This window comes from Thrips palmi, unplaced genomic scaffold (assembly GCF_012932325.1).
Source record: "Thrips palmi isolate BJ-2018 unplaced genomic scaffold, TpBJ-2018v1 HiC_scaffold_8, whole genome shotgun sequence".
NCBI lineage: Eukaryota > Metazoa > Arthropoda > Insecta > Thysanoptera > Thripidae > Thrips > Thrips palmi.
This window is the reverse complement of record NW_023144635.1, coordinates 5148323-5277029: the sequence shown is the minus strand read 5'-3', so window position 1 is coordinate 5277029 and position 128707 is coordinate 5148323. Positions and strand designations below refer to the sequence as shown.

Below are 128707 nucleotides of genomic sequence, written 5' to 3'. Positions count from 1 at the left end.
CGCCAAGAGTCCGGCGGCCGGATTGACATCCAGGTCAGCCAGACGGTGGCGGACCAGGCCCCAGCCCGGTCCAAGCCGTGCCCCAGCCTTGCCCCGGCCAGGGGACCTGGTGGCGCACCGTTAGGGCTGTCTCATCGGCCAGGTCTGCATATCGAATGGCGTTCTCACCTGCTGTCCAGCATCCGTGAAAAAAATGCAGCAGCAGCTGGGAGGAGGTCGAGAAGGGGGTAGCGGGACGGGGCCTGCGCCTGAACAACGCCCTGATTTCCTCAATACACTCCAGCAGAGAGGAATTTTCGAAGCAATGCCGCCGCTCCTACTGTACAGCGAGGAAGCCCGGGGTCCAGCGAGCGCACTTTGGAAGTGAGGACCGTCCTGCAGACAAGCTGCCGGGGCAACACGCTCGCCCGCGAGATGAAGCGATTAAACTTCCTGGAACGGCAAAATACGACGCCGTGACGCAGAAAGGAAAAACAACCAACATCCTCCACTCCCCCCTGACATTCCGGACCCCCTCATCATTACCCACCTTACTTTCGTCTTTCGTCCGATCAGAACGAGAGGCGCCTCGCCCTTCCTCGCCTTTCCTCGTCTCGATGCATCCCAGGCCGCTTGCTGCAGAGCGACGGCGGCATCCCCTACAGTGCCGGCGGCAGCGCGCGGCTTGTGAGGCATCGCTCGGCGAAGAGCGATAATTCACGGCTTGCCGTAATGACCTGACATAGCCAGGGCACGCCAGGGCCGCGGGGGCGTAATTGGCGAAGCGTGTCAGTGTGTCTGGCGGTAAAAATTCATTTTCAGCCCCCCGTGCCGCCGGTGGCGTGCTGGGCGTGCTCCCGCGCATGCACCGCTTACTTTAATGGGCCAAGTTGGCGGTCGCGGGGAAGTCCCCGCCGGCCCTGTGCTGCCCTGGACTGGCCCGCCCGCCGATAGGAGGTGAACGTCGTCTCTGTGCAGCACGGCCAATTCAACTTTACGGCCCGGAGTGGCGGGGCGGGGCGGGGCGGGGCGGGGCGGGGCGGGGCGGGGCGGGGCGGGGCGGGGCGGCGTGCAGCGTCCGGCCGGCCAGAGTGCCTCTACACGCGGACCACGGCCCGCGGCTCGGCGTGCAAAAAGCGTGCAGAAAGCCGCTTACTGCTAACCTTGAACCTCGGCCGTATAGGTTTCTCATTTCACTACTTTTTCAATTAGGGCAGTGCCCCGCCCCGCCTTGGCTTGGCCGAGACGGCCGGGCGGCGGGGCAGGCTGCGTCCAACTTTGACTTATTTCGCGCCCCGGACGCCGAACTCGGACCAAAACCCGGGACAGGGAGAAGCGCGATTTCCGTGAACTCCTCCAGGCTTCTGGTTCCAGCGCTTCCTCCAGCCGCCTCGAAGGCTTCAGGGTCACGGCCATGGCACTCACCTTGAGGCACTAAAACAGGTGACGATCCCTGACGCAACGGCCGGGGCCGCGGTCGATGAGGGCTTATCCAGTAGCACCCACACACACAAACACACGCACTCACTCACTCACTCACTCGCATTGACGGCACTGTCACTCCCACACTCGCGCGCGCGCGCGTACACAAGCAATCGGGGAAGGTACCGCACTGCGCCGCACTGCGCTACCGGAGCACGCTGACTTGAGTTGAGTCGGTCGACTGGAGTGGAACGCGGCGCGCCGGCCACGCCGCGGCCGCGGCAAGGCGAGGGCGGGCGGGCGGGGCGGGGCGGGGCGGGGCGGGGCGGGGCGGGGGGGCGGGGCGGGCGGGGCGGGGCGGCCGGCGGGCCGGGCCGTAGAAAGTTGCCGAGAGGAGAGGGAAGCCTTCGGCTGCCTTAGGCCCTGCATGGCGGCCGGGCCGCGCCGCCCCGCCAGGCCAGCCAGCCCAGTGCGAGCGCCGCCAAGTCGGACTGGTTGCCTTCCGCGTCTCCTTCCTGCAGGCCGGCGGCTTGGCGCTTCGGGCAGGGTGTTAGCGGTTCCTTCGCGTCATCCGCCTCCCCCATTGTCGCCCGCACGTGACGGGGGCGGCCGGACGGGCCTCTCTCTCGCACTCACGGGGCGGCCCTGAGCGCAGAATGAGCTGGCTGGGCCGATGGCCGATATCCCTGGCCCGGCTCTGGCCCTGCCGGAGGGACGCTGACGCTGCGACGCGATGCCGCCACCCACAGCATCCCGACACCTTTCCCGTCGCTTTTCCCTGGGCGTCTCTGTCGGGCACCCTCTTCCGCCCGACACCTTTCTCTCTCCGACACCTGCCCGCCGGGCCGCCCCACCCCGCCCCGCTTGACGTCTCACTCCGGATCGCACACGACCTGCCTCCGCCTGCAGCGCGCCCTGCACGGCGTGCTCCACGTGCTGGGCGCCCGCTGCACTGTGGGGCCTCCGGGCCGCCACCCTTTACCCCGCTTTCCGCGAAAAGGTCTCTGATGAATACATCGCGAGCATGAAAAATGCATGCACTGCGTTGAGGCCACCTCGACGTCGCCCCAGAAAGCAGTCGACAACGCACGCGTCTCGAACGGGCGCCACATTTTTTTGCCGCCATCCGTTTTCCTTTATTATTCATCGCGAAATATTCCGGGGGCCGTTCTGGCAGCGAACCGCCTTATGTGCGGATTCATCACGGCCAGGCCGATGGGGCGGCGGGGCGGCCGCCACCTGTCTCTCTCGCTCCCCCGCGAGAGCGAGGGAGACAGCGCGGACGGTTCGGAATCAGCCCGCCGTCGCCGCCCCGGTAAAGTACGGCGGGAAGAACTCCCGCCGCGGACAGAGACTTATGGAGGAGGCAACCTCTGAACCAGACCACTTTGCGAGGATTGCCGGCTGAGACCACCGCCTCGCCGCCGCCGCGTCGCCCGCTCGTCTGCGCTGCATTTTGGTCCGGAATGCCGCGAAACTAAAAGAACCCCAACCCCCTTTCCCCTCAGCTGTTGTTGCTGCTGATCGTTGTTGTTAATGGCAGTTCCGTGGTAATTTCATCACTGGACCGCTCCGCGCCGCTCCGCGCCCCGATCGGACCGCCGGTCCCGCCGGTCCCGCCGCCTCGCATTCCGAGGAGGCCCGGGCCATGACGCGGCCCGGGGTTGGGCCTGGGCCGCCTCGAATTCGAGGGAAAAGCAGCCTCAAATACAGCAATAAGAACTACGCCGGGAAAAATAAACAAAAACGAATCCAGGTAATCGGATTCAGTCCCGCGGCATTTGGCCGAGCCAATCGTAGGGCCGCCTTTTTACCGCCGACCTTATGACATCTGGCGGCTCGCGGCTCGCGGTCGGCCGGCGAGGCGCGGAGCCCTCGCGTCGAAGGGCGCGCAATGGAGGACTCTTTACGGCGAGCGGAGACGAGCCTCGCGGTTCGCGGAGGGCGGAGGGCGGCGAAGCTCTATTTTGGACCTTATTTCTTCTCCCCGGCCGCGCCATCACGCCATGGCGCCCCATCCCTCCAGCACACTGGTCTATCAGTCACGCACGCCTCCGGAATCCGAGTGGAGGCGCCGCGGCGCCGCGATGCCCCCGGTAATGGGCTTACCCGTGAGGACCACGACGTGGAGCCGGTGTGACAGAGTTCGCCCGTGCCTCGGCAGGCGCGGCAAAGTCAGTGTTGCCGCGCGACGCAACTTTCTTGACGCTGCTTTAAACGGGGGAAGAGGGCGTTTTTGAAAAGTCGTCCCCTTTCCGAACCCCGTTTCATTTGCACGACGAACTTAGCCTGTTCCTGCGGGCTCCAGGGGCGTCCTTCCCCAGCCTTGTCCCCTGCTCCCCCGTCTTACAAGGGTCCGCGACAAACCACCGCGAACTATGCAGCCGCGAGCGCCGGATTTCCGACCCCCCCCCCCCTTCCCTCTCCGTGCCATAAATCCTTCAGCCCTCAACCAGGATGGATCCCCGAGCCACCCCGAGGTGCGGGGTGCGACAGTCCTTCCTTCCGGGGAGTCCTCAAAGCCCACCGTCCCACCGCAGAGGCCCAGGACGCCGTGCCGGGGACTGCGGACTGCGTGCAGACACTGCAGGCTGAAGGAGGAGTTTCGTCACTGTCCCTGTCGCACTCGTGGGGCGTCCCGAAGAGTGCTAGAGACAGAACGACAACCTACTCTAGCCGGGGTGTGAGTCCTGAGAACGCAGCTCGATGATCAATCACCGCGTCTTGATTGCGCGTGTAAAAGTATAAAATGGCTTCCCGCCGAACTCTGACCCGAACCTGTCCGCCCTGGCCGCCCTGGCCCGGGTCAGAGTTCGGCGGGGAAGCGTTTTACTTTTACACGCGCAATCGAGCGGCGGCCCTTGTTTGTGTCCTCGCCGTTTGAGCGCTTCCTGCCGCCGGCCGGGCCAGGCCGTCCGTCGTCCACGTGGTGAAAGTATGAGCACCTGTAGGAGGGGGCCAGGCAAGCCTGCCGGGCCAGCCTGCTGGGCCGGGCCTGCTCCACATTGCCTGCTGTCCCGGCCGTGGCCATGGCCTGGCCCCTCTCCAGGCGTCCCCCCTCCCCCTCCCCGCGGGCCCGGCTGGATGAAGTTCCAGGGGCCTGTGTGAGGCTGCCTGGACCTTGGCCTTCGTCGCCGTGCCCCGCCGTGCCCCGCCTCGTCACGGCCACCGCGGCCTCGGCCTCCACGGCCTCCACGGCCGGCCCAGCCCGAGGCCCCGCCTCGTTCGCTTTCATGCCGACGCTGACCTCATCCTCCACCTGCCGGTTAGCCGTGCCATGCACACCGATCCCTTTCGCCTGTTTAGTGGGCGCGCGGTAATTCCATCGGGGCAGCGCGAGCAGCCCGTCGACGGGGCGAGGCGCGAAGGCGCGAGGCTGCTTCTCGACGCACTGCCGGGCCTCGCGGGGCGGGGCGGGGCGCGGACGACGGCTCTCGCGTCCGCGTTGGCGTTGGCGTCGGTGGCTCCGAGGACGAAAACAAGGGGAGAAAGACCCTCTCTACTTGCAGATTCAGTCAAACAACGCGCGGAGGGCATCATCTGCCTCATGCGTATTTCATGCCCCAAACAGGAAAAGCAATGTTTTCTGTTGATTTTAAGGCGAAATCACGACGTGGCCGCCGTCCTATATTCCCACCTTTTCGGGAGGCGTTCTTTTTCATTTGCGGTGATAAATGACCGGCGAGGGAAAGGCGATTTTGTGACTGTCCGGCGTGGCGCTTGACGGCGGCCGGGCCTGGCCAGACACATCAGAGTGCGAAGGACTGCCCGGCGCAGACACTCCCCAGCCTCTTCGCCCGAATTCAGCCCCCAGCATTTCGGGAGGGGGCGACGCTGCGAAAATGTACAGTCACGTATTTGTACCACGCGAGGGATTCTACTTTTCCCTTATTATTTCTGTGAAAGGGATTCCATGAGGGCCTTTAGGGGCGTCCATGACCCCGGCCACGCCTCTCGACAGAGAGGAGGCTACAGACTAATTTTCCTGCGGCGCTTCGTCGCTCTGTCCCTCTCGCACTCGCACGGGGCGCCCCGCGAGTGCGAGAGGGACAGAGTGTCTGGTGCGGGCCCTGTCGGGGCCCTGCGCCCTGCGGGCAGCGCGGCAGGACCGGACGGCATTAGGGAAACGCCCGCAGCGCGCAGCACAGCGCAACACAGCGCACGAGAAGAACACCGTGTGCACCTGTGCCGATGCCTGATGCCCCGATATTCGTGCGGCACGCCTAACGAGTGCCGTGGCGTGCCGAGCGGCCACACCCTCCGCCTCCTCCCACGCCAGTGCTCTCTCTCTCTCTCTCTCTCTCTCTCTCTCTCTCTCTCTCTCTCTCTCTCGCTCCCACCAACGTTTTCGGCAGTTTCCCTCGATTTTCGTTCGCGCTCTACATTGCGATGGACGGCGTGAGTGCACCAGCATCTCTCACACTGATGTGGTTCTCGTTCACATCGGTGTGCTGTGAATGGGAGAGTCTCTCACTCCCATCCTGCTGCTGATCTAGTGCTATGCTGGCCCGACCTTAAAAAGACCAGTGGCCGGACAGTGTTTTCGACGCTCTGTCTCTCTCGCACTCGTGGCGCGTCCGTCAGTGCGATAGGGACAGAGCGACGACCCACTGCCAACTCTGTTTACATTGCGGCCACGGCGACACGGCGGGCACGTGTCCGCCTCGAGACAACAGCCCCTCGTCTTTCCCTCCCAGTGGAGTGGCGGCGCGCTTTTTTTGTTTTTGTTTTTGCAATTGGATTACCGACCTTTGACCTCGCGCCCCGCCGCCCTCTGAAGCAGCCAGGCTGTCTCTCTCGCGCTCGCGCGGAAGTCCGTAGGGGTGCGAGAGAGACGGAATGACGCCCAAGGGGCGGCTGCTAGCTGCGGCGAAGAGGGCTTCTTTTTCTTCTTCTTATTCATCCCCGCGGTGGGGAAGGGGGCGGCCGCGACGCATCATGTCTCACCTGGCCGCCCCTCGCCCGCCTCACCCGCCTCGCTCGATATAGTATTGCCGTTACGTTACGCGGCCTCCCTCTCAGGGAGCAGCGGCCGCCCCGCCCCGCCCCGCCCCGCCTCGCCCCGCCCCGCCCCGCCCCGCCCCGCCCCGCCCGCCCCGCCCCGCCCCCCCCGCCCCGCCCCGCCCGCCCCGCCCGCCGCAGCGGCGCGAAGCTGTGCGTCACACAATCCCGATACGAATCTGAATGCAAGGCGGCGGCGTGTCGTAAAGCGTATTGGATCCGGGTCGCGTCGGGGCGGACCTGTCCGTGTGTGTGTGTGTGTGTGTATGTGTGTGTCCGTGTGTGCGTGGGTGTGTGTCTGTCTCGTTATTCGGTTTCGCCCCGAAGTGCGGTCGTCGTCCGGAGACGAGGCGGTGGCGGCGAGGCTGGCGAGGCTGGCGGCGATAGACTGCAGCGCTCGCTGTGCGTTCGTTCCCCAGAGTCGCACTTCCCGCGGAACCACTTCAACGCGGCTTTCATCACACGTCCGCAAAAAAAGAAGAAAAACCAACATGTTTGAAAAAAAAAGTTTGAAGGGTACCTACACGTCGACGGGTCACCAAGGTGACGGCGTCCAAGGGCACGGCGGTGAGGGGCGGCCGCCGCGCTGATTGCGCCAGGCCTGCACCTCGCCTAGGTCAGTACTGCCACCACCCAGCCACAGTGTAGGGGTCAACGCGCCGCCGGCAGGCAGGCGGGGCGCCTAGTTAGGCACGCCTTCAAAGGACCCCGCCCCGCCCCGCCCCGCCGTCTCGATATGACAAACTTCGTTATCGCCGGAAGGGCCTGCATGGCGAAGGCCGGGGTCGACGACGGTGAACGAGGGTGAACCCTGCGAGGCGTGGGGCCCCCTGCACCACCCACCCGCCATTTCTGTCGTCAACAGGCTGTCCAAAACAGAATCGCAAAAAGATGACGCCTTTTTTGGTGATTCTTTTTCCCCGGCGCGCGCACTTTGGCTCGCGATCGAGTGAGTGGCAGCCCGGCCCCGTGCGGCCCCTGCGCCGCGGTGAATGCGATTTTATGACGGCCACAAGGAGTGATGGTTTCATTCGGCCTGCCTGGGGGATCATGGACCCTTCCCGCCCCCCCCGCCCGCCCCGCCTGACGCAGCGCAAAAGTTGGCACTACGTGTCACGAGGAGCCCCAGCACGGCCCAGCGAGACGCTCTTGTTATCCTTCTCCGTCACGTCAAGTCGCCTCGCTTTGGATCCTTCGGCCCAGAGTCGTGTTCGTCGCTCCGTCCCTCTCGCACTCATGGTGCGCCCTTATGGGTGCGACAGAGACAGAGCGACGAAAACGACTCCCAGTGTGCTGGCTGCGACTGATGAATGGAGGTGAAGCGATCCGCAGCAGGGCGCCGTACACGCCGAACACGCCGTGCACGCCGTGCACGCGACCCCGCCTGGGGGTAATTACTGTTCGCCCGGCAAAGCGCCAAGGCGGAAAAGCGGCGAAATGAACAAAGTTAGCCGCGGATGAGACGCGGAAAGAAGCAGTGTGCCTAGCCAAGCAGACGTGTTTTACATGAAAAACTACTGTTGAGGTATCCGCGTCGTCTGAAAGACATGGTCATGCAGGAACTTAGGCGATTTGACTGGGCTGACCGATACGTAACGACTTTTAATCGTTTTCGTCGGACTTCGGCGCTTGCACCGAGTAGTCCGGCCGTGCAGACGGTGCACTGCTGCGAGTGGAGGTTTCACAGCGCGTGGGCTGGCACACTGGCACGACCGCTTCGCCCGCTGCAGCGGCGCAGAGGGATGTGCGACTGACGTGAGGGGCGCCCGCCGGGCACCCGTCACGTCCCGCGGTGGAAAACTAGTTTCATTCCGACCGGAAGACAGTAATTCGCGCAACAACGACCGTCATTCGTGAAAATGGCGTTTCGTGTCGTTTTATTTATGTGGTCGCTTTTGTGTAAAACTGGGTCAGATTTACGATTATCCGGTCGCGTTTTGAGCTCTGGAGTCACTAAATGGGACTCGAACCGAACGTGTGACCCCACCAATGGATTGCTCTCCGAACGAGGAATCCGTTGGTGGGGTCACACGTTTCCTTAAAATCCTATTGAGCGACTCTGGAGCTCTAGAATTTTGCCCGCCTCCACCTGTCTTCTGGCCCACTGTGCGTCGTTGCCGGGCAAATCAGTGCATGGCGACAGCGTGCGTGCGACGGTCGGTCGGACGGACGGACGGGCAGACGGACGGACGCAGCGCGTGCCTTTCCGGCCCATTTCCCGGCCTGATGAATGCCTTGCAGTGGGGTGGCCGCCGATCGGCTCCTGATGCTCGCTCATGGCGGACACTTTTGTTTTTTTTTTCGCGGAGGTGGGGGTAATCGGAGCAGCCTCAGGTTTGCCATTTTTGAATGCGTCGCGGTCGGGTAAAAACGGTGCTTCGAGGGAAGCGCGCTATTTGGCCTCGGCGGGCCGCGGGCTTCACGCTGCGCCGGGGACGTTAAATTTCATGGGAACGCCTCGCTCATTGGCCACGCTCGGCCTCTGTCGATGATCGTCGTTTGTGACGTCAGAAAGAGCATTCGACCGGATTAATGCAAGACCCCCAGAGAGACAGCAATTTCCATTTGTCTTGTCCTGCTTTGCTTTGCTTATGGTTGCCTCAAAAAAGCAGTTTGTAGGTTCCAGTACAAGTTTTAGTTTGTTGGCCCAAATGAGACGCGACTCGATCAACAAATTCCGCTTTTTTTGCGTGACTGTACCAAAGTAGCGATCTCCTCTCCCCTTTCCGTCGCCTTCTCGATGCGGTCCTGACGGCGCACATCACGCTGGCTGATTGCAGCGCTAAGTCAGTGACGATGGCGAGCCTGCTCGCTCTGAGGGAGGAAACGGAACGAGGAAATTGATGAAGACAGATGGAAGCCCCCCCCCCCCCCCCCGCATCGCGCAATATGTCGGGGACTTCGGCCGAGCGACCTTTATTATTTGGAGAGCCAATACGCCAGTTAGCAAAGGGACGACGCACGGGAAAACCATGACGGGGCGTGCACCTCTCGGCTTCTACTACTTTCCATCGGTTTAAAAATAAATAAATAAATGATTGAAAAATTGTAGGTCGCACGGGGAACCTTTTTCGGGTGGACTCATATCAGTCGTATTCGAGCGCCGGCCGAGGCGGGCTGACCTACATTGTGTGAGTGTGAATGTGTGTGTATGTGTGTGTGTGTGTGTGTGTGAGTGAGCCGGTCGAGCAGGAATCAAGACAGCTGCGTGGAATGACGAAAATCAGGATCGGAAGAGGTGGAAAGTGTTCATCACATTTTCTTGTTGTTGCTGGTTACTCTCTAATGTGGATCCCGGACAAGGGGATAGTAAATTGTTGTAGGCTGCGGGGAGAGAGTCGGGGAAGGAACAGATGAAATCACGGCAATTATTAATTAATTAATGTATTTTTTATAAAACCGCATATGGCAACAGAGTAAAGCATATTGTCAAAAAGATAAACGAAAACCACGACACGACAGTGTGTCCGATTTCATGCAGTCTGACTAGTTTTCTATTGTGCACAATTGATTGGAAAATGACACAACCCCAACTACAGCTTACAAGATAACAGAAGACACTTAAAAAAGCATGCCGTAAAGAGGAAACGCTCAAACACTCCACTAAACGAGTGTTACCCTGTCTATCAGTCCAACATTTTTGGTTATGAAAATAACTCTGCTCGCATGCAAAATCTTGACAGCTCTCACATAAAACTAAATGCTCTATGAAAAATAGAGCTGCTAACATTGTAGCACACATTGTTGTATATTAAAAATTTAACATTTCAAAACCAGTGCAAACAACCTGCAAACCCATCGTCGTTTACATGTTTACATGACCAGAATACACCGTACCAAGCTCTTAAGAAGAAAATAAGTGTATTTTCTAAGTACAAAACGTTGTTCTAGTCTGGGGAATTGCACAAATTCGTACCAATTTGTACTCACAATGTAGGCCTACGGGAAATCCACTTGGCGGCTGCAGCGGAACTCCGAAACTGATCACGTGTCACAGCCAAGCCAAAATAACGTATTTACAATAACGAAGGTGATCAAAACGAAAAGAAGGGAATCGATGAAAACAAAATGATAGCTTCAGAATTTTGACTACTAGGAAGCGGCAGCACAAAAATAATTTTCCGTTAATAGTCCATCCATTCGGCACACCCAGCGCACCTCTTCAACGAGTAACTATGACTTACTGGGCTCAGGAGTAAATGAAGTTACTCGTTGAACTTCGGCGACGTCAACCACTTTGTTGTTTCGTTCGAACGCTAATGCACCCGACAAGGAGGTCGTTCCCTCGGCACCGACTCGCAAGGCGGCCGGGGCGGGCATGCAGAGTGCTGCAGCACTCAGAGGCCCAACGCAAGCAAGTCTGTCCCAAAGGAGATGCCCGCCGGCGGCACGCACTACGCCGTCTTGCAGCTCGGAGGGGCTCGGCTATCTTGTCTGAGAGAGGGGATGCCTTCCGCAGCTCGCGTGGCCCTACACTGCCTCTTCATCCGTCCGCGTGATCACGATTCACACCCAAACCTCCCGTCCTAAGCCCCCTTTTTCCCGGCCTTTTTCGTTCCGCCGGGACCGGTCGGGCTGGAGAGCGTCGCAAAGGCCCTCGCCGTGTCCGGCCTGCGGTCCGGCGGGCCGTGGCGGCGGAGCGGTACCTGCAGCGCGCCGCGCCGCACCGCGCCGCGCGGGAGAGGGGCCGAGCAGGCCAAGCAAGCCGAGTGAGCGGCGGGACACCTCCTGGGAGCGCTGCGCCCCTGGCCGCGCCGAGGCACCAATCCTTTCCCTCGCGCGGGCCCGGGGCACCGAGTCGGACGTGGGGGCACCCGGAGTCTCCGGCCCTGCCGCTCCGGCCGCCCCGGCCCTCCCGCCCTGCCGCTCCCATTAGCTCCATGCCCCGGCAGCGGAACCCAGAGGGCGGCGCACGCACACACATACAACTACAGCACACACACACACGCACACACACATACAACTACAGCACACACACACACGCACGCTGTCCCTCCCTCTGCGGCCTTGCTGTCTAATGGACGCGGGGTCACTCATGACTGTTTCCGCCAAGGGCGCGTCGGCAGAGGACCAAAGGACGTTTTATACGGCCAGTGCGGGTGGCGGGGCAGGCAGGGCAGGCAGGCAGGCTGTTGGCGGGCACCGTACGTTGTCAGGGTGCCAGGAGAGGGCCGTGGAGTACCACGCAGTAACGGGAGCCGAGGGCCTCAGCCGTAAATCAAATTCACAATTAAATTTATTACTCAACGCGTGATGATGCAAGGTCGGAGGAAACCTTATTTTGCAAGAAAACGCCTTTGTGTTTTTGTTTTCCTTTTTCGCTCCCGTTGTTCAAGTTTCCCCTGCGTATGTGTTTACTTATTGGGAACGCGCTCACCAGCTGCTTCGGGCGAAATCACAGCTCGTGGGCCCAGCCGCGTTCACCTCGCTGAATCAAACTTTGATCGGGGATCAGACTTACAATGATTTGCCTCCTTCCCTTCGCCTCAGCCCCGCCCCTGCGTCTACCTTGGCGTTTCCGTTCCTCTCCTTTTTTCCTCACGCACACAAAGGCACGCACACAGACACACACACACAGACATATCACAGTCGAGCTGCGGGGCGTATAAGGTATTACTCCCGACACAATCACGGTAAGAGAGCGAGGGTGCTTACGAACCACCGGGCCCTTCCACTTTCCGGCCTTCCGCCGAGAGACTCGGCCGCGACGCCGCGACGTGGGGAGCGGGGCTCGAAGCACAGAACGAAACGCGAGCCAGAAAGTTTTGGCCCGCGGAAAAAAAAATATAACGGATGGAGATAAGAGGGGCGCACACTCGTTGGAAGAGGCGCCCCGCGCGTAAATTTCACGGTTCGGGTCTCGCCGCGCGCGAAGGGCCCTCCTCCGGGACGCGGGTCCGGGACTCGGAGACCTCGCCGAGACCGCCGCGTCATGTGATTACGGTGGTGGAAATGTCTGAACGTATCATCCGTGCCTTCCTGGACCAGGTAAGGCGTGCGTCGCGGTGCGACGTCGCTTTGTCGCCGCGGTGCTTCCATTAAGGCAATGAAGGCCTAGCCGCGCCCCACCGGCCATCGCTTTTAGGGCGTCGTCACGGGGGAACGAAAAAGTGCTCCTTAAAACCAATCCCCTGATGTGCGCCACGCCGCGCCGCGCGGCCGGCCATCGTCGTTACAGCATCCGCGGCCAGGACGGCGAGGATTGAACGAGCACGGCGTCGTCGTCCGCCTCCGCCGGCGCCACCCTCCCGGGCGCCCGCGCCACCCACCGCCACCCACCGCCACCCAGCGCCACCCAGCGCCACGCGCCGGCGAGGAGGTGGCCGAGGCCCTGCGGCGCGCTGCCCTGCGCTGCCCTTCGCCTGGCGGCGCGCCCCCCTCCCTCTCTCTCCCCCGTCGCTGCGCGGGCCGCGCGGGCCGCGCTAGGCCCGGCCGAGCACGGAGCGGCGCGGCGGCGGCGCGGCCACCTCCTGCCGGCACTGCACGCCTGCCAGCGGACATGTCCCGCGCCCGTCGAAGCCCATCATTCTTGTCGGCAGCCGCTTGATTGATAGGTGTCCACGGTGGGTGGGCGTGGCAAGGCGGCATGGCAGGGCGAAGGCGCAGCCTGGGCGCAGCCACCACGCCCCCTGCCCGCTCGGCCGGCCCGGCCCGGCCGCCCCGTCCCTCGCCCCGCGTCCCCGCCCTGCGGCCCTGCGGCGCGTCTTTGGGCGGCCCGGCAGGCCCTGTTGGGCCCTGGCGCCCGGCCCTGGGGAGTCTTAAACTTCAATTCTCGTTATTGGCTCGTTGCAGGGCAAGGTGCTTGGCACCGGCCAGAGGCACTGGCAGGCCCGGCCGGATGATTCGACAAGACGGCAGTGTGGCGGCGTGGATCCATCCCGTCGAGGTGCACGCTTCAACAACGAACGCCGGAATAGCTGGTATTTCTTACAATAATAGTGGTTTTCCATACAAAAATACACAGTGCAGTAAAGGGTCTGGCAAGCCCTCAAAGTTCGTAAAATATAAGGGTCGCTTTCACCTACCGGAGGTGGAAGGCTCGCTTTGACTAGAATACTGTTGGACTTACCGTCTAGGAACCACCGTCACGCTATGTACAAAATTATGAAAGAATTACAGACAATCAGTACCGTTAGTCACTGGGACAGTTATTGTACACATCTAGGAATTATACATAACCTTAACCTAAAGTATGTTAAAATTATGGACTATTTACCTTTACACTTAATTCATTCACAAATTCTCGAACCCAAACCTTATGAACGACACGATTACGCTGCCACAACACAGCTGCTACTTTGGAAGAGTTCCAAGTTCCAAACTACCCGAAATCGAGAGTTTTGGTCCCGACGATGAAGTCTCCAGCAAATTGTCCACTACTGGGGACACCATTTGCCATGTCACGCATTTATAATTTCAGGAATTCATGTTATGAATAATCAGCTGTAATGCAGATACAGACCACACGATTCACTTGAAAAGTATTCCAATCTTTCTAAATCAACATCTATTACAAAAAGTTGATCGAAAAAAAAACCGCAACAAACAGACAAGGAAAATTCGGAATACTCTAGTCTTTTCGGCGAGCTCCATTGGGCCGAGCGTCCAAACTGTCCGTACTCACACTGTACACTAGGGTCCTACACTAAGGTCAGCGTCACCAAGGTACCGAGGCACGGCGACTCGAATCACTTTACGGCTTCCCGCGCGGCCAGCGCACAGATCATTACGTCAGGAACAAAATTCTTAGCAAGTCCCGAGGAATTTAAAGCAGCCCTTGAAGACGGTCCGCATTCCGGAAATGATACCCCCCGTCCCCTCCCCCTCTCCTCGTCTCTTTACTTGGCTGGGGGCGCAAGCAAGCAGGCGGCCCAACTTTCCCGGGGGAAACCACCACTGTAGTGGTTGGGAGGGGAGGGGGCAGGCTGGAGTCTGGGGATTGAAATTCGGCGTTCCGGAATGCGGCTTCCAGGCCTCCAGACTCCGGGCTCCAGGTCGTGGGGCGCGACGCGTGCGCCGTGCTCGGCAGGCAACCCAACGCGCACGGCGGCAACCGAGGCGGCGCGCCTCCCGGGCGGCGGCGCCCGCGAAGGAGCCGGGTGGCTCCGAGGCGTCGCTCTGCCTCTCTCGCGTCCCTTCGGTACGGGCCGCCAGTGGGACGGAGACAGAGTGACGCCTCTGCTGGCGGGCACTCACGTGACTGGCTCATCGGTTGGAGCGCGTGACGGAATTAGCGCGCTGGCCGTGCGTGGCCGTGCGCGTGGCGGAGGCCTAACCAGCTCCAGGGCCTCCAGGAAGTGATTCGAGTCGCGCGGAGATGGCGGGTGCCGCGGGTCACACCTGGCTGTCCGGCACACCGGCCGTCGGCTCCAGCACCAGCAGCTCGAGCTGCTGCTGCCCGCCGGGGCCCTGGCGGCGGCGACGCTGACGACGCATTCGCTACAAGACGTTGGTGAAGCTGGTCGTCTCGTCGGCGTGCACCAGGCTGGTGGTCATGTCCTGCCCGTTGGTCATCTCGCGGCACGCGGACGGCTGCAGGCGGTTCGAGTCTTTGAGCAGCTTGCCGCCCAGGCCGTGGCCGCCGCGGAGCCGCCCCGACGCCCCGGTCAACGCCAGGCCGCCGCCGCCCGCGCCGCCAGCCCCGGCGCCACCCGCACCGCCCGCGCCCACCGACCGGAAGAAGCACAGCACGCGGCACGCCACGTCCAGGATCTCCTTGAACTCCTTGCGGAAGTTCTCGTTGAGCCAGCCGTACAGCATGGGGTTGGTGCAGGCCGACGACATGCCCATCATGTGGCAGGCCGCGTACGTGATGAGCATGGCCTGGCGGTTGTGGCCGAACAGGTCGCCCGAGTACGTGTCCATGACCAGGTTGAACACGTTGAGCGGCAGCCAGCTGATGCCGAAGATGAGGGCGATGGAGATGAACAGGGCGTTGGTGCGCTTGATGCGCCGGTCGTCCTTGGCCTTCGGCCGCACCACCACGGGCACGGCGGCCGGCTGCGTGTCCTTGACGGCGTCCTTGACGGTGTCCTTGACGGCCGGCGCCGCGAACGGGCACCGCGGCGCGGGGGGCGCGCTGGAGGTGGTGTTGGAGGGCACGGGCAGGCCCGCGTTGCGCTTGGACGCCGACGAGTTGACGTAGCGGTAGCGCAGCTTCTTGCAGATGCGCGAGTAGGCCAGCGTCACGATCACGATGGGGAACATGTACTGGAAGATGAGGGAGAAGATGGAGTAGTAGGCGCGCCCGTCCGCCACGGGCCAGTTCTCGATGCAGTACGCCAGCGTGCCGATGTCCACCACGTGGTGCACCTCCAGGGTGCGGAAGATGAAGAGGGGACTCGCCAGCAGCAGGGACACCACCCAGATCATGACGGAGATGACGATGGCGCCGACCTTCTGGATGTTGTTGCCCGTCGGGTACACGATCACCTGGGGGCAGACCGAAGTTATCGTTTAGTGGCATTCTGCATGTCGGTGCGAGGATGCACTCTTTGTGGACCCATCCCAGATTCGCACTCTCGGCTCGTCACTGACTTGTTTTGACCGACTTTGCAGCAAGACTGCTCGCGAACCAAAAAAACGCACTACGTGACAAGGACGAGCGAAAAATGGAAAGTAAAACGTGATCTGCACACTGTGTGTCTGTGGGGTTGGTCAGACGATTTCCGCCGAGGCGCTCAACCGGAACACCCGACCCTCAGCGCCACTCGTACTGCCCTGCACTCAGTGGGACGAGACGAGGGTTCGCGCTTCGCCCCCGACACTCTGCCCATCCCTACCCTGCACACTGATTCCGAGAGTCGTTCTCTCTCGCACTCGTGGGGTGTGCCGTATAGGTGCGAGAGAGACAGAGCGACGGCCCCGGCCAGCACCGGAACGGGAGCTGTGATTGCATCTTTGTCGATATCGGCAACGGGCATCCCGTCTCTCGCTTGCCCCCACGCCGGAGAGGCGGTGCGACAGAGACGCGGCATGGCGCAGTGCTGTGCATCCCCGTGCCAGTGTGCTGGGTGTGCTCTAGGCCGGACCGGCCGTGGCAATGCTGCCGCTGCCGCCGCGGGGATCACAAAACTCCTCCGGACGAAAACCGGCAAGTTTGTTGAGCCCCTGGGCGGCTCAAGGCGAAGTCGCCCCCCCCCCCCCGTCAGCCCGTCCCGGGGCTTTACCCATGCATCGCCTCGAGCGGCCTCGAACCCTCTCGGCAAATTCAGCGCACGGTGGCCGCGAACGGAACGCAACAGAACGGAACGATGTGCCAAGGCAAACAATGAGACAGTGTGCCCGGCCCCACCGGGCCGGTCCCCCGGATCTCTTCGGCCGGAATGATCAAGAACGCAGCGCGGTGGCGGCCGTGGCCGAAGGTTTGCCTACGCGGTACGGCGCGCCTGGCCCGGCGGCCCTAGCCTGGCCCTTCGCAGCGGCGGCCCGGCACTTCGAGGGCTTCTCACTCCACACTCCCTCTTTTATCGGAAGCTAGACTCTTTTGCGGCGCGTTTGCCACCAATTTCATCGAACATTTCCCGCACCGGCTTCCGTGCTGCGCGGCTCGACGTTCGATTTTTCGTTCCGCCGTTTGGCGGCCAGACATCCCAGGCCCACTGGCTGCCGGCGGGGCTTCCCCTGGAGCCTGGGCCGCCTCCTCATCCTTACCTGGTAGCGGTCCAGGGCGATGGCCGTGATGGAGATGGTGGAGACGAAGATGCTGGTGGCCTGCAGTGTGCCCAGCATCTTACAGATGAACTCCTCGCGGCCCAGCGCCCAGTACTTGGTGAGGATCTCCATGAGCGTGAGCGGCATGGTGACGACGCACAGCAGCAGGTCCGACACGGCCAGGTTCACGATGAACATGTTGCGCGCGGTGCGCATGGAGCGCTTCCGGGCCACGGCCCACACCACCAGCCCGTTGCCGGCCGCGCCGAAGCAGATGATGACCGAGTACAGCACGATGAAGGTGAAGAAGAACGGGTCGTCCAGGTCGCGGTTGCGCGCGAAGCTGGCCAGCACGTCGGGGTCCACGTTCTGGCTCGCGTTCAGGATCCACGACATGTCCTCCGTGGTGCTCATGGTGTTGTTGTTGTTGTTGACATGGGGCCTGTCCATGGCACCGCCACGGGCCTGCAACAGAGAAGCGGAGCGAGATCTAAGAGCCGCGTACTGTACCACCCCAGAGAGGAAACCTGCCCCGACTAGACAAGTCGCAGAACACAGAGGGCGTAAGTGCTGGCCGGCCCGCCCGGAGCGCCCCGAGGCCAACGGCCCCCCGATTTGGCGAGGCGTGGCGCTGCCCCCTTCAAGGGCAAGACCGTGGAGACGCACGTGCTGCAAGGTTCATCGAATGCGAACTGCTTGAAACGCGATTCTGCACCTCCAGCTGGAACATCGACCCAGGCACGCGTCCGTGCCAGTGCCTGTGAGTGTGCGCGTGTGAGCACGCCAGCGCCACAGTGGAGCGCACCGCAGGGGTAGCATGTGTCCCGTTGATTGCTTGCCTGGTCGCCCCGTCGCACCCGGCTCGCTGCTTTAGGCAGGCTTGTCCCTCGTAACTTGCCTCTCCAAATAACTCCTCTTCAAATGGAAGTATGCTTTGCCACCCACGTGACGTTCAAATCATCCTCTGGTGCCAATAATGGTGGCAAGTGGCGGGGAAAGGGGGGGGGGGGCAGAAGATGAAACGCGACGCGGCCATGGACGCGGCAGCAGCCCCGGCTATGAATAAATCTGCTCAAGTTCGTCCTTCTGTGTGCGAACAACAATTTCCATGTCGTCATCGCAAAGTTGGCGACCCTGTCACTCAAGCAGTGTCGGGTGGCAGAGCGGCGCGGCGGCAGGGCGGCGCGGCGGTCACTATCTCGCCGCGGATCAGCCCGCGTCCCAGCTGCCGCCGTGCCGCGCCAACGATACCGACTTTGCGGAGGAAACTACCTGCCTGGCAGCCGCCATTGCGAGAATGGTGGCAGGCCTGGCCGGGCCCACTCGCCGAAGCGGTTTAATCATATTGCGCTGTTTGCCTTCGGGCCGGGGGACTTTCTCCGGCCCGACCGCCCCGGCCGCCCCGTGGGAGGGATTAGTCCAGTACAAGGAATAGTGGTCACTAAGATTGCGGCGTGCGAGTTGCTTGCGGGTGGATTGGATTGGGTCCGACCGAACTTTCGGATCCAATACCCCCTGGAGGAGGCCGCCAGCTCTCCGCCAATCAGATCGACGGAACCTTGTTTTCTGAATCGGTGGCCCGGCCTGGCCTCGCCCAGTTTTCGTACCGACGAATAACGGTTTCATTGAATTTCGTGCCGACCGCCAACTCGGCCCGGGGTGAGTTGGGTTCCCTCGTCGAGACGTTCAAGGGCGCCGGGCGCTGACCGACGCTGACCCCCCGAAGCCCGATTGACAGGGATTGTGTGTGCGTGTGTGTGTGAGCGCGTGCGTGTGTGAGAGAGACAGACACACACACACAGTAAATAATTACCCCCGCCTACGCCACCAACACAAAGGCGGAAAGTTGACTCGAATTTCCCCCGCCAATCCGTGAGACTGGCGCGTTCGCCTCGCGTTGCAGCGAGTGGCTGGCGGCAGTGTTGCGAAGGTGTCGAACAAAAAGCCCCTTTGGATTTATTATCCTTGTCGAGCGCAGCTTGAGGCAGCCCCGCCGCCGGCCAATATTGTTCCCCCGGAGTGACGGAAAGCGGCTGGCGGTGCGGGTGCCCTCCCCCCACGCGTCGCTGGCGGCCTGGTGGGGCGCCTCGTCGGCCTCCCTCACGCACATTCGTACAGCGCCGCCATTTCATTAGGGTCCGTATAAAAGCGCTCCGGCCATCCATCAGGCGCGCACCTGCTGCCCACTGCCCACGGCACTGCCCACGGCACTGCCCCTCCGGCGCACCTTTCGCTGCCTTTCGGTCCACACTACAGTGCCCGCCGCGCTACAGCGCCAACTGGGCGAACCGGGCGGACGGTGGATCCCGTTTCGGTGGAAGTGGATCGCAATATGTATGCCGAACGGAGCCGCCACGGGCGTGTTCCTAATCCGCTTCCGTGGTGGTGGTCGTGGTGGTGGTCGTGGTGGTCATCGTCGTCGTCCCGGACGCGGCGAGCCCCTCCAAATGACGCAACGCGAATGGAAAACCGCGCCGCGCCCCGCGGACCGTCTCCCGCGCTCATCCGCCATAAATTCAAATTCCGCGCGGCAAAATAGGAAGTGGGTGGGGCTGGCGGGGCTGCGGTCGGTCGGTCGGTCGTCGGCCGCAGGGATGCTTTACGGTTCCGGCGCCTTGCACTTATTTTACTGCGCAGTGCGTTAGGCTGGGACGCCATGCGCATATAAGGCGGCGGTAGCCATGGTGACCAGACAAGGGCTGGCGCCCCGCCCAGCCCCTCCCGGCGCGACGTATGGAAAGCAGCGGCATGCACTGCTGGCTGCACTCCGTCACAAACTGGCGCTGCGCACAGCGAGCGTGGAGGCGGGGCGGTACAAGTTGGGACAATTAGCGCTCCGCGACCTTCCTGGCGGTGTTGCCGTGGGTCCCCGTCGGCGCCCGTTCCCCGACGACGCCCCACGGACTGACAGTCGTCGCGCGGCGCGGAGGGAGGGGCGCCAAAGGAAGAGAAATGTTTTTGAAGGGGAAAGAGATGAGCCTGGCAATGGGAAGCCGTGGGAGCCATCAATAACGGCACGGCACTGTGGGGCCCCAACGAGCAGCAGCAGCAGGTTCAAGGGCAGCGCCTCGCCGCCTCGCCACGCCACTGTAGGGCCGCTGGCAGTGTGGCGGCGCCCGGGGCGGCGGACGACGCGTGAAACCGTTAAACCAACCGTGGAGGCTGCGACCCCGCGGCCCCGCCAAATTATTTAGATTATTTTTGAGCCGCTTGGCGCGGCCACCTCTCCCTCCGCCTGCCCGCGAAAGCGCTCATCACAGACAAACCGCCGGAGTTTGGCGCGTATGACGCGGTCTGGCGGAAAATTCCCCCTTAAAGTCAGCAGAATGGGTCAGCTGAGAATAAGTTGTAAATTTGATTTTTGCGAAACTTTTTCTTGTCTTGTTATGGCAGTTTTCACAGCGAGTTTGACGTCGTCGTCCCCTTCCACCCCGGCGCCGGCAAAAAAAAAAATGGCCCCACCTTGAGGCGGGCGGCAGACAGACCGACTAGCGCCGTCGCAGCACTTTAAGGGGAAAATACCGTGCCGAAAAAAAAGGAAAATCCGGGGCCTCTCGATCCTATAAGCGCCCGGGGCCCCGGGGCGTAGGGGCGTCGTAGGGTCGAGGGGTCGGGGTCCACTCTTCGCTCACGTGACGGGGACCCTTGAGCCCGTCTGCGTGGTCGGGTCCAGCTTTTTTTCCTCGTGCAAGTGGTGACATCTTGTTTACCACGACGGTGCCCCTTTTTTCTGGAAGAACGCCGTGGTTTTTCGAGCGGGAGACGCCGTCTGGGCGAGGCTTGAAATGGCAGTTTTAATACCACGGCAGGCCGAGCAGTGGCGCGGCCAAAGCCGTAAATCACCGCAAAACGGGGCAGTGTGTGATAGCGGGGGTGTAATTAAATGGAAATCGCGGAAAAGCGCGGGGCGACTCGACGTCCGTAATCACGCTGAGGACTTCATCGAGGTTAAAATTCCCTCGCTGCCGCACGAGGGCGCGGCGGCGCGGCGGCCAGCTGTGGCCTCTTTTAGTGGAGTCTACGTCGTAAACGTCGAGATTTGGAAAAGTTAGGCCTTTCAAATTTAATTTTGTTCATCCCCTACGCATGGCTATCTTATCACTGCCCGCAAAAAAAAAAATCGCAAAAAAATATAGTTTTTCTTTTTTTTTTTGTGGTGTCACTTCCGCGCAGGACGACCGCTACCACTATCAATGCGGGAAGGAGCGCCGGGCTTCCGATCCAATAAGGGATTCCGGGTCCCGCGGACGGAGAAAGTTGCGCCTTCGCGCAAATTGCCCACTACCCGTAACGGATTTCTCCGCCCGGCCCAAGTTTGGGTCCAGCTGCTGACACGGGGCTGCAAAAGGGAGGGGGGGGGGGGGCTCCTTGAAGTAGGGGAATTGGGGTGAGGGGGGAGGCGTCCCATGCCCATTACAGCGCCCGACAGCGCCGGTGCCGAAGCGATGGGAAGAAAAATCCTTTTACAAGTAGGACCTGACTGACTTTTATCTTGGATGAAAGTAAACGGTTTGGTCGAAAAACGTGAAGCGGCAGCTGTTTTTAGTTACTCCTCGCCTGAAAGCGTTCGCCTTGTTACTCTCTTCGGGCAATTCATTTGCGTCTCTCCTCACTCCGCGCTGCAGAGCGGCGGCCCGGAGGCCTCTCAGCGACACCGGCTGACGAGGGCGCGAGCGAGTGGGCGCGGCAGAGTGTTGCCTCACGAGGCCAAGGTCCCCGTCGGCGTGCAGCCCTTCCAGCCCCTCCAGCTTTCAATGCGCGACACGACACGCTCTTTATCCGTCTCACCTTCCACCGCCTGCAGCCGCGGCGCCACCGTCGCCACCAGATTATCGCATTTAATTTCGCCGCGCAGTACGCGCCGCCACGCTAGCGTGGAACCGGCGGGGAAGGGGGGGGGGGCGCCCGAGCGCCTCCACATCGCCACTTGTGCAGGCCAGGCGGAGCGCGAGTAGAGAAGAAGAAGGAGAGGGAGGGGAAGAGGGGCAAGAAAAAAAAGTGACTGGCTGGAATTCACGAGGCGTGCAGCTCGCGAAGGGAAGGGTGGAGGGCATTGCAAAAAGGTTTTAATTTCCCCTTGTTTTTTGTTGATTTTTTTAATAAATATTTTTTAATTAATGAAGGAGGTTGGCGCGTGGCTCACTCTCCGGTCACCCAAATAAAAATAACGTTAATAATCCGCGTTCCGGTCGAAATGGCGGCCGCGCGGCAGCGACACCCCGCGGAGGGGAAGGGGGGGGGGCGGATTGACTGCCAGCTGGCCGTCCCTGGGGGGACGACCGAGAGCGGTCGGATTAATACGTTTATTCCGAACGATTTCTGCCGTGCGCGCCGCTCAGAAATGGGTCCCCGCGGTGGGGGGGTGTTCTAAATTGTTTCATGTCGTTTCTCCTATTTTTTTGGTTGTGGTTGTCCCCCGATGGAAACCGGAGTGACATTGAACTTGTACCGGGACGATGACGCCACTCACTGCCACGGCCAGCGAGGGCCGCCGGCGCAGTCGCTCTGTCTCTCTCGCACCTACACGGGGCGCCCCATGCGTGCGAGAGAGACAGAGCGACGACGCTCGGAATAAGTCTACAGTGTAGGCTAGGCCTGGGCGATTAATCGAATAATCGAAAATAATCGCGATTATTTTGTTAATCGTCCGATTATTTCAAACCCCGATTAGAGGTTCGGTAATCGAAGGATTGACCGATTATTTAACGATGATCGATTATCGATTAATCGTCTCATTATCGGATATTCTATCCATCACCTGTTCAAATTCTGAGCGGAAAAGTCTTGAAAAGTTTTCAGTTAAGGCACGAAAAAGCTGTCTCAGACACTCGAGGTTGCGCCAATGGTTTTCCTATCCTCTTATTACATGCTATTTTACAATAGTACGAGTATTACCCCTTGTTTGTCAATTTCCAAATAATCGGTTTCCCCCGATTAATCGTTGATTTTCGATTAATCGTGTACGTTTTCGATTACCGATTACCGAACTGCTAATCGACACCAATCGCGATTATTTTATTCATCGGCCGATTACGATTACAACCAATAATCGCCCAGGCCTAGTGTAGCACGCAACGAGGCCGGCCAAGGCCGGCCAAGGCCGCACGCGCCGCCCGCCTCGTTGACCGGCATTCGGCGGGGCGAACACCTCGGCGAACACCTCGGCCGACACCACGCCGAGCACGTCGTCGCCTGGCACCACCGCCAGAACAAGGGCGAGCGCGACGAAACAATTTGCGTGCCACACCGCCAGGCCGCCAGGCCACGGCCGGGACGCGCCCTTAATGGTAATGGTAATGCGAGGTGGGCTTGCCCGCGGGGCAGGCGAGCGCGGCGGGCCGGCCCATGCTGGCGTCGGCGGGCGGCGAGGGACTCCCCCTCCCCTCCCCCGCCCCTCTTTGTTGTGGCCGTGCCCAATTGCCTCGCCTGGCTGCCAGGGCACTGCCAGGGCGCTGCCACGCCACTGCCAGCCGCCAGCCGGCCGCGCTTTGCCGCTGTCCCGGCCAGCCTCCTCGACGCCTCGCCGCCGCGGTTGCTTGCGGTCTTCGGCTCCCCGTTGTTCGCGCGACGCGGTTCTCGCGGTCCTGCAGACTGATTCCGAGAGTCGTTTTCGTCGCTCCGTCTCTCTCGCACCTGTACGGGACGCCCGTGAGTGCGAGAGAGACGGAGCGGCGGAAACGACTTCTCGTCCTTGCTGGCGGTCTTGATGTCTCGATGGCGGCCGACGGCGGCGCGAGGGGAGGGAACACGACCCGCTGCTCATTAAAAGGGAGCCGCTGATTTCCTGCTGTCGCTCCAGCCTTCCAGGCCTTCCAGGCCTCCGCCGAGACGCGCCGTATAATTGGTTCATCTCTCCACCGCCTCCACGCGCCGCCGTCACGCTGGGGCTCGGTGCGGCTCACGCGGAGGGTGGCCAACCCGTGTGAGAAACGCGCGCGCACTCACACACACGCCCACGCACACACACACACACACACGCCCACACACACACACGCCCACACACACGTACACACACAGACACAGGCGGGCCCATACCCAGGTACAGGCTCGCAAGACGGGAACGTCAAATAATCTCGGTGGAGCGGTTCGTCCATTGTGGCGGGCAGGCAGAAAGGCAGGGGGTGGGGAGGCACCGGACACACGCCGCGATCTGCGAAGCGAAGACTCTCGAGAAGGGTTGCGCGGCGCTTTCGAGGAGCCTGGACCCTTTGCGGCGACACAGTGCCTCGCCTCTGTCCTGAAGGGCTCGGCCAAGGGCTCGGAGCAGGGCCGGCCGGGCCCTGGGCTAGTCCCGACTAGTCCCGGCTAGTCCCGGCTAGTCCGGACCCTTTGCCGAACATTACAGCATCGTCCCGCCTCCGGGCCTGGCCCTCCCCCTCCCCCTCCCCCACCCGTTCGGACCAGCGTGGGCCGCTCTGCCACTGAGTTGCCAACATTCTACGACGGTCGAGAATCTCCAGCGAGAATGGACAACAACCAGAAAAATGGACAAAAAAGAAAAGAGATCGGGGTAAAAGGGGGGAGGGAAGGTGTTGTGTTTCCGGGGCGCTACAAACGACAACGACGGTCTTGCGAGGCGCGCGTGGCGTGTGCTAATGGGCTCGCTTTCAGAGCACCATTTGTTTTGAACGGCATGACAGCCATTAATGTTGGGCTATCTGAGCGAGTCGCGCCGCCCCCAAGCCGCCCCCGAGCCGCCCCCAGCATAATGACAGGTTGACAGGCACAGCCGATTGGCTGCGAGGCACTGCCTAGAACTGTTTGGCCTGCGGGCCCTATTTTCCGCATCAGCCGTCCGTCCATCCCACCAGCAGGCTGTCGTCGCGCTGTCTCTCTCGCACTCCGCGGCGCGCACTGCAGGGGTGCGAGAGAGACAGCGCGACCACAGCCTGCCGCTCCGATCATCCCCCGCGCTGCTGTAGATGGGAGTCTCTGGCGGCACAAAGGCGGTGCTCGGCTGCGTCGCGCGGTTCGAGAATCGAGGATCGAGATCTCGAAGCACTTAGTGGTGAACCAACTCAAAACCCGCGGCCATAACCGTTCCGCCCCTCTCCAGGCCGCTTCTCCAGGCTGCCGGCCTCCCCGTCCGCCCGCACGAGGACCGCGGAGGCGTTATGGATCGCGCAGTCGCCACTAAGTACCTCGTGAATCGCAGGCAGGGCCGCCGCCACCGCCCACCGCGCCACGAGGTGCACGTTAAAGTAGCCACAAACTGCTACCCGCAACCCACACAGCATGCCTCGTGCGGCACAGAAGCACTCTGGTCGTTGATTCCACCGTTCTATCATCTGCCCGGCACACACTGTCCATGCTCGTCACGACCACCGCACTTTGCCCCGCCAATGGGTCGAAGATAGAAGCGAAGGTCGACCTTCGACCCATCGAAGCAAAGCAGGACGGACAGCGAACAGCGCCCCATTTTGCCTTTTCCGACGCGCGCAGCGCCTGTCGCTCTGTCTCTCTCGCACTCACGGGGAGTCCCGTCCGGGTGGGACGGACAGACAGAGCGAGAAGACAGCTCTCGAAATCGGTGCGCAGCCCGCAGTAGAAAGCGAAGTTGTGTAGCGGGGTGGCCGGGCCTTCCACGTGTTGCCGGCCTCTCGCCTCGCCAGACAGAGAGAGAGACAGAGACAGCCACCGCCTTCCCACTTATCAGATTGCGCCGCGCCCTTCATCAAGACCGATTAACGTCGCGTCGAGTGTTTTTAACAAATCGTAAAACAGAAACTACCACAGCACTGCTGTAATTTGCCGATGATATCAAGCGAACAGAGAAAAGCATATCGTGAGAAAAAGAGAGAACGCTGATAGTAACAGCGCGTGCGTGAAACGGACCCGTATAGCGAGGAAAAATGCAAAACTGCTCCGCCTCGTCCCGTCGCTGTCGCTACCCCGCGCGCGAGAGACTCGAAAAGCGTGCTGCGGAGCGAGGCCCTCGCGCGCGGGGTAGCGACAGCGACTACGGAGCGCCGCTCGTCGTTTGTCGCTTTGTTGCTTTCGGAACTGCAAATAGTGAAACAAAAGACTCGCTCCTTTTGGCGCGGTGAGTGTGTGTGTGCGTGTTTGTGTTGGTTTGTGTGAGTGGATTCGCGCGCGCGCGCAGTGTTTTCGTTTCTTTGTGTTTGCTGTTCATTATTCGTTTTCGGTATTTACTGTGCTCGTGGACTGTTTTGGTTGGTTCGTTCCTTTGGGACAAGGGTCGAAGATTGGATTTCTTCGCGTGTCCTTCGGAGTGGCAGTAAATATAACCTTTCTTCGGAGAAGAATGAACGGAGACAGGAACTTGAAGTTCAAGGCCGCAGGCTTCATAACCATGTCTGGTCAACTCTCATCTCATGGTTATTCCTTGGAGATGCTGGAGAAGGTAAGACTCTAAAGTGAAACTCTTTTTTCAGAGCACATATTTTGCAAGAAATGTGGGCTATATCAAGTTAAGGAAATTCACAGTTCACAATTCACAATTCACAGTTCACCGATAGGGTGAGGGGTGAGGCGGGGAGCTGTGAATTGTGAATTGTGAAGACTCCCCGCCTCACCCCTCACCCTATCTGTGAACTGTGAACTGTGAATTGTGAACTGTGAATTTCCTTAACTTGATATAGCCGTTGTGGCTGCATATACTTTACGAGTAAAAGTTGCGCCTTTTGTTGGAGCGGAACACTGTGTGTAACTTTTTATCAAAGAGTCTTAATGAGTTAGTCACTTAAATCTTTCTAATGTATCAGTGTAACTGCATTGAGCTCAGCTGCATCAGATAGACTGTCTAATATGCTTTTCAGTTGCCGATAATTTTGTTGTCTTTAATTATTATGCATCCTCTCAACCTTGTGTAAAATCATACCTGATCTCTTCCGGGTTTTTTCCCCGATGACTGTTTAAGTTTGTTCATCGTAAGAACTCATGACAATATGATTCGAAGACCTGTTCCAAAACTGAAATGAATAATTGAATGAAGTACTTCGTAGCAGTTCATTGCATCGGATTGTAACTTGCATAACTGTTTTCAATGTCGTTTTGCTGCATGGACTGCAGGTTGCGTTAGTGGTAATCCCTTTCCAAACTGGAATCCAACTGCGCTGGCGTCAAAGAGTAGTGGCTTGGGTGTGTGTGTGTGTCTCACGCCGCCGGGAAGGGGCTGCTCCTACACTGCTACACTACTTTCGCACGGGGAGACAAACTGCCACGCTCCACAGTGGGCCAGATGACCGGTGGAGCGGCCGAAATTCGAGACGCGTTTTGAGCCCCAGAGTCGCTAAATGGGACTCGAACCGACCGTGTGACCCCACCAATGGATTCCTCGTTCGGAGAGCTATCCATTGGTGGGGTCGGTTCGAGTCCCATTTAGCGACTCTGGGGCTCAAAACGCGTTTCGAATTTTGGTCGCTCCACCGGTCTTCTGGCCCTCTGTGCGCTCGTGCCTCGGCGCCCCGGCGCCTCGTGCCCTGCAGACTGATTCCGAGAGTCGCTTTCGTCGCTCTGTCTCTGTCGCACCTAGAGCGAACGCCCCGTGGGTGCGAGAGAGACAGACGGCAAGCAGCCTGCGGGCCTTGCGGTGCGTGGGGCGTGGGCCACGACGGTGGTGAGGCCTTGCTCGTTCCCTCGCTTCGCGCTGCTTCGCGCTGCTTCGCGCTGGGCCGCGGAGGCCGGGGCATTTGTCATATTAATGCCGGGCTTCCAGTCCACTTAGGGCATCAGCTTCCTGGAGTGGAACACGGTGGAACACCCCCCCCCCTCCCCCGCCCCGCTGTAAATCGTGCAGGGGTCGGCGCGTGTAGTACGAAGGGATTTCCAAAGCGACTTGGAAAAAAGGTAAACAAAATAAAGTGAGATTACAACAGGTTTTTCTCTTTTTTTTCCAGTGGCGGTGCCGTGAGAGGTGACTGTGCGCACCGAGCCCTGGCCTTTTGGAACTCTGCTCCCGGTAAATGGAGGAGGTCGCCTAAAGCACAGCCAGCAAGGGAGCAAGGCGGCAAGGCCAAGGTGGGATCAATTTCCTCATCAACTCAGAGTACACCGAAGCGGTCCCGCCGTGACGCCGACTAGGACTAAGCTGGGTGGCTTCAGTCTGATTCCGAAGGTTGCGTCGTCGCGCTGTCTCTGTCGCGCTCGTGGGGCGTCCCGGCGTTGCGTGGCGCCCTGTGGGGGTGCGAGAGAGACGGAGCGACTGCTGTGTACTGACCGTTGGCGTCGTCCACTGTCCGCTGGGCCGCTGGGCGGATTCCGAGACGCGCGCGGGGCGTCGGCGCCGACATGACCCCGGGCCTGGGCCCCAGGAGAGTCTTGTCGTCCTTCTGTCTCTGTCGCACTTCGCGGGGCTCTCCGGAAGGGTGCGAGAGAGACAGAAAGACAAACCGATCTGCCGAATCGCTCGGCTGCCCACGCGGTGGTCAGCTGCGCCGCGCCGCGAGCGGAGGCTGCCCAGTCCCTCGAGGGCTTCCCTGACGAAACTTGGCGGGGCGGGGCGGGGCGGGGCGGGGCGAGGCGGCGCCAAGGACTGGCTGGCTAATGGAGAGGCTCGGAGGGGGCGCTTGTTAGGGTCCTGGCGATGTGTGAGCTATTCCCGGTGCTGCGGACCTCGCCCTGCACGCTCTGTCTCTCTCACACCCACACGGGACGCCCCATGAGTGCGAGAGAGACAGAGCGACGGAAACAACTCTCGGGATCAGTCTTCTGCCGCCACGCTGGCGGACGCGCAGGGGACTCGGCCGAGCAGGCGGAGCAGGCCTTCGCCGCGCGTCAAAAGGAATGGCAATTTCGGGTCCCGGAATGTGGGCGGGTGGTGTGGACAAGGCATGTGGCGCCGGGGCGGCGCCGGCACCGCCAGGGCACCGCCACCACCACGTGCTGGCCACCACCACAGTGTGGTGGCGGAAACAGCGCAGTCACCACTGGACGACGACGAGGTCGTTAGCGGCGCGTGCGTGCCGTCCGTGCCGTCACTCCCTCGCGCCGCAGTCCCCCCCCCCCTCCCATGAAAACGACAGAAAAGAAAGCGCTGATGACAATTTGAGAGGCAAGCAGCTGTTGCTGTTGCGTAATCAGGTATTGACGAAGGGAGGTTCAAGCCCTTGAGCCCCGTGGCCCCGCAGCGTCGCCGCGCCGCTCTCCCGATTCGTGTTGGGGAGGCTGGCCGAGGCCGGCGGCCGTGTATCACACAGGTCCGCCGGGGCTGCGGTGTACCTTCTCCAACTTGGCGAACTGGGTCGTGCCGTGGCGTGGCGTGCCGCGGAACGGGAGGACAAACACGAACGGTTGCACAAGGTCCAGCGCTGCGCCGTGGCCACTTTGGCCCTGTTGGCCCGGCCCTGTCCTCTCTCTCGCACCCCTACGGGACGCCGCAACGTCCCGGCCAGTGACGGAGACAGAGTGCAACTCTTGAGTGAGCAGACGAGCGCGAGGGCGGCGAGCTAAAAGCGGCCATGCGGCGCCATCGAGTCTCCACAAGTGCGCCTCGGCCATGGCTCTGTTGTGCGCGGCCCTGGCCGGCGTGGTGCAACCCAGAAGTCTCCTTCGACCTTGCGCGTCGTCCCTCACCGCCTCACGCGTAGCCTGCGAGCCTGCGACGCGAACCCCCGACTCGGCTCCACAGGTGGCCGTGCGCTGGGAGCCTCGACCAGCGCCAGCCCGCCGACCGCCCCGCCCCGCCCCGCCCCGCCCCGCCCCGCCCCGCCCCGCCTTGCGTAGCGGGCTGCCTAACCCGATCTCCGCGGGCGCGGCCGGCTGGCTCCGGAATGGCGTCACGGCCGAACGAATGCTCGTGTTTGTAGTCGTCTGGCGGCACGGCATGGTGACCTTGGTGGCCTTGGCCGGGACACGTTCACCCGCGCGCACCCCCACCGCCCCCCTCCGCCCTTTGCGTGATCAGCCGGGCAGCCAGCCGGACAGCCAGCCGGGCAGTCAGCTTGGGGTCCGGGGAGATTTGGCGTGCGAGTTTGGCTGCACGCAAGAGTGTAATCCTCTCCGACCACACACCGAGCTTCATCTCGCGCTCCTCTGCCCCACTACAAGCTGGCAACCCGCTGCTCCCTCTCTCTCCCTCCCTCTCCCTCTGTCCCTCGGCCGCCTCTTCGTTCCGGGGCCCGCCACCAGAAAAAAAGTTGAAAAATAATGCGGAGATAACCGTAAAATTGGCTGAGCAGCTTGTGCGCGTACGTCGCCGCGCTGCCAAGTTGAAATCTCGTGAAGAAATCAGGGCCGCTCGCTAATTGGGCAGAGGGAAGACCCCGCCCCTCCACATCGCACCCCCCCCCCACCCCGCCCCGCCCCGCCCCGCCCCGCCCCGCCCCGCCTTCCCTTCCTTGGGGAGGGCGGATGGTGTGCGGCTCGGATTTCAGAGAACCGCGGCCGCTAGATTGCGGTGGTGCGCGTGTCGTCCCCCTGGGCCTGTTTACCTGCGAGACAGGAAAACACGTACCGCGAGTTGCGCGCGCTCCGCCGGGACCGGCACGGGCCGCCACGGACCGCCACAAATCCACAAGCGTTGAGGGTCGGCCCGGCAAGCCCGGACCAGGCTGGCGATCCGCGACGCTCCTGTGGACCAACGAACGGAGAGCATCGGGGAGGGTACACCCACCCACCCAGCCGGGCCAATTCGCCCACCTGTTTGGCGCGTCTGTCTGTCTGTCTGTCTGTCTGTCTGTCTGTCTGTCTGTCTGGCCGTCTGTCTGGCCGTCTGTCCGCTTTTCGTGGCTGCCTTGTCTGTATTTTCCGTCCGTCTGTGAGCTTCCTCTCTCCCCCGCGATGCGGAAGCGAAGTGAGCCGCCGATAATGAAGGCGTCCCTCTCTCTGGAGTGACGTCACACCGCCCCTCTCCTCGGTTTTGGTACCTGCCGTTCGACGGCGGGCGTCCGCCACGAGGCGAGGCACAGTGTCTGGGACGCCTGGGACCCTGATTCGCGTGGCAGCGCGTGGGCTGCACTGTTAAATAAATCAAAGGCAATTTTGCCAGTTGACGGATGCTTTCGTGTACGCTCTTGCGTTTTTCCCTAACCACTCAACCCTCCCCTGTCCTTAAAATTGCAATTTTTAACATTTTTGGGGGTAGGCATGTTGAAATCCAACCCCCACCAGGAAGTGCGCACAGGCGATGAAGTGCGGCAGTCCACCCTGGATTTCTTCACAGTGCGGGCTGCTGGCGACGTGACGCAGTGACGCCCCCACTGCAAGTGAGCTGGCCGTCGGTGAAAGAGGCCTAAACACGGCCCGCCTGCCTAGACCCCCGCGTCTCTGTCTCTGTCGCACCCGCGGGACGCACCAGGAGTGCGAGAGAGAGAGAAAGAGGCGTCCCTCCCAGTGTGCTGGCTGGCGCTAATGGATCAGAGGCTCCTGCCCGCGGGCCTACTTGACTGGCCTGACGGGCCTTCTAAACAGCGAGCAGTGCACTGTGGGGAAAAGGGCCAAGTTCAGGCGGACACAGCTCTGGACGCGACCGGGCCCTCTTGCAGCGCCGAAACAAGACCCAAGCCAAACACGTGAGGGTATCTTTAGACACGCCGTTCGGAGGGCGTTCCATTGGCCGTATCATGACTTTGATTCGAGTAAAAGACGCTCGCTCAAAAACGTTTGCCAGTGTAGTGTCCGCCTGACCGAACGAACCGCCTCAAGCACGGACCGCTTGGGGTTGGCGGCGAATGATTCCTCAATAATCTGGCAAATCCGAGTCAGCGGATGGAACTCGCACCACTTCGCCGCCCCGCCCCGGGCATCCGATCGCGGGGCCGTTCAAGCGACGGCGCCCAAGATTCCCCCATTCCCTCGGGTACGTTCGAAGGCTTCTGGTTTATTCCCTTTAATTTTTCCCGCCCTTACATCCCGCGCTGTGATTTGGCCCCGGCTCAGAGTGGAGATGGCAGGACGCTCCCCGCCGCTCGGGCCTGGGGCCGCGGGGGCTCCGGGGCCGCAGATAGCACTAGTTCGTCTTCCTGACTCCGGGAATTGCACGAACGGAGGCGGGGCGGCCTCCGGGAAGAAAATCGAGGACGGTCCGCGGCACGGCGGGTACGGCACGGGGCGGTATGATGCGACAGTGGCCCGCCCATTCCGCCCTCATGAGTATTGGTGGATTGAATTGGCTGCCTCCCCGCCTCCTCCCTCTATCCGCCGCGCCTCGTTGCGCCCTCTTTGTCTCTCGGGGTCCCCGTCGGCGCTCCGCCCGCGCAGCCCGCGCCGCCGCGGCACGGTTGCTTTTGTTTTTGAACGGTTATGGAGTCTGTGCGGCCCCGGGGCGCCAGCCGACTGATTCGTCGCTCTGTCTCTCTCGCACCTGTACGGAGCTCCCCGTGAGTGCGGGAGAGACAGAGAGACCGCGCCGCGTCCAGGCCGCCAGGTGCGTCGACCACATCGACACGCCGAGTTCGCTGCCCCGCGACTTAAATGAAAACGAACGGCGGCGTGGCAACGCAACGGCTCTCCGGGGTGCCTCCGCCGCCCCGCCTCCCCGCCGCTGCGGCGAACAACGACGAAAGAATAAGGACCAACGAAACGAAACCACTGCGTGCATTGATTCCGCGGGCCTTTTAGCAGACGATACCTTTACTACTTCAGAACATACCTAGAACAATACAAGACACATGAAGGTGTCAGCTAGCTTTTCCTTCGAGAGTCCGGAAACCAAAGTGTTCAAACAGTAGGGCTGGCTGCCGGGGCGGGATAGTGAGTGAGGCTCGTGAGGCGCAGTCTGCGCGAAACATCGACACTCACTCACCCGGTACAGCGCCACCGGCACCGGGCGTAAGCAATGGCACGCACCCCCTCCTCGGGTGGCACCCCGGCGGCCTGCGCGGAACATTGTCGGTCCCTCCCCGCGTACAGCGCCCGCGGCACCGGGCGCTCGCAATCGCAATCCAACGGGCACGGCGCGGCGGTGCAGGCCAGGGCACAAAGGACCCAGTTTATTTACAATTGTATATACAATCACAAAGATAGGAGCATACTGCCACAACTAGCCCACAGGACAGTACCAGACGAATATCGTCTGCCTCCATAAACGTTCCTTGTTTCAATTTCCCTCGCAACTTGTTTCTTTTACGTTATATGTAAGCAGATGATACATTTGAAGTTTCCAAAAAAAAAGACAAGAACAGGCCCGGGTGATTTGGGAGCGAAACTTGAAATTAAAAACTTGAAACTCAGAGGGTTGCAACCCTCTTTTACCTTGAGACTCTCCTCGCCACTTAGCCACCTCGGTAGCTAACGAAATTTTGCAGGATGGCTGAGTCTACTCGGCTAAACTGCAAACTGCTTTGCTAAAGTGCGTTGCAGAGCAGCTAAATAAAATTAGGGGGACCGCTAAATATTAGCTGCAACGATAAAACTTTTAGCGATGCAGGTAAATCTGTCTAGCTACTGAATATTAGCTAGGTTAGCTAAGTTTTTTTTTTTTCGTGTAGGCCGCACCGTAGGGCCGCTACCTGCCGGGTTGTACCTCCATCACTAGGGCCGAAACCTCGTCCGGGGAAAGAAGCTATAACTATACGGTGGGGCCAGCGCCGCCGGCAGCGACCCTTCTAAGCGCTTGGTGGAACATTACTGAAGAATAGAGACGAATGACGAAAGACAGAGGAATTCTCCTGTAATGTTTCTTGCCTTTAGCAATTAGAAAGTTTCTGTCGGCGGTGACTGAGCGTGACCTAAAGGGGCGGCGGCTCGCCTCGGACGCAGCGGTCGAAACCTAGTGGTGGAATAGGGCACCTCGGATGGTCAGAGGTCCTGCCTGCCGTGTGGCAAGGGTAATGGTGTCCCGCGCGGTGCTCTGCACTGTGCAAAGCCTCTTCTGATCTAATTTATTTTATTTTCCATTTTCAATAGGCTGCACTTTTAAAAAAGCCGTACATTTCAAGGAAAAAGGTACGGCTAGACCGTACCTCACGGTGTACAGTACAACCGTACCCAAAAACCGTACTCCCCACCCCAAAAGCCGTACTGGCTGAGGTACGGTGGTACCAGGCAAATTGTCTACCAGACTGTGCCTGTACCTTTTCCCGTGGATTTTTTCTACAGTGTGGGAAAATTCATAAGACCTTTTTAAATTAAAACAATAATCATGGCAAATTGTAATTTCTGCTCTTAAATGTTTTCGTTGGAAACTAAAAAAGTATCATCTGCTTAGATTGACGTTCTTTAAAAGATAATTTTTTCGCCAGCGTCCGCCATAAAAAGGCTTGCAGTGCGGCTGCAGCGAGGCCAAGACGGCAGTGATCATGCCCGATAAAACGGCCATAAATCCCTTTATTTGTCCGTACAGTGTGGGCGCGGCGCGGCCCGCGGGGCGGCGGGGGCTCGTTTTGGGGGCCGCTCGTTAGAAAAAGTGTCCGTTCGCCGATTTGGGGGACTTGTCCACGTCCAGAGACGCGTCCCGGGACGTGCCCCGGACGTGTGCAGCCGAAGGGAAAGCCGAAGGGAAAGGCAGTGTCGCAGCGCAGCCTGTCGTCCGCAGCTCCACAGCTGACTGATTCCGAGAGACGCGTCCTGTCCGCCTCTCTTGCACTCGTGGGGCGCCCCGTGTGGGTGCGAGAGAGACAGAGCGACGGCTCCCCCGGGGGAGGCTAGGCTCGTTCCGCTCGGCCGACCCGCATGCCACAGTGGCGTGGCGCGTGACGCGTGCGCGTGTCGAGGCGTGACGCACCTGCACTGCAGCGCACGTGGAGAGGACTCGTCCTTTCAAAGCGACAAATTTTTTTTTCAGTTCGTCAAAGGGACTTTTCCGTGGCGGTTATGACCGCCATTCCTCACGGACTCGACCTTGAACTTGACCCAGTGTGCCTGCGCGGCCTGCGCCTGCCCGCGACAGTGCGGTGGTCCGGGGCTGGCTGCTCGCTGTGTCGCGACGCCCCTGGAGCTGAAACGATGGCGCTGAATCGACTCCGCCGTGTTTGCCCAACGTCTGCGACTGTCCGTCTGAGACTGTGGCCGCCCTGGGCGTCAAGCTGGGCGTGGCTTCGCGGCTTCGCGGCTTCGCCTGGCTCGCCGTCGGCGGGACGTCCTTTGCACGGCCCGCTCCCCAGCGACGGCTGTAAACAGCTTTTTCTCCCCTCGCGCCCCGCGGCGCCCCGCGGCGTCCCTTTGCGGCTGTAGCCAAAAGGCAATCGAATCGGATTGGGCTGCACTGGTGTCCCAAGGGCGCCCGGCTGGAGGCGTCTGCGGCGGCCTCGCCCTTGGCAGTGTACTCGCTCGCCAAAGGCAGCCCTGGAGGCTGGAGGCGGAGGCGGGGCTCGAGAGACTGACCAGGCGGCGAGCCACTCCACGCCAGGCTGTCGATCTGGACAGGGCCTCTTACCTCTCTTCGGTAGTCCTTTGAGGTGCTGTCGCAGACGCTGTCGCAGGCGGCGCCCGAATTATCCTCAAGTGTCGGCCGCGTAATCGGCTTTGCGGCGGGGCTGCTGGTGCTGCTGGTCGTCGTCGCCGAGGGGAGACATGCTCCTCCAAGGGGCTCCGAACCCCAAATCCCGCGTCCGATCCGCCCGATAGGAGCGGCCGCCTCGCTGCGCCTCGCTGCGCCTCGTGGCCCCGGGGACGCCGATCGCTCAGGCAGCACGGTGGTCTTGGCCTCGGCGGCGGTGCCCCGACGACGGCCGCCACGTCAGCCTGGTGCCCTCGCAGACCGCCGCGACGACGGCGAGGTCCGACAACCTGTTGCCCTCACGATGGCCGTCGACGTGGACCCCAGGGCCCCGTCATGGCGGGCACGGCGTCGCGGTGACCGCGGGACTCGCGCGCGGCGCGTCGACCGCGACCTCGCGGGGCTGCCTGGCGTACGCGTTGCTCGCTGCACGCGCAGGGGCGCGGCCGGGCCGTCTGGGGTGCGCGCGACTCGAACACCGACCGCCGTCTGGCTTGGCGGCGGGGCGTCCGCGCCGCCCTGGGCTGCCCTGGGCCCCGCGGCGCGCAGCCACGCGCAGCGCGCAGCCGAGGCGTGGGGGTAGCCGTGGGCCCGCGTGGGGGGCCGCCCTTGCCGCCCCGGGCCGCCCTGGCGGGGCAGCCAGGCCCGCCGGTCCAGCCTGCTTCATATAATTGGTGTGCCTCACGCTCACGCAGCTGGCCAGTGCCAAAGCTCGCAACAATGGGGTGCATCAAAATTGACGTCGGCGTCATTCTCGCTGCGACGCCGAAGCACCAAGCTTAATCCCTTCATCGCTGTGAATGCTGGGAAGGCTCTGGCTTTCCGGTTCAAAACCAGCTGACAGCTTTTCTATGCGGATACTTTGAATCAACTTTTCAGACCGCCCCCTAGAAGTTCGACGAGGTGATTGTTACGATACGCACTTGGTTTTTGGACTCTCGAGTAAAGGCTAGCTGACACTTTTATGTGTCTTGTTGTTGTAGTTTTAGGTATGTTTTTAAGTGAAGGTATCATCTGCTAAAAAAACGGATTGTTTTCCATGGAACTGGCGGATTTCGGAAACTTGCTCGCAACAGCTGGATGCGTAGCTGCTCGGCGGCCATCCCCCTTCCTGGAAGCGTCCAGGACCTCCGGCGCGAACCAACAAGCACCTCAAGCCTGGGGATCGCAACCAAAACAACGGAGCGAAACTCGCTCGCCGGCCGAGAGGGGTATTAATTTAAAACCGCTCCGGCAGCTCTGTTGTTCTTATTTCGTGGACGAAATTTCCTTTTGCCGTGCGGCGGGCAGGCAGCGCAGGCAGGCAGCGCAGGCAGGCAGCGCTGTTGTTGTTCTGCAACCACTCCACTGGGGGCCGGGCCGGCTTGGGCCGCGCCATGACGCAGTGGCTCGGCTACAACGCCATCGCGGGCCTGCATCGCATCGCGCCTCGCACTTCGTAAACAAAGTGGCCTTGTCCGCCTCTCGTCGTTTTGGCCCGCGGATCTCATTAATTGGGCACCGGAAATTGGAAGGCACGAGGCCGGGGATTGACGTAGTTGAAGGAATGGGGAACCGACTTTTTGCGTCTTTCGGATTCCGGGATGGCGCGTCTCGAAAGCTGTGATGATTACTTGCCATTACGTAACCTTATTACGCCGCACAAGTCGTGAAATCATCGCCCAACTGCAAAGTTGAGAAAATGTTGGCAACCACGCTTTGGAGAGGTGACCCAGCTACTCGGCAGCCTCCCGTTGCCGGTTCGTTCCCTCTCTCTTGCCGCCATATGTGTGCGGACGACGTGCGGCCCTGTAGCGTCCGCCGGCAGTCTCTGTCTCTCTCGCACCGCACTCAGGGGCCGGCCCTCGGCCGCGAGTGCGAGAGAGCGCGAAAGCGGTGCGGCGCGGAGTCGGCCAGAGGGTCGTGTTGCCCTTGGCGAGGGGACGGTGGGTGACGACTTCGTTATCCGTGTTTTTCTGCCCGAGTGCGGCCCGCCTCAGAGGGCTGCTCAGAACGTGACTGCGGGCCGCGGCTCGGGGCGCTGCTCGGGGCGCCGCGTGCACCGCTGTCCAGGTGGACGCCGGCCCAGCGTCGACGCCGTGCCCCGGGGGACGGCGCTAACGACGGGTCGTCGGCGGGCCCGCCGCGCGCGCGGTGGTGGTTATTGAATCGGGGCGACTAGCCCGCGAGCGGCCCGCCACCAGCCAGCACCCTGATTCCGAGGGTCGTTTTCGTCGCACTGTCTCTCTCGCGGCGACGCCCCGTGAGTGCGAGAGGGACACGGCGACGACCCTCGGAGTCAGTCTGCAGCGGTGTTGGCGTGCCGATGGGTGCGCTGCGCCGAGCTGCGCGCTGCGGGCAGCCGGCCGGCTGATGGAGACACTGGCACGGCAGGCCGGCGCTCCGTCTCTGTCGCACTGGCGGCGCGCCCCGCTCGGGTGCGAGCGAGACAGAGCGACTGTCCGGAACCGCTTGGCCGAGTAATGAAGGTGCGCGCATCGATTCGTTCTCTGAGGACGTGCAAGCGAGGCCAGTGACGGAGTGGCAGCTTGTCGCTTCGCGAATGCACGGCTCGGCAGCTTGACGCGACCTTGAGCTCCTACACTGCCGGCCGGTCATCGGGCTGTTCCAATGTAGCAGTGTTCCACTGCGTGGCAGTGCGACTGCGCCGTCGTGTCTCGTGTCGTGTCTCCCTCATTGACCTTCTCTTCGGCGGGGTCCTGGGCGCCGCCCCGTCGTCCTGGGCCGTGCCCTGGTTCACCTCGCTGGCGCTACCCCGCACCAGAGAGGACAGACTGTCTGCCCCGCACCCGCGGCGATACGCCACGCCGGGCGCGCTGGGGGGTAGTTCCAGTGGCGCTACCCCGCCGCGCGCGCCGCGCCTGGGGCGGCGTGGCTACCCCGCGGCCGAGGGGCTGCCCCCGGTGCGCGCGGCGTCTCTCCAGGGCGCTGCGAGGCGGCTTGGGCGTGAAATGTTGGCCGGACGTCGGGCTGCTAGACTGCCAGACGCTCCCCGGCCAATAGGGCGCCTCGCAGGCATGCAGCCCGCGCAACAGCCGTGTCCCCTCGTTGCCTAGGCGCTGGTTCGCAGGCGGCCCGGGCACGGCGTCGGCGGCGACCGCGACATTAGCAGCTAAAGAGTGGCCGCGCTGTGCCGCCCTCGGACTTTCTCTCTCTCTCTCTCTCTCTCTCTCTCTCTCTCTCTCTCTCTCTCTCTCTCTCTCTCTCTCTCACCACGGCCATCTGACTTTCTCTCGCGCACCTACACGGGACGTCCCATCAGTGACGTGGTGGCCGCCGCCGCCATGATCACGGCCGTGAAACGGCCTTGGGGGATGATCGTCGGCTATTAGCGGCCGTCGACCGCCAGACGGCCGGCGCAGCAGAAGGTCCAGACGGCCGTCTCGGCGGTGAATGCGGAATGAAGGGACTTCCGGCCGCCGCGTCGTAAAACGGGACGGGGACCGCAGCGCCGTGCCGGCCTTGCGAAGCCTCTGCCAACGCCGAATTACGAGGTCGGCCCAAACTTTCTACGAGGCCGCCGATGGCCACCGATGGCTGTCACGGCTTGTCGTGGCATTGTGCTGCTGCGTCTTTGTCGTCGTCGGCGAGGGCGACTCTGTGGCCGCATGAAGCGATCAGTGAATTCGGCGTCGCGCGCTGGCGGGGGAGCAGCTTACAACAGTCGACAGCGCCAAAAAGAAAATGCAGAACGGCGGCGCGCGCATCCCCTCCCCCTCCAATTTGCAGCGCAGTTTCGAAGTTCCAATTAGTTGCCGCCCCCGAGCACGTTCCGCTTGTCGCGTGGTGCGGCGCGGCGTGGCACGGCACGGCGTGGCGGCGACGCAGCGCGGCGAGGAGGGACCTTTGCCCCGGGCTCGCCAGACTACGCGCCACGTGCAGCCACGTGCAGCCACGCCGGCAGGCAGAGGCAGGTAGCATGGCGAGTGGCGAAGCGTGATGGCATGATAGTGCGACTTGTGAGGGGAACATAAAGTATTAAGCAAGTAAATCGGATAATTAGAAGCAACATACACATACAGCACGGCAGTACAGTGTGCCAGTCTGTCGTGAGCGCGCCGCGGCCCGAGGGCTGTTGGAGTCGCCCCGCCCGCGCCTTTCCTTTGTAGACGGTACCGGTTGGCGGGGGATGACGTCACGCGGCGAGGCGCGGGGCAGCAGGGCTCTCACCGCGTTCCGGTGCCGACGCGGCGACGCGGTGACGACCGACCGCCCCGAGCCTACCAATTTCCCCTGGTGTCATTTTTCCTTTCCTCCTTCTCGGAAAGCGAGGCGCGGCGCGGCAAGGCGCGGCGCAGCACGGCGTCCCGCAAGATTGCAACCGCCTCGCCGCGAGCGACGGCAAACCTTTGCGCGCCCAAAACACACACTCACAAGCACGGACACACACACAAACACACTTTATATTTATATCGCGCATCCAGGTCGCATCGCGGCGGCCATTCAAACTTGAGCCGTTTTGCTGTGTCGTCACGAGCCGCTCTGAGGCCGGGCGGGAATTACCCTGAATTGTATGTGCGTGTTAGTGTGTGTGAGTGTGTGGGTGCGTGCGTGTGGCATCGTGATTCGGTCCAGTGGTGGCGGGGCTGGGGGCCGGCTCGGCTCCGCTCTCCGCTCCCCCGCGCCCCAGCGACCCACTTCGCGACGCCGGCCGGCTCACCCGGCTCACGCGGCTCACGCACTGGGCGCGGGGCGGGGCGCGCGGGGCGGGGCGGGGCGGGGCCGGGTCCGCAACCAGGAAGTGCGCCCTTATTGGAGGCTGGCGGGGGAGTGGGCCATCGCAGCCCTCACGCGCCGACGTGGCCGAAATGCGAATTAATGGCAGCCAGAACCAGGTCCAGGCCCACTTTCAGCCAGGCCGGAGCGCGCCGGCTGTGTGTGACCGTTTGCTTGTGCGCATATTTTCGCGACTGTTTTGAAATTCACCGCGGCGAAAACTTGAGAAAAAGAAAGGCAGCGAAGGCGACTTGGCCGTCGGCGCGGGGCGGGACGGCGGCGGCGTCTGACGTCACATCGGTCGGCCACTTTGTGCCGGAGCCAGCAGTACTAACTACTTCTGCTAAGGGCATTATTGTCTGGCTGCCAACTCGGCGCTTTCCCGAACGGGTTCAAGGCCGTTCGGCGAGTCCCGGACGGTCCCGGACGGTCCCGGACACCGGCGTGACGGCTGACAAAAGAAGGAGCCGAAGGTTCGCGCAGCCAACGACCCGGACGACGCTCGGCCCAACTTTGTCGCGTGTCTGTCGGATTATACGACCCTGGCTTCGTTGGCTCGCTGGCTCGGCCACCGCGGCGGCGACGCTGCCGCGGTCGTTCTGTCTCTCTCGCACCCGCACGGAGAGCCCCATGAGTGCGACGGAGACCGCGACGGTTCGGCATCGCTATGGCTGTCCGATAGAGACAACGGCGCGCGGGAATAAATGATGAATGAATGCGTGGTCATAGTAAACAGGCAATAAGTTAGCGGCGTGTCGCTGCGTGTCTCTCTGCCTGCAAATGGAGCCGTTTGAGTAATGGGTGCAATAAGCCGCCGCGCGGCGTGGCGTTGCGTCACGCGGCGGGGTCAATGCCGCCGCCAGTAAAGAGGGACTTGCTGGAGAAAAGACGAGGCGCCAGACGACCGGGATGGCGGAGTCGAGTCGGGGCCGCGCAGCGCAAGTGGGTGGCCAGCGGACAGAACAGCGTTTTTCAAAGGGATTCCTACGTGACTTACGCCTTCGCGCCCGACGGCCGAAGCGACGATTAGGAATCGACTGGGGATTCACCATTTTTGAAGATGAGATAAACGTCTACCACACGTCAAAAATCTGAAATTCAGGCAATCTGCAGGTAAGTAATAATGTAACAATCGTAAGGTAAGTAATAATTATGAAAGGTAAGTAATAACATAAGTGGGAATCTAAAATGCTAAATGGTAAGTTAACTCAATTATTAACTACAATTCACAATGGTAAGTAAAACCGTCACCCTGCTACATGTTGTCAAGGAAAGTAAAACCAGAAAACGGCTCCCATTTCGTAAGGATGAGAAGAATAAAAAGCAACTGTACTCTACGAATTCGAAACAGAACGCGAGGAGCTGGCCTTGGTTCGACGTCACATTTGCTCCCCTTTTGCGGAACGAAAAATGCCTGCTCGGCAGGGCGGACGCGGAAGCGACCATGCCGCGCCCCTTGGATGCAAAGCTCGAGTACGTTACGCGGCGCCTCCACTGTGAAGGCCTCGAAGGCCGCGAAGGCCGCCAGGGTCGTTGGCAGGGCGGAACTGCCAATAGGCCGGGCCATCCTTTATGTGCAGCCAGGCACCGCCAGCAGACTGAGCGGCGTCGCTCTGTCTCACTCGCACCCACAGGGGACGCCCCACGAGTGCGAGAGGGACAGAGCGACGCCCCTCGGGATGAGGCCCGAAATGAGACAGGCGTGGCGGCGCGCAGCCAGCCGGAAGGCGTGCCGTCCATCACGCCGAGTGTGACGATGAGGGCCTTTGATTTGCAAACGCCCATTGCCGATGAATCACTGTCTGTCTCTCTCGCAGCCACACGGGCCACTCCACGAACGCGAGAGAGAGGCTGTGTGTTGCGGTGGCTTGATGGCCCGCCCTGGCCGTGTCGCCGGGCTCTGGGTCAAAGCCCCGTCGTGAGGCAGTCCCGAGTCCCTGAGCTCCGCCAGGCTCCGCCGCATCCTCTAGCCCCAGCCCCTCCTAATTTCCACCCCTGCCGCTATATAGGGCTGCTGTTGCTACGAAAAGCGGAATCGAATTTGGGATTATTTTCCGCCCACGCCCGGCACGCTTGGCGCGCTTGCGTCACGGCCGTGTGTCGGCCTTCCGGGTCGACGCACTGCTGCTGTGTGCTTTTTTTTCTCCCTCTTCCCTACTTATTTTCTCTTTGCGCTCTGGTTTTGATTTTGATCCTCCTGTTGCGGTGAGCGCGACGTGAGTGGGGCGGCGGGCCTCTGAGGATGACAAACCGACGGCGTCAGCCGCACACCAGACGGCACTCGGCGAGCCGAGATTGGGCACACAGTCTCTCTCTCTCTCTCTCTCTCTCTCTCTCTCTCTCTCTCTCTCTCTCTCTCTCTCTCTCTCTCTCTCCCCCCCCCGCCAAGCGTGTCGCTGGGATGCGAGGGCCATGTTTGCCTCACCCCCACTAGGCTGCATCGGTCTGCATCCAGCAGGCCGCTGAAGCCAGCTTCCGGTTCCGGATTTAAAAAGCTGCGAGCGAGCGAATTGGTGCCGGGCCCAGTCCGCGTTGGCCGCGTCGTGCGTTGTGATTCGCACGGGCGTGTAACTTGCAACAACACGTGGAGTCTCGCTCGGTCTTTCTTATCGCCGGGCCATAACTCAATCCGATCGGATAGACGGGCGGTCCGAATCGGGGCCAAAATATATCACCTGCTGGCTGTCTGCCTGGCTGGCCTACTTCTGGCGTGATGTGCCCCGCGGCCACAACGCACGTCGTCTCGCCGGCCGGCCCGGCTGGGCTTGAGCAAGGGGATGGTGCCGGCGGCAGGCACGCCCGGTGACGAATAGGGCCTGTTTCCCGCCGCTTCCGGCTTGTGTACTCCCAAAAGCCAGGACGCGAGGCCGCGGTCGGGCCTGGTTGGGCCTGGCCTCGTGAATATCCATTGTCCTCAAAGTTGCTCTCCACGGCCGCTTCCGCGTTGGCCTGGCACGCCCCGCCAGTGTGGCGATCGCCAAGGCCACGCCGCGGCAGGCAGGCCGGGCAGGCCTGCGCGGAGTCTGTGGCCCACTTCTCGCTACCTGTTGTGCGATGATTTAGCGGTCCGGCGTGATCGACTGGAGGCGGAAGCGCGGAAGCGCGCAAGCAGAGGCCGAAGCTGACGCTGACCTGGTTCCGACGACCGCGCCGCCCGCCATTGTACCGCCACTGATCACTATTAGCGGCTTGCGAGCGCGACCCGACCCCGCCGGCTCCGTTTCCGCGACAAAACAAGCAGACGACGACAACAAGCAGTCAAGATGACGTCAGCGATGCCCCGTGACTGAGCAACGAGGTGCCGGCCTTTTCCATTCGTTGCGCGCTCTCTTTTCAAAAGCGTGTGCAGTGCAGGGGGCGGGGATCACGATCGCGCCATCACACTTGACCGGGAATCGAACCTCTGACTCCGTCATTTCACCGGACGGCTCTCCGGGTCGGCGGTGTGACGTCGTGATTTTAAATTGACTTCTTCTGCAGCGCTCGCGGCGCCCGCTTGCCCGGCGTGCGTCTCCCTCTCCGCCGTACCCTCGCCAAAAAAGTGAAAACAGGGCGTGGCGGGAAATAATGGCCTTCGTTGGCTGCACTTGACGGCGGTCCTAACGAGGGCTGGAAGGTGATGGACTCCGGTGTGGGCCAGCGTGTCGGCGTGGCTGGGCCCGATTCCGGGAGTCGGTTTTCCCTTGCTCTGTTCCTCTTGCTCCCCCACGGAACGCCCCATCAGTGCGAGAGAGAGTGACGAATCTGTCTGCTGCCCGGCCGAGCTGCGTGACGGCACGGAACGCGACCCGGGATAACCAACCCAGTTCTGTCGCTGGTGCTGTCGCTGGTGCGGCGTGGGTCTCGGCGGCCGAAACCGCGTGGAGTCTGCCTGCTGGTGGCACGGTTTTCCCGGCCCGACATGAAACGGGTGGTGATTCGAGACAAGGCGAAGAAACAGCCAGTCCCGAACGCCTGCAATAGAGCGGGTAGGCAGCCCGCTGCGCTCCCATGTGCGACCCGTCGGATTTTGCCTGTCTGGCAGGCGCTTGTCGCGGAAACAGACTAACTAGTTTGTTTCATTTTATTTTTAAGAAGAGACTTATTTCCCCCCTCGCGTGGTTTTGTCTGGCAGCAAATTTTTACCGCGTGGAAATTGGCTTTTCGCCCACACCTCTTTTGAGCTCTGCTGCCGCGCGACGCTGTTCCCAATCCAATTGGCAGTAGTGTTTGGCGGTGAGGTGGCGGTGGAGGGGGCGAAGGAGGGCGCCGTCGTCCGGAGGAGGGACAAGTGGAGGGGCTTTACGGCGCACTAAAGGGCGTAACTTGGCTCTGCGGCGGAGTGCATCGCGGCACCGTTATATTTTCAAAGTGGGACGTTCACCTCGGCCTGGCTCGGCCCCAGAAGGGCTTTGCGGGGATGAAGGCGGCCGCGGTGCGCGACAGCGACGCCCCCGCGCTCTCCGTGTAGTCGGTAATTGTGCCGCAAGAAACTGGCAGTGCCGCTTGCTGAGCCCCCGCGCGATTTAGTGCCGCGCTGAATATGCAGTCGTGTCCGGCGGAAGTAAAGCGGCTTCCTTCCGGGTCGGCTTGCTTGAAATTACCGCGTAAACGGACCCGCCAGTGTCCACTTCCGGGACGGCGCGCCTCGGCGGCAAGGAGGCGGAAAATTGTGGGGCGACTTCTGTCAATAGGACGCCGCTGTCTTTGTTTGAGAAAGCCGTTAAAGCCGCGCATCCCCGCCGGGGGTGCCCTAGGGTGCCCAGGGGGCGGTCGTCAACGCCACAACAATAAAAGCCGACGACGGACGGCCGTCGTATCTGGTCTCGTCCCCCGGCAGTCAAACCGTCAAACCCCGCCGACGTATTGTTTTTTTAACGTTTGGATATCATTGGCAGTTCCTCTGCCGGAAAGGGTAAAAAGATATTAAGGACAATTTTTCTGTGATAAAGTGCCTTGTGGTCGGCCGTCTTCTGCACGTGACCATGGTGGGCATCCTCAAGGCCTGGGAAAGTGCGTAGTGGCCGTATATCTCATCGTCCTCAGCTCATCCGGGGCGGGTCTAGGGTTTCCAGTGCGCAGCTCGCCATCGGCCAAGGCCGTGCAAGACGCCAGGGGCTTTGAGACTGTCTGTTTCGGCTCCACCTGCTGCCGGCCGAGCGAGAAGGCCTCCTACAGGCAACGCAATTAAACGACGGGGCGGAAAGAAGCGGTGACAATACAGTGACGGAGCTATCTGGAACAAGGGCGCCGGGCCCTCGGAGGAGAAAGCGTCGAAAAGGGAGCGTTGTGAATGGAGGCTGTTAAGAAGTCTGTCGCCGTGTCCGTGCGTCTGTGTGATGTTGTCAACTCGCGACAACTGCAGTTTGCCCCCACAATCGGGCATATATGGCGCCCTGCTGCGCTATTACTACCGAGGGCGAATAAAGCTTTGAAGGGGAGAGGCAGTAAAAGTCATAATCGCATCAGCGCATTTCGGCCCAAAACTTTCCGCGCACGTAATGTCATTAACGCTCCTACCCCCTGCCAATTCACGACCCCCCACTCCGGCTCCCCCTCCCCTCTCTTAGCCTCGCTGACATACAGCACGCCATGCGGGGGAGGGGGAAGGGAGACGCACTTGGACGCAGAAATACAGATGCAGTGGTAACGTCTCTGAGGAATGTTGTTGAGCATATGAACCCGCGGAGACGAGGGCGAGATGAGGCACGCACAGACTGGTTGTCATTTACATACACACACAGACACACGAGCGCGCTGCCTGCTTTTCAGTGCTGGAGGAGTTAAGTCTGTGAGTGACGCATGCTGCCGGGGACCCTCTTGAAAGCGCCGCCCCTCCACACTGATGTCATCACCTAATCCGCGAGAGCGGGGCTGCCTTGCCTGCCTTGCCGGGGCGCTGCAGTGGGATTAAAACGACACGCCCAAACTATTTCCAGGACGGTGTGCGTGCTGCGTGTCGCAGGTCGCGGGGCCGGCCAGGAAGGTTCCCCGGGAAAGAGCGTTCCACCCGCCGCTGCAGCAGGGAGCTTGTGGCGCTTGCCGTTGGCGGCGGACTGCCGCTGCAGCAGCGTTGAACGCGAACGCAGTCGCTCGGGCCGTTTCAAGTTTTATGGGTACTCGCCGGTAACTGCGAGCCACAAACGGGACCCGGCGGCACCCGGCCGCCACTTGCTTTCGTTTCCCGGACCCGCGGCTTTCCAGAGTTCGACTGAAGCGGCGGGTGGTGGCTCAGGACGACGCCGTGGGCGGCCGCGGTGATGGTTTCAGCGGCGTGGTGGTCACACGGCCCGATGCGAGTCTGTCTCGCTCACCCCACGCCGCGCCCGGGCCGTGCCCCGCCACATTATGACGTCTCATTGCCAAAGGTCACGGGGCAGACTGGGCTGCGCAGTGTGGCGCCGGCTGAAGTGCCTCCATGGACTAGCCGTGGCCGGCCGTAGGGCCGGGGGATTGGCTGGTCCAGCAGGCCAGGGGTTTCAAGGGCGGCGGCGCGGTGGGCGCACAAGACACGGCGCTGTAATACTCATGGGACCGGCCAGCTTGCCAGCTCTACTGCCCGCCTGTCCGCATCACTAAGGCCCAAACAATTGCATCCCCTTGAGGCTGCGCCGGTGACGTCAGGGACTGGGGCTGGAATTCGTGACGGAAATCTGTTTTGCATCAACAAGGCAGTTTTGAAGGAAAACTTTTGGCAAAATGTTTCGTCAAAGTTCCTTGTGTGGCGTGCGCTGATCTAAGCAAATGGTGCGCGACTAGCCAGGGAGCGGCGCCGTTTGGACATTGCCAACCTTGGTCCTAATTCCATCCCCAGCGCCCTTTTCTGTCGGCCGGGCCGAGGCCTGCAGTAAAGTTTGGGGACGCGGCGGTCCAGTGGGTCAGTGTGCCCTGTTTGTCTGCGATCTCACTAAGCGGTAATTTGTAACGCACACGCAGGCCGCGTGACCCGCTGACCCGACGCAAACCCTTTTTCTGTCTCTCTCCTTTCGGGCGGTCAAAGCAAACTCCTGTCCTCTCTCTTCTTTCAGACAGCCGAGCCGCACCGCTGCTGCGGGCTGGTGCTGTGCACCTGCTGTTACAGACTAAAAATAATGGGCAAAGTTTATTTGAATATTTTGGCGGTAGTTTTCAGCGCACATGCCACAAGTTTAACAAAAACATGCCACAAGTTTAACAAAAGAGCAAACCCGCGTATGAACAGAATACAAAATGTGAGAGCGTTTCTTAACGCAACTGGTTTTCTTTTCACTTTATCCCATTGCCTTCCTTTTTCACAGGCTGTCCACGCGTGGGACGCGCCTGCCCCTCGGCCCGCCCTCGCTCTCTTGTGAGAGTTCCTCGTCCCAAGTGCCATGACTGTCACCAAAGCCTTACCAAAGTGGCTCACCGCGCCGCCCCTGGCACGCCTGGCACTGACGCAGGGTGGCCAACACTTGTTTACCTTACAATGGAGCCCATCATTTTGGGGACGTTGGCAAGCTTTGTTCGCACTGATGGGAGTAGGGGCCGCCTTTGTATCGGCCAGAAGGAACAGGGGCCCGGGCGTGAAGTCGGTTTGGTTCAGTGGACTCCTGCGGGGTCAGCAGGGTCAACGTGCCACCACAATGTGCGGCCACACTGTACCGGGTGGGGTTGCCTGCCTGCGCCCCGAAAACACGGCATTATGCTGCTGAAGACTCTGTATGCCTGCACACCGCCTGACGCAACCGGCGTTTGTAAAGGCGAGGTCAGGGAGACCTGGTCGATGTTCGATCACTGCAATAAAAGCGTTGCCGTATTTTTCAAAGGCCGATTTATATTTCGTTTACAGTAGTGTCTAGAAAACTTTCGTCGGATCCCTTAGTAATTATTTCCAATGTGCAGCAGCTACATTTGTGTATTTTAAAATGTCATTTTAGTACTTTTGTCTAAACCAACGCGCGTTGAAGCCCGCCAAAGCTGGTTTCCATTCAGCGTGTCCATATCGCACATTTGCGACGAAACACTTTCTCCTTGACTGCTCCTTTTTACTACCGTGTACGTGTGGGGGTGAGCGTGTGTGCGTATTTGTATGGCTCCGCTTTATGCAGCGTCCCCTATAGCAACTACCTGGGTCCCGGTCGGTCCCGGCACACGGGGCAGGTCAACGGCTCGCGCTCATGGTCAAACGCACACACGCGGCTCGGGGCAACGATCACAAACCGCCACGCGCGTACACTCGCAGTGACACGGGCCCTGTCCCTTGGCCGATGAAGCACCTCAAGGTGCGATCACGAGTCAATGCCTTTCGCCTCCACAGTGAAGGGTCGCTGACCGTCACTCGCGCACTTCGCTCTACGTTTCCCCACTTTATCCAGCCTGACTTGGCAGGTGTGTCGCAAGCTGCAGCCTGAGAACACTGGCAGGCAGGGTAATGCTTCCCGGTGCTGTGTGCGCACGCGCTCTAGAAACCCGGTTGGGTGAAATCTGTGGCCAGCACGCTGCGGCGTCCCGGATGATGGATGTGTTTTCTCCTCTTTCCCCTGAAATGCCCCAGATGGTCGCGGACTTCCCAGACTCCATCGCTCCGCGCGCACGCACGGCCTGCTCGGCGAAGCGAAAGTTAAACCCATTGTTGTGAACAAAATGACGTACTTTGCACTGAGCTGCTGTATTCCGGCTCTGAAAAAGACAACGATTTTAATCTGCCCGTTAAAATTTATGCGTTCATCATAATTTTTAAAATGGTCTTTTTAAACGGCCATGAATGAAGGTGCTTTTAGCGAGGGTACGGCTATTGCAACCACCAGGAACTCCCCCTCACCTCAAAAAGTTCTCCTGACGTGCCTGTGGATTCCCGGAGACCGCATTAAGAGTCTGTTTCTGGGAAGACAAGCTGGGGCGGCCCCGGCGGTTCTTCCCTCCTCCCCCGAGCAGGTAAAGGTCGACCTCGGGAGGCGCTGATGACGTTACTTCACGTCAGAACGAAACTGGCAGCCGGAGAAGGGCAGCCATTCATCCAGGGAAGGCTGCGCGACCTCACCGGTCAAGACTGCCTTGGCAGCCTCCGGGGGCTTTCAGGCAGATTCCCTCTTTAGCCAAAACTGATATTGATCGGCCGCTCATAAAATTGCATTTAATTAACGGGACGGTGGCGTTGAAGGGAAAAGCCCCGTGAGCGTCGCGTCATCCGTGCCGGCCAAATTGGTGGCGAGGCTGCCCGACTCGTCACGGCCCAGCCGCTGTCAGGAGGGCCGCTTGTCTAATCAGAGCGAGCGTAAAGATCCGGCCCACGACAGGCTGGGCCAGCCGGCCCGGGGGAGGATGGGTATGGCCTGGGCATCGCCGGCCCATGACCAATTTATAGGTTAGGAGAGCCTGATTTGGGCCAAGGCCGCGCGGGGACTCCCAGCCGGGCTGGCAGCCGCAGCTTATTAGCAGTCGCGGAAGCGGTTTGAATTTGGCGCCGCGCCGTCCTCCTTGGCTGCAAACTGCTGCAAGTCACGCCAGGCTGTCTGGCTGCTCGTCGCGCCACGCTTCGCACCCCGCCCCGCGTCGCACCCAGCGCCCCACTTCGCCGAGGCCCAGTTACTGGCGACCTTTCACCTGATTGGACGCGCTGTTTCCGGGGCTCTAATTTTGTAGCCCATTCAATGCGGCGTTCAGCACTTGGACGTGTATGCCGCCACCCCCCGCGCCGTATCAGGGTGGGGTCGCGTTTATTAGCAGCGCGTTCTTCCCTTCCAAAATCCGCGCTATCTGCATTCCATGGAAATGAAGCCGGGTGGGTCTGATAGGCATAGTGGAGAGTCATTTGCCGCCTGGCGGGGCGGGGTAGGGGAGGGCGGGGCGAGGCGTTGCCACCCGGAGCGTCTTCTGTGCCGAATGGGGTCAATGGCTAAGTCCCATGCCTGGAGCAGCCCAAGCAGCCACCCACCAGTCCCAACCACGCAAACACATTAGCGTCCAACAGGCTTCGTCCTGCCAGACGGGGGAGCGAAGGGCCTGGGAAGTGGGACAGCACTGGACAACATGCCCCCCAGCCTGCTCAAGCACATCGAGTTCCATGCGCTTTCTTGACAACAACGCCCGACAGGAAAAATACACGTCTTTTATCTTTGTTTTCTGGAAGACTTTCCTGTACAATATGTATCGCACGTAAATAATGAAACACCTTCCCGCGCAACACAATAGGCAGCCCGTGTTAAAGCGACCGAAGAAGAGGGAACGCCTGTCTGGGACTGCCGTGTGTGCCGCTGGACAGAGATAAGCCAGGGTTTTTTCAAGCGCCCTCCTCCCCATTCAATCTGTCTCCTCCCTGTGGGGGCGTCTTGGCGCTGATCCCGTCTCAGGCTGCGGCTGGGGGGCTTTCTCGGCTCCACAGTGAGGCAGGTCAAAGGAGGAGGGGCGGTGGCCGACATGTCACTTTCCAGACCAAAAACAGGCTGGCTGTTCGGACCAGGCAGCGCCCGTCAAGCTCCCCTCGGCATGCCCTGCCGCTGTTTTTATTTGTCAAGTTCCACTTTATTTTTTGTTCCTTCCGCGTCGCTTCGAAGGGAAGCGGACACCCCAGGGGGCATCGGGTATCGACATAAGCCCCGGCAAAAGTGGGGTTCCACTTTGTTGCGCCGAGTAAAAAGAGATTTCCGTAGGAAAAATGTCGGGGTGTTTGGCAGCGGTGGCAACCAAGCGAGGCGCGAGGGACAACAATCAAACGATCAGCACAACAAACAAGAGCCATGAGGAAGGGGGGAGACAAAAGCCCAGAGGCCCGTAGGGGGAAGTCCACATCGTCGAGTTTTACAAAAGGGGCCTGCCACAATAGCCGGCGGCCCCTCCCTCCCTCGCAGATTTAGGTTGTGGCCCTCGGCCTATTTCCGCGACCAAACCGTGTCACACGCCGTGCGCCGCCATATTTTCTGTTTGCGCGTCTGGGGCGTGAGTGAGGTCGGGGGTCACGCACATGCGTGCGCACGCACACTACTTGCCCACGCTGACGCACACAGACGCAGGCAGTGGGCGAAGGCCGTCGGCGTCGTGACCGAGGTGCTGGAACTCGGATTGACTTTGTCAAGCATAAAAACGCGTCCTTTGAAGAAAACAGAAAGATTTATAAAATGATAGCAAGCGTCTAAATAAAAAACCCGGCCTTTTCATGACATCTCAGTGGTGACAGCTATGCACAAATATGAACAAACGCCCCCTGAAATAAAACATGGCAAGAAATAGAGTGTGGGTGGAGGCGGTAAATCGAGAAGAAAAGCTTGTTTGATCTCTTGTTCCGGGAAAGGAAACGCGCGGCTGAAACAACGCCGCATGTGAGTGCCGCCTGCACTGGCGTGCTTTCGTTTTCTCCACTTTGTTGGCCCCAGCGTCTTATGATTGTTCCACCCCCGTCCCGCCCGCCTCCCCTTTCTCGACCTGCGGCAACCCAATAAGGAAGTGGCGGGCGCCACATCCCGGCCCGATGTGTGGCCCGCCGGCTGAGGCACGGCCTAGCACAACACGCTTAGGTCGCAGATGGTCCTATTTGCCGAAGGCCTCGCTGCGGTCGCTGGGAAATCAGGAGAAAGGGGGCGGCTGAAATGGAGCTGGGTCTAGGTCGCCGTGCCGCCCCGCGGACCACTCAGTTGGTCTGGGGCTAGTCGGCCGGACCAAACCCAGACGAATGGGGGCAAGTGGCGGCGGGGAAGCGCTGCTCAGGGATGGCGGAGTTTGTATGCGGGCCTGGAATGCCGGAAACAGGCTGAGACTCTGACCTTTCCAGTCAACTTCAGCATCGAATCGGATAGTTCTGAAGCGCGCCCAAGCCGCGTCGCTAAGGACAGTGGAGTGGCACGCAGGCGTTCGGTTATGTCCTTGTTGCGGTGCACTCTCTTTTTAGGCCAGTGGGTCCCGTGCACGCAGACAGTATCAAGGACAGCCTCTCGGCTGCGATCCAGCCGAAGGGGGAGGGGATTAGGACAAAGTTTCAACGAGGCAGTCCGAAACTCTTTGGCTAGCTTATCGAGGTAACTTTTATGATTAACTCTCCGAGGCTGCAGTATAAGGTGCCATTACGTAAGGAGGTCACACCACGGTGCGCAGTGCGATCAACAAGCACTGCGTCCGTTACGTTGAGTCAAAGCCCTCAAATACGGAGTAATGAACATGGCCCCTCTCAACTCAGACGCGCAGTAAGCCACCCGGGCTGCTTTCTGTAGCCAGCCTACTTCCTGGAAGCGGCATCGGGCAATGGGTGGAAGGCGAGCCGATGAGAAAGAAACAAAAGGACTGCTTGTTTTCGTGGGAAGCCGGGCCGCTTTAATAAGCAAGGCGGCGTCCGACGCCTCGTTTCTCCCTCTCGAGGCGGTCTGCGCAGGGGCGCCGCTGCAGCGCGCTGACGGCAAGACCGTAATGGCCTGCTAGTAGGAGGCGACTATCGGCCCGCATAATGAGCCCGGAGGCTACGTCCACGTGGAGGCAAAGGCCAGTGCAGCAACGTGAGACGCGACGCTTGTTTAAGGGGCCTTACGTCGCCAGCTGCCCTGCAGCGCGCCCCGGCCCGCCTTTTGCGCAGTTTGCTCGCGGTCCTTGTTTACGTGCCGCCTGGCTTATTAACTTCGGCGAAGGCTTGCGCATTGTGTAACAGCCGCGTCGGCTTTACTTTTTATGCAGGATGAGGGGGAGGGGGACGGGTGGTTTACTCCAGCGGCACCCGCCTCCATCCCCGTCTCCCTCACAGCGCGTCTTCCGAACCGACACTTTGTTGTCGTTGGGTGTTGCACATCCAGGTCCTCAGCCTGACCAATTATATTAGTAAATGCAGCTGTCCGATGTTGTACGTTACTTAACTCGCTTGTAAAATTTTACTCAAATTCGTTTGGAAAGTTGCACAATTTTGCGCAAAGTTCCTTAAAGTTTTACAAACATTTCACACACAAATTTGTGCCATGCCTCGTGCAAAAATTGCTTACTAAAATTAAGTGGGCAGAGCAAAGTAGCATCGCGTGAAGCTGAGCCAAGTTGCGCAGTTTGTTGCTCAGTGACGCTATTGAAATGTCATTCATTGCGTTTGCCTGACTTCCCTCCTGCGACTTATTTGCGCGGGAGGGAATATGGAGACCGGAAGAAGCTGTCAGTGGCGTGCAATACGGAGAGCGGCCGCACATCCCCCGCGCAGCCAGCGCTGCCCCCACCCCGGCCTGCAACAGCGTCTGCCCCAGCCCCCACTCGACCGCCCCGGGCCGCGCTGGGGTTGAATGGCGGAGCCGCGGTGCGCCGAGGAGCCAGTCCGCCACCGGCACCCCCCGAGGACGCACGACCAGAGGACGCTCGGCCAAGCACCCCCGCGCCTAGCACGACCCGCGCCGCGAGCTCCAACACGAGTGCAACCTTCTGCTGCACCGCACCAGTGTCTGTTCTGCCTGCTGACACCTCAAGATTGACATCAGCGCAGTGAAGGAGCCTGCATCTGGGAGAGCTCGACTGTTGTCGCGGAATCTCGACATTTCCTCGTCCGATCGTGAATGTAAACAAAGCGTCAAAGGTGAGCCATTTGGGCTGGTTTTGTTTCATTGTAATTTAGTATGTAGGGTTTGCTTTATTTATTTGGAATGCGTTTTAAAGAGCATACATAACGTTTAATTATTTATTTTTTTGCCTTGCTGAAAAACATTTGTTTTCATGAGGTTGTCGTGTACTGGACTGTAGCTGCGTGTTTGTCTTTGCTCGTGACGCGCGCACGATGCATTGTTAAAACCTGTGTTACCAGCCATTGGGCTGGAAGGGGGAAGGAGGGGGCTGTGTTTGCACATGGCACGCTAAGTGCCGCCAATACGCAAATAAGCCTCGGCCGTAGGTGCAGAAGGCTGTTTTAAAAAAAGAAAGGGTGACGCACCGCGCCTCGCCGACTGCATGATGCATGAATCAGGTTTCATTATTCCTCTTTGCGGTGAGCAAGCGGCCTGCCCCGCGTGTTTCGTGACCGTCGGCACGGCCGTCACGTTTTCATGAGCGGGAATCCCCATTCAGGTCGATGCGCGTACTTTTGCCGTACCGTGACGTACCGCTGCTGTTACTCACAGGAGCCCGTTGCCCGAAATAAAACGGTATCAGGCTTATAAATATTACTTTACCTTTCCTAGCTGCATTGTACGTTGCGTAACGATTTCTCGTACAAAATGCAACCGTGTAATGTATGCACTGCGCGCAACTCTCGTTCCTTTCTACAGAGTTTCTGCCTTATAATCAATTTAAAAACCAAAAGGTATAGGGTTGCCTCCTCAAGTGATAGAATGTTGTGTTTAACGAAAAAAGACCTTGTTGTACAAAGCATTTCCTTAAAATTCGAGAAAAAAATTGTATGACAGACGTAGTTATTTCAAACTGAAAAGTTATTGCGCCTGTTAAAATTAGTTCGGTGAGACTAAAAATACGACGGTATCAACCCACGAGTAAAGTTTATGTAAAGCGTATTTTGACGGGTTGCCCGGATTGGCCTTGCAGGGTGTTGCCGTGCTGTCCGATGACGGTGGGCAAGGGGCCGCCCCGTCGGGGCCGTCGGAGCCCCTGGGGCCCTTCAGTCCCGCCATGATGTGAGCCCGCCTGTCATGAACCGGTCGTCCGGCGAGGGGACGGTGCTCGGCCAAGGGCTGGCCCACGGGCTCGGCACCTGGCCGCTGCTCTCCTCCTGGGCCGCCGAGGACCTGCAGGACGACTGGGGTGCGCAGGACGCCGTCACTCAGGTGAGTCATAAACAATGCAAAACCTCCGAGCCAAAGTTCGCGTTCTTGCCGTGCAGACGTGCAGAAACAGAAGAAAGGAAATGCAGCACTTGTTGCCAGGCTGCTTTCTCGAAGTTGGACTGGAGTGGGTAAACCGCAGCCTCGAGATGCTGCGGTTCAGGAATAGAAGCTCCTGAGCCGTGGCGCGGCGTGGCCGGGCGTAGTGGCCCACTCACCTGCCACGTGGCCCCCTTGATGAGGCTCTCTCGCCCCATTAACGAGCAATCACTTCCGTATACAAGCGCTCATCGCCGGCCTGGCCTCCTTCGAGGCACGCACGCCCGGGCGGGGCCACGTTCAAGGAGCACACCGCCAAGTAATTCCCGTTTTATCGGGGATTGTTGATGTTTTATGTCGGAAAAGTTTGATATTTAGCAGCCGATGAGCGCACCCGCATCAGTTTATAAATACTGATTATTCCCTCTGCCGAAAGTACTTACACTAGCATCTGGATGTTTTCCCCCCTAACTGAGTCTTCCTCGTGCAGGCACTTACACTAGTTTGGACAGGGCTCGCGAAAGATGAGTCATTTCGACATGGTTTGCTTGTCGCGCCATCGCCCGCATGATCCCTCTCGCCCCGGCAATGCCCCCGCAATCCGCGACACTGGTCCAGCCTGGCGCCGCCCCGCTGCGCACACAGCGCGCACAGCGCGCACAGTGACGCTGTCCGGCCGGCCAACAACCCCTTGGCGCCCCTCGGCCCCTCGGCCCCTCGGTGCGAATGGACGATTGAATGTGTTATGCCAGTGTGTTTGCCGGCGTTACGTGCCGCCTTCCTTCCTCGCCGCTGCCCGTTCACAGTCAACGACCACGAGGCCGTGTGTGCGCTCGCAGATTATGGGCTCCACGCGTGTCGCAAGACCGCAGGGGTGAGGGGTCGCGAGTGTGTTGCGGTGGTCAGGACGGGCATGGGCCACGGCCAGTGAAGCGAGAAAGGTTCATTAACGAGCAGGGTGGCGGCGAGGCGAAAGGCGGCGCGTGTCCAGAGGAAGGTCACTGCACGCGCGTCGCGGCGCGAGGCGCGCCCAAAGGCATCAGGGCGTTTGCTTTTCTCGGAAGCGCGCTGTGCGGGGCTGTGCCAGGCTCTAATCAGCTCGCTGCTGCAGTTGGTTCCGGGGTACACACTGCCGTGCTGCACACGCTGCCTGTTTGGCTTTGATGTTTGCAGAGCGCGCCTCGCGTCAACAGGCGCGGCGCGCCTCGAAAAGGAACAACAGTTGGCGGAGGACAACCTTTCTGTACCAAGACGTGAACAGCAAAAAATGAAACAAATGTGGCTTCGATCTGATTTCTGGCCTTGGAGAACTACTCGGAAAACGCTCTTCAGGACGATGACTGTCACGCGCCCTTTCTGCCGGTTCTTACCACTTGCTCGCACCCACGGCCACCTCAAAGGCTGTTGCCATTCGTCTGGGGCGCCGCGGTGCGCCGCCCACAGGCAAGCCTTCAGCACGGCGACGTTGGTGGAGGCGTGCATAAAGGCTTTCATCTGCGCCTTCATCTCGTCGGCCTGCACGACCACCTGCGTCGCCCACCTCCGCGGCCTCGCGGTGCCTTAATCGCCAGCGGTGTGCACCATCGGCCGGGCCGCCCGTTTTTGCCCGTCCCGAAACACCTGGCGCCCATCGCCCACCCCGCGCGCTAAATGTTGGTCACGGGCGCCACCGCGTGCGTAAAAGGAGCCGGTGCGCTCGGCCGGGCTTCGGTCGCGGCGCGGGGAACACCGTGACGTGGGCTGCCCTGGATTAGTCCGCGCTGTGGCTTCCAGTCGAGTTTCGCCGCCAAGTCTCGCCAGTTTGATTATGCCGCGGTTTCGGTGGGGGCGTTTCAGCCGAAACACAAAGAGAAAGGCGGCGTGCACGGCGGAGCGCGACCAGCGACATCATCAAGTCTGTGAGGATGGTCAGCAGCAGACGCTGTAATGGCGCACAAACGAACGCGCATTGACGGGCGCGGCGGGAAGCGGTGCGGCACTTTGCATATCTCTGTTGAACCTGGTCAGTGTGTGAGGCTGTGTGTAGCTACACTGTAGCCGAGCCAGCGGTCCGCAGCGGTCCCACCAGGGGGTGTCTTGCCGGGCCGTGGTCAGGGAAGCGCGCCGCCCGCACTAAGCCCCTCTCCCCTCCCCCTTTTCCCGCCCCCGCGTACTAATGACGAGGGCAGGCTATCCACCCCCAGCCCGGCCCAGCCCGCCCCAGACCTGACGCATTACGCACGCATCATCTACCTAATGCGAGGCGGAGTGTGTGAGCGAGCGTGGGTGCCCGTTGCAAAAACAACGCGAAACCAAAAATAAATGACAACAAATCGCACATTACCAAGCCAGTCGATCGTGTAGTTTTCGTTTCTGTCTTCTTTTTTTGTCGGCGGCAAACGTATCATGTATCTTTCTTGAAGGTTTTCGGCGCCACTCGGCTCGGTTCCCTTCGGTCCGAATCATAATCAATGAAACGGAAAATGTATAGGGGGGCCAATGGAGCAACACAGGCCAAGAGTAAATAGGGGGCGGGATACGCGAAGACAAAGATGACATAAAGATGGGGAGGAAGAAAGATTAAAGGGCAGGCTGGAGGAAGAAGGAATAAAAAATTGGTAAGGTTTTCGGAGACAGCTGGGCGAAGAACAATGTCGTCTCCTGTCTTGTATTGTTTTTCCTTTTCTCTTTTCCTTTCCCTCCCTGGGCACACTGAGGTGCGGTCGGGACAGGCGAGGCAGCGCGAGGCAGTCTGGCGAAGTAATGGATTCTGGCTTCGGATCCGTGTGTGCGCTTGGCTCGGCATGGCAGGGGCAAAAGGGGGAGAGTAATCCTTTACTGGCGAAACATTAGGCTTGCATCCTGGGGAGCGTGCAGCCCGATTACCTCCGCGCCAGTGACGAGCAGACGCACACAGCATCGCAGAAATACTCTAGCGGATGAAAAAAATGATGCGTCTGAATCCGAAATTTCTCATCCCCAAAAGAATTGATTTCCTGTCGGTTCCGCTCGGACCAAGCGTGCCGCGACTGGCGAGGATGTAGCCGGAAGGTGATGCGTGCTGCGGCATTGAAGTATGACTTCTTGATCACCGCGGACGTGCCCGACGCCCGCGGGCCCCGCGGGGGTCAGAGGCCGCGGGCCGGATCGGCTGGATCGGCGCAAGAGAGGGCAACGACCGCCAAGCCGCGCCGCCGAGACGGTGCTCGAGACGGTGCTGGATCCATGGCTGCGCTAATGATTATCTCATGATAGCGGCGAAGCAGGGCGTGCCCCGCGGCGAAGCCTGCACGGCGAGCAGCCTGGTCTAGCCCGCAATGGTAATGGTAATGCCGGGTAGGCAGTCCCGCTGCTCGTGGGTGCCGTCGCGTTGCCTACCCGGGCGGTGACGGGCGCCCTGGCCACTCGATCCAGGAAAGTGCGGCGTCCTCTTCGGGCAGAACGGACCGAATTTGACAGGCAAATCCGGGCCTCCTTTAATGGACCTTGAAATGGCGGTGGAGGAGTCCCAGCAGGCCCGATCAGGCCTGATCAAGCCGGCTGCGTTTGGCGCCTTCTGCATGGATTTGTCATTCTGCATTTGTAATCCGCCGCCCTTCCCTCTTCTTCCCCGACCGCTTGTCGCTCGCGGCTTTGACAGGCGCGGCGCGGAATTTGATTTCCCCGTAGGGCTTCCCCGCGATGCTGGGGCGGGAAGTTGGAGTTTGCCGCTGTGTGCGTGTGTGTGTGTGTGTGTGTGTGCGAGTGCGATTGAGTGATCCGTGTGCAGGGTACGCTTGACGTTCCGCTACCCCGGCTCTCATCATAACCAACTTTCGAGTGCGCGGAGTTCGCTTTCGGAATGCTCGCTCCGGCTGTTAGCTGCTGTTGGCATTATTTGCACGCGGGCCTGCCTGCCTGTCTGTCTGCCTGGCTGGCTGCAGCGCTGTGAGGCACTCTTTGTGCCCGCTTCGCACTGCCGTTGTGCCGCTGCGAATATAAACAGCAAGATGAGCATTCTCAGATTGGCGCCGCTTCTGATGGCAGACTGTCACGGCGCTGGAGGCTGCTGGAGGTGGCGTCGTTTCGGAGTTTGTCTGGAGAGGACAGTTTTCCTAACTGCTGTTTCTTGGTCAATGCTTAGCGTCAAAACACAGGGAAATGAAAATTTAAAAACTTGTCTCAACGCTTTTATTAAATCATGAAACTAAACCAAAAATATCCAAAGGCATTGCCCTCTTTCATCGTTACAATCGAAATGAATTGTAGGTTTCATGTTTCTCCTTTCGCAAGATGCTTACAAGGGCCCCTCCTCTGGATCGCAGGGACGCCCCGTCTGAGTCACCTGAGAAGTGTTAGGGTGGATGAGGGGAAGGGTGGCGGCCAATAAACCTGTATCAGTCGAACGCGTGGAAATTGCGTAATGGTGAGGGGGCGCGGCGTGGCGCCGAGTTCAACAGCACATTATTCAAAATACGGGCGGCGGTGAACTGATTTGAACCCGGGCAAAGTCGGGGGGAAGAAAGGCGCGCCGTTCTCGTCGGACTGGTTGAATTAGCTGACGCCTCGCGAGCCCGCAACTTGCTGCGCGCTCCCCGGCGGAGTTTCGCCTGCGGTCCTGCGGTGGCGCTGCGGACTTTTTCGCTCTTATTTATTCCGCATTATATCGGGAGGTGGAGCGTGGGAAAGTGGTGGCCGGGCCGCTGCGTCACACACACACACACCGATTTGTCTTCGTTAGCGCACCTCCGCCGTCATCGGGAACAATTACATCTGCGGCACAATGCGGATGACCCGCGCGGCCTGCTACAATGGCGGATCCCTTTCGCTTTTCGGTTTGTTCTCTTTCGCACGGGGCAACATTTTTCGTGGGTCGTTGCACGGCAGGCATTCCATAGCGTCCTGCTGGTCCTGCTGGCAGGGCGAATAATCGCTCGGGGCGGCCGGCGGTCCCCGCCAGGCGCCGCAAGGTCCCCGGCAGCAGCAGGCCAGCGAGGCCAGCGACCCGACGTAATGACTCGACACCTTAAAACGCGCCATCAGTTTAAATCCCGCCCCCTTGCCGCCTTTGCGGGCCGCTCACGCACTTCCCTCCTCGGCACGCAGACGAGAGCAAGCCGCACCGGCCGCACGCGTGTCGCTGCAGACTCCAGGAAAAGCAGCGCGCATTTGCATCGGCTGCCGGGTTGGTCGCTATGAATACCACAGACATGCTCCGTCCCACATCGGGAGACCACGTTGCTCGAGGCCTGGAGGGGGAGGCCCTTATAACCTGCAGCAGGCCCTTTTGCCGTGCTGGCCGACGAACCCTCGGCGGGGACGCGGTGGTGACTCCGCGGGCCGCGGCCGCGGTGCGCCGCGGTCCCCGCCTGGTAGTTGCCTCGCTTTGTTCTCAGTTCCAAGGGAAAAGTGAAACAACGAGACGAGTTTTGCCGAGGCGGGAGATGTCAGCGCGCAGCCTCAAGAAGAGAGAGGCCCCCGCCGAGCGGGTTGTACCAAGAGGTCTGAGGCTGTTGTAGCGCACGGTCTCTCTCGCACCCCTAGGACACGCCCCGTGAGTGCAACAGAGATGGAGTGACTCGTCCGAATAAGGCAACTGATGTTGGACGAGGTGAGGCTCAGCGGCACGGCATAAGGGGCTGGACCGCCAAGGCGGCCACGGGGGGTAACGAAACACACACCAACACGCCACCCCCTCCGCTTCCCCAAGCCCTGTCACCCCGGGCCACCGCGGGCCACCGCGCACAGGCGGGCGGGCAGGCAGCAGCCCTGTGTTTGACGTCACGGTCGACCCCACTCACACCTGTGTCGGACCTCCCGGCTGTTCGTTCCCCCAGATTATCCTCTCCCCCTCGCATTCCTGCAGTAAAGGACAAACGGGAAGAAGACCTTTCCCCGTTGAACGTCCTCGGGACAAAAATGCGCCGTGTGGCTGTGTGTGCGTAGGCGCAGCCCCCTGGCAAGACCCCGCCGCTTGCGCGCTGCTGCTTGGAGCTGTGTCTTTTGGCCGCCGCGTTAGGACCGTGTCTCTGTAGGGAGGGCCCTAGGGGCGGACCGCCAGAACCCAGGACGGCATCCGTGTCTCGACGACCCAGCTCCTCAAAGAATCGCTTCTTTTTTATCTGAAGAGAGCTCTACGTCCGCCAATGTGCCACCTGGACGGGCTGTGATGCTCTTGCGGGGCCAAGGTTATTGGATCCAGCAAGGTCTTAGCGAATCCTCTTGGCAACAAATCCAGTAGATCTTTCATCTTAGTTAACTTAACCTTAGTGGACCCGTCATGGTCCTGGCAGATTTCCAGACATGTGCTAAGCGGAGCGAAAACTTAAATTCAATTTGTCGCCCCGGGTGGTTCTCGAAACCCCGACCGAGCGTTTGCTCTGAGCACGCCTTCGGAAGGTGAGAGTGCGTGAAGGCCGTCGGGCTGGCCCTCGGGCTGCCCCTTGGCCGTTCCGCTGTTTGTCAAGCCGAGTCCGCTTTGCACAGCGCCGCCCCGCCGCCCCTCCGTCGCGCCTCGGGCCCTTCTGCCCCTTCGGGCTCTTCTGCCCCTTCGGGCTCTTGGAACCCTCGCCCCGGGCCAACTTGCACTAGCCTGCTTGTTTGATTGGGGACACGGGGAGAGAAGTTGCTTTTCTTTCGGGACTGATTGGGGCCCTGGGCTGCCCTCGGCAACCCTCGGCAGGGACTCTGTGTCTTCTTTCCAAACTGGCTCTTCCTTCCACGGCGGTTGCCAAGAGCGTCGGCAACTCGCGCTGCTTCCTGAGCGATTCGTCACGGCACGGCGTGCCACGCCGCCGCGCGGAGAGGTCGATGCCTGCCTCATTGGGGCCGTATCCAGTTACGCCCCCCGCGGGGCCCCGCCGAGACACAAGATGTTTTGGTATCGACGCGCCGAGGGAAAGGCCGGCCGAGGGCAGGCTGAGGGCGAAGGCCTCGTTGAGATTCATGCACACGCAGGCCGCCGTTTTTCTAACGGACTTGGCCCAACAGGTCGCCCCTCGACGCTGTCGTGTTTTCCTTGTCCTTGATTCGCCTCGCTGAGGATCTATCGGCATTTTTGGCTCGGCAAGGCGGCGGTGGCTCCAGACACACCATCTGTCGCGGCCGATACAACCCCGGCCGGGATTGGATGTCGGCGTGCCGCGCCGCTCGGACTCACTCACTCCTCATTCTCGGCGTGCCCGACGTCCACGACGTCCCCACCCAGGCCGACGGCCCGCGGCGCCCTACACCAACAGCGCCGTCGTGTCCACAAGACGCATGGCGTCGCCCAGCGTCGCGGCGGTGGCGGCCGGGGCAAAGTCCGTCCAACTGTCAAACAGCGCGGTGCCGCCCAACCCCTCTGTCTGTCAACTTGGGCCGATGACGAACGACGCGCTGCTCCCCGCGGGAAGGGTATCACGGCTGTAAAACAAGTATTTTTCACTCGCCGATACAACTCCCCGAACGCGTCGGGCGCTGGCGGGGAGGCACTCCACTGGATAGGCATGCGGGCCGCTTTCCTTTACGAGGCACTGCGAAATCGCGAAGCGCGTCCGGACCCTCATCACAGTCATATCTGGCCGCAGTAAAGACCGCGCCATCGGCCATCGGGAGGAAAGGGGAGGGGGCACTCTGTGAGATTCGCTGACGCCCTGCACTTTTGCACTGCTTTTGCACCACACTGCTGCGCAATCTCTGCAGCTGCTTGCAGCGCTCTGCCGGTTTGATGCGTTGCAGCGTAGCGGCCCGGCCTGCGAGATTGCCCCTGGGAATCTCGAGAGGCGGGTTGGAGGGACAGGAGGTGGGGGAGCGATATTATTTCACGCTGCCCTCGGCCTGGCCCAGGCCTGGCCCCATGGAGTGGCAAATCTTTAAGGCAAACGCTGCAGGGAGGCTGAGGCGCAGTAAGGCCGCGCGCCGCGTCAAAGGCACGGAAACCCAGCTGAGGCACATTCGTGGATGGAAAAGTCGCGAGCTCCAACCAATTTTGTCCGCGTGTGTCGTTTTGTTTGCCGTTTCTGGAAAAACTCACACTACAAAACATATTTTGCACGTGTGTGTGTGTGCGCGCGGTTTTGTTTTATTTTCGTTTCGTGGAAAACTCACACCTGACCAAATTTCGTCCCCGTGTGTGTGTGTCGTTTTGTTTTCCGTTTTATTCAGATAATTGTCCCGTGTACAACGCGAGCGGTATCGAAGCGAATCGCCCTTCCCCCCGCGGGGCCCCGGTGTGCTGATTGGCCTGATCGGACTCGCGTATTTGCGCAATCGCCGGCCCGGCTCGCTACACTGTGAGCGGCAAAGGGCACCGGAAGCAGACAGACAACTTGGAGCGCCTCCCCGCGCTTCCCTCGTCGTGTTTTCCCAAGCCTGGAAAAAGAGGAAGCCACGGAGGCCGCCTCAGGAAAACGCAAATAAAGATGAGTTAAAGAAGACGCGCGATTGGAAATGCTGCAATGATGGTCGGTGCTTTTGAAACGGCGTCGGGGTGATTCCACCGTCGCTCGGTCGGACGCAGGGAGGGGGACGTCAGGGTGGTCGGGGTGATTCAGCGTCGCGATAGTTGTCCTCATAAATTCCAGCGTACATGGACGGGCACGACGCGATACAACAACCCCATCCCCGTTTGCCTCTTGGCGTCGACCCCACACATGCGCGCGCGCGTGTGTGTGTGTACTTCTGCCTCCTCGGCTGTAAAAGTTATAAAACGCAAAAGGGGAATACAAGCAGTTCTCGAGTTGTTTTTTATTTACCTAAACTACCGTAAGTGCAACGCTTCACTCAAAAGATTTTTGAAAAATATTTTTTTTGCTGAAACATGAGGGTCCTCTCCTCCCCACAAAAATAAAGGCACCAGTGTCGAGCCAGAAAAAATCTTGGATCAAACAAACCCCCCTTTCACACACACACACACCTCTAGAAAGAAGAGCAAAACAAACAAGGCGTCTTGCCAAAATACAATGTGTTTGCCACGGAAAGGAGGTCCCCTTTCCCTTGATTCCGCCTTTATTTGGGGCCGATGGGCCCGTCGCCTGATTTACGAGCTGCTTCCTGTGTGACCCCTCGGCCCGCGCCACGGCCTGCCCGATGGCTGCCATTATCATGGTGATGCGGCGGACGGATGGCGCGGTCGAGGACCCCGTCGATCCCACTCGTTAATCACGACTTGGTCGGCGCGTGGCGGCGATGGCGGATTTGTTGTCGTTTTTGTTTGCCGGACGCTGGGGGGCCCTTCGCCGCGAGTGTGGTCGGGGTGGTCCGGGAGGGCTCGGCAGGGCGCGGCCTACGCATGACGTGCGGTGCGTGACAGGGGCCTGGGGCCCTTGGCCTACCCAAGCCTGCCCGGGCCGCGGGCGGGAAGCGCCGCCAGCGTCTGACTGGTTGGCTGAGCCGGTTCGGCAAACACAGGCAGGGATAAGCTAGGCCCCCCTCAGACGCCAGGCCGCGCCTGCCGCACTCTGAATTAGAATGAGGTTATTCCTGCACACGACTGCCTGCCCGGCTGTGCCCGGCCGCCCGCACGCCTGGCTGCCTGTCCGTCTGCACGGCACCTGGAGCGCCACGTGCCCAGGGCGCGGCCAGACGGTTTTCTTTCCCTGCGATGGTGTGGTGGTGCGCGCACAGGCGAACAGGTAGGGACGCGAAACGCCCCCTTGAGAGGCGGGCAGCCAGGCACGGCTAGGCAGACCCCGAAAAGCGCCGACGTGACAATCTATTACAAAGCCTCCGGGGAGACGTTTCCTTTCAGTGAGAGACGCCGTTTTCTCGTGCGTGTCCCATCTGTTCGAAAGCTGTTCTTCGACTTTATCCTTGCTTTCTTTGCTTTGGCGTAAAAGATTACAGCATTCCATTTTCACGTTAAAAAACTGCCACAACTCCCCATGTGACATTTAGCAAGACGCCTAAAAGAGTTTTGTTTTCTGCCTGTGAAAGTATTGTTGCTGTGTTTTTGAGTGTGTGCTGGCCGCGCGAAACGCGCGAGGGGTGCGTGGGCCGAGTGGGCACTGGGATGCGGCTCGCGGGGCTCGCGGCACGTCCCGACTTGGCGGTAAGCGACCTGTTACGCGCTGCGTTACGTAGCCCCGGTCCCCGCCACGCCGCCAGGTCCACGACCCCGGCCGGGGCCCGGCGCGGTAGGCCCCTGGGTACAATCCCGTCTCCGCGGTGAGCGGCTGGCAGGCTGACAGCAGGCGTGTGTGGTTTGCGGTGCAGTCCCAAAGTAGGCGGGCAGTGTGAGCAATGCCGCCTGAAATGTAGATCTAGCAGCCCCGCGCCACCGAAACGACCCCCAAAGAAGAATTCGTTGATTGGACTTGGACTGCCGTTGCTGCTTGTGATCATCAACTAAAATTCTGTTGAAGCGACTGGTGCGAACTGATAGCCGGGATGCTGATAATCCTTTTAGCCTTACAAGTACGCTTACAAGTGAGCATGGGCTCTGCCAACGCTCGGTGCCGTCGTCTTGGTCGAGAGGCTTAGACTGACTCGCGGCGGACGGAACCACTCTGCGCGCAGCGCTGCAACCACCAACTGCGGAAGGGGGAGTGACGTGGCATGTGGAAGAAGTGGCGATCCTCGTACCAAGTTTCCCTCGGCCACATCCGGGGCACTGACCGAAAATTAAGTAGTGCAGGGTGCAGCGGCGGGCGTGCAGCTGCTGTGAATGACCTCATGACGTCATGACCGCCCCCAGCAGCGCCCCGCCTCGCTCCGCCACCCCCAATCTGCTCCGCCATCTCGGCCAGTGTTTGCACGGCGACCCGCCCCGCCCCGCCACTCCCGTAATCGTCATGGCTCCGAAAGTAGGCTAGGCAGCTTATTTTTGCGTCGCGTGCCGCGCGCCCCGGAAGAACAGGCTCAGCGACAGTCGTCTCGGCTGCATTGGGGGCAGCCCTCGGCAGGCAACGAGTGCCGACTGCATTCACAGGTGTAAATGGGATCAGGATTTTCTGATCATTTACCCATTTTTCTGATAAAATTTGGGATTTTCTGATCATTGGCGTACTATCAGAAAAATTGGCATCAGAATTGCAAGAATTTCTGATAACTGTGAAATGATCAGAGAAAAAGTCTGATCGCTAATTATTGATCAGGGAAAATTTCTGATCCGAAAAGTGATCAGACAGTGATCAGAATAGAGTCATCAGAAAACATAGACATTCTGATAACATGCAAAACTATCAGAAAATCGTGATGTCTCAAAAATCTAGATGCCTGTAAAACAGAAAGTTTTCGGAATTTTGGTTTCAAATTTGGTGAGCGGTATGTTCGCGACATTTGGCTAGGGCATTTTCAAGGTCATGAAATTTAGACCATATCTTCTGGCATTTTGAGAGCTGATGGCGAGCTAGCGTGAAACGGATTGCAGAATTGGATCGGACTCAGTTTCGACCCCCTAGAGCCGTTTGCCTCATCTCCGTACCTTTCATGACCGTGAAAATATCCTGAGTCAGATATCGTTACATTTCTGATAATACAATTTCTGATTCTACTCCAGTGGTGATCAGACCCGAGGTGATCAGAGCCACGCTGATCAGAAACGTGATCAGGAATCAGGAAAAAAAACATCAGAAAAGGTGTTCGAAAAAGCATCAGGTTTTTTCCTGATCTTCAATTTTCTGATCCAGAAAGTGATCAGCGCTAGGTGATCAGAAAATCCTGATCCCATTTACACCTGTGTTCCGAGCCGCCGTTTTGCGGAGAGAGTGATGTCACGGGCATTCAGTCCGCCGCGGCTGCGGGAGAAGGACAGGGACAATGCCGATTCGCTTTTCGCCGTGCCAGAGACAGGTCGGCTTTCAGCGAGGAAGCCCGCCGGCTCAGCCCTCTCCGTCTCTCTCACGCACACACACACACTTTGAGCAAATCGCGAAGGAAGACGTGCCGTAATTTACTGTTGTAACATCGTAAACAAGGGGGCTATACACAACAAGTTTAAGTGTCGGCACCCTCCAGCCAACAAGGCCCCCCGGCTGGCGTACTACTCTGTTATCTGGGCCCGCCACCGCGTGTTGTGACAGACAACTGTGCAAAAACAGCGCGTGGTGACTCCGTAACTAGGCTGGCCTGTGAGAGGGCCTTCTTGGAAGAGCCGCGGACGGACGCCGTTGACCCGACCGCAGCGCGCGCGTGAGCGCGGCAGCAGGGCGGCGTTGACCCCGCACGCCTGCTCACTTTGTCGTTCCTCAAATGCTGGATTTCGCTCAATCCTTTGGGTAGCTTCACCTCGGGTAAAGTTAGCAGGCCCCGGCCGTCCTGGCACAGGCGCTGGCAGTCGCAGACCCAACAGAATTAGCTGGCCAGCTCCACCCAGACGGGCACTCGGCCCGCCGGGGTGTGATGTGCACTCTCGGGGCTGCAGCCTGCAGCGGAGCGGGACGACCGCAGCCCTCGTCCCGAGTGGCCGAGCGGGCCGTGCGGCTCGGCGTGCGGCCGACCACTCGAAGCGGCACTCCGAGCCCTATCCCTCCTCGCCCCCTCGGCCGTTGTGCCTCGCAGCAATTCATCATCCCCATCGGGCCGGGCCGAGCGAGGCCGACCGCACATGCACCGCCCCCTCCCAGCCGTTCCTCATAACTTTCCCCGGCCGTCCGTTGTCCGCATCGAGTGGTGGTGAGCTTGTCGCGCGCGTGTCACGCCACTTGATTTACACTCCCCGGCCTTTCGAACTCGGCGCGCGAAAGCAAACGGGAATCACTTCTCCGGTCATTAAGGGCGAAATGAGGCGGCAGGGAAGTTACGGCGACCAAATTGTGTCGTCGCGGCCAAAGTTTGTTTGTTCCTCTTTTTTTTCGCGTTCGCACTCGTCTCTGGGCCACAGTGACGAGGTTCGACTCGCGGCGGCCCGTTAAAAGCGCGCCAAAGCACGTGCCGGCCACGGCGACTAATCGAGTTTTCGCGCTCTTAATATTCGCGGAGAGGAAAGTTGATGACGTCAGAGAGAGACGCGGTGCTGCTGCAGCGCTGCCTTGCCTTTCTGCTGCTCACAAAGTGAAAGTTTATAATAGCTTTCCATTGTTTGGACTCGCTGCGACTCGCTCTGACCGAAGCGAGCAGGTCGGCGTGGTGCGGTTTGGCCGTGGGCGGGGGGAAGGGAAGGCCTGTGCTGCCTGATTCCGCCTGTCGTCGCTCTGTCCCTCTCGCACCCGTGGGGCGCGGGGCACGACACACAGAGACAGCCTGCCAGACAAACATGCATGCCACTTATTCGTCCGGGAAAGCGGCAGCTGCGTCACGCCAGGTGTGCTCGGCCTGCTTGGCCTCCTTGGCGACATCGCCGCGGCATGTTGTGCGCCTCCGTTGTTTATGTTGTATTTTTTCGTGTTTTTTTTTGTCCCCGCCGGCGCCGGGCGTTGAACCCGCGGCAAGCGCGCGCCGTGAGCAAGTCGCCGTCTTCCTGCTGCCGTATAAAACGGCGCGGTGTCGTCCATATCAGCAGATTGTGGTTCGGGTTCAAGTCCGCGGGGCGGTAAACGTGGTATACGACGCCCGGAACGTCCCGCCGTTGCCGCAGTTACGCGGCTCTGCACCGCCACACCCACCACCGCGGCGCCGCAGCCACGAGACCACTGCCACGCCGCCGGCCATGACGTGGTACCGCCCGGCCCGAGCCGTACCCGCGGAATTTAATTCCGGTAGTGCTGCGGGTATTTGCGTCTGTTGTTGTTGCGGTCCGGCCCGGCTGCTGCCTGTCCCTTTACCACGGCTTGTTGCGCCGCCGGAGTTCGGGAGCGCGGCGGACTCGTCACAATGGCGGGGCTGGCGGGGCTGGCAGCCACAGGGAGGATTGATTAATGCGGAGTGCAGGCATTCCGCCCCCGGCTGTGTCTATAGACATGCCTAGAAATGCCGTTTTCTCGAAATTATAAAAAGTTAACCTTTCGATTGCGAATACCCTGACACCTTAAAACGGACCAGAAAAGTAGAATCTTCATGAAGTTAACTGCTTTCAAGTCCAGAAACCAATCGTATTTTCTTAAAACATTGTGCCAGAGGCAGGGCGAAGCAGCGAAGCCAAGAGAGTGAGACTGATTCTGCCCCGGCGGCTGAAACAGTGGCACCCCTCACCCCGCCTCCGGTGCGCGGCGCGGCGGCGCGGCTCCCCTTACAAGGTTTACTCGACTCGCTGGCCTAAGACGTTGGTGGGGGTAAGATAATGGTAGCAAATATATAATAATCTTATATGTATTTTGAAATGCGCTGAAAAAATCATGATGACCTTTTCATGAGCGGCACCCTTTACCATGAACATTTCCAAAAAGGACAGGTTCCCGCGGAAAGAAGCGGGAGTGCATGTCGCAAGGCAAAATATTTATTCATTTATTCACGATGGCGTCGCAGAGTGGCGCAGGAGAGTCGCACTTGCGAGGGAAAGAGAGATGCCACTCGAGGAGCAGCGTCTCGGATTATTGCCGACATGCCGTCACTTTGGCGGCGTCTGCTCCGCTCGGCGAGCTCGGCGACGTCGCGGATGTCGTGGTGATGGCGGCAAAACGGCGTGTGACGTCGTCGTCCCGTCTGACGACGAGACGGCACTGCCAGTGACTCGATCTGCTCGGCGTGCTCGGCGTTCGTAACGTGTGCTCGTCTTCCCCAGCAGGTCAACGCCAGCCCCGTGGTGACGGACCTGCAGCATGACGGCCTGCTGGAGCTGGGCCCCGGCGCGCCCTGGAGCGACGCGGACCTGTACCCCGGCGACGCGGCCCTGGACACGCCGCTGCTGCGCATCGCCCTGGTGCTCCTGTACGCCCTGCTCGCGGCCACCGGCTTCACGTCCAACGTGCTGGTGTGCTGCGTGGTGGCGCGCCAGAGCATGCGCAAGACCACCGCCGGCAAGAGTGAGTACAATTTGCTTCCGATTGCCTGATGGCATTGCCTGATGGCCCGGCAGTGATGTGACCGCCGGGCCGCTGCCGTCGGCTTGGTGCCAGCGAGACGAGTGTGGTGAACTTTCCGCGACTGTGTCGCCCCACCGCCCCTTCTTCGAGTGCGGGCCCCGCGGCCCAAATGCCACGCCACTCCGCGCGCCGGGGCCCAGCGCCAGCCAAGGGGAAGGCCGGGGGAGGGTCCGCCCTTCCTTGCCGCCGTCGGCCGCCGTCTGGCAATCTAGCGTCCGTCCCTAAAGCACTCGGCCCCTCTTTCACTTTCCTCCTGGCCCGCCTGGCGTGCATACTGGCAGGCCCACCCCCGGCCCGCCCTGTTCCCCCGACTGCCGACTCCATCGAACCGTCACTCTTGAACCTCACTCAGTCCGCGCGCTCCCCCTCCCCTCCCCCGGCGCCACGGCCAAATCGTTGTTCGCCGCGGTCACGGGCATGGCCATTGGTGCCATTGGCGCGGCACGGCGCGGCTCGAGGGGGAGCAGGGCCGAGGAAATGGCGGCACTTCGGGGAGGTGGATCTCTCTCGCTCGCACGGCACCCTCCGTGAGTGGGAGACGGAAGATTCGGACCCAGCCCCGTGTACGGCCAAGGGGAAACGAAACGTGCCCCGACATTAAATGACGCCTCGCGCGATTCGTCAGCGCAGCGTTTTAAAACGAACCGGAGGGGAAAGTCCTCCATGCTCTGGGTTTGCTTTCGGCGCGACTTCCCTGCCGCCCCGGCTTTGCTCGCTTGGCGAGGTGGCTGCGAGTACACACTCAAACTCCGGCGCGGATTCAAGCGACACTTCACTTTTCACAGCTGTAAAGGGGAAAAAATGTCCATAAAAATGTACTTCTTTTGCTTTTGAGTCAAACCGAGTGGAATAAAAAAGGCCCGCCGCCCAGGGGCCGCTCCGTTAAATCGAGTCACCTGGTTCTAGGCTTTTTGAACACAGGCCTGTTGTCACACGACAATCTCGTATTTCACCCCCTCTTCCCCCACAAAAAATCTCCGGAAGCAAAAATTTGCGGCGTTGTCGCTTTTATTTCTGAGAGGGCACACAATCTTGATTTTGGCGCGCCCTCCGAAATGCTGGCGCGGCCCCACCTCGGCGCGGAAACGTTATTCCGATAAATATCGATTGCTGGGCTCATTTAGTTACCGGCGCGGGCCATGACGCGGGCCGAGGGCCGCCGAGGGCCGCAGAGGGCCGCGACGGTGGCGTCCCGTTCAAGGCCGCAGCTTCGCAAAGCTTGAAGCTTCGACGCGCAAGGGGCTCTGAGGTTGGCACCCCTAGGGGCCCTGGCCTGGCGGCCTGGTGGCCCGGCTGCCCCCCATTATAATACTAGGCCGCCAATCCTGCTGGAAACTTCATTTATCACGGCCATTGCGGATGGTTAGGTAAAATGAAAGGCAGGCTCTCGGCACGACCGCCACCAGAACTGGTAAACAGCCGGTCTCTACAAAGGGCATTTTGTTGTTGTTTATGGTGTTGGGCAGAAACTTTAATTTTTGCTCATTAGAGCATTTTTGTCAAGACTTTGTTTTTGTGGTCACTTTGTCGCAAGCCGCCACTTCATTGTGCGCTGGCGGCGAAACCCCTGAATAAGTGACGCGGTTTTGTGAGTTTGGCGAGGGGAACCGAACCGCCACGCCACCCTTTACGGGATGCGCGGCTCGGCGCGGCTCGGCCAGCGCGACGCCAAGCCGCGAAGCCCGGAAAGGGCATACGCTAGTGGCTTGCGGACAGCGGGGCTTGTTGTGGTATCCCGGCAAGGACAACAGTCACAACAACAACAACACGGCCCGGCGCGAGGGGGAAATCACTCGCGTAATAGTCGGGTCACCGATTCCTAGTATTACGCGTAATAGTAATAGCGTAATAGCCAAATTTTTAAAGATTTTCCCTATTTAGGGTCCGAATTTAGACTAAATCTGGATATTTTCGAGCGTAATAAGCCTTCTGTAATAGCGTAATAGAACGTAATAGGGAGTAGTCGGGTCACAGTTTTTAAGAGTGATTTCCCCCTCGGCCCGGCGGGACTCGTGACCTGTTGACTCGTGGCGGTGCGTCGTCTGCTGGCTTGTACGAGCGGTCTAACGACGGCCCGCCTGAGTCACGGCTTCGTCACGTTTTCCTCGCGGGGGGAAGGGGGGGCACGCCGGTGGGCTCCGGTGGGCGCGTGGTGGGCGGCGCGGCGTCAGGGGGCGGCCGGACTGGCGGCCATCACGTTTGACGGGCACGTGACGGCGCGAGGAGTGGCGCCGGGAAACCCCGGGCCGCTTCGCCGCCGCGTCGCCGCGTCACGGCTCACGAGGCCCGCTGCTTTGTCCGGCTGTTGTCCTTAGCCGCTCGGCTGGATGTGGCACTGCAGGGCTTCGCTGGCTTGGCTGGCTTTGGCTGGCCCGCCTTCGCGCTTTCGGCGTTGGCCGCTTTATGAGTCAATCAAGCCCTGGACGGGCAGGGCGTGGGCCGCGCCTGGGCCGCGCCTTGGTGTTTGTTTGTTTTCCTAATTAGCCAGGTTTTGCTCCACCGCTGCCGCTGAGTGCAAGACGAAGAGCAACATCATCACCGCTGTGCAGGCGGTGCAGACTTCGGCGTGGGTGTTGTTTGGGAGTCATCTTACACCATAATAAAGCAGCCTCGAGGCTAGTCTCGCGAGTCTCGCGAGGGGGGCGGGGCTAGTCTCGCGAAGTGATACTGGAAAGGGCACTGGGAAAACAGGAAGGAGGGGGTTCAATTAGGGCGCAGGTGGGAGAGGGGGGGGAGCCAGGTGTGTTGTCGTTAGGCCCCGCCGCGGGTATGGGCCGAGCTTTCGTTTGGCGCGCGAGTGGCTTTCCGGTGGCTTGGCCTGACACATGGGAGTTTACACTGCCGGCCCGCCGCGGCACACGTATTGCGCCAAATATGAATTGTGGTGGTGTTGGGGGAAGGGGAACGCGACAGTGTGTAGGTGTGCGGGTGAAGGTGTGTGTAGAGGGGAGGGGACTCTGTTCATTTTGAAGCGTTGGCACCGCTGCGGGGGACACATTCCACACTTGCACTCCTACAATGTTGCCGCCCCAGCCCTCCCTCCGCCCCCGCCGCCCACACCCACGTGGGCTTCAAGTTGATGGCCCTGCAACTCACAGAAAGACACGGCCAGCACAAAAGCAGTTTTTTCTTCTTTTCTTTCCTCTCTTGTCTTTTTTTTTTCGCTTCCTCCACCTGTGATCGATTCAGCACGTAAAGCCGCGGCTGTAAAGCAAGCTTTACGGTGGCGTTCCGGGCGAACCCTGATGACTGAGCCTCAGATTGCTACCCTGCCGCGGCCCGGCGCGTCAACTCACTGCATCACTCCTCTTGAAGGGGAAAAAGACGGGCGAAAAAGAATGTTAGTTTTTTGGCGTCGTTTGGCGAGGATCGTCGTGCTCGTTTGTCCCGTTCCCTTAAGGGCGCACACGTGCGCACTACCGCTGTCGTGGCGGCGTCGGCCCTTTTTCCAGTGGTGTCGCGAAAAAATTCGGCGATGAAAATCAATGTGGCGGCCCCTTGGGGGGCCCGCAGTGAGGGCCCCGCACATGTGCGGCGTGCCTGCCCGCGTTCGGCGGCGTCCCCGAGGGGCTCGTCGCACGGGGCGGGGCGGGGCGGGGGCGCACCCCCTAACGGGATTCATAACAATGTTGCGGGGCAATATAAACTTGGCGGCCGGTGGGTCCGGGTCGGTCGGTCGGGTCGGGCCCCTCGGTGCCGGCCAATCCCACAGCCGCCGTGAATCCATCCCCGGCCGACGGGCCCGACGGGCCGACCCCGTGACGTCACGCGTCCGTCGTCGTCGCGGTGACCCCGCACTTGTTGTGGGACCGCGTGCTTTGGCCGTCCTGGCGTGCGGGGCCGCCTCCCTGCTGGAGGGGCTCCCGTCTGTCTCTCTCGCGCCCGCACCGGGTGACCCGCGAATGCGAGGAGGAGAGAGAGGTCCCGCTCGGAATCGGTGTGCTGGGTCGCGTCCCCGAGGACACGGTAGCCGAGGCGGGCGAGGCAGGCGAGGTAGAGTTGCGAAGAATGCCGCTCCGTCGGGAACTGGAGCGGAGAGAGAGATCGGCGGGCACGGCGCGGCACGGCACGGCAGGCAAGGAAGAGGCGCCCTTCGCTCCGAACGCGCTGAGGCCGGCAGATGTATCGACGGCGTGCTCGCGGGGAGAGTGTGCCAGTGCCGAATCTATCGGGCTGCGCAGCAAGCCGTTCGGAAACGCGCTGAGTCGCGTGTTCGCGCCGAGTACGGCCGAGTAGCTGGCCCCTCATCCCTTGTTCCCCGCGGAGCGCCGCGGAGGGACTGGGGGACTCGATGACGACCTCCGCGAAGCTGGGCGGCGCTCGGCGGCCCCCCGGGGAGACGCGGGAGGAAAAGAAGCGGAATGTTGTCCTCCCAGCGGAATGAAGGTGGAGAAAGGACTCCGGCGCAGCGCCGCGTGGCGCCGCGTGGCGCGCAGCCCGCGCCAAATTAATTTCGTGCTTTATACCTTGCCGTAATCCGGGGGCCGGGAAGGCCGTCTCGCCTTGGAACGCCGCGGGGGAGGGGGCGGGGGGCGGTACGCACACTAGACGGCACATCCTCCCCCTACCCCGCCCCGGCCGCCTGACCGTGACGACCGTGACCCAGTGCGGCCGGCCAGCCCAAGGTGCACCTCGAATCATCCCCTTACTTCTTCCTCCCCCCCCTTATCACGGCGCACTTGGCCCATCCGTCTTCTACCGTCGGGAGGAAAAATTCTCCCGCCAGAGAAATGCTTGCTCCGCGGGAAAATGCTCTCGCACGGGAAAAATGCTCCTGAGTGGAAGAAATGCTCTTGCCAGAAAAATGCTCTCTGGTGGAAGGGATGCTCTTGCCAGGAAAATGAAGGACGAGGATTCGAACCCGAAACTGGCGCTGTCCAGTGCTTGAGTGCATTGAGACCCGCCGCTGCCTCAACCGGCCCGCCTCCGCGAGCCTCGGTGGCCGGGATTGTGGAGGAGGCGGCCTCAGAACCTGGCGGCGGTAAAATGTTATCTACCGTCGTGGCGCGAGTACGCGGCTACCGCACCGCCATTTTTTATCGGAGTCGTAACGCATCGAGGAGGGGACGGCGTGCGAACGGCGCGCCTGGCGCAGCAGGGCGTAGCCTGGCGGGGCAACTACGCCGAAAGGCCGAGTCCGCCGAAGATAGCGCCGCGGTGCAGCGCCGCGCAGAGTCGTCAAAGTTTAACGCGCGCCGCACTGCCAGCCCCGCGATGAGCTCGCCTTCCCTCTCTTTCCCGCTCGCCGCGGCGAGGACGCCGTCGTGGCATCCAATCCGCGGCGTAACTGCCGGCCTGCAAGGCATGCCACCGACTATCAGCCCCGACCCGACCGAGCTGGCCGTGGAGACTCGTGACAAAGTGGCGGCGCCGCCTGGGCCGTGACCCTGGCCGCGCGCCGCTCCGTTGGCTTTGAATTTGCGGACACACTCACACACTCTCACTCGACACACACACGCTGGCTTCCGGTGCTTCGCACGCACTGGCCGCCCGGACGGCCCCCCGCGGACCAACGTCGTCCACGTCGTCCACGTCGTCGTGCAGGCAAGGCCGGGCACGGCCGGGCAAGGCCAGGTCCCTCGCCAAGACTGCGTCCAGTTCAGGGCCAGGCTGGGCTAGTCCCGACGGCAGCCGGACACCCGGTCTGGAGTCGCGGCGCGCGCCCCGACACGTCCACTCTCTCGTTTCCCGTTCCGGGCCCGCCCCGTCCGCGTCGCCTCGACCTAGTGCGGCGCTGCACTGCCAGGGCCAGGGCCGGCCGGCCGGACCTTGGAACAAGGAAACCCAATCGCACAGCGGCTTTGGCGTGCCGTGGGGGTGGCCTGGCCGGGCCTGCCCGCTACACTGGTGCACGGTCCAGGCGTGCCTTGGGGTGCCTGGCACCCGCCCTCAAACTTGCGGTGCCGGCGACGTTTAATTGACTTGATGTCCCTCTGTCTCTCTCGCAGCTGGGTCACGGCCGCGCTCCCGGCGTCACAAAGACCGGCCTGCACCTGACCTCCGCGCCGCCAGGCCGCCACGCCGCGCCCAGTCTGCAGTGTCGCTGCCTCGGCCGCCGCGGCTGCCTCGTTTGTCAGTGTCGGGCTCTCTGTCAAGCCTCGGCCATTTGTCCGGCCGGCCCGCTCGGCCCCCGCAGGGCCCCGCCGGGCCCCATGCCGCATTTATTATTTTCCGTCCTTTTCTATCGGAGGAGCGAAGGCAGTCCGATCGATCCATCGACCCGGCCGATCGACTACGCGGCGTTCCGAATGGCGCGTCGCGCTGTCGCGTCGGGAACAGAAGCGCGTTATCGCCTCGGGGATCTCGTTTGCCGACTGAGTACCGCCCAACAGTGTGGTGGGGCCGGCCCGCGCTCCGCCCCACCTTCAGAGACGCCACCATCACTCAGCGACGTCGCGCTCACAACGGGCTGTCGTGTCCGTCGTCCGTTGCGGCACGCAGGGCCAGGGCCAGGCCGTGCCCGTGACCTCCGACACTGTAGGCTGCGTGGCGCGGGGTGCCGTGCGGGGCACTGTGAGGGGCACAGCGAGGGGCGCAGCCTCCCGAAATAATCCAGCTGCCGCCGCTCCCGTAATCCGGGAGATAGCACCCTGTGGCACGCATTTCGCGTTTCTCTTTTCCCTCTGTTGTTGTTGTTTTTTTTTTTGCGGTGGTCGCTATCGCTTCTCTGCAGTGCCCCCGCCCCCTCCCCCTGCTTGCCGATAACGAAGCACCAGATGCTGCAAACTTGGAACCCCGCCTCGTCGGAGGCGGTACCTCGGTATCTCGCTCGCGGGTAGTCGAACACGCGCTGCGATTGATAACACTGCTCATCCCGCGCAAAGTTTGCCTTTGTTTGCAACGGAAAATAGTTGCAGCGCCGTCCAACTTGGCTGTGTGTGCGTCTCGTGGTCTCGGGAAAGGGGGAGGGCAGGCATGCAGCCAGCCAGGCAGCCAGGCAGGCAGGCAGCCCGACGCGAGGACGCGGCCTCTTGCTTGTTAGTTCGACTTGTTGCACCCAGCCGCGCAGCAGCCGCGCCTCGGTGGCGTAGGCCTCGCTTTCGTGGCGGCCACGTGCAAGTCTTGGCGCAGACAGGCCCGCTTGCCCTGCATCTGCTGTTGCCCTGCTCCCAACAAGCGATCGAAGTCAACCATCGAGGCAGCCTTGCTTTTGCACGTCGTTGCCAAATGTAGTCCAAAGACCATTTTCGCAACCGCGAGGTAGTTTGTGTCTACGTTAAAGGTATTTTCCCCGCATAGAATGAAAATCTTTAGCAAGGTTCGTCTTTAGTAACCCGCGCTGTGGGGCCGGTGTATGGGGGCGGAGGCCTCGCGGGGCCCGCTCGCCCTCCTGCCCGCCGAGCCGTCCGCAGTCCTTGTTTTGAGCGGCCGTGGACCGCTCCACCTTAGGCCCGTACTGGCACACCGTAAGACTCTGCCTGTCCTCGCCAGCCTGACCTTTCCCCTTCACCGGGCCGGGTTACGCATCAGGCTTGTGGGCCACAGTTTCTGCCGCGCGGAATGCGCGCGCTCTCTCTTCTCGTGCTGGATTGCGCCTTCGTTCCTGCGCAGCCAAGACTCCGGATTTTAATTTTCATCCCGCGGTGGCGGCGGCGTCGTGTGGCGGTATCAAAACCGCCATACTTCATCTCGGAATTTGACTCCGCGGCGGGGGGAGACTCCCCCGCAGCGGGCTGGTTTCGAACGGCGCGCTTCGTCGCTCCGTCTCTCTCGCACACCCACGGGACGCCACACGAGTGCGAGAGAGACAGAGCGACTGTTCGGAGTCGACCTGCAGCGCCGTAATGAACTCGCAGTGACTGTCTCGGTGGGCGGAAGGCGGGCAGGCCTGCTGGTTGCGCAACAGTGTGCTCCCAGTGACGGCCACGGACGGCCATTTAGCGCGCACCGTTCGACTGCCCTTTGTCTCGCTCGTCCTTTTATCTGTTTCCCCTTCTCCGCTTGTCCTATTTCACTCGCCGGCCCTCCGTCCTCACCCCCTCCCCTTTTTACACGCGCACACCAGTCGGCCGCCAAATTGAATCGGACCGAATCACCTGCCCGCGAGCCCTGGCGTGCCCGCACCGCCCCCTCGGCCGTCAGTCGCTCCCATGTGGCAATCTGGCGCGGCGTTCAGGGCGTCCAGGGGGCGGGGGGCGCCTGGGAGACAGCGGCGCGCCCCGACGTGCCGCCGTGCATTAAGCAGCCCGCGGATTCCGAGAGTCGTCGCTCTGTCTCGCTCGCACCCATGGGGCGTCCCGTACAGGTGCGGAGAGACAGAGCAACGATTCTCGGGATCCGTCGCTGCTGGCCACGGGGAATGTGTGTCGAAATCAAGGCCCTGCGCGACAAATTTTTTCATCGCGGTGTGTTTCGTTCCGCGCCGTGGTCGCGCGTCGCTAATTTCCTGTTTATTTTGACGGACGGCCGGGAAGCCCTGGCCTGGATTGCGCTTGATTGGCGGGGCGGAGCAGAGCGAAGCGCTTCGTGAAAGCGGCGCGTCATGAAAAGAGCGATCCGGCGGTCGCTTCTCTCTCTCTCTCTCTCTCTCTCTCTCTCTCTCTCTCTCTCTCTCTCTCTCTCTCTCTCTCTCTCTCTCTCCCTCTCTCTCTCTCTCTCGCACACATTCTCATTAACATGTGGCCGAGCAATAACGTTGTTAATGAGACTGTCACACAGCCGTCATGCCCGCCAGACGCGCGGCCATCCACAGGCATGATGGCGGGGCGGCGCGGTGTCCGAAGCGAAAGGTGTCCGACGTCCGCGGCGGACCGATTCCGTCGCTCCGTCTCTCTCGCACTCGTGGGGCGCCCCGTGCTGGTGCGAGAGAGACGGAGCGACGCCTCTCGGAATCGGTCGGCACGTCCAGGATGACGCTGCGTGGTGGGTAGATGACGCGGCGGATGCGCAGCTGCGGAGGGGCCGGGGCTGGCCGGGGCAGACGCCAGCGCCATTATCCAGTGACGCGGCGTGAACGCGTGAACAAAGGGGCCGCGTGTCAGAATGTAGGGGTGAGGCCCTGCAACCGGGTCAGTGCCAGGGCCGCCAGGACCGCCAGGGCCAAGGCTGCCGTCCGGGACGGTCCGGGATGCCGGGGGACAGGGACAGCCAGGGCCGGGGGCATCAGGTTGGAAACGCACGACAAGATAGAGCGTCTGGCGAGCCGCTGCAGCGTGAAGAGAAAGGGGAGGGGCAGGGGCGGGAAGCACTCTGGCGTGCATACGTTGCCGTCGTCCACGCTACAGTGCCGTGCCAGGCGCACAGCCCGGAGGCTTTTAGGCGAGTCCGGGCGGACGATGAGGGAAGCAGAGAGAGCCCGGCCCGTTTCGAGTGCATGTGTCAATATGGCGGGCGGGGCCCTCGGAGGTGGGAGGTGGGCAGGGAAGGTCAAGTGGAGGCCCCGCGAGGACCGCGCCCATGCCCGGCCGCCCGGACGGCGTCGAGTGTGCCGAGTGTGTGCCGAGCACTGCATGAATTAGTTGGCCGACTCTTCTCCCACCGCCCCCGTTTTGACGTCACGCCGAGCACATTCTTTTTAAGTGGGTCACCGAATCTGGGTCGGGGGAAAAACCCACAGGTTTCATCCTCATTGTGATGGGAATCGGTTCCAAGCTGTCGCCGGCGGTGGGACCGCAGCGCGGGTTAAACTTGGAGGGTTCGGCCGGCGTCCCTGGACTCCTCGTGTGTGACCCTCGGTGTGCAGGCTGGCCCTGTGGGCCCTGCAGGGGCGGTTGGTTGGTTTCGCGTGGACCTTATGTAATTCCGCCGGGCCGACCGGGTGACCGCTCGTGGGCGTAGAGAGAAAAGGGATGTCGCACGCCTGGAGCGTGGGGCTGGGCCTGGCCCTGGGCCGGGCGACCTCATGAAGGCGTTACATCATCCGGCCGACAATAAGGGCCCGTCCAGTCAGCGCGCCCCACCGGGCCCCACGCGGGGCGATGGCCTGGCTAGCCCATTATCCCATTACACGCCGGTTAATAGTAAGGCGCGGACGCTCCATCAAACTTGCACCGTCTCCGCGGCGGCTGCGCTGCCTATCGAGCAGGCAGGTGCGTGAGACGAGGCGCGCATGGAAGAGTGGCGCGGACCGGGCGAAGCGCCCGACGAAGCGAGGGTAGGCAATCCGCCCGCACGCCCGCAGGCCGGCTGCCTACCCGCGCTCCGTCGGGCGCCTTCAGACTGACTCCCAGCTCGCCGGGAGGTTCGCGTCCCGAGTGCTCGCACACCCACAAGGCACACCGTGAGTGGGAGAGAGAGAGAGACGTCCCGCTGCTCGGCATACCAGTGTGCCATTATCACACCGCTGCAGTCCCAGGTCCCGCCAGGTCCGGAGGGGGTCCATTGGATTGGGGTGCATGACGGCCTTGTTCTCCTTCCCGCGGCCGACCCGCCCGGTGTGATGCGCTGGCGGGGCGGGGCGGGGCGTGGCGGGGCGTGGCCGTCGCGGCGACTCTGGCTCATGTTGGGCCGAATCCATGCCAAGGTCTCCTCGCAACAGGAGCGGCGGTGAGCGGCACACTGTACGCGCGGGCCGCCGCCACGCCACGCCCCGCCTCGCGTCAACCGACCCGCCACGCCCCAACTTTGTTCGGCACGCTTGCAGCAGGTGGCGCGCGCTGCGCGCTGCGCGGGGCACGCAAGCCGAGCCGACCTTGTGTCAAGACGAGGCGTCCCTCCGATGACGGGGATGCGACCTTGGCTTCGCGACCTTGGCGACCTTGGCGGTCCTTCCTGGCCGCGCCTCACTATCGCGATCCTCGGACGGCCGGCCCGCGATGCATAATGCACGGAGCGTGGCCGCGCCCTTGGCGGCGAGTGTGAGTGATTGCGCCACGCCCGGCCACGCCACTGCGGGTTCATTTTTATGCGACTATGCTAACGGCGTCGCGGCCGACACACACAAACACACACACACGCGCGCGCGCGCGCGCCGATGAAAAAGTTTTTTAATTTTTGTGGGCGGGTGTGCCAGCGAGGTATCTCTAAAATGAGCAAATGGGGCGGAAACCGGGATGGAAACTGGGCCGTAAAGCCTGCTGCCTGCACTGGTGCACTGGCGGGGCTGGCAGCCGGCTTCCGGCCGGCCCAGACCAGCGCAAACAACCCCTATAACCCCGGCGGCTTCATCCCTGCCGTCCGACCGAGCAGCCCTGTGTGTGCGTCGGTGTGTGTTGTACGTGTGCCGCGGTCGGAGGCGACGGAGCATTCCGTGATGGCCCTGACATAGAAACCGCCCCAGCCAGGCAGGCAGCCAGGCAGGCAGCCAGGCAGGCAGCCAGGCTGCAGGGCAGGGCCGGCAGGGCGACTCGACCGCGTCTTCTTATTGCCATACTTGAGCCGGCCGCAGAGCCGCAGTCCCGCCGTCGCTGCGGTCGCCCGGGCTGATTCGGCACGGCGCCTCTGTCTCTGTCGCACTTCATGGAACGCCCCTTGAGTGCGAGAGAGACGGAGACGGCCTGGACGACGGGACTCCCTGGCCGACCCTCCCAGGCCGGGTCAGGGACCTGGCCGCGCGGCCACGGCGAGGCGAGGGTGGCTATCGAGCCGCGCGATGGGTCGGGACGGGTCGGGACGGGTCGGCGCGGGTCGGACAAGGGTAATCCGGGGATGAGAAAAATGGACGGCAGTCTGGCGTACATGGACGGAAGCTTCGCGTCCGGCCAGCCCCGAAGCGGCGTCTGGTCGCTCTGTCTCTGTCGCTCTCACGGGGCGTGGCGCCCGGCCGGAGAGAGAGAGAGAGAGAGAGAGAGAGAGAGAGAGAGAGAGAGAGAGCGGCCCTCGGCACCGCCGCGGCGGGGATGCATTAATGCCGCTGAGTCATTATTCTCGTTTCTGCACCGGAAGTATGGTCTTTTTTGCCTTCCTCCGCCGCCCTCGTCACAAGAGTGCCCGTCATCATTTTTGTTTCGCCCGGAGCCGTGGCCTGGATGCATGCGATTGCGTCGGACGGCCTGCCGGCCTGCCGGCCTGGTCCAGCCAGAGGGTGCGCGGACGGACGAAGGGATGCCGTTAATTTTTCCATCGGTTCCATTCGCTTTGTTTCCGGCAGCGCCGCTTGGTTTGTTTGTTTTCGGCAGCGTAGCGCCCCCAAGTCGCAGCGGGGATATCGTCTCTCTCTCGCTCCGTTGTGGTGGCGGCGTGCGTGGGCCCCAGCCGGCCTAGCCCCGAAGCGTACATTACAGTGGGGTGTTCAAAGACCCCGCTCTCCCTCCTTGTCGCACACCTCGGCGCGTTAATACCCAGCGGGGTGCTCCGGGCCGCCATAGGCCGCTAGGCGCAACAAGGACCACAATCTTTCACCGCCGGCGACGGAAAACGGGAGGAGCATGACGATGTTGTTGTTGTTGCTTGTTGCTGTTGTTGGTGCGGGCACAAAATGCCGTGGAGGAATCGCACCTTAAAAAGGTGCACGTCTCTCTCTCTCTCTCTCTCTCTCTCTCTCTCTCTCACGCCCCTCCTCTCCTTATCTCTGGCCGCCCTTCTGCTCGGTGGGCGCTCGGCGCGCTCGGCGCGCTCGGCCAATACTCCCTTTCTTCCGCGCCTGAGTGACAGCACAGGTGACGGTGGCCCGTATCGGCACAGCCCCCCCCCCCCCCCCCCCCCCCTCGCCCCTCGCGGTCGCAGCCAGTCAAGGCCGAGGAGGCCGAAGGGACAGTGGCCGCGCGGCGTTGCGTGGCGAAGCGACGCCTCCAAGTCGATAGTGCATTCGACAGTGGCGGTTCGATACCCACTGAGGTGAAAAATACATCGCAAGCTGTAAAATATGAGAAAGAAAACGATCGGGACTAGCTCAACTGAAAAGCAAAGGAAAGTCCGTTCACTTTTGCGACACGTTACCTCGGGTTTGTTTTTTTTCATTATTTTTGCCATTGTGTCTGGTTTTGAATGGTGGGAGCGGTGCACGAGGACAGAGAGGGGCGGCGTGGAATGGCTCGTAATTACGCCGCGGTGGAAAGCAACATCGCGGCGTCTCCGCATTTTCTGCAAATTCACCTTGCGGTGGGGTGGGGGCGTGCGGTGCCGTGGATTACCGAAATGCCCTTGCCTCAGACAATGCCTCGGCCGCCCCGCGCCGCATGCAGGCCGTTCCGAACGGTGCTTTCGTCTCTCTCCCTCGCACTCACGGGCTAGGGTGTGAGACAAGAGAGAGACGTAGCGGCGTGGGGGTGCGGCGCGGCCGACCGAAGCCCGGACACTGTTTGTGGAGTTATTAGGCTGGGAGCGGGGCAATGGCGAGGCATGCCGCGCCTTGCCGCGCACTGCAGTCGCGGAGTAATGAACAAGTTGGAGCAAGTCTGGCGGGGGGGGGGGGGGTCGCCTGGCTGCCGTCAGCCTTGCCGTCAGCCTGCTAGCCTTGACGACGAAGACGCCGAGGGCGGCCGAGGCAGGAGCCGAGTCGTGCCCGCTCACATTCAAGGTGGATAAAGGCGGGGCGGGTTCTTTTCAGGGCTAGCAGTGGCGCGGCCCGTCCGCCGGCGGATCCGCGTGACACGTGAAGGACTGCTCGTCTGCTTTCCAAGCTTTCCAAACAAAGTGGTGCGGGCTTCGTCACGCGAGCGCCTTCTCGGCCCGCGCCCTTGCCAGCGCTTCCCGGCCGGTTCGGCGGCACGGCACGCCCTCCGGGACGCTAACTGACCGAGGCAGTCAGTCCGCCTCGCCCACGCACAGTGGGCCAGAAGACCGGTGGAGGCGGCCAAAACTCTAGACGCCTTTCGAGCTCCAGAGTCGCTAAATAGGCCTCGAACTGAACCTGTGACCCCACCAATGGATTGCTCTCCGAACGAGGAATCCATTGGTGGGGTCACACGTTCGGTTCGAGTCCCATTTAGCGACTCTGGAGCTCAAAACGCGTCTAGAGTTTTGGCCGCCTCCACCGGTCTTCTGGCCCACTGTGCCACGCCGGAGTCCCCGGGGCGCTGGCTGTCTCCGAGTCCCGACGGGGCCGCGGGTCGCACCCCCGCCGTATGGAAACCGGATTCGGCTGGGAAGGTGCGTCCCCGCCACGCCCCGCCCGGCCCCGCCACGCCCGGCCGGGTACGCGCGACCTAGTTTCCACAGTGACGCGCGCTGTCGCCGAGAATAGCACTCGCCAACTCTGGAATGTCGACCCCGATTGCGCCGTCAAACGCAAACAAAAAAGCTGAGCGCGGGTGTATTTCTATCGCGCGGATTCCTGGCGGCGTCTGAGGGCGGTACAACGGCGCCGCGTCGCGCTGTGGGGGCGTGGGGGGTGGACACTACTGGCCGCACTCGGCGTCACGGGCAGAGCGCGGTGAGGCCCCCCCCCCCCCCCCCGCAATCACGGACCGCGCCGTCCTTTGTGGCCGCCCAATTTGTCCCTGCGTCACTCTGCTGTCGGCGGCATGCACGCGGCTGCAGCACGCGTCAGCGAGACCGCGCTGTTTCAGTCTTCGCGAGGTCGTAATCGCTTCCATTCCCTGCACTCTCTTTTGTCAGTCTCTTTCATCAATTTTTTTTTAAATTACATGTTTTTTTTTTTCAGTTCGTTTTTTAATTCCCGCGGTGGTCCCGGACAGCCCAGCCCGTTTAGCCCCGTCCTCCCGTTGGCCTTGGATAGAGCCCCGACAGCTCGACGCGGCAGTGCGTGGGCGGCGCGGCGGCATCGCCACAGAGAGACGCGGGGCCGCGAGGCACGTGTGTGTCGATCGGGCCAACCCTGCGCGCCCCTGCGCGGCACTGTGGCAGCGAGACGCGGACGTGGATGACGAAGCATTAGCGCCGTGTCATCTCCGAGGAAGCCATCACCGTGCTGGAGGGATGCTGTTGTCGTATACGCGACGCGCTCGGCGCCCCGCCGCCCGCGCCCCGCGCACCTCGCACTCCGGGACTCAGGGTACCCACTCACTTCACCGCCGCGATCACGTTCACGCGAACACTCTCGGCGGCGGCACGGCGGCGGCAGGGCGGTGTAGCAGCCCCGTGGCGCGGCTCAGACGCGACGCTCTCATGTGGCGGCGCGCCGCTGCGCTCCTGCGCCACGCCAAGAGGAGCACCATCATCGACGAAGACGACGACGACGGCACAGTACAGCGGCCTTGAACCGCACCCCCGCCCCTCCCTCACGCGCAGCGCGGCGAGGCGGCCCGTAGGACAATGCAAGCCATGCATAATGCATGGCGTGATGCTTCGGCGAAAATGAAGAAGCGTAGCAGCCTACTTCTCGACACACTCACACACTCACACTTGGACGCGAGATGCCCAGGACACAATGGGATTGGGTCACAAAGGCAGCGTGGTGTCTGGATGGAGGGAATGGGAATCGGCGGGCGACACAGACAAGGCAGCCCCTCCGCAGCAGACTGATTCCGAGAGTCGTTTTCGTCGCTCTGTCTCCCTCGCACTCGTCCAGTGTAGGTGCGAGAGAGTCAGAGCGACGAAAACGACTCTCGGAGTCAGTCTACAGTGTCGTGGCAGTACGCCCTCCTCGAGACTGATGCCTGGAACTGTCATACGCGCACGCACACACACACACACCTACACACACACCTACACACACACTGCGACTACAAACCTAGCTGGTAAAGTTTCGCGCGATGATCAATCGAGCTAGGAAGTTGGCGACTTGGATGGAGCAGCAGGTGGCGAAGTGCGGCATAAATGTGGGCAGAAGCAGACGAGGCTCGTCGGAGTGAGTGGCCGGAGGGGGCGGCACGGCGGCACTGGATTGCGCGCGGCGTGTGTCTAAGACCCTCTCCCGCCCCGGCGACAGGGACAGGGCGAGGCCGCTCCCCGGGCATTGGTTTATGTTTTTCAAGTGACGCGGTGCGGATTCCACGCGTATCGGATTTTGGAGACGGGAGGGTGTCGCGCATGGACAGCGTGGGCAGCGACGGCGGGTGCCGCGGGGTCGCACGGGGTCCCCGTGGGGAATGCGGCGACCACACGCGATCACCGCCACTCGCGCGAGAATGCTTCGCCGATTGTTTCGTCGCCTGTCGCTGCCCTCCTGGGCTGGAATTTTCGTATCGTTTATTTCATTACGGCGGCTTCTCCCCTCGGGAACGGGGGGCCACGCAGGGAGGACACCGCTCGACCCGCGCGACTTTGTCGTTTCGCAACGCGTCGTTTCGCGTTTTCGGCGTGTATTGCCGTGTCGGGTTCTCGCTCTCGCTCCGCCCTCCGTTTACCTTTGTCGCTGTATAATTCCAGTGTTTAATGGCGAGCCCTGCCGAGGCTTGCCGAGCCTTGCTCGGGGTGCGGTGGGGCACACCTGGCCTGCGCGGCGCGGCCCGGCACGGCCGTCAGAGGGGATTGTCTCTAGAGCGACTCGCGGGAGGGGGCTCAGCCCGTCTTACGCCTGGTTTGTCCCCCCTCCCCCTCCTCTTGGAATATGCAGCCCCCTTTAATCCCCTGTCCGTGTATCCCTTTTTGCCGGGTGGCGCGGCCCTGCGCAGCCTGGCCTCCCCACCCCCTTGCCTTTGACCGCACTGCTCACTCCAGCCCCGCTTCGGCGCCGCGCGTTTGTTGCAACGCGGTTTCGCAACAAACAACAACAAGACAGCACTCACGGAGTTTTGTTGTTGTTGTTGTTGACGCACACACTGCGCCTTTGGGAGCGCCCCCGGGGCTCGGATCCCGCCCGTCCCGGCCTTTTTTTGTGTCGCCTAGTTCCTCTCGGGATGCCTCGCGGGCCATGGAGTCCGTGCAGGTGTTGGAGCGGTGGAGGCGTCGGGGGCGGTGAGGTTGGCTCGCCGTCGGCTGCCCACCCCCGCTTCACACCTTTTCCACCTTCTGCCCCCGTGCAGCGCGGAAAGAGAGTTTGGCTTCCGCGAAGGGTTCGCAGCGTTCGCAGGCAGAGACGTCTGTGTATACACGCCTGGCTGCTCTCGCCAACTCGAGTTTCTTTCTCACTCTCGCCCCCTCGCATTCATTACGCCTCGCTGGAACAAAGGGAGCGAGCAGGACGGCGCGCTTCCACAGGTGCAGCGGTTTGCCAGTGTCCAGCCCGGCAGAGGGCCCGGCCCAGCGGGAGGCTTTGCAAGTTGGATTGGAAAGGCGGGGCGGGGCGGGGCAGCGGAAGCGGCCCGGATGGTGAGGGCGATTGATAGTGGAAGCCCAGCAGTGGTGGGCCGGGCCCCGCGGGGGAGGGGGCCAGTTTGGGCAGTGCACACACAGAGGTGGGTCAAGGCTGCACCCATCGCCACACCAGCGCCTCACCACCACGACGCCGCCATCTCCAGCACCGCCATTGTCCAAGTGTATGAGGTTCGGTCATAACGCATCGAAGTGTGCAAGTGTTGGTGTGTTACACTGTGTGTGGGTGAGAATCCCGGGCCGGCCGGGTCTTTTCATTGCATCGTCGTGTGGACTTAGCGCCGCGCTCGCCGCGCTGCTCGGGCGCTGCTTGGCGGCCACGGTCATGGCCGCCGTCGTGGAGGCCGCCGTCGTGGTGGAGGTTCAGGACGCGGAAAAAGCGACAGAGCAGCACAACAGCGACGCCATCTCGCGATGAAGGGCGTGATGAATGTCGCCGTAACGACTTCTTCTTGCGCGACTCGCGAGGCGCTGGCCGTGGCCGTGGTGGCCGTGACCGTGGCCCGGTGGCGGCACCAACGGCGGCACCGACGGCGGCCCCCTGGCGAACACGGTGCGGTAGCGTCGGGAGCGCCCAGCCTCGATCCTGGCGTCCCTCGTCTCGGCCCCCTTCGACCTTGGCGGCCTTGGCCGTGGCGCACGCACCCTGCAGCACGCCATGCAGCGCCTCGTCTTGTTGCCGCCCGCCCCGGCGCTCGTCGCCCACATCGCCGCGTCCCGCCAGATGGCGCGGCAGTCGCGTCGATGGAAGAATACGACACACTCACGGACGGACGCGCGGACGGATGCCGAAAGTAGGTCATGTGTCATCGGGGACGTGACGTCACCGTGTGTATTCAGTCGGCGATTATGTGGGCGTCGCCTGGCGTCGTCGCGCCTCGGCCGCGCCGTCAGCGCCGTGGCGGGCAGCCGCGGTGTGTGCATTCGGCGCGCGTCCTCGGCCGCCCCGCCCCGCCCCATCCCTCCAGGCTCAACACGGGCGCTGTCTTGGATTGGAGGTCAGGGGCGCTCCCGTCAGGGCGCGGTTTAGGCCGGGGGTGGGGCGGAGGGGCGGCTAGGTGTGAAAGTGCGATAAGGTGTCTTTGGCGGCGAGGGGAGGGGGAGGGGCTTAGCGAAGGTGCCGCTGAAAGGAAGAGTAAGTGGAAAGTCACTGTACACTGATCTAACAAAGTGGCCCTGGCACCAGCCCGCCGTCTCCACGCACGCCACCATCAGGCAACATAATGGATCACCATGGAGGAGGAGGGAACTCGAGCCGGGGAAGCGGTGCGATTCGGGGAAACGGTGAAAAAAAAACCGGTGTCGAAGAGTTGGGCACGCTATGCTGTGTTTGTGTAGCCAGTGTACCCAGCCTTGTCGGGATGCGCAGTGGCAGTCCTTGTCCCAGTCCTTGTGCCGCGCGTCGTGTGCGTGCTCGGGCGACATGTAGGTCCGTCCGCGTTGTGCGCCGCATTCGCCTGTTGTTGTTTACACCGCTGCCTGCGTGCTTTGCCTGGCTCTGCCTTGCCACTCTGCCCGTCCGTTCCGCCCTGTTCCGCCCGGCCCGGCGGGATTATGGATTTGGCGCCCGACACGGCCTGCCGGCCTGCCTTGCTTGCGGCCGCGACGCCAACACCCTCGCAGTGTAGTAGTGCCCTGGCGGCGTAGTAGCGACTGTTTTGTTTTCGCTTAGGGCTCCACGTGCACGACCCGCGGAGAAATGCCAAGGATGCCTCCCCCCCCCGCCTAATTAGTGGGGGTGGCTCTGTTTTGGCGGGGCTGCGACGGAGCGCCGCGTCCTGGGCCGCCCCGGCAGTCCTGGGGGTCCTGGGGGACGGCACACCGAGACGGCACCTGTCGTGCGCGTTGTCCGGCTTCAAAGCGTCCACCTCGCCCTCCGGCCCTCTGCAGCGAGGCCAGCGAGGCCGCGACGGAAATAGCAGCGGCCTTGGTGGCGGGCCGCGGAGCCGCGGAGGCGTCCCCGCGCGGCCGTCCGACGGGGAGGCCACAGGTGCCCGTCGACGGCCAGCCGTCCGGCCGGAAGTGAGCGCTAATCACCGCCGCGCCGCCGTTTGACGACACGATTCCGTTTATTCGCCGCTCTTTGCTTTTCATTAGCCATAAATCGCGCCGCGACGCTGTGTCACGCGAGTCTTGGCGCGGCGGGGCGGGGCGGGTGGAGCGGATACGGCGTGGCGCGGCCGCCGGCGACGGCTCTAAAAATAAACGGGGCCCACTGGAACCGGAACGTTGCGTTTATTCCTGTCCCGGTCATCATGTGGGACTGCATGCCTTCGGCCCTTCGGCCGGCGGCCTGGCCTTCGCGGCCTTCGCCTTGATCGAGTGGCGGCGGTGGGGTTGGCCTGGTGTTGGAGTGCCTCGTGGCGGCCGGCCAGCCCAGGCGCCCTGCACACTCGTTCCGAGAGTCGTTCTCTCTCGCACCTTGAGGGGTCCCCCACGAGTGCGAGAGGGGCGGAGCGACGAAAACGACCCTCGGAATCAGCCCGCCGAGCCCAGGTGTGCGCTTTATGTCGTCCCCGCTAAATCACCCGCAGCAGCTGTTGCGGTGCCGTTCTCACGTGACGGTGGTGAACATCGGGGAACTGGGTTTTGCTTTTAGTGGGGACGCGATCTGTCTCTTTCTCCGTTTCTCTCGGTCCTCATATCTTTTCCCTTTTCTGCTGCCCACATAATCAGTGTTTAGTGCGGGGACTTTTTCGCTGCCCTGACGGGTGACCTACCCTTGTTCCTCACGCAGCCAATGCTTCTGTTGCAGTGATCCCCCGGCACCTGTACATCGCCAACCTGGCGGTGGCCGACGTGCTCATCTGCTTGCTGGCGCTGCCGGGCACGCTGTGGTGGCTGCTGCAGGGCTGGGCCGCCTCCCCCGCGGTGCCCGTGGTGGCGTCCGACGGCGTGCCCCAGCTCGACGTGCCCGACGTGCCGCGCATGGCGGCGCTGTGCCGCGCGCTGCCCGGCCTGCAGTGCGTGTGCGCGGGCGCGGCGGCGGGCACGGTGGCGGCCATCGCCCTGGACCGGTACCGCGCCATCGTCACCCGCGCCCACGACGCCACCAGCTCGCGGCGCGCCGTCCCGAGGGTGATCGCCGCCATCTGGGCCGCGGCCTGCGCCCTCGCCGCGCCCCTGGTGGCCTTCCACGTAAGTCTCCCCATGCCATCCCCCACGCCATCGGCCGGCCATAGGCTGGAGGAACGCTCGCTCGCTCCCCTTTCTGAGGCGCGGCCGTTTCTGGTCCGGAAATTGCGTCTTTGACGCGCTGCCGCCGGCCGGGCCGCCCCCCCCCCCCTCCGCCCCCCCCCCCCCTTGCCAGCTGCTTCCGTGATAAACAAAAAAGCTGTGATTAATGCCGCAGCGGTCCTTTGAGGCGCTGCGTCCCTCGCCTCGCCCTTGTCCGCGTCGTCCGCGTCGAGCGGCAAAAATGGAAAACCGCAACGCGCTCGTCCTCCTCCAGTCCTCCTTGAACCCCGACTGGCCCCCGGCCCCCGGCCCGAGGGCGTTGACAGGGGAATCTGCCCGGAAGGGGTGCCCGGCTCGCCTCAAGACTGTTTCTTGCATGGAGGCGGGGCGTGACGCGGGCCTGCTCTTGTGCTTGCAGGGCGTGGTGGACGTGGACGGCGTGCCGCGCTGCGTGTCGCAGTGGCCGGCGCCCGCGCCCGCGTGGCGCCTGTCGTACGCGTGCGTGCGCGCCGTGCTGCACTTCCTGCTGCCCGCGCTGTCGCTGTGCGTGGTGCACACGCGCATCTCCGCCTACCTGCACTCCAGGCCCATGCAGTGGCGCCGGCGGCGCAGCCGACGCACGGCGCTCGTCCTGGGCACCGTGGCGGCCGTCTTCACCTTCAGGTAGGCCGAGCTGCAGTCGCTGCCCTTCTCGCCGACGCGAAGGAGGCGGCGTCCAGGGTCTCGCTCTGTCTCTCTCGCACTCATGCGGCGTCTCGTGTAGGTGCGAGAGAGACAGAGCGACGGAACAGACTCACAGTGTGCTTGTCTCTGTCCTGCAGCTGGCTGCCGCTGACCGCCTTCCAGCTGCTGGTGACGAACCCGGGCCAGCACCGCGTCATGTTCGCGTGCTGCCACCTGCTGGCCATGAGCTCGACGCTGTCCAACCCACTGCTGTACGGCTGGCTCAACTCGCACTTCCGGCGCGAGATCCGCGCCATGCTGCCGTGCTGCTGCGCGCCGAGGAAGGAGCGCCACTCGCGGACCGTGTGCAAAGGTACGAGGGAAACGTGGCCCAAAACGGGGGTGGACTCGGAGCGTTTTCTTGAAGTGCCCTCTGTTTGCTGCAGCGTGCCGCGCGAGGCAGGAGCGCGCGCTGGCCAAGGAGCTGGAGGGCCGGCCGGAGCCGCTGCTGGTGGCCGCCGCCGTGGCCGGCGCGGGCGGCGCGGGCGGCGTGCGGCCCACCGCGGGCTTCTGCAGGACGTGCTGGCGCTGCGCCGGCGTGGGCACGCGCGCGGGGCCCGGCGGCCACGGCAGGGGCACGCGCCGACACCTGTTCCACCTGCAGCTGCCCGACCAGCCGGACCGACGCGGCTCGCTCACCTTCCTCACCTCGCTCACCGCCAGGCACTCCATCACCTTGCTGACGCACTTGTCCGGCGGCACCACCGGCACCACCACCACCACGTCCCGCCTCGACATCCTCTGAGGCGGGGAGGGGCGAAGCCGCCAAGCGGACTATTTGTGTGCCTCTCTCTCTCTGCGGGGAAGTCCACACATCCAAATTGACTATTATTTTCGTTTCCGATTAGCTTTCGAGTGTAGGCGTTTTGGGTCTTATGCGAAAGTGGTAATGCGGAGTGTGTCCAGAAGAGAATGCTGCTGTTACTATCGGATGTATTTTTGTAAAAAAAAAATTGTGTGGTTAAAAGCGCAATTTCAAGGCAGCGCAATTTGAATCTCTCTTGTAGTTGTATTTTTATTTCTCTTTCGGCTGTTCAATTCAAAGATTAATGTGAGATGGGCATGACTTTGACAGTGCATTATTTTAAACCGAAACTTATTTGGGTCTTGGTGACCAGTATGATACCTCTAAAATTTGCCTGTGTCATACTCATGGGTAGTAATAAGTGAGATGAGAATTCATGGCAAGTGAAACAACAGACATGAGAATATCTGTGATGGCAATCTAATGTGTTAAATTATTGCTTTAGTTCTTCTAATGTAGTGGTGCTATTGCACAAAATAATTGTACAGATTTTTTTTTCCTTTGACCTTAAATTTAGTAAAAATCTTTAGGTAACATGAATTGACAGAGAAAACAGGCTAAGTGAGATATTACATATACAAAGCAAAATTTCCTGTTTCCTTTGGAAGGGGTTACCCTGACCACAACTCCATGAAACAATTCGTTGATTGCTAAACTCCCATCTTTTGGCTTTCATTTACTGTAGAATAACATAATAGAAGTGTGCCAACTTTTACACTGCCAATGCACATTACTTGACCTTATATCAAAGAAACTGTATGATATTGTAAGACTGCACCTAAACTCATTTTGGGGCCCTTATGTCATGCATGTAGTAATCTTCACAAGTTCTTCTATACCTAAGATGCCTTTTTAAGCTAGAAATATAACAGCCCTTTAAGAATGGTGGCAGCTGCAAACCAACAATGAAAGTCTGATGTATATGGAAATGAGGAGTAATGAATAATAAAAGTGACAAAATGTGATGTGATGTATAAGGAATGGACAGAGGCATTAAGTAGCCTTATAATACCCTTTCATGTATTTGAGAGAATTTGTAAATATTACATCTGCTTTTGTAGTTTTTGTACGCATACTTTTGATACTTAACGGTAAAAATCAAAATAAACAGAAATATTATCAACCTCTTTTTAGAGCATGGCCATATTAATTTATCTTCAATGTAAATTTAGTGCATTGAATTGCCAAATCGCACTTTCTTTATGCAAATTATTGCTGTTCCTTGTAAATTAGAGGGTCCAAAAAGTCTTACAAACTTCAACCACAAAACAATATGAAAATGCGATAAGCTCCAAGGAAAGATGACAGAAAAACTTTGGTGCTTTGAATGTGCACAAGAAAAAAAGTCAATGTACAGCTCTTTGAATTGTGGTAAACTCTATATTGTATAATTAAAAATAAAGAACCTGTGTGCAAAACTGCATCTGATTTTTACTTTTTCATTATCTACATTTACATCATAGTTCCAAACACTTTTTCCTGGGTCTGGGAATCCCTCATGTCAACTCCACTGAGGAAAGAAAGAGAACAAGTATCATGGTTTTCTATCATTTTATTGTTGTTAAAAAAGGGAAGATCAAATCACAGAATAAAACACTGTAGCTGTATCAAAAAAGGCAACCACAGAGATTACTAATCTACTATTAATGCTACTCTGAAATCACAATCTTGTGCTCATATCAAGCTTATGCAAAACTTAAAATAAAACCCATGATGGAATATCCAACATTATTCTAAAACTTAATTCTGCGATCGAATCATTTATGACTACAGTAGCTGATACAGTACAGAAGTGACCTGCGGGGTGACCCACGTTGTCCCACCCCACTCCACCCGAACCCCCTGAATCCGCGGGTGAATGACTAGAAGTCAAGCAAGAAGTTTACTCTAATCAAAATACATACACTTAAAACTATTCACAGTCAAATTGAAACAGAAATAAGAATATAAAACGATGTTGCGTCAAAAGAATAACCGGTAGCGTCTTTGTGCCTAAACATTTGCGTTATCACTGGAACTAGTAAAATCCTACCTCTTAAAACAAAAGCATAGCCTGAATTTTATTTCAAAATCTCAAGAAACTCAAAAGTGTGCATAGCATAACCCCAGCTGGTCAATACATGGTATGTCAGATGCGGTTTGAAAATCTGACACCCGGGTAATTTACCCTGTCAAATTTAATCTGATTTCGTTGTTCTTTGCTTCCATTTCTCTAACCCTAATTGGACAAGCTCCCTTTCACCAAATGCCCAGGCAATCGTTGTAAGTAAGAAACACACAGCGCCAATGATGAAGTGTCCAAAAAGTGAGTAAGGAGAAACAAATACCTGTTTTTGAAAAAGTGAAATAAATTGTATCAGGTTAAGGGTTTTCCCAATGCAAGAAAATTGTAAATCACAATTATATTCAAACTTACTTCAGAGAGTTGTGTTACGATGCCTGAAATTATTAATGTTGTGCAATACATGCGATGAGGCATAACACCATGAAGGGGATTAAATGCTGTGTTTTTGTACTGGTCCGAAATGTATTGAACACTGGAAACACAAAATTATTGTAAGCATCTTTTGCCAGATTGATTATCTAAACATGAGGGAGACCTGTATCACCTGTGGTTTATACGTGCAGCCATATTGCAGCAGTTAGCAAGAATGAATCCAACTCCACCTAATAGCTTGGTGAAAGCCCAAGAAATGCACAAGAACCCAATGGAAAGCCACACCATGACATAATTGTACCTGAAATTGAATCAGAGTTTATGAAATCATTTAGAGAGAAGTGGAGAGAAGACCAAATTACATGTTGATCAATGCTCAATTGTATCACATACCTGTCAAGTTGCTTTGTATCCATAGTGGCAAGTGCATAACACTCAGTAATACCATTCAATGCAAGGAGAAAAACAGATAGACAATGTGTTTTCAGGAGAAGTGGCCCAGTTCCAGATATGAGGCCTGAACCTCCATACAAGAGTAAAAGGAGACGAGAGTACGCCTGGCCAAACACTAAAATGACCAATCCAAGAGCAAGCAAGCACCGAAGTAGCCGTTGTAAAACTAAGACACACTCTGCAACATGTTTCTGAAAAGACAAGATACTATATTTTAGAATATTTTTAACATTGATGGAAAGATGCATCAGCCAGTTTCTTACTTGGTCTTGTTTAGGAATAGGTAGATCTCTGCGAATCATTTGGGAGAAGTAAAAATATGCACTATCTTCTATCGGTCTGAATAGAAATCTAGCTGCCATGGAGCCCAAATTGTTCACTACATCATATACACCTTGTTCTTCAAAGGATAAAACAGAGAAGAGTGTCATCACATAGCGCTCTCCTTCTGTTAATATTTGTTTAAGCATGCCTTGCTTGAAGAAACTCCATGTCAATTTTGTCATTTTGTAATCAATTGAGGGCTGCAAAGCAAAGTGAGAAATTTTATTTTAATACTAGTGTATACATATAGCTGTAACTAAATGGGAACTAAGACCAGCCATTCACTTTTTTAGCACATTTTGCTTACCTCATCATCACATTTGGATGGTAGGAATTCCATCAGAGAATTGAATGGGAAATCATAGACTGTTCCAATGATGGAGTCTTTTCTCTGAGAAGACCGGCCTTTTGATGTTTGATTGTTCAATTCACTCCTCTCCAAGAGCCTGTTCTTCATGTAAAAGTAAAAATAAACATAGTAGCCCACAGTGTAGGCTGCTATGGACAAAACTTGAGCTACAGAAAATGCAAGAACCGCAGCATCTTGCTGATGAAGAACTATTGACGTGAAAGCAACTGTGCGCACTAATACCAACATGGTTTGCATCACAACCTACAAGAAGGACATTAAGATTTAGATTTCAGATTATTTCAGTAACGCTGATGTACCTAATTAGAATGCAACAAAACTTACCTTAAGCCGAACAAATAAAAATGCTTCTGCCATAATATAGACAGGTTCACAACACATTTCGATGATACAGCTAATTGCAATAGACCAAACACCGATAGTATAATGTTCTGTAATGCTAGTACTTGGCACTGACAGTACATTTAGCCAGATGTAACCAAAGATGAGGCAGAATACTTGGCACAGTGGAACGCTAAAGCACCAAAATAACATTATGTTACGTATTACATTGTACAATGAAGAAAACAGGAAAACATTTGAATGAAAATAAGAAAAATCTACTTACGTAAACCACACTAAGTTGACAACCTTGGGCCAATTGTGTTCACTGGTTTTACTTAGACATGCCCGGCGAAAAGCTTCCCTGCTTAAAAAGATCAGAGTGGACTCCAACAAGAGGAGACGCACATTCATAACCCCTACAGCAGCTTGGCTTACATGACGTAAGACAAAAGCATTTAGCAAGAAGGTGAGAATACGGCATCCAATCTGAAATAAACAGGAACTTTTAAGCTGTAATATTGCACTGTACAAAATATGACAACAAATAAAACTACTGTAAAACGAAAATTTAAACAAATCTGTGGAGGATCTGTTGCTTGGTATTGGCGAACAATTATTTTAACTGAATGAAAAAGGCATTTCTACTCATTTCACCATAAAAAGCTACATAACCTCAGCCACAACATAAACGATGTCAGATTATTCCAAATCCATTCATTGTCATTGATATTTAAGGATGACCAAACATCGAAAAATAAATTGCCGTCTCTTTAAATGATGTGAAAATACATTTAAATCCTCACCTGAAAAATAATGTTGAAGGATGCATTTTGCAAACTACTAGACAAAATGTTAGGAGGCATGTTTAGGAAGTTTTCACAGAACGGAAGTTGTCGAGAGAAGATTTTTAAATATGGCCTCAACGTCTGGCACTGTGAGAGACTGATAAAATCGGTCCTGAAGTTGCATTTTCCATCTCTATTGACATAGACATAACTTGACACGTTTGAAGTTAACAGGAGCAGAAAACAAACAAGTGACTGTCATACCAACTGTCGGACGTAAAATTTGGCCACGTATGGCAATGACAATCCATTTGAAAGCAAGAGAATAAGTTCAAAATTACACCATACTTCTGGTGCATTCATACTGACAATTTATTTCAAAAGCTTTTGCATCCAAACGATGTCCGAAACGCAAAACAGAAACTGTTTATTTGCTGCAGCATCGCTGTAGCGGCCGATTCAAATGATTGAAACCGCCCCTGCCCTGACCACCTCAAACGCTCCACGCACGTGGGTGCTATTGTTGCTAGAGCAACAATCCCTGGCCAAAATTTTACAAGTACAAAATTATTTCCGATTTCAAAGAAAAAAAAAGAAAAACGTTTTGATATTTCAGCTTTACAAAATTTGTCGTGAAAACTTCCCCTCGATACCCCGCCCCCACATTTGCCCCGCCACTGCCCCCTGACAGACTGACAGGGACGCAACACGAGACGGCGCCATGTCTCACCGCGACGCGTTCTGCTCCGTGTACACCAAGGACTACAAGTGGTGGGAGGACGTGGCGCGGCCCTCTCCGTGAGTGCGAGTGAGATGGAGTAACGGAGTGGTGGCCGACCAGCGACCGAATACCACCCGCACCCTTTTCGTTTTGGCAGGGCGAGGGGCATCAACATCGCCGAGGACCCCGAGAAGTACGACAAGTTCCTCTCACCGGAAGAACTCAAGGTACACGGCGTCGGCGGAGCGCCTGCAAGCAGGCCGTGCCGCAAGACGGCCGCGCGCGGCGGGACTGCCTAGCCCGCGGACTGCAGGCGCTTGAGGCTCGCCGTCGCTCTGTCTCTCTCGCAGCTAAACGGGACGCCTCGTGAGTGCGAGAGAGCCAGAGCGACGAAAACGACTCTCGGCATCAGTCTGCAACCTGACTAACGTGCTGCGCCTGCACCTCCAGCCCGGCAAGTACGCAGAGGACACGATCCAGCAGCTGCAGCAGCTCTGGAGGCAGTCCGTCTACAAGGTGGACTACTGCGGGGCGTGTGAGTATTCCGAGTTGGAGCGCTTTCGCCGCTGTCTCTTTCTCTCGCGCTCTTGGCGCTACCCGGATAGGTGCGATAGAGACAGAGCGACCCGGGTTTTACTTCGGTTTCAATGTTTTGCTTCCCCGCTTCGTCGCCAGCGTCCCCCAGGGCCGAGGGCGAGGCCTCCGCGGGGCTCTTCGAGGAGGACGCCCTCATGGACTCGCTGGAGCGCGCGCTGAACCCGGCCGTCCGCAAGCTGCTGCCGCCCCCCGACACGACGCCCGTGGGTGAGAGTCGTTTCTCTCTCGCACCCCTTCGGGCATACCACACGCCCCTGGAGTGCGAGAGAGACGGAGCGCCCTTTCCCTGTCGCAGTGTTCGGCTTCTGCCCGGTGCGGCGCTTCCGCGCGGGCCGCTCCTTCTACATGGACGCGCACTCCCGGTCCGCCTTCGAGCGGCTGCAGCGCCACGTGCAGGCCAAGGGCGGCTCCAGGCTGGAGGCGCCGCCCGTCCACTACCCCGAGCCCGACTACAGCACGCCGCCCTGCAGACAGGTGCGCCCCCCCTCTCTCTCTCTCGTACTCATGGGGTGGCCCGACGGGGTGAGAGAGAGACAGCGACGAAAGGACTCTTTGCAATCAGTGCCCGTGCCGTGTGCCCTGACCACTGTGGTGTGCCCCGCAGGGAAGGGCGCCCCCAACTCCAACGTGGATACACCTGCGGCCAGACCCCTACTCATGACCTCATCCCAAGTTTCGGCAAAATACACGAACTGAATGAAACCGGAAAAATGTGTAGCTCATTCCGAACATCCCCACTCACAATGCAGTCACGACACTGAGTAATCACATCTTTATTGGCCAGACGGGTGGGGTGGGGGGAAAGGGAGTCGCTGGAGGTCACGTCCCGGGTCGCCGGGCCCGCGAGTTGCAGTGGATGTTCTCGGCCAGGATGATGCCCCCCAGCTTGCTGTAGCTGTCGCGGTACTCGGTGCGGTACTGGTTCAGGTCGCCGCCCTCGCCCATCATGCCTGCGGAGGGAACCAGAAGCATTGCACTCAGACTCGGCGGGACAGCCTCACCCTCACGCCCGGCGGCGGCCCGTACCCTCGCGCGGCCGGCTGCGGCTCTTGGCCTTGCAGGAGATGGCGCACTTGCGCGCGAACTGCGGCCGCTTGGGCACCAGGCCGCACAAGCACACCTCGATGTCGCCGTCGCTGCTCTTCGTCTCCTCCGCCGCCATCTCGCACATTTGCACTGGGAAAGTGAATGGGTCACATCAGCGTGAAAGGGCTGCTGGTATTCGAACCGCGGACCGCGCCACTCACACTGCCTGTTGCGGTCGAGGGACACGACGCCCATGCGGCCGCCGTCGGAGGAGCTGTTGGCCGACCTGCAGGGGCAGTAGGGCAGCGCCCCGGGAGCGGAGCCCGCCAGCCCCGAGCCGGCCACCAGCGCGTCGTACTCGCTGTTGGGGTACTCGCCTGCGCACGCGTCGCAAATCAGTGACGGTCACGCACTGCACGGCGTGGAGTCCGCGAGGCGCGACGCACTCACCTTGCTTGCAGTAGTCCACCTGGTAGATGCTGCGGTACCTGTCCTTGAACACTCTGGCCACCAGGTCGTCAGGCGGGCAGGACCGGATCATGTTGAACAGGTAGGGGTGCTTCTCCTGCAGCTGCACAGCCGCCAGAGGCGTGACAAACACACGGCCAGTCAGTCCAGAGCCCCTTGCACGGTGTGCCCGACCGCGGCGATACTCCGCGCGCAAGGGCCACGAGGGCGGTCCCTTGCGCAGGGAGTCTCGCCGGGACTGTCCTCACCATCTTGAGGTTCTCCTGCGCGCGGTCGTTGCGCGCTACTTGCAGGTCGGGCGGCAGGCAGTAGCCGTGGGGGGCGGGGGCGTTGCCGGCGTGGCCCAGCGAGGCGAGCGGCGGCGTGTGCGGGCCAGCTCGGCCGGCGTGCAGCTCCACGGCATGCTCCGCCTCCGCCTGACAGCGCCGCCGCGCCTCCAGCAGGCGCTCGTACTCCTCCAGGCAGAGCCCCCGCTCCAGGGCCTGCTCGGGGGAGGGCACCGTGGTGTAGCGGACGCCCTGGCATCCCGGCCTGCACCACGCCAACGCACGCCAAGCAGGTCAAGTCAGCGGTTCGGTCTTGGGTCCACTACTACCAGTGGGCCAGCACTACCAGTGCGTACGGGGTCACCTGAGGGGGGCAGTTCGGACGAAGGGCCACAGGAAGTCATTGCGGTAGGTGGTGATGAAGCCGCTGGTGGTCATGATGAGGGAGGGGCTGGGGCGCTAACGCGGACGCATTGCACTTGTCAATTTGGCTGTTTCTTTTTTTTCCAGTTTTGTTACTTTTTAGATGTGATTACTCTCCGCCATGTTGCGAGCGTCCCGGGGGCACCCGGCAACCGCTACAATCAACACTTGCCAACACAAGGTAACAACTTTGGCGGCCTTCGCCGAGAAGTAGAACAGAGTAATCTTGTTTACATCAAATTTATTCAAACTTTACAACAGGATAAGGATGTCAACAGATAGAATGAACATAATATAAACTCTCAATACTTCCGACAAAAAATGAGCACAATGGTGGATCAACCTGAAATGACATTTAAAATGCTGACATGCTTCAAATCTAATTGAAGACAGCATCAACCAACAGCAGAAAATAGAGAAGAGGGACAGGGGAGGGCAATGCCAGAGGGAATAATGACAACTCAGTTCAATCTTTCAATTTAAAGCTAGTTTAAAATATGCACAAAAATACGGTAATCAAACACGCCAATTAGTCATACTAAATACAATACAACCAAACATTTCCTTAATATTTGACAGCACATTTACTGAATGCACTACATTACAGGACACTGGGAACAAGAAAAAGTTACCCTGATACCATGTTATAACAATTAACCACTACATAACAAAATACACAGTACAAACATATGGGAGAAAAAATAGTGTGCTCGCCATTCATGAGTGCATCATAATTTTACACATACACTTGTACAATTGTTTTCTATTTTTTTAAATAAACACAACCACTGTTTCATGGAAAGTGGATTGCATTACATATTTGCACAGATTGAACAAGAAGATTCCCAGACATGGGATGAAGCCAATATAACCCATGCATTGCCAACTGGTACATGAAAATATGCAGATCGAGGATCGAGATCAGGCGCCGTGTGATACATGATAAATGACACACACATTGTGCTATGAACAAATGTTTTAACAGGATTCACGAAAAAAAAAAAAGATACGACTAGGTTCACAAATTAGCAAATAGCGGATAAAACTTCAGACATCTTTTGCCGTAGTGGACTACAGGACAAAGCTGATACAGAAAAAGAAGGGCCTGAAGAAGAGAAGTTGTGCCTACATCGCGGAATGTGATATCTAGTGTGAAGATGACGCCACACACACCCTCACTTCCTACAGGCTGAAAGCCATGCCACAGATTGGTAGGAACAACAGTATGCCAGGAGAAGAGAGGTCAATCTTGAATCACTGCTATAACCTTAATGCATCAGGTTTCAGCTACTGAACTTTGTACAATGCTAGGACCTGGAAAAAAAATTGAATAGAATATTATTGACAGGTACTACTAAGAGATAAGAGAAAAATTAGGAGTAGATAAAATAAAAGAATAATGAAGTCTTACATTTCATTTTAATTTTAACTTTACTCCTTGCTCCGCTTCTTCTTCTTTTCACTTGTTTTATCCTGGTTTGGGGTGTCTTCAATCTCAGTGATTGTTATCTTTGGAGATGCAGTCTCAGCACTAGCATTGACAAGATTTACATAGTGAGAATCTTTCTCTGAGTGATATGAAGGGGATGATGATAAAATAGATTTGGATTCTTGACGTTCCTGGTCTGACTGCCATTCCACCTTCTGCCTATGTTGACGAATAGCATCTTGGCAGCGGTCAAGCACCATCTGCTCAGTGAGAACACCGTCTTCAGAAGCATAAGCAGCGGCTTGCCAAGCCACACCCAACTTGGAGATCTCACGACCAGACAATCCCTCAGTAAGAGTGGCCATTCGAGAACAGAGAGCACTGTAGTCAAACTGTGCCACTTTCAATCTCCTAAAAGAGGAAAAAAAATGATATGACCTGTTAGTACACAAGAACTAATATAAGAGAGAAGTTTCCAAATTGCAAATTTACGTGCACATACTTCTGGCCTTCTAATGCAGGAGAAAGAACAAATTTCTCGAAGTACAATCTCATAAGACGTTCCCGCTCCTCAAGTCCAGGCAGATCAAACTCGACCATTTCATCCAAACGATCATTCACAGCCCAATCAAATTGCTCTGGAGTGTTTGATGCCAGCACCAACATAAGCCTAAGTTAAAAGTAAAAGAAAAGAACAATTTAAAAAAAAAAATGATTAAGTAGAATTACACTGAAATTTGACTGCAGAAAAAGTACAACATACTTGTCACTTTGTTCTCCAGTTCTGTACAAGAAAGCATTAAGGGCTGCTCGTAGATCTTCACTAATGGTTTCACTGCTGCGCTTCCGAAGGAATGCATCTGCTTCATCAATGAACAATAGGAGACCTTTTCTGGAGGTCTGAGCCCAATCAAACACCTTGTGAATGGCTGTAACACCATCTCTGCCCATGGGAGCCACATCACCTCCAGTAACTATGGCAAAGTCCATACCAGAATGCATAGCAAGTTTCTGTAAAATTTACACAAACTTTAGGAGCAAATCATTTGAAATTGATAAGGACAATTGAGGAATTTAATTGATAGTTACTTTAGCAAACATGGTCTTTCCTGTTCCTGGAGGTCCATACATAAGAATGTTCCGGTACATACCCCTGTTTTGTTTAGTATTCTTGGTGGCTATTGCAATATCCCTGCAAATAAAAACTGCTTTGTAACAGAAAATTTGAACCTGTTTTTAAGACATTAAATCCGGTTTATAATTACCTTAAACGTTCTTCAAGACGGGGTTCTAAAACTACACCCTCCAAAGCATCACTCTCTCTATTCTTTAGTTTTTTGACAGTTTGCACAGGGTGCTGCAAAGCATCTAAAGCAGTAATGCGTGATGTGTCTCTTACAAGAGATGGTTTACCTGGAAAAGAATCATGCTCATTATAATGCAGCTCACAGGAAATTATGGGCAATCTTCACAATCTGAGAAGAAGAGCAAACGTACCAAGTCTTGCCTCAATATAACGGGCAGCAACAGATGTTGAACCCTTAGCAGTATATACACCTAATGCTAGAAGAGAAAGGCCCCCAGCTGCTGCCAGAACTTTGTCCCAATCAGTCAACAATGCCTGGGCGCCAGACCCTAGAACCGACCCAGCAGTCCTGAAAAAGCAGACAACCTCAATCAGTTCTCAGCCAGTCATGAGTGAGATGACAAAGTACAACACTAAGATTCCCTTACTTGATAGATTCTAAAACTGTTGTCCGTTTTTCAGCTGCTTTCACACGAATTTGTTCAAGGGTCAGGTCTTGATTTTCTCGGTCAACTTTAGCCTTTGCTCGCATTTCTGCCTCCAATTTTTTCATTTCTAGCTGATGTCGCATTTCTAATTCCTTTTCAATGGTGGCTGTGTTCAAAGAAATTAATTAAGTATTTGTCTGTGAGAGTCAAATGCATTTTGGAGGATTTGTTATGTGCTTTACCTTTTCTCATTGCTTCTTGCTTGGCAACAGATTCTTCTTGTCTTCTCAGATTCTGTTCATTTATTTGAGTTTGTTGATGGAGTTGATCATCATACCTTGAAAGTTAAAAGAAAACAATGTCACTTATTGAGGTAATTGAAGAAGGAACCCAAAAATTTGTGTCACTGAAATATGGGTTTATTTCAATCATACCTTTTTCTTGCCAGTTGATCGTGATACTGCTCTCTTTGCTGATGTTGCTTGGTTTCTTCTTGAATTGTTTTCCGCCTCTCATCTCCTTCAACCCTTTTCTGTTCTATTTTACTTTGCTCAATATGAGCTTCATATTCTTTTACTTTCATGGCATATTCTGACTGTTTGGTTTTCTCTTGAAGTTTAGATAGTTCCAGAGCTTCGCCTGAATGTCCTGTAAAAAAAACCAAGTGAAAAGTGAGAAAAAAAATAAAAACAATAAAAAACATTTTTAAACAGTGAGAGGTTTCATGCAAAATTTACATGTATCAAAAACATCACTGTCAGCAACTTTTAATTCAAAATTAACTATAATGGTGTGTGCATATAGCAAGTCATGTTGCATCATACAAAAATACTTGAAGGACTGAGTGGGGCAAAGCAAAATAATGTTGAGGAAAATTAAACCTAAAAATATGTACAACAAATGTGTAGATAACAAGTGAGTAAAATAATCAGGCTGAGAGAAATATGCAAGTACAAAATGGAAGAGAGTATGCATGACCCCACCAACAGCATGAAATGACAAAAAAAATGTTGTTACAACATGAAATTTTGGAAAATCACGTTGTTTGAACAAAATTTTAACTCAGGAGTGAAATGTTTGTTTTCAGTTTAAGAACATATCACCTTGAAATACCTGCCCTAGGGCAACCTAACCTTCGGTCACTACACTAAAACGGTCTTGCTAAAGCATGATTGGCCCTGATTTTTCAAAATAGAGTAAGCAATGTCTAGAGCGAAGCCATAGGAAACGCCAAACAACTTACTCGACTTCTCAAGCTCTTTCGCTGCTTGGGCTGCCCTTTCCAGGGCAGACGAATCGAACCTGTACGCCTCCATTTGAGAACTTTTCGCCGATTGGTTTTGCCCTCCATCGGCATTTTGGCCGCCTGACGTTCCTGGAGGAGGAGGCGGAGGGAAGTTCGCGTCGCCCTGAGGCGGTTTAGGTTTGATTCCGAACAACCACGACATTTTTCACTCAATTTTTGGTCCTAACTCCAAGGGCGGGCGACGGGTTAAGGGTGATACCGGCTACACCACGAGGTGGAGACGACGGGGGAGGGGTGCGGGGGAGGGGGACGTCGGCAAAGGTCACGGCCATGGTGACCAACTGCAACAAAATATGAGTAAGCTAATTCTTGTTACGAGATGTCCGTTTTAGGGATGTCATGCAGTCAGGTTTTAACCAAATTTACTTTTAAAATTAAAACTTGGCAATAATGTCAAGATTTACGATATTTTTTAGGATTGAAAATTACAGATTATTACAAAATGAGTTGGCACAACAAAAGTTGGTCTGTGCGTTATTTGCACCCCTTTGACATCGTGCGATTAGTGAACTACACCGGACAGATCTTGACTTGACATTTATGATGGTTTAGCAAAGAAATGCCTAAATTTGCCTTCTGATTTTGAAGCAGAAGACGATTATCCTAAGAGGTCTTTACATCAATATCACCATGGCTGTTCAAGTTCAACCCAAGGACGTGAAGGTACATGTCCCGAAAACATACTGGTCCTATCCTGTTTCTTTAAATAGGTTATGTTGTCTGGTGTCTTGTTTCCAAATATGTGTCAAGAATAAACAGTCATGCTTTAACGGCAGTGAAAGTTCGACTATGGTTTTTCAGAGATTTGATATATGATGTAATAGCATTAATCGTGAACGTCAACTCCATTTTTTAGTAAATTTGGAAAGTTGGTCATCTGTAACATCTGTCAAACTAATATTTTTTAAAGTTTTTCTTTGGCACAACTTTGGTATTATTTTGTGGTAAAACATTGTTTTGGATGTAATGGTTGTGTGTGGTAATTTTAGAAAATGATGACACCATCGCTTGGAACAACAGCAGCGATGGGACCAGGCACTGCTCTTCCAGGGTCTTCTACAGCGCCTCCCGCTGTTCAGGAATTTTCAATCAAAGTACCTAAGTAAGTTATTCCATCTGGGTGTTAATTTGTTGATGGCCTTATTGCTGTTGTGAATAATTGAAATCAAACTCTATTTTCAATATTTATTCTAGGAATAGTAAAAAGAAATTTCACATGATGCGGTTTAATTCAACTTTAAATGTTGACTTCACCAAGTGGAAACAAGTCAGGATGGAGAGAGAAAACAATTCTAAAGAATTTAAGGGATTTGATGAAGACATGCCCAAGTAAGATTTGTGCCCAAATTCACCATTTAAATTTGGTTGTTACTTGTACAAGAAACATTTCTGACTTGCATCCCTTTTCCTTGTGTCCAGATTTGGAGCAGGTAGTGAGTTTGGTCGAGAGGCACGTGAAGAAGCACGCCGTAAAAAGTTTGGAATTGTTGCAAGGAAGTACAAACCAGATGATCAGCCTTGGATTTTGAAAGTAGGAAGTGGCAAGAGTGGTAAAAAGTATGCAGCTAAAATTTTTGTTTGAATCCAGTCAGGTAATTGTAATGGGCAGTCAGGCAATGAAGAGCATTTGTGTTACAGGTTTAAAGGTATCCGTGAAGGTGGTGTATCAGAAAATGCTGGATATTATGTGTTTATGAAGGCAGAGGATGGTGTCATTGAAGCCTACCCCTTGCAAGAATGGTACAACTTTCAACCTATTCAAAGGTATAAAGCTCTGTCAGCTGAGGAGGCAGAGGAAGAGTTTGGCAGGTATGATGAACACATCAATTTTCAAAAGTGACTTCTGAGATTGGTTATCTGCCCTTTTGTCAAAACTGTAATAATTTACAGACGTAACAAGCAACAGAATTTCTTCTCCCTCATGATGCGCAAAAGGCTTCGGCCTGAAGAGGATATAGAACTTGATGACCCAGATGAAACCAAAGGGAAGCGAAAGGCAGGCGGTGGCAAAAAGTCAAAAGGTTTGGTCTACTTATAAGGAACATGTACCTCAAAACATTTCTCATAATCTCAAATTTCTGTGTTAATACTTTTCTTTTGTGTGGTTACTTGTGGCTCCCATTAATGTCAAATTTATTTTCAGAACTGAAAATATCTGACATGGAAGAGTGGATGGACTCAGAAGATGATTCTGATTCAGATGAAAACGATGAGAAAGAAGAGGATAAGGAAGAAAAAGCTCAGAAAAAGAAGAAGGGCAAGAAGGGTAATTCTTGACTTCCTTCAAAATTTAGTTTGTTCTCTGTTTGTTCTTCATTCACATGATGTACTTTTGTAAAATTACAGAGGCTGATGCCAAGAAAAAGAAGAAAAAGAAAGATTCTGATGATGAGGCTTTTGAAGAGAGTGATGATGGTGATGAAGAAGGGCGAGAGCTAGATTATATTTCTGATTCATCTGTTAGGTAGGCATTTCACAAAGTTTAATGTTAGTTGTTGATGATTTCAGACTGTAAAGTATCTATTTTGTTAGTGTTTCAGACCATGATGAAAAGGCTAAGGATGAAATGAAGGGTGTTGCTGAGGAAGATGCCTTGAGAAAACTTCTTACTTCAGACGAAGATTCTGATGAAGATGAGGACAAGAAGAAAGAAGGTGAAGAGAACAGTGATGCTGATGAGAAGAAAGAGGGAGAAGAAGGCAAAAAGGATGAAAAAGATGCTAAAAAGTCTTCTGGGGACAATGAGAAAGTCAAGAAGAAAAAGAAGAAGGTACAAACCTTTTGTTTTTCATTTTAAGTCTCTCATTGGTGTTCTGCTAATGTGTTTCCTGATTTTAGAAGCGTGAATCAGATGCCCCTGCTTCTCCATCTAATAAGAATTCGTCCAACGGAAATGATAAAAAGGACAAAGGAAATGGTGAGTCAAAGTTGCAGCTTTATTTTTACATTTTCCCTATTTTGTCTTGTCTATTAATACAATAAATATACAATTGCAGACTCAGCTAGTGATGGTAGTGATGCTTCTGACACTGAATCGAAGAAGAAAGATAAGAAAGACTCCAAGGATTCAAATAGGTAAAACATTGATGGTTCAAGAAAGCAAACAAAAAAGCGGGAAATAAAAAGAATGTGTGAGAAAAATAATTTAACCAGTAACTTAATCATTACTGTGTTTTCTGTTGTATTTTTAGTGGCAACAGTTCACGCTCCGCCAGTCCGGCTCTGCAGGCCGACGGCAAGAGGAAGGCCACTACCGACGCGCTGAATGCTGTGGCCGCCAAGAAGGCCAAACTGGACAACTTCGCGTCTGCGTCTGCAGCACCTTACCTCGCTGGCGCTAGGTAAGACTTTCTTACAAATACTGTACTGGGAAGGTTCGCCGTTTGGCACCAACGACTAAGCTTTGTTGTTTTTGTTTTCAGTGAGGCGGGCATCACCGAGGACGCCGTCAGACGGTACCTCATGCGGAAGCCGATGACGACCACCGAACTCCTGCAGAAGTTCAAGAGCAAGAAGACTGGGCTCAGCTCCGAGCAACTCGTTAATATAATGACTCAAATCCTTAAGAAAATCAACCCTGTTAGGCAGACAATTAAGGGAAAAATGTATTTATCTATTAAGGCTCAAGGCGTGCCTAATCCACCGGCACCGGATCCAGCTACTTAGATAATTAATTGTTGTTGTTTTTTTAAGAAAGAAATTTCATTTTTTTAATGTACAATAATTATTGTTAATTTATTCTGTTCTGTACATCTTTCATGTAAATAAACACAATCTGACTGCAATCTCTTAAATGTGTGATTCTGATGGAATACCTTTGACCAGCGGTTCTCAAATTGTTGCAACTCCATACTCTCAAAATAATTCAAAAAAATTTCGAAAACGTAAGTTTTCCTAAACATAGATTGGGTTGTGGTGTTTCCCAGAGTTAAAAAATTCTGCAATACAAACTAAATTTTTTAGAAAGAAATTGGCTAGTGGAGAAAACGCGTCTAGAAAGACGTGCGTCGGGCTTCGGGTTGGGTGGGTGTTGGGTTTGTAGTGCAGGCCGGGCCGGCCAGGCCACCCGGCCCGGCCCGGTCCGGCCGGGCGAGGGGAAGCCCTGAATGATGCAGACGGGGTTCCGTCCCTCCGCGCGCCGCTGGCCGCCTCTGACTGCCTCTGGCTCGGGACTGGACGCGGTGCTATCTGGATCTGGGCGGCAAGTCACCAAAAACTGGCGGCGTATTCAGTCCCCCAGCGCAGGCCGAAAACTAAGACACCCACGCGCACAAAATCCAATAAAAGCGCAGACGCACCTGCGGGTATTCGAACCCGGGCGCCGCCGCCGCCGATCCCACTCGCGGCCGTGCCGTGCCCTGCCGTCCCCCCTCATCAACGCCGTTGTTTTGCCGCCAGACGACGCGGCGGCGTCCCGTTTCCCATTTCCCCGGAGCGAAGATCAAAGCCGTCCTTTTTCCCATAAAACCACGACGGCGTTAGAATCGAAAATAAAAGGCGGCGGGCGATGCGCGGCCCGGAGGGCTCCGGCGTCCCGGCCCGGAACGGAGATGGAGAGCGGTCGTGCGCGCCGAGGCGGTGGCGGCCGTGGCGGCGGTGAGGGGAGACGCGAGGGAAAACGCCTGCCATCGGCGAGGTAGGCACCGCGCTCAACATCCGCGCGCCGCGGGCAGCCTATCGCCGAGTTGGCGGGCGCTCCGGTTCGCGCCCCGCGACGACGACGCGACGCAACCAAAGAGGCCGCCCTCCGCCATGCCTCCGCCCTGCATCGCGTTACACCCCAACAAGGGCGCACCGCGCACCGCGCGCACACACATCAGGTGTAAACGAACACCCTGCGGTGCGAGCGAGAGAGAGAGAGGAAGAGGGAGAGGGGGCCGAGAGCGAGAAAGACGACGCGACACAGTGGGGTGGTGAATAATGAGCGGGCGCCAGACAAAAGACGATCTGCGGTCGTCCCGACGCGCCCGACGCGCCCGCACTCACACAGACGCAGCGGCGGCGCGCGCACGCACACTCGCTCGCGGTGTGGTTTTAACTCACGTATTTGGCAACACGCAGCGCTGTGTTGTGGCAGGGGTCCCAAAGGGGGCGGGGGCGGGGCGGACTTGGCTTGGGGCTCATTGGGGTGACAGGGGGCGTGGAGGCGGGGAGGGCTGCCACCAGCGCCAAGGTGAAAAAGCAAGGCGGCATTGCGGCCGCCAGCATCGCCAGCATGCACACAAAGTACGCAAAGGACGTGCGGTCGGTGACGACGTACACTGTAACAATGGCGGAGTGAAGCGCGTTCCGGCCGATCCGAGTCTCATCTGCAGACTGATTCCGAGAGTCGTTTTCGTCGCTCTGCCTCTCACGCGTCTATACGGCACGCGCCACGAGTGCGAGAGAGACAGGGCGACGAAAACGACTTTCGGAATCAGTCTGCTGACTGCCGGCCCCGCTGGTCCGCCTCGACAGTCCTGATTCGTGCGATTCGTTCCGCAGCCATTAACGAGAAGACGAGACGCTTCCTGCGCTGATTTGGCGTCCCTGGCGCCCCTGCGGTGCGGCCGTGCTGCCTGCTCGGGCTGCCCGCCTGGCTGGGGCTGGCTGGCTGGTGCGTGCCGGGGGTCAACAAACGACGACTGTCTATTGCTTTTAATTAGGCCCTGGCTCGCCCTGGAACAATCGGAGCGCAGCACTGCAAAAGAAGCCAGGCAGGGAAAGCCCGCCGCCCGCGCATTCACTTTAATTAACTTTTTTTTTTCGTTCGTTATTCTTTTATCTTTACTTTTTTCCGCGTCGCAGATATTCTGAAAGTATTTATCGATGTCGATGGGCGCCGCGAAAACAATGACTCGCTTCTTTTGTGAATTTCCCGGTTGCGTATTTTCCCAGGGAATATATACATTTTGGCGCGGAGCAATAAACAGAACGCTGCATCGAAATCGGCACCTCCTCCCCAAAGGGTCCAAAGGGTGCGCGCACATACCCGCGGCCCGGCAAACAAAAGCAGGGAAAGAAGCGAAGAGCCACTGGCAAAAAGGGCGGACACAGCAAGAAAACAAATCAAAACTAAAGGAAACGCTTCCTTTTTCTCGGCGCTGCGCTGCGCTGTGCGGGGCGGGGCGGACGGAGCGCCAGTGGCGCAGGGCGGGCGACACACACGTCGGGGCGTTAAAACCCGTCCCGGTCCAGGTCGCCATGGCGTGGCGCGGCGTGGCGTGGCGTGGCGCCGGGAGGGGCGGGCGATGCATGCTCCATGCTGCTGTATTTTTCATGCAGTGGCCAGAACCCCGGGCTCTAGCACCAGGGCCCGCTGTTCCCTACCAGCGCCCCGCGCCCCGCGCACTTCACCGAGAGGAAACTTTCTCCAGGAGCCCCGTCCCGTCCCCGTCACCTCCCCGTCACCTCCCCGTCGCCTCCCCCTCCCCCTGCCGCTTTTTCCCCGGCCGGAGAGTTTGTTCTGTGGAAACCAATCAGCTCCTCGAAGGTACACAAGCACGGCGGGCAGACCGGGGCAGACCGGGGCAGGCCCTGCAGGGCGAGGAGCAGGAGCGGCCAAACCGAATCACGGCGTGGCTCGGCCGCAATGAGTCAGTGGGCCGCGAGCTAATTTGCATCTCGGGGGCGACGGGGGCGACGGGGACTGATGCCAATATCATCGGGAAAAGAATAAGTAAAGGCGGCAGTCTGGGGCCGAGGGCTGGCGAGGGCGCGCCCGGCCCGGGTGCCGAGGTCCCAGTCACTCGGCCTCACTCACTGCCTTCCACCTTTTTGTTTTCACGATTAAAAAATACAAAGAAAACGTTGCTGCTGTTGCTTTTCTCTTCGTCTTTCCTTAACTGAAATCGGACCTGGCGTCTTCTTTGCCACCACAATCCCATTTAATTGTTTTTTGCTGCTTTTTTTAGGGGGTGGCGAACGAGGTGTCATGGCGTCGCGGCCGCGAGCGGTAGGGCGCCGTTCGAGGCGCCGTTCTGGCGGTAGTCAGACCCTCGGTTTGTTTTCATAACAGCCTGGCCACGCAAAAGCGAAACCCAGCCGAGAGTCGGTTTTGTCGCTCTGTCCCTCTCGCACTCATGGGGCGTCTCCTATGGGTGAGAGAGGGACAGAGCGACGAGCTGTGTGGCAGCTCTGCGCACTGCCGTACTGCGTGGTACGCCGTGGTGCGCTCGCTGGCGCTGCCCGGCGCTGCCCCTCGTGGGGCTCGCTAAGACGTGGCGACGTTTTGGCCGGCAGTCCTTGGTCCGCAGCAGCGCCGCACGCCCCGCGGGGGGGCCTGGCCAGCGCGGCGCCCCCGCAGCCCCCGCCGCCGCGCGGACCCCCGCCGCCCCCGGTGGCGCCACTCGCCCGCCCGGCAGTCGGCAGCCTCGGCCATCCGCCCTGGGCTTGCCTGGGCTTGCCTGGGCTCCCATGGCCGGGGCCAGGCACCAGGCCATGGACGGACATGGCCATCCCCCGGGGGAGGCTGTGCCAATGCGCCTGGCTCGCAGCTCAGCTCTGTTTCAAATTCACGCCATGCGCGATGTGGCGTGCAAGCCGTGAGCCATCCCTCAGGGCGTGCCGCGCCGCGCCGTGCCGTGCCGCGTCCGGCTGCCATTGGGGGCGGGGCCGCAGCGGGGCGGGCGTGTCCGGGCCATTCACGGCCTCCTTTCATCGGCCTTGTCAGCCGGCTGTCCTCGTGCTGTCCTCGTGCCGTCCTCGTGCCGTCCTCGTGCCGTCCTCGTGCCGTCCTCGTGTCCGTCCTCGTCACCATCCCCGTGTCCTTCCTATGGTGTTCGTCTTCGTCACCATCCCCATGTTCGTCCTCGTGCCGTCCTCGTCTTCGTCACCATCCCCGTGACCGTCCGTCCTCGTCACCATCCCCGTGTCCGTCTTCTCGTCCTCCACGGCCTCCTCGCCCTCCTCGGCGGTTGGCGCCTTTGTCCCGCACCTTCTGCGTCGCGCGTCCCTCCGCGTTCCTCCGTTCCGCGCCTTGCCTTTGTCTCTTATCTATCAGTTTTTCCGCAGCCATTCCGGCGCGTCCTTGAGTCCCTTTAACACTTTTGCATCCTTATCCCTTCCGCTTTGTTTCGCTCCTGCCCCACTTCTTTTATGCCCCCGCTGTCGCGGTGTTGTCACCCCCCCCCCATTCCCCTCCCCAACTTATTTTCTAAGACGCAAAGCTCGGCCGTGTCCGGCCAGAGATAACGGCCGCGCCATAAATTACGAAAGAGGATTGAAGGGGTAGCGAGGCCGAGGCCCGGACGCCGGGGCCCGGAGGCCGAGGCCCGGAGGAAGGACGCCGCGATGGGCCGCGATGCCCGAATCCCTTTCCTCTGTGTTTAGGATATTGAAAAGCGAGGCCGGCTCGCCTGGCCCGGCCCGGCCCGGCCCGGCCCCAGGTCCCGCTCCGTCTTGTTTGGTCCTTCCCCGGTCCTCTGCATGGTCCCGCTTTGGCCCTCTGGGTCCCACTTGGCCATGGCTTGGCCATGCTCGGCCCAGCCCCGCAATCCAACAGCGCCACGCACTGCGTATCGGCCCCAGACAGTCCGGCCGAGCCGTTCCGAGGAGCCACTTCGCTGTGACGTCTCTCTCGCACTGACTCCCGCGGGCCCCTGCAGCAGCCGCCCGCAGCGCGACAGAGACAGAGCGATCTCCGGACTCTTCCCTTAGTGCTTCCTCTTCCTGGCCGCGATGACGCTCGCCGGAATGGGCGTAAAATGTTGAGTGCGGCCAGCCGGGGTCTAGGACAGGCCCGCGGGCCCACGGCACGGCGCAGAGGCAGGAAAGCATTACCTCAAGGTGGATTCTATTTATTTCGGCCGGCGGGATATGGCGGACCCAGCCCACGACTCCAGCGGCTCCAGCGAGCCAATCAATGCCGCTTGTGGCCGTAAGCTCCCCGGGCCGCCCTCGGGCCGCCCGATCCCCCTCGCCGCGTCTCGGCCACAAACACATCGAAAGTGAGGGAGAGGAAGGGGCGAGAATTTTTACGTTCTGGGAGTACCCATTGTAATTCTGAGCGCGAGTCCTTGTGAGGGGCTCACGGTCCCGTGTCCCCCCCCCCTCCCGCCTCCGGGCCGGGCCCCCGTCCGGCCCCCTCCCCCGCCTTGTCATAGCCGACCATCGCGCCGACTGAACTACGGCGCTCTATGGCGCAGTAGCAGCGCCGCCGAGCGTGCCGAGCGGGCCATGGCGTTGGCGGGGTGGAGGTGGAGCGGGGCGGGGCGGGGCGGAGCGATCCGGCCGAAGTTGCGTCACCTGTCAGCGAGCCAGGCAGGCAGGCAGGCAGGCAGGCGGGCAGGCGGGCAGGCAGGCAGCCCCACACGCCCGTAAATACGGCTATGGACCGAGTTGAAGCAAAGGACCAGGGCACCTGAGCTCCGCAGCCCCGCAGTCCCGCAGCGCAGCGACTACAACGGGGATCGATACTCTGGGGTACCCGCCGCGCCTAACGCCTAACGCCCAACGCCTAACGCCGAATCATAGAGACGGAGGAAAAAGAGCGGAGGCAGGCAGGAAAGTGGAGTTTGCAAAGTAGTTTTCTGGAAGGGAGGCGTTGTGAGGCTGCAATCGGCGAGGAGAGGGCAAACTGCAGGCCGGTTCCGCACATCGCTCTGTCTCCCTCGCACTCATGGCCCGTCCCGTGCGGGTGCGAGAGAGACAGAGCGACGAGTCGCCGCGCGGAATCGGCCCTCTGGCAACTCCGGGACGCGTCGGCGTGGACGCCAGGGACGTCGTCGTGCAGGCCGCCGTCGCCGCCGCCGTGCCGCTGTGCCGTCCGTAGGGGCAGCATCACTTGGAAATTTGGCGTGCCGGGCTTTGCCTGGTTTCCCGGCGAACGAGGCGGAACGTTTGAGGAGAAGCGGAGGCGCGGGAGGCAGAGAAAAAACGCGAAGGAAACCTCAGAGGCCGGCAGGCCCGCAGGCAGGCCCGCAGGCCGGCTTGGAGCAGAAGAAGCCTCACGGGGCCAGCGGGGCCGCGGGGCTCTGGACTCTGGAGGCGAAAGGCAGAAGAAGTTGACCGAAATCCGAATAAGCGCGGCGGCGGCCAGAAGAAGCGGGCCGAGCCGGGCGCAGCCAGACGCGAGCAGCAAGAAAAAGCAGCGAAGCGGCGAGGAGGGAGACGGGCTCACCAGGCCCTCACTCGGTGTCGCCCGGTGTACATCGCGCTGCTGTCGTACGGGGCCAGCCCGCCGGGCCGCCGGGCCGCCAGGCGGACCCAGAGGGGCAATCGCCGCTGACACACGCCAACACTGCAAAAACAGAGTGGGGTGGCTGGAGGCAGGCAGAGGCAGGCAGAGGCAGCCACAGGCCGTGACGCACACTGCAAGCCGCCAACCGATTCCGCACAGCGTGTCTGTGAGAGAGACAGAGATACGTTTGGATTCGCTTGCTGCTGTTGGGCACGGAGCGAGCGGGCATCTTATCGTCAGTTTGTAAATAAGCGATTTTCCTCTCCGCGCCGAGTCTGCAAATAATGGCACAAAGTGCGCAAAGTTTCCCTCCCCTTTTGTGCGCCGTGTCGGTCGGGGCGTCGGTCGGGGCGTCGGTCGGGGCGTCGGTCGGGGCGTCGGTCGGGGCGTCGGTCGGGGCGTCGGTCGGGGCGTCGGTCGGGGCGTCGGTCGGGGCGTCGGTCGGGGCGTCGGTCGGGGCGTCGGTCGGGGCGTCGGTCGGGGCGTCGGTCGGGGCGTCGGTCGGGCCCTATAGGCGTGACCTGGACGGGGCCACGGAGCAAGATGGTATGGAGCACCGGCTCTGGCCCAGCGGCATAGGGCCGGCGAACTACCTTTCGCGGCGGCACTTGGTGCTTGCTCCGGCCGCCACCGCGCGGCGCTCGCGTCGTTATGGCTCTGCCCCGGCCGCTGGGCGCCTCTGCCGGCCACTGTGAGGCATGGACCGGGGACGGTTTTTCGGCTGTAAGTCCTAAACCGTTCAAATTAAATGGGTAGAGTAAGCGAGGCGATTGTAGGTCTCAGTCTAAGCTACAATCGGCTCGCTTAGTATACCCCTCTAACTGCAGCGGCCTAGGAGCTAGGACTAAAAAACCATCTCCCGCCGGCAGCCCCAGGCCCCATGGTCCATACTACAATCACAAAACTATAAAACAATCCAGTTGCTTTCAATAAAACTGCATAATTGCGTCTCGGTATTGCATAGTTTAATTGTTATCAGGACATAAGACCATAACAGTGGCTGCATAGCCTTTTCGATTTAGAAATCAAGAACCTATAGTAATTGACGTAACTTAATTTGTAATGCCTGGCTCAAAAGCTTTGGCAAGCGAGGAAACTGTGGGAACCTAATAAAATTGGCTTCAATTTAATAACTGTGCTTGAAAGCATAAAGTAGCATTATACTCAGATTTTTTGAAAAATTAAAAAATAAAGAATCATTGACGCTTCATGTGCCATCAGGCAATACTTGAAAAGCAAACGTAAAGTCACCTTCTGACTACATCTTTAATGATTTCAGTTTTAAGTCACGACAACTGTACTGATTTGTTTCAAAAGTCTTCATTTTGACTTAAGCTTTTAAACCAGGCATCATAAAGTAAATTCCGTCAAATATCATGACTACTCGATTTCTAAAACAATGTGCATTCCAGCAATTGATCCAGGAAGCGGAAGAAGGGAATAACTTGACTTATCCCCAAATTGAGTTTGTATTTTAATATTGTGCCTTAGAATGGTTTCCATCATTACACCAAATTATTTGACTGAATTCCAAGCGGTTAAGGAGAAAATCCACATGGAAAAAGGGTATAACTCAACTTAACCCCTTTTACGGTCTAAATTTCATTGGAAAATGGAGATAACTCAACGGAAGTCCACATGAGTCCGTTTGACAGATTAGCAAAAGGATATAACTCAACTTGTATTTTTATGAATCTTGTGTAAAAAGAATCAACTCAACTTAGCCCCCCCTTAATTTTAAATTTCAATGTGGAAAAAAGAGCTAAGTCCAAAAAATACACCAGAGTAACATACACTTTATGCAGACTATTGTTCCACTTGACTTGTCTCCACATTCCTCTTTGTTTAGGAAATATAAGGTGAGCTGACTCTGTTTTCCATTTCAACGGAAAGCGATAAGTCGCAGAAATCCTCTACGGAGTGACCTTTCACTTTTTATTTTTTTCCAAAATTTTACTAATGCTTTTTGAAATTATTAACATGTGCAACATTCATTTGTTTTGTTTTAGTTTTCCCTCCTAACAGTTTTTGGTTTCTCCTGGAAAATGGCCAAAATTGAGTTATCCCCTTCTTCCGCTTCCTGGATCAATTGTAATGACACCATTTCCTAAACATATTTTAGCTGAACAATATTCAACCACAATCATGCAATTTAATTAGAAATTAATGGATTGTATAATGTTTTTCTTTATCTCTAGAGAAAAGCATAGACAGGGGCTGGGGCCTGGGGCTGCCGGCGCCGGCGGGAGATGGTTTTTCAGTCCTAGCTCCTAGGCCGCTGCAGTTAGAGGGGTATACTAAGCGAGCGGATTGTAGCTTAGACTGAGACCTACAATCGCCTCGCTTACTCTACCCATTTAATTTGAACGGTTTAGGATTTACAGCCGAAAAACCGTCCCCGGTCCATGCCTCACAGTGGCCGGCAGAGGCGCCCAGCGGCCGGGGCAGAGCCATAACGACGCGAGCGCCGCGCGGTGGCGGCCGGAGCAAGCACCAACTGCCGCCGCGAAAGGTAGTTCGGTTTTCGTGCATAGCTGATCCTCCATACCATTCTGCTCCGTGCGGGGCGTGGCTGGAGCCGAGCCGCGCTGCTGGAGCCTGGACGGCCTGGAGCTGCAGCGGCGGAACACTGCACAGTGGGCCAGAAGACCGGTGGAGGCGGCAAAAACTCAAGACGCGTTTTGAGCTCCAGAATCCATTGGTGGGGTCACTGTCGGTTCAAGTCCCATTTAACGGCTTTAGCTCAAGACGCGTCCAGAGTTTTGGTCTGCCTTCTGCCCCACCATGGCCCCAATGTGCGCTGGAGCCGTGGCAGTGAGGTAGTCGGCCCGAGCTCCAGGTGCCCCTCTTAGCAGTGGCTGCTGCGCTCCGCACCGCGCCGCACTGCTGGCGTGCAAGCCAGCCTGGGTCTGGGTCAGCGCGGGGACGCTGGCCTGGCCGAGGCTGGCTCTAGGCTGCCTCCAGGCCGCCTGGCTCAACTAGGGCGCGTCGGAGTGCTGCGGGGCGTGGCGGCCCTATGGTGGCGGCCCTGGTGGTGGCCCTAGTGGCAGCGGGGCGATGAAGTTACCGTGTACCGGGGGCACAATCGTCGCACAGTGGCCGCCCTGCCGGGCCCTGCCCCCGGCACTTGAAGTAAAGTAACTTTAGTGGACGACAAATTTGCCCACCCATCATAGGGGGAGGGTGGCGGCGTATGTGTACCAGTGTGTACCCACCCCCGCCGCTCGCTCCTGCGCGGTTCGTCCTCGTGGAGAAGCCGCGCGGAACGAAAATACAAAAATAATAAAAGAAAAATGTTTGCAGGGAAAAGGGGCGCGCGCGGCGGCGCACGCGGTTCTCGCAAGACTTGTTTTCCGTATTGTCTCACGGCGGAGGCAAGGAGGCCGGGCGGAGGCAGGGCGGCCGTGTCGCGGCGAAACTTTGATTCCAAAAGCCCGTTGCGCCATTACTTATGCACGGCCTGTCCGGGCCGTGTGCCACGCTGTGCCACGCTGCCGCCGTGCCGCCGGCTCAGCGAGACTCCTGCTTTCCGGCCGGGTCAGGGACCGCGACAGGATGCGGACAGGCGGACGGCCCGGGTTGCCTCCTGTGCCTCCACTGGAAACACAAACACCTCTACCTGAGGAGACAGGATTTTATCTCCGCCGCAGATCGGAATTCACATTTCGGAAAACACTCGACAAAACAACACACGAATCCACGCAATATTTGTAGACAACGTAGAGGTAAATTGGAGACAGGGCGTGCAGGCAGGGCCGACGGACGGGGGGAGACGTTTTGCTGAGGCCACTGGAGCACATGCAGCGGCCCGCCATACATAACAGTGTGACTAATTGCCGTGTTGTTCCATGCGGTTCGCTGCCCCCCCCCCCCTTTTCCCCCTCGCCGGGCAGTGGGGCCGACCCTGCCCGGCCTGCCTAGCCTCCAGGGGCCCTGGGGAGCGCGCTGCGTTACCGCGTTCTGGACTCCTGAAGCTCATTACTGTGAATTTGTCGGACCACGCCTCGCTAGCGCGCCTCACAGTGGCGCGCGCCTGAGTCGTGCCCACACGCCCCGCCCCGCCCCGCCCCGCCCCGCCTCGCGCGCGGACGCCACGCCCCTGTCACAATCGTGACGTTACGCCACAATCCTCGGTTCGCACCTGCTCGACGCACTACGCCACTCCGTCACGCGGCGGAGCGCGGCGGAGCGCGGCGCCACGCCCGGATGACCCTGAACAACAAAGAGTAGAGCAAGTTTGAGGAGGACGTGCGGGCGCCAACTTGGAACATCACTCATCAACGGACAGACGCACGGCAGCGTCCCAGGAGAGCCACCGCTGCGCGCTGCCCGGCTGGCCACGGGAAAAAAAAGGTGACAGCAGACAGGGGGCGGCGGTTTTGTCGTAGAACACAGGTCAAAGACCGTCCCTGCTGCACACACGCGTGCGCACACTCACACAGACGGGGGGCACAAAGAATGTTTGCACATTGCTTTATTAAAATAAAAAGACGCTTCGCATTCGCACGCCACGCACAACACGCTAGGGCTGGTAGGGCTGCTAGGGCTGGCCGCCACGCCATGACTCGGCGTGCCCCGCTTACTCCGCTTTGCGCACACCGTGTATAAATAAAATTTGTCGGTGCAAGGGGACCGCTAGCGCCGCTAGCGTCGCTGCCGCTACCTCCGCCGAGGTCCCCATCATCGCCTCAGAGAACAGTGGGCCGGCCAGGCTGCCAAGATCTGCCTTTCCCTGTCAGAACATTAGGCAACCTAACCTAAGGTCCCCGCGTTCAACCGCAGGTCGCGCGGCCGGCCAAAACGAAGACATGAAGAAAAGAGAATTTACAGGAGAGGAGACACGATACCGGCGCTGCACATACAACCGATGCTCTCCGATACCAGGACACCGACAACGAGTGGTTTTGCAGAAAGCGACGGCGTCCTCGGCGGCCGGGCGAGACTCCGCCTTCGGGGACTGCTGTTCCATATCGGGCATCCCCGAACGGGGCCGGCCGGGCCGCGGGGGCGGCGAGGGCGGCGGGCACGTAACCCTTTCGCTAATTAGAAGGAGAAGGACCGCCCTCCAACGGACTGCCGCCGCAGTGCCGATCGCCGCGGCGTCTCATCTCCCTCGTCCTGGCCTTGGTCGCCTTGGTGGGGTCCTAGGACTGGGTGGAGGCGGCCTTGACGGACGGACGGCCGTCCCCCCCGCGATCTGCCGAGCACTGCCGGGAACATTAATTCGCGGAAACTATGCTCAAAAAGTCGTGTTTTGGGCCGACTTTAAGCTGCCACTGCGTCCGATCCGAGGCGGGCCTTCGTACTTTCTCAACGGGCATTTCGTCTTTGGACCTTCCTTTAGCATGCCTTTGTTACGGAGTGCGATTATCTACCTTAGTTTGGGAGCAGTATTGCCGCAAAGTCAATCAAAACTGACTTTAAAGTCATTTTCGACCGTTTTGATCAACTTTGCGGCAATACTGTACCCAAACTAAGGCAGATAATCGCACTCCGTAACAAAGGCATGCTAAAGGAAGGTCCAAAGACCAATTGCCCGTTGAGGGAGGACAAAATACCGCCTCGGGCCAGACGCAGTGACTGCTTAAAGTCGGCCCAAAACACGATTTTCCAAAGACATTTGTGACTGTTTTCATCAACTTTGAGCCAATACTGCTCCTAAAATAAGGCAGATGATCACGCTCCCTAACAGAGGCATGCTAAAGGAAGGTCCAAAGAGCAAATGCCCGTTGAAAAAGGACGAAGGCCCGCCTCGGATCGGACGCAGTGGCAGCTTAAAGTCGGCCTCTCTCTTTTTCTCTCTCTCTCTCTCTCTCTCTCTCTCTCTCTCTCTCTCTCTCTCTCTCTCTCTCTCTCTCTCTCCAGTTCTCCTGATTAAACCTTCCCAAAACAGCGGGAGACCGCGGGAGACGCGCGGCGTGGCGACAACCCCTCCCGAACTCCCCCGAGGGTCCCGTGCCTCGGGGCGGCGGGGCTGCGGGGCGCCTCGAGAGTAGCTGCCAACACTGCCAGCGCTGCCAGCGCTGCCAAGCGCCGGTCAGCAGCATCCACGCTTAGAAATGCATGACCATTTCCGGTGTATGCCGATGAGCAGGGGAGGAGCAGAGGGGGAGGTTTAAGCCCGTGGCCATAATCTGCACTAGGGCGGGGCAGGCGGGCAGGCAGGCGGGCAGGCGGGCAGGCGGTCAGGCAGTCAGGCGGGCGGGCAGGCAGGCGGGCAGGCAGGGCTGGCGGGCGGGCAGCGGGACGCGTGGAAAACAAGATTATTCCGGCGCTGCTTCCCATTCAATCAAGTATAGGCCGCCTATATGTGGGTCACCATTTCCGCACCGAATTGAAAGCCGCGTCGCGCGCGCCATAACCAACACCACGCACTCACACACACACAGCTGTGCGCTGGGGTGGCGATGGCGGTAGGGCGACCGTGGAGGGGGAGGGGGAGGGGGTCTTCCACGCCAAGCCGCCCCGCCTGCGGGGTTTCCTGGTAGTTGTTTTGGGACACCCCTGGCCCGCCCCGCCCCGCGTCGTTCTATCGCAAACAAACAGACCACGCCGACACTTCAGGTCTCGTTCTAAATTTTTAAGACAAACTCCGGAGCGCCGTTCAGCGGGCAATGCCGTTCGGAGTCGTGTGGAACTGTTTGCAGCGCGACTCGGTTTGCCCCGAGCTTGGTACAGTACACTGTAGACTGCGCCTTCCACCCTCACTGCGGTGCGTCGGTTTACGGTGGGGCAGTTTTCTTCAAATACCTGTTTCCACTCTCCTTGTCTTTTGAGTGTCTGGTTGATTTGCGCGGTGTGCGAGTGGGTGTGCGAGTGGGACGCCCTCGCCTCTCTCTCCGCTGCTCTGCCATGGCTCCACTGTCCGCCACCACACTGCCAATTATTCCGACCGATGTGTTGCGCAACACGATGCACCAAGCGCCAAGCGCATGTTAAAAATGCTAATTGCCTGGAAAGAATTACCATCTGCTTTGTGGCCTTTTTCTCCTCCCTCTGCTCTCCAACCCCACCTGCCTGCCTGCCTTCTCGGCACGCTCGGCGTCCCCAAGCAGGCGAAGCAGGCCGGCTTCATTGTGGCGGAGGGCGGCCGGGAACAGCTTCGGGGACGCTGGGACGCGGGGACCAGGGACGGGCCCGTGGGGGCACGGCCACGGCACGGCACGGCCACGGCGGTGCTCGACTTCAAACGCATCACCGGGCCAGCCTTTTTGTACACGACAGCAGTGCGCTGGAGTCGGGCCTGGGGCCGGGCCTGGGGCCGGGCGGTCCTTGGACTAGAAGGTGTACGTGTACACTGCCAAGCTGGCCACCGCCAGCCCACCCGCCCCAGTGGCTAGGTGTGCGACCTACGGCCCTTTCTTCCCGGGGGACGGAATCAAGAGCAACGCTGGCGGGGCTGGCGGGGCTGGCGGGGCCGGCGGGGCTGGCGGGGCTGGCGGGCCGAGGGGAGGGGTAAGGCAACAGCATCTCTTCTCTCGCAGCAGCGCGAACCAGGCTACGACGGGGAGGGGGGCGGCGCGGGGCGGGGCGGCGCTGCCAAGAGGGGTACGCAGAGCCCCCCCGAGCGCTCGTTCGGGCCGGGGGTGAGGCCGGGGGTGGGTGGTGGGGCGGCAGGGCCGTTTGCGCGTGCGCGCGCTCGGAGCTCGCTTGGCCCCTGCCCCCTCGGCGACCCGCGCCCCCTCCGCGCCCCCTCCGCGCCCCCTCGGTGGGTGGGCGTGCTGGTGGTGCTGCCTCGCTGCTGGGCTGCCAGGGCTGGCAGGGCCACCAGGGCTGTGCCAGGGCTGAGGCAGCGCGCCGCCCCCAGTCCTCCCCAGTCCTCAGTCTCCCAGGCAGCAGTGGGGCCGCTCCGGCGCACGGCAGGGCTGTGCCAGGGCTGTGGCGACCGCTGCCTTCCTCTGGGCTCCCCGCAGCCTGCCTCTCGGCCTGCATGGCCTGCATGGCCAGCTTGGCCAGCTTGCGGGCATGGTGCAGCGCGTGACCTAGTCGGCCAGGATGGCGGCGTGGCTGCTGGGGCCGCGGCCGGACCTGGCCCGGGGCCTCGGCCTGGGCCGCCTCGGACTGCACGGCCTCCTCATGCTCATCGCCGCCTCCACCAGCCTGCTGCACCCCGGCGGCAGGCCTCCACCCCTCGCCATGGCAGCGTAAGTACAACAACGAGTGCATTGTAGTGGAGGCAAGCGGCGCAAGCGGCGCCCACGCCGGCCCCGCGCACCACGCCGAGCAAGCGAAGCGCGAAGCAAGCCGAGCAAGGCGCCATGCAGCCCGGCCCAGCCCGGCCCAGCCCGGCCCGGGGCGTGGCGGCGCGGCGCGGGGCGGGGCGGTCCTAGGGCGGGGCACGGAGGGGCGGGGGATGTTGTGGTAGGGAGGGTGCTGGACCAGTGTGAGCCTAGCACGCTGGGCTGGGCCCGGGCTTTAGTGGGGCCGGGCGGGGCGGGGAGCAGTGAGTGGAGCGCCATGCTCGCAGGCCAGGGGGGCTGCTCAATGCTTTCATCCCCCCTCTCTCTCCCTCCTTCCCTCTCTCTCTCTCGCTCCCTCCCCCTCTCACTCTCCCACTGTCGCACCCCCTCTCTGTTTCATTGTCGGCCAGCTCTGTGTGACTGTGTGTGTGACTGTGTGAGTGTGTCGCCCACTTTCCTTTTCCGTGTTGGTTTCTTTTTCTTCTTCTTTTTCGAGTGTGCCCGTTGTTCCTCTGTTTGCCTCTCTTTGCTTCCTAACGCCTTCCATAACCTTTCCCCGCGAGTCCGGGAGAGAGGTAGAGAGTCTGCGAGTGTGTGCGTGCGTGTGTGTGTCTGTGTTGTTTCGGCAGCCTTTGCCTGGCTGGCTGGCTGCCGCTGCAGCATCCCCTTTGCCCTTTGGGTAATGAGAGCGCGCCCCTCACCGCCGCCACCGCCCCCCACCGCCCCCCTCCGCCCCGGCCGCCCCCCGCCGCCCTCGCCGCCCTGCGGTTCCAAACGGCTGCAAATAAAACATGGAAACGGTGTTCATCGCGGCGCGGAGCGCGGAGGCTGCGGCGGGGAGCACGGCGGCCAAGTGCGCAGTTCGGCCGCCGAGGATGGCAGTTTGTTGACAGTGCGGGGCCGGAAGGCACGGGAAGCGCCAAGCCGCCAAGCCAAGGGAGCTTCCGGGAAGCCACGCTCCCGTTAGCGCCACGCCGCGTTCCCCGAGCCTCCATGCCCCCACCGAGGTCCTCGCCGAGGTCGCCGCCGCGTGTCGCTGGAGCACGTCGTCGTCGCCGACGGCGGGGAATAACAATGCTCAATTGGAGTCCGTCAGGGCGACGCCAGGCGACGCAGTGTTATGCCAAAGCCGTGTCAACAGCGCCTGTTTTCCGGCAAACCAAAGGCGGGTCGAGCCAGCCCAAGCGTAGCCGGGCCCAAGGCAGCGGCGGGGCCCAAGGCAGCTCGCGGCGCCCTTGTTTTTAGGGTGTGCCAACAAGCCTCTGCGGCCCCGCCGCGTTCTTGTGCTCGGGACCGCGGGGCGTGGCGGGGCGGGGAGGGGCGGGGCGTGGCGGGGCGGGGTGGGGCGGGGCGTGGCGGGGCGGGGTGGGGCGGTGGGGCTGTGGCTTCCATCCGCAACCCTTGCTGGATTGAGTTCCGTTCGGAAATCGCCCTACCCAAGCAGACGCCACCCCTGTCTCTCGTACGCAACAACACAGCCCCGTCCTTCCCGCCGCTGGCCGGCACCACAGGACTGCATTCTGAATGTGTGTTTGTGTGTTTGTGTGTGTGGGGGGGGGCGTTTATGATTGATGCTGACGGCCCCTTCGCGTGCGTGGGGGCGTCCGGGGGGCGCGCTGGTCAGAAGACAAGGAGGCTGAACGAAAAAGGGGCCAACTATACCAAGAAAGGGGGGCGAGGCAAGGCGAAGACGGTTCGCGGAAGCGGAGGGCCGGGAGGGCCGGTCGCGGGGAGGGGAGGTAGAGGGGAAGATTTATTGGGTGTGGACCTTAGTAATACGTTTCCGATAGCGGTGTGCTCAGTCTATATCCAGGGACCAAGTCCGCTCGCGTAGTCGCCGGCAGGGCCGTGCTCTCTCCACTCCACCTGGAAGCCCGAAATCTGTTTGCGGCTCGCGGCGCCCCGGTGACCGGCTGCTCCCCTACAGTGTGAGTGCGGGTCCAGCCCCACCCTCTTTCCCCTTTTCTCCCCTTTCCCCCGCAGGCCCGCAGATAGTTGCCATATTTGAATGTGCGCGCCACTGGGCCGCGTGATAAGAAAAGCAAGGTACGGCCAAAATTTACGGGGTCATTACTTTATCTGGGCGGCCGATCGGCAACGCACGCTGACCCTGCTGGAGTGGTACCCTGCGGCAGGGCGCGGCACGGCAGGGCGCGGCAGGGCGCGGCGCGGCGGCCCGAATATCAAACAACTCAGATTTATCTTGCAGGTGTCAAGGGCGGCGGCGGATAGGCGTGTCGTGGTTTCCCGTTGTCTGTTATCGTGGACGTCTTCCTCCCCGCCGTGCAGCCCGCGCTCTGCTCTCCTCCGCGCACCTCCGCGTCAACGTGGCGGTGCCACAGTGTGGTGCCGCGCAGTGCCGCGCCGGGGCAGCCCACCCGTGTACACTCGTTGTTGCCGCCTCACTCAGTGTGTGTATGTGTGTGTGTGTGTGTGAGTGGCGTAATAGCGTGAGCGTGCACGTCAAAGGACGCGGCTCACTGAACGGCTCAGATTATTAGTGGCCACTAAGGCAGTCACGCCTCACCGCTCCCCCGGGCTCCCCCCTCCCCCTCCCCCATCGCCATGGTGACCGCAGGGCTGTGCCGCCATGGCGCCATTATGAAAGAGACAGGCTTAGCCGCGCGCTTCTTTTTGGGACCGCTTTTCCCGGAACTCAGCCGGCGGCTCTGGCCGAGTTTAAAGTCGATTTGGCCGGAAAGTGGAAAAGTGGCGCTGAGTGGAGCGCGATCGCGGCGCATTACTTACGGTTTTCCTTTGGCCGCGTTGATTGCACATTCCCGGCGGGGGAACGGGGACCGCGCAATGACGGCGTAATCAGATTAATAAGATTCAAACAAGACGTGTCCTTGACGACCGCCTTGCACTGCACGGCCTGCACGCCATCGGCGCACTAATTACTACTCCACCTGGCCGCCGTTCGCGCCCTCGTCGCCCTCAACGAGCACGCCGCGGTCGCCATGCGCGAAAAAAAGACCCCGTCGACCGCCGCACCGCCGTCCATCGCGAGGCTAGTGGTAGAAAAATAAAGAGCGGGAAAATAAACATGGCCGTATTGGGCGCCTGCGTTTATGTGTCAGTCGAATCTGCTCTCATACATACAGAGCAGCTGTTTGCGGGGCGCCCGGCAGAAAGTGACAGAGCAGCGACGCGGCAGTGACGCGGCAGTGACACGCGCGTGTGTCCCGAGACAAACGGCACCGTCTGGAAAGGTAAATGAAATTCAACAGATAACGCGCACGCGTTTCCGGGCTGGCGTGCCGGCCGCGCTGCCCTGGCAGGGAAAGAGAGAGAGAGGAATACGAAACAAAAAAGATTTGCTGACTTGTCGCACGCACTCTCCGAGGGCCCACCGCACGTCTCACAGCCCGGCGGCCTGGAGGCCTGCAGGCCTGGAGGCCCGGAGGCCCGGACCTACGCCAGGCTCCTCAATAATTCAGCGCACCTGATCGCCAACCCTCGTATCGCTCAACGCCCCGCCCCGCCTCGCTTCGCCACGCCCGGCGCGGCACCGCCCACTAGGCACACAGTGGATCGGCGAGGCGATCCGCGTGAATACAAGCAGCCCGCCGTGGATGGATTACACCCGCACACAACGCCCGCCCTCACGCGTGTACACACCGTACACACACACACACAGACACGCACATGCGTGTGTCGGAGTGACTGTATTTCACCCTCTCATTTCTGATCCCGACAACAAGGACGACAGCAACTGCAGCACGCCAACGAGGGCGCCGACGTCAACAACAAAGACAGTCGCAATAACAACCAACAAAAACAACCACGACAGCATCGGGAAATCGCGGTGACACTGTATCGCTCCGAACGACGTGGCCGCCTTTCAGCACACAAGCACGGCATCCGTTGGGGCGGATAGTGCGAATCGTGCCAATAATTGATAAGGCCTGTGCCCGACGGTGCTCGGAAAGCAGTATTCGCAGACACTGCCGCGCTTCGGGTGCTTCGGGTTCCTATCGACCACGCGGCCTTGCTCCGCCAACCCAGCGCGGCACGGCCCGGCCCGCTGGCTGTGTTGTGGTGATCGACTGTCAGATATTTCGGGCCATCGACAGGAGACTTCCCCCTCCTCCAGGCCGGCCTTCTTCGTGCGCGCCGCGTGCCGTGTCGGCGACGGCCCAAAGAGTGGAGCGTCTTGCCGTCGTGGAGGCCGCGGCGGCCGTGGCGGCCCCCAGGCCGTCGGCGCCTCCCCGGCCGATGTCGCGTATGTCGCCGATGTCTGCTTCGACCAGCCGGGCGACAGCCGGGCGACACGCTGTTTCAATCACTCTGCGCGCCGCGGGGCCGCGCGCGCATGCACCGCACTCCGTACACCCTGCACGGCGACGGCGAGGCCGTCACGGAGGAAGTCGCCGTCACGGAGGTGGCGGGGCGCGGCGGCGCGGTGGGGCTGCGGGGGCGCGGCTTCTAATCACCGCCAGCCCCGCCCCCTCCTTCGCCCTCCTTCGCGGCGCGCTGGTCGGTCGCGTGCTCACTGCCGTCTTGGGTTTTCTTCCCCGATCGGCCGGAGATTGATTATCTGGACGAGGAGTATCGGCCTAAACCGCTTAGGAGCGCCCCGCCCCACCCCGCCCCGCCCCACCCGCACGGCGCACCTGATGAGGGCAGCACGCTCCTGTAAGCAAAGCGCGCGCGCAAAACTGTTAATAAGTTGCAAAATTGACTTACCCCGTTACGCGCGCGCGGAGCGAGGCACGGTTTCTAAATAAAGGTGTCGCAGCCAGTGCCTCCACGCCGAAGCGCGCGGCTCGGTGGCTTGGCGCTTTGCTCTTTGCAAACGCCCCGTCGCGAAATGAAGCGAAGCGAGCGAAGCCCAGGGAAGGAGAAGCCGGAGAAACGGACGGGGCGCGCGACGTTGGGCATCCGACCGAACCACCGAGACGTAACGCAAGTTGGTTCTCGGCGGCGACGGCCTCGAGTGCAGGCAGCCCGAGTGGCGCGAGCCGAGCGGAGGGAGGACGCCGCGCAGGTGCCTCTCGCAGTCAACCAGTCACGCCGCCACGCGCCGGTGACTGACTAGGCCAATGAGTCGCCCCGCGGCACGCCGACGCGACCGCCGCCCTCGCCCTTCACCCTTCCCTCGCCTTGCTTCGGTTCCCTTCGGTTCCCTTCGGTTCCCTCGGCTGCCGCGTGCCCTCTGATTTTACAGGCCACGGCACAAATTGCTTGTTGACATTCGATTAGTCTGCCGGGGCGGCAAAGGCGCGCGCGGAGGCGAGAGGCGGCCTCGCAGCTCGCCGTCCTCGCCGTCCTCGCCGTCCTCGCCGTCCTCGCCACACACGAGCCGGGGACTGCGGTCGGGAGGGGGCGCTGCGTCCCCGCACTCACACACAGGCACACAGCCACACGCACACAAAGACGGGCCCCTTGCATGCCGAACACAGAGGGACCCGCACAGGAGCACACGCAACGTCGTGCAGCCACGCCACACAGTGCGCCCCCTTCCACCGCCCCCTCCCCGCCCTCCCCGCCCCCGCCTCACGTGCGCCATGCAGGCGGGAAGCTCGAGGTGAGAAGGCGCTGCGGTGGGCAACTGTGTTGTGGCAGTAAAGTAGTACACGCCGAACAACGGGCACAGCGGAAGGATTCCATTCCGAGCGGTTCGGAGAAAACGAATTCTGTAAACATTCTGCTTGCAACAACACAGATTGCTTATGTTTTGAAGTAGGTATCATCTGCCTTGAAGTTGCATTTAACTATGGCACATCGGTGGCTCCGTGATGTCGAAACGTTGGCTGGTGGCCGGCGGTGCGGCATAATGGTGGTGCAGTGGATAGCGTGGCGGGGTGCGGCGGCGCGCGAGGGGTGCACAACGGAGTGGGCCCCCCGCCGTCCCCGCCGCCCCCGCCACTCCCGTCGGCCGTCGCAATGAATGCACGCCGAGAGGGGCAATTATACGGACTGACTGACTCGGCGCCGCGCCACGCCGCGCTTAGGCGTCAAGCGGTGACGGGCAGACGGGCAGGCAGCCGGCCGGACAGACGGGCAGGCAGCCAGGCGGGCGGCGGCGGGTTGTGCAGCCACCCAATGGAGCCGGGCATGCATGCAGGCTAATCAGTGGAAGGGGCGCCCCCCTCCCCCCCGCCGCCAAGCCCCCAGGGCCGCTGGATGGTCACCGCCCCCATGGCGTGTCACCGGACACTATCTGAGCGGCGGAGCGGCGGGGAAAGACCGCAGCGGGAGCGGCGAGCGGCCGGGCCGGGCATTGGCTGCCTCGCCTGTGCTTTCGTCGGCCTGTCTCTCTCGCACCCTTACGGGACGCGCCATGAGTGCGAGAGAGAGAGAGAGAGACCCCTTACTC

The 128707-nt window shown here is 59.3% G+C and overlaps 8 protein-coding genes across 19 annotated transcripts in view; 4 read left to right on the top strand and 4 right to left on the bottom strand.

Annotated features, from left to right (window-relative positions):
* Window positions 1–14484: 14484 nt before the first annotated feature.
* On the bottom strand, window positions 14485–35556 carry LOC117653705 (neuropeptide F receptor-like). The gene is made up of 3 exons (XM_034399550.1): window positions 35330–35556; window positions 17056–17520; window positions 14485–15834 (listed from the first exon to the last, which is right to left on the bottom strand). The coding sequence occupies exons 2-3, from the start codon at window positions 17503–17505 to the stop codon at window positions 14842–14844; spliced, it is 1443 nt and encodes a 480-aa protein (XP_034255441.1). The 5' UTR covers window positions 17506–17520; window positions 35330–35556; the 3' UTR covers window positions 14485–14841.
* Window positions 35557–53330: 17774 nt separating this feature from the next.
* On the top strand, window positions 53331–91842 carry LOC117653092 (neuropeptide F receptor-like). Its single transcript, XM_034398465.1, has 8 exons — window positions 53331–53573; window positions 54533–54771; window positions 69344–69584; window positions 89434–89588; window positions 90274–90518; window positions 90677–90891; window positions 90965–91009; window positions 91829–91842. Exons 2-8 carry the CDS (start codon window positions 54637–54639, stop codon window positions 91840–91842), a joined length of 1050 nt encoding a protein of 349 aa, XP_034254356.1. The 5' UTR covers window positions 53331–53573; window positions 54533–54636.
* A 1075-nt stretch (window positions 91843–92917) lies between these two features.
* On the bottom strand, window positions 92918–96345 carry LOC117653374 (protein RFT1 homolog). Its single transcript, XM_034399009.1, has 9 exons — window positions 96095–96345; window positions 95575–95777; window positions 95292–95481; window positions 94905–95210; window positions 94537–94797; window positions 94214–94464; window positions 93993–94121; window positions 93800–93920; window positions 92918–93710 (listed from the first exon to the last, which is right to left on the bottom strand). Exons 1-9 carry the CDS (start codon window positions 96152–96154, stop codon window positions 93561–93563), a joined length of 1671 nt encoding a protein of 556 aa, XP_034254900.1. The 5' UTR covers window positions 96155–96345; the 3' UTR covers window positions 92918–93560.
* A 284-nt stretch (window positions 96346–96629) lies between these two features.
* Window positions 96630–98093, top strand: LOC117653376. Its single transcript, XM_034399011.1, has 6 exons — window positions 96630–96874; window positions 96955–97024; window positions 97248–97332; window positions 97473–97601; window positions 97690–97868; window positions 97999–98093. The coding sequence occupies exons 1-6, from the start codon at window positions 96798–96800 to the stop codon at window positions 98053–98055; spliced, it is 597 nt and encodes a 198-aa protein (XP_034254902.1). The 5' UTR covers window positions 96630–96797; the 3' UTR covers window positions 98056–98093.
* LOC117653375 lies at window positions 97959–99896 on the bottom strand. Of its 2 annotated transcripts, XR_004588214.1 has the most exons (7): window positions 99519–99896; window positions 99137–99419; window positions 98871–98991; window positions 98642–98797; window positions 98421–98570; window positions 98137–98344; window positions 97959–98031 (listed from the first exon to the last, which is right to left on the bottom strand). XR_004588214.1 is itself a non-coding variant. In XM_034399010.1 (6 exons), exons 1-6 carry the CDS (start codon window positions 99590–99592, stop codon window positions 98214–98216), a joined length of 915 nt encoding a protein of 304 aa, XP_034254901.1. In that variant the 5' UTR covers window positions 99593–99896; the 3' UTR covers window positions 98039–98213. The 2 variants fall into 2 exon arrangements, 1 of the variants encoding a protein (XP_034254901.1); XM_034399010.1 differs by lacking the exon at window positions 97959–98031 and having other exon boundaries at window positions 98039–98344.
* Window positions 99897–100042: 146 nt separating this feature from the next.
* LOC117653373 (ATPase family AAA domain-containing protein 3A homolog) lies at window positions 100043–104278 on the bottom strand. The gene is made up of 11 exons (XM_034399008.1): window positions 103984–104278; window positions 103175–103388; window positions 102983–103077; window positions 102741–102906; window positions 102504–102661; window positions 102272–102419; window positions 102096–102198; window positions 101770–102017; window positions 101509–101676; window positions 100989–101417; window positions 100043–100891 (listed from the first exon to the last, which is right to left on the bottom strand). The coding sequence occupies exons 1-10, from the start codon at window positions 104186–104188 to the stop codon at window positions 101009–101011; spliced, it is 1914 nt and encodes a 637-aa protein (XP_034254899.1). The 5' UTR covers window positions 104189–104278; the 3' UTR covers window positions 100043–100891; window positions 100989–101008.
* A 253-nt stretch (window positions 104279–104531) lies between these two features.
* LOC117653263 (general transcription factor IIF subunit 1) lies at window positions 104532–107840 on the top strand. The gene is made up of 13 exons (XM_034398830.1): window positions 104532–104709; window positions 105036–105148; window positions 105241–105375; window positions 105466–105603; window positions 105685–105855; window positions 105937–106067; window positions 106190–106312; window positions 106393–106510; window positions 106579–106816; window positions 106885–106963; window positions 107043–107121; window positions 107238–107387; window positions 107469–107840. Exons 1-13 carry the CDS (start codon window positions 104677–104679, stop codon window positions 107710–107712), a joined length of 1752 nt encoding a protein of 583 aa, XP_034254721.1. The 5' UTR covers window positions 104532–104676; the 3' UTR covers window positions 107713–107840.
* A 14191-nt stretch (window positions 107841–122031) lies between these two features.
* LOC117653803 (gamma-aminobutyric acid receptor subunit beta) overlaps window positions 122032–128707 on the top strand; it is a 64591-nt gene continuing 57915 nt past the window's right edge. For 5 of the 11 annotated variants that reach the window (XR_004588251.1, XR_004588252.1, XM_034399715.1 and 2 more), the window contains exon 1: window positions 122036–122349. Coding sequence is in view for 9 of the 11 variants with exons in the window: in XM_034399715.1 (XP_034255606.1) it covers window positions 122201–122349 (149 nt within the window). In the remaining 2 variants the exon portion in view is untranslated. Of the gene's footprint in view, window positions 122350–128707 lie in introns of all 11 variants that reach the window. The other 6 variants (XM_034399711.1, XM_034399712.1, XM_034399709.1 and 3 more) reach the window with 2 other exon arrangements.

Excerpts from the sequence above, each read along its gene's own strand:
- LOC117653375 (XM_034399010.1), bottom strand. The coding sequence starts at position 99,592 with ATGACCACCAGCGGCTTCATCACCACCTACCGCAATGACTTCCTGTGG. Across the intron at positions 98,798-98,870 it reads GGTGGACTACTGCAAGCAAG|GCGAGTACCCCAACAGCGAG; the intron begins GTGAGTGCGTCG and ends ACGCGTGCGCAG. Across the intron at positions 98,571-98,641 it reads CCTCGACCGCAACAGGCAGT|TGCAAATGTGCGAGATGGCG; the intron begins GTGAGTGGCGCG and ends TCACTTTCCCAG.
- LOC117653373 (XM_034399008.1), bottom strand. The coding sequence starts at position 104,188 with ATGTCGTGGTTGTTCGGAATCAAACCTAAACCGCCTCAGGGCGACGCG. Across the intron at positions 102,662-102,740 it reads ACAGTTTTAGAATCTATCAA|GACTGCTGGGTCGGTTCTAG; the intron begins GTAAGGGAATCT and ends CTGCTTTTTCAG. Across the intron at positions 101,677-101,769 it reads ACTGGAGAACAAAGTGACAA|GCTTATGTTGGTGCTGGCAT; the intron begins GTATGTTGTACT and ends CTTTTAACTTAG.
- LOC117653705 (XM_034399550.1), bottom strand. The coding sequence starts at position 17,505 with ATGGACAGGCCCCATGTCAACAACAACAACAACACCATGAGCACCACG. Across the intron at positions 15,835-17,055 it reads TCGCCCTGGACCGCTACCAG|GTGATCGTGTACCCGACGGG; the intron begins GTAAGGATGAGG and ends GTCTGCCCCCAG.
- LOC117653263 (XM_034398830.1), top strand. The coding sequence starts at position 104,677 with ATGGCTGTTCAAGTTCAACCCAAGGACGTGAAG. Across the intron at positions 105,856-105,936 it reads GCAGAGGAAGAGTTTGGCAG|ACGTAACAAGCAACAGAATT; the intron begins GTATGATGAACA and ends AATAATTTACAG. Across the intron at positions 106,068-106,189 it reads CGGTGGCAAAAAGTCAAAAG|AACTGAAAATATCTGACATG; the intron begins GTTTGGTCTACT and ends ATTTATTTTCAG.
- LOC117653376 (XM_034399011.1), top strand. The coding sequence starts at position 96,798 with ATGTCTCACCGCGACGCGTTCTGCTCCGTGTACACCAAGGACTACAAG. Across the intron at positions 96,875-96,954 it reads GACGTGGCGCGGCCCTCTCC|GGCGAGGGGCATCAACATCG; the intron begins GTGAGTGCGAGT and ends TCGTTTTGGCAG. Across the intron at positions 97,333-97,472 it reads GGTGGACTACTGCGGGGCGT|CGTCCCCCAGGGCCGAGGGC; the intron begins GTGAGTATTCCG and ends CTTCGTCGCCAG.
- LOC117653092 (XM_034398465.1), top strand. The coding sequence starts at position 54,637 with ATGAACCGGTCGTCCGGCGAGGGGACGGTGCTCGGCCAAGGGCTGGCC. Across the intron at positions 54,772-69,343 it reads CGCAGGACGCCGTCACTCAG|CAGGTCAACGCCAGCCCCGT; the intron begins GTGAGTCATAAA and ends CGTCTTCCCCAG. Across the intron at positions 69,585-89,433 it reads CAAGACCACCGCCGGCAAGA|TGATCCCCCGGCACCTGTAC; the intron begins GTGAGTACAATT and ends CTTCTGTTGCAG.
- LOC117653374 (XM_034399009.1), bottom strand. The coding sequence starts at position 96,154 with ATGCCTCCTAACATTTTGTCTAGTAGTTTGCAAAATGCATCCTTCAAC. Across the intron at positions 95,482-95,574 it reads GTCAACTTAGTGTGGTTTAC|CGTTCCACTGTGCCAAGTAT; the intron begins GTAAGTAGATTT and ends TTGGTGCTTTAG. Across the intron at positions 93,921-93,992 it reads GCTGCACGTATAAACCACAG|TGTTCAATACATTTCGGACC; the intron begins GTGATACAGGTC and ends TTGTGTTTCCAG.